Genomic DNA, 144179 nt, shown 5'->3' with positions numbered 1-144179 from the left:
AGATGTCGCCGTTCCTTCAGTGTCATTGGGTCCACATCCTGGAATTCCCTCCCTAATGGCATATTCCACCCCAGGTTCACAACTCTGAGTGAAGAGATTCTTTCTCATCTCAGTCCTGAATGGCTGACCATTTATTCTTAGACTGTGACCCTATGTTCTGGAGTTCCCCCAACAGGGGGATTTCAGTGGTTCAAGAAGGCAGCTCACCACCATCTACTCAAGGGCAACTAGGGACAGCCCCTAAATGCAGGCCCAGCCAGTGACTTGACGAAAAGGAAAGCCTGGTGAGAATTGATGAAAGGGTAACCAGTTGAAAACAGCCCTTGCGAATTTTTGGACATGCACATTAAAAGTTGGATTAGCTCACTTAGTTCCTTGAACCTTAGTTCCGACCATTCACTAAGATCAGTGCTGATCTGATTGTGTAGCACTTGGGGCTAAAGGGATTAAAGGATATTGGGGAAAAGTGGGAACAAGTCATTGAGTTGGATGATCAGCCATGAATGACAGAACAGGCTCAAAGGACTGAATGGCCTAAACACCCTCAAAATGTTTTATATTTATATGTTTTAACATCCTTACTTTGTGTGAGAGAATCACAGCAGAGAGGGAGGCCATTCTGCCCACTGTGCCAGTTCTAATTCTTTGAAAGCGCTATCTACTCAGTTCCACTCCTCTGTCTTGCTGCAGTTATTTAGGACTTTGGTGAGGCCACACCTTGGGTACGGTTTGCAGTTTTGGTCTCCTAGTCTGAGGAAGGACATTCTTGCTACTGAGGGAGTCCAGCAAAGGTTCACCAGACTGATTCCCGGGATGGCAGGACTGGTGTATGAGAAAAGAGTGGATTATCTGGGCTTGCACTCACTGGAAACATATAAAATCCTGATGGGACTGGACAGGCTAGATGTGGGAAGAATGTTCCTGATGTTTGGAGAAGCCCAGACCAAGGGGTCATACTCTAAGAATAAGGGGTAAATCATTCAGGCCTGAGATGAGGAAGAATTTCTTCACTCAGAGGTTCGTGAACCATGGAATTCGCTCCCACAGGAACCGGTTGAGGCCAGTTCATTAGGTATCTTCAAGAGGGAGCTGGATATGGTCCTTGTGGCTAAAGGAATCAAGGGGTATGGCGAGAAAGTGGGAATGGGATACTGAGATTGTAGCCATGATCATTATGCATGGTGCTGCAGGCTCGATGGGCCGAATGGCCTACTCTGGCATCTATTTTCTATGCTTCTCTATCTCCATGTCCCTTCCACACAATATATTCCTTTTCAATAACCTTTGCATTTATTCCCATCACCCTTTCATCACGGTTCAAAATAAATTGCTGTTTGAACAAAGAATAGCAGTCACATTATATGACATTGTGTGTTTGTGATCATGCCATTGTGAAAATTGAGTGATAGTGAGTTGATAACTTGTCTTATCCCTCTCCCACTAAACAAAAAAAGGGAGATTTAAAATATACTGACAGATTGCCAATACCAATAATGTTTTATTTTTGTCTTTATCTTACCGTGGGATGTGGGTATTGCTGGCAAGGGTAGCTTTTGTTGTCCATCTTTAATTGCCATTTCAGAGTCAACCACATTGCATTAGAAGTCAAATGGAGGTCAGACCGAATAAGTTTGGCAGATTTCCTTCCCTAAAGAGCATTAACACTCCTCCAGCCACAGATACTCACTTTTCTAGCAATAGTCTGCATGACTGCTCCAGTTACCTTCTTCACCATCGTCTCCTGCTGTTGGAAGTCCTGTTAGAATTAAATGGGTTTCTATTTTTTTTACTGGAAAATGGAGAGTCTTTCACTCCCACTGATCCAGCTCTCAGAATGAAAAGAACCTCTGACACTCCTGTTTGTTTTATTTGACCCTCCTTTTTATTGCCTCCACACTACCGCCTAACTGCGGTAGGGCTTATTTTTTCCCCAGCACCCATGGTGTGTGTGTGCAGGTGTGGGACACAGTGAAAGACGCAAGGTGCACGAATCCTTATTCAATTTTCACCACCAGGAAGAAAAGAAACACCCAAGTGGCCAGTGACAAGCACTGCCCTTCACATCAAAGGGCAATGCTGTGTGATCAAACAGTGAAGGGGAGGGCAGGGATTAAATCAAAATAGAGTTGGAGGGGGAAATAATGCACTCCACTCCCTGCGGCGCCCACCTCTCCCTGAACAACTCCAGGGCGTTGGTCGACACCGCGTGCTCCTTCTCCAAGGACACCCGGGCTCTAACGTAACCGCGGAAGAGGGGCAGGCAGTCGGCCCTAATGACCCCCTCCACGGCCCGCTGCCTCGACCTGTTTATGGCCTGTTTGGCCAGGCCCAGGAGCAGACCCATGAGGAGGTCCTCAGACCTGCCCTCCCCCCCCCCCCCCCCCCCCTCCGTACCGGGTGCCCGAAGATCAGGAGCGTGGGGCTGAAGTGCAAGAGGAGGAGGTTTTTAAGAAAATCAGAAAGGGGGTGCAAGCGCCCACATCCAATGCATACATGATCCATGGACTCCACAGCACCACAGAACAAACAATTGGGCTGGGAGTCCGTGAACCACCGCAATCTGCGGTTGCAGGGGGCCGCTGCGTGCAACACCCTCTACCCCAGAGAGAAAGAGGGAGGACTCTTGCGTAGAGAGCCCTCCACTGGTGATCCCTACCATCCGGTAGCAAGGCGTGTCCGGGTGGTGGATAAGGGCGAAGAGGTGGATGGTGTGCAGCAGCAGTCTGTACAGGGCTTGAATAGGTTTCTATTGCGTGATGACATCAAATGACATGGAGTTGTCCAAAACAACCACCTCAAACTCAGTCATTGTGATTCTTCAGAGTTTTCCACATGCTTCCACAACAACCAAAAGTGCTTGAATCTGTGGAGATCACTACCCCAGAATGTTGTGAATGCCAGGTAAACATAAGAAGATAGGAGAAAGTGAGGACTGCAGATGCTGGAGATCAGAGGCAAGACTGTGGTGCTGGAAAAGCGCAGCAGTTCAGGCAACATCCAGGGAGCGGGAGTATCGATGTTTCGGGCAGAAGCCCTTAAGCAGGAAGGAGATAGACCAATTTTTAGTTGGTAATATGTTAAAAGGTTATTGGGAGTCAGGATGAAAGTGGAGGCCGAGATGAGATTAGCCATGATCGTATTAAATGTTGGAGCAGACTCAAGGGACTGAATTGTTACTCGTAGAGTCTAACACCACAGAACTGGACCTTTTGGTCCAACCTGCCCATGCAAACCAGGTTTATGAAACTAAACTTGTTCCATTTACCTGCATTAAGCCCATACCCTCTAAGCCCTTCCTATTCATGTACCTCTCCAAATGTCTTTTAACTGTTGTAACTGTACCTGCATCTACCACTTCCTCCAGCAGCCCATTCCACATGTGAACCAACCTCTGTTTTTAAAAGTTGCTGCTCAGATCCCTTTTAAATTGCTCTCTTCTTACTTTAGCTCTGCAAACAAAGTTTAAGACATGAAATTCCCTTCCCCATCATCATCTGCTCGATATTCCAGCTAGTTTCAGACTCTGTGTCAGTCAATTTTGTGTCACATTTTCCAAATCATGGACCAAACACACTGGATGCTGGAGAAACTCAGCAGGTCTGACAGCATCTGTGGGGGGACAAAAACAGTGTTTATGTTTTGAGTCTGATGTAACTCACCTTCAGAGCTGCTTCAGCACTGAAGAACAGCCATATAAGACTTGAAATGTTAACTCTGTTTCTTTCATCACAGAATGTGCCAGACCTGCTGAGTTTCTCCAGCATTCTCTGGGGTTGAGTCATACCAGTAGCTATTGCTTTCACCACAGAATTTCAGGAGACATAGCCTCTAACTATCTATTCATATTACGCAAACGACACTTTTTAGATTTGACACATATTGTAGGAAGAATCAAATCAATATAACTAGCTGGGGGCTGTCTGAGACTCTCACCTCTTAGTGGGATAATATATGTTCATTACTATCTTAAGATCAGCACTACTGCTGATGAAAATACATTCTACCTGCAGAATATAATTATCTTTGCTGGTGTAACCTGGATAAATTCCAGACATGTTACAACTTTGGTAAAGCCCACAGCGAGTCAGTAATTAATTTGCCATGAGTACTGTTTTACTATTACTTGGGTAATGAGTGTCCTGCTGTACATTTATGGCTTGTAACAGTTGACCTGGCAGTGAATATATTAAATTAAAAGCCCTCTCGCCAGCTCTTCCTATACTGAATCGGCCCTGACAAAATGGCATGGGCACTTGCTAATTAGAATCGGGAAATCAAAAGCGACAAGTTATGCAGTCGTCAGTGAACTGTGGGGTTTTAACAATGAGTGAGTGGGTTCACACAGTGCACAAATACCAACATTATAGCCCAGTATACAATAGATTAAGAGGGGAATAATGTCTGAGATCCAGTCATCTAGCAACATCATCGGTGGCATGGGCAGGCTAGGCCGAAGGTCCTGTTTCCATGATATAGACCTCTATGACTCGATGTAGATGAATAAAATGGAAGCTTTGACAATTATCCAGTAAGAATTTTCTCCATGGAATTCAATGTGAGAAGGTGTGAGGTAATGCACCTCGGTCAGAACAATAGAGACATAGATTAGTTTCTAAATGGTGAAAGGCTTCGGAAATGTGGTGCTCAAAGGGACTTGAGACTTGATTCTTTTAAGGTTAACAGGTACGTTCAGGTGACAGTCAGGAGGGCAAATGCAATGTTAGCATTCATTTCAAGAGGGCTAGAATACAAGAGCAGAGAAGTCCTGATGAGGTTGCGTAAGGCTCTGGTCAGACGGTATTTGAAATATTGTGAGCAGTTTTGGGCCCTGTATCTAAGGAAAGATGTGCTGGAGTTGAAGGAGGTCCAGAGGAGGTTGAATAAAAAGCCAAGGGATGAAGAGCTTATCGTATGTGGAGTGGTGAGAAATTTGGGTCTATACTTGATAACGTTTAAAGGGATAAGGATAAGGGAGATCCATTGAAACTTACAGAATACTGAGAGACATGAGTAGATGGCACATGAAGAAGACATGAGGTAACTCTACACCACCTTCACCAAGGCAATTGGGAATGGGTGACAAATAATATTTTAGCTAGCAATGCCTGCATCTTATGAATGAATAAAGACATAGGTCCCTCCGATATGTCAATGAGATGTAACAAGAGACATGCTCAGTGAAGTGGATAAATCTGTACTGAGAAAATTGCCCATTTAAGATTTATGATGGAATCCCTGCAGTGTGGAAGCAGATCATTTGGCCCATCAAGCCCATACTGACCCTCCAAAGAGCGATCCACTCAGACCCACCCCATCCCTGCAATCCCGCATTTCCCATGGCTTACCCACTTAGCCTGCACATCCCTGCATATGATGGGGCAATTTAGTACAGTCAATCCACCAAGCCTGCACATCCCTGTACACTCTGGGGACATTTGGTACCATCAATCTACCTAACCTGCACATCGTTGGACTGTGGAAGAAAAATCAGGACAGGTAGAGGGAACCCACACCATCAGTCACCCAAGGCTAGAATTGAACCCAGGTCTCTGTGAGGCAGCAGTGCTGTCCACTGAGTCATCATATAGCTCTTGGGAGCATCAGCTTTCTTTCGTTATTGAAGATGGTCCTTATCTGAGTGCGTAGAGTTACCTGTTACAGATCATAACATATCATAGAGTCATAGACATGCTCAGCACAGAACCATACCCTTCAGTCCCACTCATCCATGCTGACCAGATATCCTAATCTAATCTAGTCCCATTTGCCAACCCTTGGTCCATATCTGTCCAAACCCTTCCTATTCATATACCCATCTAAATGCCTTTTAAATGTTGCAATTGTAGAGGCTCCACCACTTCCTCTGGCAGCTCATTCCATACACGTACCACCCTCTGCATGAAAACGTTGCCCCTTAGGTTCCTTTTTTCTCTTTCCCATCTCACCCTAAATCCATGCTCGCTAGTTCTGGACACCCCCACCCCAGGGCAAAGTCTTTGTCTATTTATCCCACCCGTGCCCCTCATGATTTTATAAATCTCTATAAAGTCACTCCTCAGACTCCTATGCTCCAGAGAAAACAGCCCCAGCCTGTTCAACCTCTCCCTATAGCTCAAATCTTCCAACCCTGACAACATTTGTATAAATCTCTTCTAAACCCTTTCAGGTTTCACAACATCCTTCCAATAGGAAGGAGACCAGAATTGCACACAATATTCCAAAAGTGGCCTAACCAACATCCTGTACAGACACAACATGACCTCCCAACACCTATACCCAATACTCTGACCAATAAAGGAAAGCATACCAAACGCCTTCTTCACTATCCTATCTACCTGCGACTCCACTTTCAAGGAGCTATAAACCTGCACTCCAAGGTCGCTTTGTTCAGCAATACTCCCTAGGACCTTACCATTAAGTGTATAAGTCCTACTAAGATTTGCTTTCCCAAAATGCAGCATCTCGTATTTATCTAAATTAAACTCCATCTGCCACTTCTTAGTTAATTGGCCCATTTGATCAAGATCCTCTTGTCATCTGAGGTAACCTTCTTCGCTGTCCACTACACTTCCAATTTTGGTGTCATCTGCAATCATACTAACTATACCCCCATGTTCATATCCAAATCATTCATGTAAATGACAAAAAGTAGAGGACCCATCACCATCCTTGTGGTACTCCAATGGTCACAAGCCTCCAGTCTGAAAAACAACCCTCCACCCTCTGTCTTCTACCTTTGAGCCAGTTCTGTATCCAAATGGCTAGTTCTTCCTGTAATACATGATATCTAAGCTTGCTAACCAGTCTCCCAGAAGGAACCTTGTCGAAAGCCTGACTGAATTCCATATAAATCACATCCACCACTCTGCCCTCATCAATCCTCTTTGTTACTTCTTCAAAAAACTCAATCAAGTTTGTGAGACACGATTTCCCACGCACAAAGCCATGTTGACTATCCCTAATCAGTCCATGCCTTTCCAAATACATGTACATTCTGTCTCTCAGGATTCCTTCCAACAACTTGCCCACCACCGAGGTCAGGCTCACTGGTCTACAGTTCACTGGCTTTTCTTTACCACCTTTCTTAAACAGCAGCACCACGTTAGCCAACATCCAGTCTTCCAGTACCTCACCTAGTGATGACACAAGTACCTCAGCAAGGGGCCCAGCAATTACTTCCCTAGCTTCCCACAGAGTTCTAGGGTACACTTGATCAGCTCCTGGGGATTTATCCACTTTTATGTGTTTCAAGACATCTAGCACCACCACCTCTGTAATATGGACATTTTTCAAGGTGTCACAATCTATTTCCCTACAGTCTATATCTTCCATGTCCATCTCCACAGTTATCACTAATGCAAAATACTCATTTCGTATCTCCCCCCATCTCCTGCGGTTCCACACATAGGTTGCCTTGCTGATCTTTGAGGACTCCTCTTCACTCCCTCGTTACCCTTTTGTTTTAATGTATTTCTAAGAACCCTTTGGATTCTCCTTGATCCTATTTGGCAAAGGTATCTCATGTCCCCTTTTTGGCCTCCTGATTTCCCTCTTAAGTATACTTCGACTGCCTTTATACTCTTCTAAGGATTCACTCAATCCCTCCTGTCCATAAGTGACATATGCTTCCTTCTTTTTCTTAACCAAAACCTCAATTTCTATAATCATCCAGCATTCCCTACACCTATTTCTCTTTCCTTTCACCACAACAAGAATTGCGCAGCAGGTCAGGCAGCATCCAGGGAACAGGAGAATCGACGTTTCGGGCATAAGCCCTTCTTCAGGAATGAGGAAAGTTTGTCCAGCAGGCTAAGATAAAAGGTAGGGAGGAGGGACTTGGGGGAGGGGCATCGGAAATGTGATAGGTGGAAAGAGGTCAAGGTGACGGTGATAGGTCAGACTGGGGTGGGGGCGGAGAGGTCGGGAAGAAGATTGCAGGTTAGGAAGGCGGTACTGAATTCGATGGATTTGACTGAGACAAGGTGGGGGGAGGGGAAATGAGGAAACTGGAGAAATCCGAGTTCATCCCTTGTGGTTGGAGGGTTCCTAGGCGGAAGATGAGGCGTTCTTCCTCCAACCGTCGTTTTGTTGTGATCTGATGATGGAGGAGTCCAAAGACCTGCATATCCTTGGTGGAGTGGGAGGGGGAATTGAAATGTTGAGCCACAGGGTGGTTGGGTTGGTTGGTCTGGGTGTCCCACAGGTGTTCTCTGAAATGCTCCGCAAGTAGCCGGCCTGTCTCCCCAATATAGAGGAGGCCACATCGGGTGCAGAGGATGCAATAGATAATGTGTGTGGAGGTGCAGGTGAATCTGTGGCGGATATCGAAGTTTCCTTTGGGGCCTTGGAGGGAGGTGAGGGGGGAGGTGTGGGCGCAAGTCTTGCACCTCCTGCGGTTGCAGGGGAAGGTGCCGGGAGTGGAGGTTGGGTTGGTGGGGGGTGTGGACCTGACAAGGGAGTCACGGAGGGAGTGGTCTTTACGGAATGCTGACAGGGGAGGGGAGGGAAATATATCCTTGGTGGTGGGGTCCGTTTGGAGGTGGCGGAAATGACGGCGGACGATGCGCTGTACATGGAGATTGGTTGGGTGGTAGGTGAGGACCAGTGGGGTTCTGTCCTGGTGGCGGTTGGAGGGGCGGGGTTCAAGGGCGGGGTTCAACTTCCATATCCGCCACAGATTCACCTGCACCTCCACACACATTATCTATTGCATCCTCTGCACCCGATGTGGCCTCCTCTATATTGGGGAGACAGGCCGGCTACTTGCGGAGCATTTCAGAGAACACCTCTGGGACACCCGGACCAACCAACCCAACCACCCTGTGGCTCAACATTTAAATTCCCCCTCCCACTCCATCAAGGATATGCCGGTCTTTGGACTCCTCCATCGTCAGACCACAACAAAACGACGGTTGGAGGAAGAACGCCTCATCTTCCGCCTAGGAACCCTCCAACCACAAGGGATGAACTCGGATTTCACCAGTTTCCTCATTTCCCCTCCCCCCACCCTGTCTCAGTCAAATCCATCAAATTCAGCACCGCCTTCCTAACTTGCAATCTTCTTCCCTACCTCTCCGCCCCCACCCCAGTCTGACCTATCACCGTCACCTTGACCTCTTTCCACCTATCACATTTCCGACGCCCCTCCCCCAAGTCCCTCCTCCCTACCTTTTATCTTAGCCTGCTGGACAAACTTCCCTCATTCCTGAAGAAGGGCTTATGCCCGAAACGTCGATTCTCCTGTTCCCTGGATGCTGCCTGACCTGCTGCGCTTTTCCAGCAACACATTTTCAGCTCTGATCTCCAGCATCTGCAGACCTCACTTTCTCCACAACAAGAATATACTGTCTCTGGAGTCTCCCCATTTTCCAGCCTTCCCTTTACCTTCAAACATCTGCCCCCAATCATCTTTTGTAAGTTCTTGTCTAGTACCGTCAAAATTAGTCTTCCTCCAATTTAGAACTTCAACTTTTAGATCCAGTCTATCCTTTTCCATTGTTTATTTAAAAGTAATAGAATTATGGTCGCTGTCCCCAAAGTGCTCCCCCATTGACACCTCAGTCATCTGCCCTGCCTTATTTTCCAAGAGTAGGTCATGTTGTGCACCTTCTCTAGTAGGTACATCCACATACTGAATTAGAAAATGTTCTTGTACACACTTATCAAATTCCTCTCCATCTAAACCCTTCACATGATGGCAGTCCCAGTCTATGTCTGTGAAGTCTGATTGCAGATCTCTTTGGACTTTCCTCAGTGTGAGCTCATTTACGCTTGTCCTCCATTCTTTGTGGTTCAGAGAAAACAGCGCCTTTATTTCAGATTGGCCCCTCAGTAGTTCTTTGTTTTACATTTCTCTCTTGGCCTCTGTTGGACACAAGACATTTCTGAAGGAATCTGTCACCTTCATCTCGGCCTACCTCACAGGCTGTGCCCAAGCTTAAGCTGTGAATACATGCCTTAACAATTTTATCATCTGTTGTAGTGCGCTAATAGCTACTGTAACAACCAATTTGAGATAACCAGTCAAGCTTGTAACGTGGCTCATTTCGTACTTGCTAGAAGAACATGCATTCTTTGCAAATAAAATGAATATCTTCAGGCCTTTCACCTTTCTAGAATTACCGAGGAATTTTGGGAACATCTAGCTCTTTTTATAGCTTTATTCATGCATGACCCACTTCAAACTAACAAGAGTTCTTTTCTCCTGTGGTGTAAATTATTTTGGTCATTTGAAATTTGCCATTCTATCAGGAGTAGGCCATTTGGCCCATCATATCCGCACTGCCATTCATGGCTGTTCCTTTTCTTTATTCACTTGTGGGACATGGATATTATTGGCTGGGCCAGCATGTATTGCCAGTCCCTAGTTATCCCCTTGAGAAGGTGGTGGTGAGCTGTGTTCTTGAACTGCTGTAGTCCATGTGTTATAGGTAGACTCACAATGCCATTAGGGAGAGAATTCCAGGATTTTGACCCAGCAACCATGAAGGAAAGGCAGTATATTTCCAAGTCAGGATGGTGAGTAGTTTGGAGGGGAACTTGAAGGTGGTGGCGTTCCTAAGTATGTATCCTCCTTGTCCTTCTAGATGGAAGTGGTTGTTTGGATTTGGAAGGTCGATTGGGGCTTTAAACCCACATTCATGCTCGAGACTCATTAACTCCCTTCTTAATTGTAAATTTATCTACCTCTGCCTCAGATATATTCCTGACAATATATCCTTTGCTCTCTGGGGAAGAGAGTTTCTTGGATTTATGGGCCTCAGAAAGAAAAAAAAAAGTTCACCTCAGAACTATCTTTCATGGGAGACTTCTAACATTTAAACTATTTCTCATAGTTGGAGCCTGACCCATAAGAGGAAACATCATTTCAGCACCCACCCTGTCAAGTCACCTGAGAATTTATGTTTCACTAAGATCACCTTTCGCTCTTCTAAATTCAAAACATAGCTTTCCTCATTGGATAACTGTCCCATCCCAGGAATTAATGGAGTGACTCTTCTCTGAGCTACTTTGATGCAATTGTATCCTTTATAAACTTGAACTTTCCTCATTGGAGAAGAGCAATGTGCTACAGTGATCCGGAAAAAAAAAATCAGAAAGTACTAGAAAAACTCTGAAGGTATCGCAGCATTTTGGAAGAGTGAAATAGATGAACATTTCGAGTCTTTTATGACTCTTTAGAATTTTGGGAAAGCAAATCTTAGCAGGACTTATACACTTAATGATAAGGTCCTAGGGAGAGTTGCTGAACAAGAGACCTTGGAGTGCAGGTTCATAGCTCCTTGAAAGTGGAGTCGCAGGTAGATAGGATAGTGAAGAAGGCATTTGGTATGCTTTCCTTTATTGGTCAGAGTATTGAGTACAGGAGTTGGGAGGTCATGTTGCGGCTGTACAGGACATTGGATAGGCCACTTTTGGAATATTACGTGCAATTCTGGTCTCCTTCCTATTGTCAGAGGCTGAGGGGTGAACTTATCGAGGTTTACAAAATTATGAGGGACATGGATAGGATAAGTAGACAAAGTCTTTTCCCTGGGGTGGGGGAGTCCAGAACTGGATGGTGAGAGGAGAAAGGTATAAAAAGGGCTAAGGGGCAACCTTTTCTCGCAGAAGGTGGTACGTATATCGAATAAGCTGCCAGAGGAAATAGTGGAGGCGAGTACAATTGCAACATTTAAAAGGCATCTGGATGGGCATGCGAATAGGAAGGGTTTCGATGGATATGGGCCGGGTGCTGGCAGGTGGGACTAGATTGGGTTGAGATGTCTGGTCGGCATGGATGGGTTGGACCGAAGGGTCTTGATTCCATGCTGTATATCTCTATGACTCTAATTGGAGTTCTGTGATTTGATTTGACTTATTGTATTCACATGTACCTAAGTACAGTGAAAAGTTTTGTTTTGCAAGCAGTGCTGGCAGATCATGGCAATGAAGGATATACACATCATCGGGTGCTTAGACAGAGTGGGGTATACAAGGTTACACTGCACAGAAAGTGCACTATGCAAGATTAACTGTATTTGAAATTAGAGAGGTCCATTTAGCAGTCTAATATCAGCAGGGAAAAGCTGTTGATGAACCTGTTGGAGCAGATGTACAAGCTTGTGTAGCTTCTGCCTGACGGAACAGGTTGAAAGGAAGTATTACCGGGATTGGGAGCGCTCTTTGATGACTTTGGCACCTTTCTGTGTAATGAGAAGTATAGATGGAGTCCATGGATGGTGGGATGGGATAGTTCCTTCATCTCAGGAATTGGTCAAGAGAATCTACCTTTGATGCAATTTCATCCTTTCTTAAACATTATCTCTTTTTAACATTACTCTGTTTTGATTGTAGCAATCATTCTTTATTAGTCATAGAATTGGACATGAAGAGAGGATAAATCCCGAGGGGTGGAAAGCTTTGGAACCATGGGTCCAATGTTATATAGTTCCTGAGTAACACAAAGCAGACCAGTTTCTCATTTGCCATATCTCAACTGCATGGATGCCAGTAACTGGGGAAGTGCCATACAGGATGAATCAGCAACTCCCAAATGTGCAAAAAAAATCATTTGAAAGCAAAGATTTCACTTTGGCTCTTATTAGTGTAGTTTGTAATTAAGTGAAGCAGCATTTAATAGAAGTAAATATAAAAATTATAGATATTAAAGGACAATCAGGCTGCAATTTCATCTCAAGGTTCAAGTGATTTCCTCCACTCAAGCTTCATTTTCTCCTGCCTTATGATATCAGTTGAACCCTGACAGTAAACATCAGATTTAATTTTCACTCTCATCCATCTGCAGTTCTATTCAGCATAAGTGTGCTTCATTCAGACACAGCTGGATCATGGCTGAATACTTTATTTGTGTTTGGTAAGGGACTTAATTGGATTATGAAATGAGGCTCTCGATGTCTGATGGATAGAGTTGGTTAGAGAGAAGATAGTGGGTGGATTGGTGGTACTGGGGCTTGGTTACAGCATTGGAAAAGCATATGAAATAGAAACAGGAGTACCATTTCACCCCTGGAGTCTATCCCATCATTAACACTCAATATTTTAATACAACAAAGGAATTAAGATAAATGTCCAAACTGCACGCTATCCTGACTTGGGACTATAACATTGTTCCTTCAGTGTCGCCGAGCAAGTTCCTTATTGGAACACAAATCTTCAAACGTTGCAGGATTATTTATCCAGATCCAATGGCATCATCCCCTCTGAGTGAGAATGAACAGGGAAAGGGACTAATTGTGTTTAGTCTTGATGGAATAGTTCACCTTTTGCTGTGTCCCGCTGTTGTATATTTCCTTGAGGGATGTATTGCAACATGGCTGAATCAAATGGGGAGGTGATGGCCAAGAGGGATCATTGCTGGACTATTAATCCAGAAACTCAGTTCATATTCTGGGAACCTGGGTTCAAATCCCACCACAGCAGTCAGTAGAATTTTAACTCAATAAAAGAAATCTGGAATTAAGAATCATGAGGGGCATGGGTAGGATAAATAGACAATGTCTTTTTCCTGGGGTGGGGTAGTCCAAAACTAGAGGGCAACTCTAGTTTAGGGTGAGAGGGGAAAGATATAAAAGGGACCTAAAGGGTAACTTTTTCACACACAAGGTCAGGTGTGTATGGAATGAGCTTCAATGTATAATTTCAGTTACATCACACTGCAAAGTTTTGCTATAAATTCTGTCTTACGATCGAGCCCTCAACAATCACCTGATGAAGGAGCGTCGCTCCGAAAGCTAGTGTGCTTCCAATTAAACCTGTTGTACTATAACCTGGTGTTGTGTGATTTTTAACTTTGTACACCCCAGTCCAACACCGGCATCTCCGAATCGGGACTAGATTAGGTTAGGATATCTGGTCAGTATGGACGAGTTGGACTGAAGGGTCTGTTTCTATGCTGTACATTTCTATGACTCTACTGACAACCATGAAACCCTTTGTCTATTGTTGCAAAAACCCCATGTGGCTCACTAATGCCCTTAAGGGAAACAAATACTACATTCTCACCTAGTCTGGCCTAGATATGACTTCAGACTTCAGACTTGGTAGTTGACTCTGAAATGGCCTAACAAGCCATTCAGTTGCATCAATTGCTACAAACTTTCAACAAAGGAATGACACCAGATGGACAATCTGGCATCGACTTAGGCATCAGAAAAGTCAATGGCAGAAACTTGCAAACTCATCCTCACTAACATCTGGGGACAAGTGCCAAAATTGGGAGAGCTGTCTCACAGACTAGTCAAGCACAGTCTGACATTGTCTCTGAGTTATGTTTTAGTGAATATGACTGTGTCCCAGACACCATCATCATCATCCCTGGATATGTCCTGTCCCACTGGGAGGGTAGTCCTAACAGAGAAGTTAACACAGTTGTATAGAGTCAGGAGGGAGTTGAGTTCTCAACATTGATTCATGGCTTCAGGGTCAACATGGAGAGCAAGAAAAACTCCTTCCAATTACCATGTACCATCCTCCCTTGGCTGATGAATTGGTTCCATGTTGAACAGTGCTTAGAGGAAGCACTGAAGATGCTAAGGGTACAAAATGTACTCTGGGTGAGGGATTTCAATGTTTACCACCAAGGGTGGCTCAACATAGCAGCATGACTGATTGAGTTGGTCGGGTCTGAAATGCCATTGTTGCTAGATGGGTCTGCAGCAAATGGTGAGGGAACCAACAAGAGGGAAAAACACATTTGAACTTATCCTTGTCAATTTACTGGTTGTGGGCGTATCTGTTCAAGGGCAACCACCGCACAGACCTTGTGGATGTGAAGACCTGCCTTCACATTGAGTATGCCTTCCGTTGTGTTCATTGGCATTATCCCCATGCCAAGTGGGACAGGCTTCAAATAGATCTAGCAACTCAAGCCTGGGCATCCATGAGGCACTGTGAACCATCAAAAGCAGCAGAACTGTACTCCAATACAATCTGTAACCTCAGCGCCCAGTACCCACCCCACTCAACCATTACTATCAAGCAAGGGCATCAACCCTGGTTCAGTGGAGAGTGCAGGGGGACATGCCAGGGGCAGCACTAGGCATACCTGAAAATGGAAGTCAACACCATGCAGGACAAAGCAGTCCACTTGATTGGCAACGCATCCACAAATATCCACTCCATCCACCACTGACACTCAGTAGCAGCAGTGTGTACTATCTACAAGATGCGCTGCTGAGAAATTCACCAACCTTCCAAATCACAGCCACTCCCATACACCTAACAAACACTCCCTTCTCTGGTCATTAAAATCTCTCAAAAGTAATCTAATAAAAACAATCTGAGCCGCACACCTGTGAGAGCCCCTCAATAGAAAGGTGCCCTCTCCTTCCCCCAGATGCCTGAGATGCAACCATCTCTCTTGCTGGTGCCAACCCGCAGATTGAGCAGATAGTGTTGAGCGACAGACCATTTCTTTTCATTCATTCATTGGATATGGGTGCCACTGGTTAGGGCAGGATTTAATGCTCAGAGGGCAGCTGAGAGTCAACCATGTTGCTACGGATCTGGAGTCACATGTAGGCCAGGTCATTTAAGGATGGTGGTTTCCTTCTCTCGAGGACATTAGTGAACCAAATGAGTTTTCCCAACAATTGACAGTAAGTAAAAGAAGAGTTTTATTCAATTTGAATTACACCACCTGCCATGGTGAAAGTTGAATGCTATCTCCAGAACATTACCTGGGTTAATAATCCAGCGATAATGCCTCTTGGCCATTGCCTCTCCCATTTCCAGTAGTCACACAGCACCAGGTTACAATCCAACAGGTTTATTTGAAATCACAAGCTTTTGGAGCACCGACTTCAAATAAAACTATTGGACAATAACCTGGTGTCATGTGAGTTCTGACATTGTCCCCCCCAGTCCAACACTGGCACCTCCACATCATCTCTCTCATTTCATCAGTTAAATAGCTGCTACTGGTAAAATCACCGCTGCTGCCCAGCTGTTCACTTGCATTGACTCAAGAGTTGTGCTTGGACCGAGCAGCGAGATTTAAGGTACACTGTTAAAATACTGGCCTCAGATTTGTTGCCTTCGGCAGAACGGAACACTGATGGACAGCAGGTGAACAACTCAATACTGCTCCTTGACTGTTGCCATCAAGGCAGATTGCCAACCTTGAATATCTTCCAATCATACCTGCAGATAGATAAAGCCATGAAAAGACCAACACTATATCGGGTTTTATAAATAGAAGACTTTGAAGTTTGTAATAATGAGATATTGACAGCTTTGTGCAAGACCATGGTTACTCCACAGTTTGAACACTCTGTAGTTTAAGTGCTCCATTATAGGAAGTATATTAAGACCATAAAACATGCACAGGCTATATGTTCACTGTGATGCATGAGGGATTAAAAAATAACAATGATATAGTTCTGAGTAGATGCCTGAGGTAATGGAATGATTGCCACTGGGAAAATAGAAAGTTGAAAGCTGATTTAATGGAGACTTTAAAATTAGGAAAAGCTTTGAAAAGGGAAACACTATTTTCTTAGCTAAGGGAGTCAGTGACAAAACATCATGAATTTAAAACTGTTGCGAAGAGAGAGAAAAAAAGAGATGGGGGAACTTTCTTTATGTAGCGGGTTACTGGAGTGTGAAATGAACTGTTAAAAAGAATTGACCACTATCTTCTATGGAAGAAAAATGTGGATCCGTGTTTGAGACAGACAGGATATTGGACACGGTGTAGTTAAGAAGGAACACAGACAGCTTGAGCTCTCACTGATACGATAGCATGGGAGTTATGTTACTGGTCCATTAATCGGCTGAGCTGGACGAATGATCAGAGAGGTGTGGGTTCAAGGCCAACCATGACATCAAGGGAATTTAATTGCATGCAGTTCATTAATTACAGCTCGAAGGAAAAAAAGTTAGTATCAGCAATGGTGGCCAAATTACTGAGACAGTGAAAAGATGCATCTGATTCAATAATGGCCTCCAGGGAGGCAAATCTGCCATCTTTCATCAGTTTGGCAGATATGTGACTCCTGACTCCCCAGAATGATATCTTCCCCAGCGGTCTAACAATCAACAGGTCAGCATAGCAACCCATTGCAATTCAAAGACGGTGATGCAGCCAATTACATGCTCTTTGAGTCAAGAGTGTTATTGAATCGTGGGCTTCATCCGAATAATCTGAGAAAATCCTCCCTCCTAACAGGAAGTTGGTTTTGTGCAGAACTGTCTAACTGGCAACGGCCCTCTGTCTGGTAATAATAGAAACATAGAAAATAGGAGAAGTAACCTATTTAGCTTACTGAGCCAGCTCCACCATTCAATAAAAATATGGTTAATCCTGCATCTCCAGGCCATTCTCCTAGTCTCTCCCCATATCCATGACATCCTCAGCCTCTCAAATTCCGTCTCTTTCCTAAATGTAGTTTGTTACATGGATAAGAAACATTTAGAGGAATGTGGGCCAAATGGAGGCAAGTGGGATTAATTTGGGATTGGGAGATTTGGTCATCATGGACAAGTTGGACTGAAGCCTCCGTTTTCACGACTGGCTGGGAGAGTTGTTCGTTTTAGTTGCTTCAGCTGGAGGAAGGTCTGCTAAGAACAAGCTTCCTTTCTGGGTGAAACCTGTTTATTTTTGTGAAAGAAGATCACAGCACTGCATCCCTTACAGCAGTGATTCTACGTATTGGTCTCCAAAGCCTTCTGTGGAAGAGAATTCTGCAGGGTGAAGGAGTTTCTCCTCATCTCAGTCCTTAATGGTCTACATTGTATCCTGGGAAAGTCAACTTATACAATGCAACCCAGCCAACAGCTCCATTGTCCCTGCATCCAGTCTGTCCAATCCTGTCAGAATTCTACCCATTTCATTCTTCTGAACGCCAGCAAACATACACTCAAATCTTCAATGATCTTCCCTCCTTCAGAAGGTCAGAACAGGGGATATATGGAATTGAGGAGAAAGTGAGGTCTGCAGATGCTGGAGATCAGAGCAGGAAATGTGTTGCTGGAAAAGCACAGCAGGTCAGGCAGCATCCAGGGAACAGGAGAATCGACGTTTCGGGCATAAGCCCTTCTTCAGGAATTCCTGAAGAAGGGCTTATGCCCGAAACGTCGATTCTCCTGTTCCCTGGATATATGGAATTGAAACAGTGATACTGTTAATCAGCAATTGTTGGGGCTAAACCTATCTGGTTTACTCATGTCCTGTTAGGAGGGAAATCTACAGTCCTGAAATTTCTGTGGCTCATATATAACTGCAGATCCTCAACAATGTCACCTCGACTGCCTTTCTGAAATGGCCCAAGCATTTTGTTTGAGGACGTTTAAACTTGTGGATAAACATAACAAGACCCAAGGAGAATAACCAATGTAATCTCCTTTAGAATTCCTTAGATACCTAGCTGGAACTCATCGCTTGAGCCCTTGGTGGCGCAGTGATATTTTCCCTACCCTTGGACCAGAGGCCCTGGTTCAAATCCCACCTGCTCCAGAAGTATGTAACTATATCTCTGAACAGATCAATTAGAAAAATAGATTAACTTTTAAAAAAGCAAACCCAGGGATGGGTCTTGAGACCTGTTGGTGCTGGGCTGAGATTAGCCTATGTACACCATGAGTAATGGCTCTATTTTGGTGTTCTACAATAAGTAATGTTCCTTTCCAGTCGGGTTTCATGAGTTATTAGAAGGAAATGACAAATGCTTGCCTTGCTTGTGATATCTACATCGCATGAAAGAACCTTCTCATTTTTAAAACAAGTAAGCATTTTCAAGACTATAAGGAAAGAGCTGGGAAGTGGGACTCATTGGATAACAGAGGCAGCAATGTTGTGTAAGGCAGAATTTTGTCAATTGATGATCATCTACTGTCCTAACGTCCTCTTGCGTTCAGGCTTTCCAAGATAGTTTTCTGCATTCTGAAGATTTTTTTTATATTTCTCATTACTTGGAGGGGAAGGATTGTGGAAAATGGATTAAGTTCCAGATTTGTGGAACTACCTGAACTAGTTTATTGGAGTTCACAGCCGCCATTGGAGATTTTGTTTGGTCAAAGTCAACTAGAAATCCCCTGACTGGGGATGAAGAGTTGCTTTTAATCAAGCCATGACTGACTAGGAGAGTTGCTAGTTTTAGTTGCTTCAGCTGGAGGAAAGCCCTGCTAAGAACTAGCTTCCTTTCAGGGTGAAACCAGTTTGTTCTTTTGAAAGAAGGATTGAATGAACATCACAGCACTGTATTTCTTGAGCAAGCTGTCTTCAAAAAGATTTCATGAAGAATTGTGCGTGATTTGTGACTTGAAAGCTTATGGTAAATCATCAGAGCAACACGGTAAGCCTTGCTTTCATGAATCACCCAGTGCTGACGTTTTTGTTCAGAATGGCTATCTCCGTAGAAAAGTCAATTTTGTTCTTCCCTTCTTCTCATTCCATCCAGACATATCATGACTTTTAACACTTGTATCAAAATTCCTTTCAATCTTCTCGTTCCCATGAAGCACACTTCCAGTTTTGCAAATCCATTTCTACCAATCTGTCCTGGGACTGAAGTTCTTTAATCCTGGATTGATTCTTGTAAACCTTTTCTGCACCCTCCCCAATGCCTTCACATACTGAGGCGTCTGGCAGTGAGAGCAGGGTCCAGCACATACCCGATAATCGGAGACGCCGAGCGTCTTCTGCCGGGGCATGTTCCAGAGGCAGCAGGAGGAGATGGGAAGCAGCAGCTTCTGCGGCGACGCCATTGCATCTTCATTGGGTCCAGAGCACTGACATTTGGGAAGAGTAAACGGTGAGGGAGGTCCCCCTGTATCTGTTGCAGCGAAGTCAAAAACAGGCAAACTGAGGCCCCTCAGGCAGTGAGTGAAGCAGAGGAGATTGGGGACCCATTATTGCTAAGTACTCAAGAAAGACTTGAGCTTATAAATTATTTCCTTATTTTTCTAGTTTATATGAAGAAGGACTTTAATATTTACTATTAAGTTTATTTTTTATTTTTCCACTTATACTATGATGGTCTGTATTGCTTAACTTTGTTTCTGTCATTTACTGCTTTGTACCTAAGCTTTTATACCTAGGCATGTTTATAATTAAGATGGCACTGTGTGTGGCGACATTATATGCTTTTCACCATACTCCTGTACTTCTGTACTTGAGTACATGTGACAATAAAATCTAAATCTAAACTGAGTTCCTGACATGTGATGTCCCAAACTGTATGCAACACTCCCTGGTGAGGCTGACCCACAGTATTATAAAGATTATAATACTGTTGTTGCACTCTGTGGCTGTCTGTATAAAGTCTCGGATCTCTTATATTTTATTACTTGCTTTCCAAGTCTGCCCAGCCATTTGCAATGATTTGTGATGATGTAACCATAGCTTCCTTTGCTTTAGCACCCTCTTTTTGAATGGTACCATTTAGTTTACTTTGTCGTTTCATGTTCTTCCTCAAAATGAATCACTTCACACTTCTCAGCAGGACATGTAATCTGTCACGTGACCACCAGTTCCAGCAGCCTGCCTGTTGGAATGGATCACATCCACCACACAGTTCTCAAACGTATTGTGTTATTTGCCAACTTTGAACAGATACAAGTGTATGTAAGTAACATATCAAGGAAATGTTAGCTCCCTATGAAATCTGAATCCTGCAGTCCAAATTCTTCAGAGGCCTCACTCCTCCCTCTGTGGACTCTACAACCACAATGAAGATAAACAAGGTAACTTTGCAGACCAGAACAAGCCAAGATACTGCCAAATTTCTGGTAAGATTTCCGGTGCTTTTTTGTATTCATTCATGGAATGTGGGTAACGCTGACTAGGCCAACATTTATTAACCCATCCCTAATGGCACTTGGAAGGTGGTGGTGAGCTGCTTTCTTGTACTATGCAGTACTGTAGGTGCACCTGCAGTGCTGTTAGAGAAAGAGTTCCAGGATTTTAATCCAGTGACAGTGAAGGAACGGGACAATCGTTCCAAGTCAGGATTGTGTGTGGCTTGACGGGAAACTTGCAGGTCGCAGTGGTCCCTCCTTCTTAGATGGTAGAGATGATTTGGAAGATGCTGTTAAAGGAGACTGAGTGTTGATTTCCCCAATATCTTTTACGGGCTATTACCCAGCCAGTTTGATTATGTAACTGGTAACAGCTTCAAGTTCCAATTCTGGAAGAAAACAGATTTTGCATTCTCTGCAAAACCTGCTCTGAACCACAAATCCATGACAGCACTTTAAATGGAACAGGCATGGAATGAGGAATTGCTCTGATCGGATTTTTTTCTACCTTGGAATCAATAGCATGCAGCAAACTTTCATCTCCCTGAGGTACCGATTTGCATTACTTTCCAATTCAAAATGCCAATCAGAGCAGAGGAAACCCGACGTGATCCTACAACTATTTTCAAGGACGTTTTCCTATGTTTAATTTGCCAGACATTGTGACTGAAAGTCTCCCCACATTCACGGGATTACCAGTAGGCTTAGTGTGAAAAATGTAAAGCATGTTAACTTTGGAGCAGAAAAGGGTTGAAATGGAAGTTCGATAGAGTCGACCAAGATTATGACAGGTATGATAAGTTTAATTAATGTCAGCATATTCACTGATTGTCCATGGACTAGAGGACCCACATTTAAGGTTTTAGACCATAGTATATATAGCTGAATCTGGCCATTCAGCCCATTGAGTCAGCTCAACCATTCAATTGCTGATCTGATAATTCTCAGCACCACTTTCCTGTCTTTTCCCCACAACCTTTAATTACCTTCCTGATTAAAAATTCATCTTGGTCAGCCTTGAATATACTTAATGACCCAATCTCAACTACCTCTGTGGTACAGAATTTAATAGATCCATCACCCTCCCAGAGAAGAAATTCTCCTTATCTCCTAACTGGGTGGCCACTAACATATCTACACACACGCCTCGCATTCTTCCAAACTCCACTGAGGTACATGCCTAACCTGCTCAACCTCTGCTCATAAGACAGCCCCTCCATTCCTTGGATCAACCCTGTGAAGTTTCTCTGGACTGCCTTCAGTGCTGGTATATTTTCCTTAGAGAAGGGCATCAAAACAGTATTCCAGAAACGGTCTAACTAGTGCCTTACATAGTTTTAGCATAGTTTCCCTGTTTTTATATTCCGTTCTATTTGAAATAGAAGTGTGCATTCCATTTACTTTGCTGTTATCCACTGAACTCTGATAGACATTTGCAATTAATGGCCTCGTTCCTCCGAAACATCGATTTTCCTGCACCTCAGATTCTGCCTGACCTGCTGTGCCTTTCCAGCACCACTCTTATCTTGACTTTTGCGAATAATGCACAATGAATCTCAAATCCCACTGTCCTGTGGGTTTCTGAATCTTTCACCATTTAAATAACAGTCAGCTCCCCAATTCCACCAGCCAAGTTACATAACCTCAGATTTCCCCATATTATATTCCACCCGCCAAGTTTTTGGCCATTCACTAAATCTGTTTATATCCCTCCATTGACTGTTTAGGACAACCTCAGCACTTGCCTTCCCATCTATTTTGCAAGAGGAATGTGAGAAAAGAGTTTTTACACAACAAACTATTTTTAATGAGGACGTGGAAGCAGAGATGATCAGAAATTTCAGAAGGACATTGGTCGGCCACTTGTTGGCATTAGACTAGTGGGACTATTGGGATTGAGCAGGGGAATGGGACCAATTGAGTTGCTGTATGAAGCACAGGCATAGACTCAATGGGCTGACTGGCCTCCTCTTGTACTGCAATTAATTCATGATAACAGAGGGAGCTAGTGAGAAGTGACTGTATAGATATTTTCCTTGTGTCTGGCAGCATAAGCAAGGGAGGTAGGACTGGCCATTTTGGAGAGGGGTTGCAAGGGTCAAAGTGCAGCTGATGAGGTCAATGCGTGGGTTTTGGTGAGTGTGGAGCTTCACAGAGGAGGGTGAGCATTATTAAGATACACCAAGATGAAGGACTTTCCTTTCCTTTTTATCCAGCTGTTACTAGAGTCATACAGCACAGAAACAATCCCTTCGGTCTAAATCGTCCATGCCAACCAGATATCCCAACCCAATCAAGTCCCACCCGCCAGCACCCGGCCCTTACCCCTCTAAACCCTTCCTATGCATGTACCTATCCAGGTCCCTTTTAAATGTTGCAATTGTACCAGCCTCCACCACTTCCCCTGGCAGCTCATTCCATACAAGTACCACACTCTGCGTGAAAAAGTTGCCCCTTAGGTCTCTTTTACATCTTTCCCCTCTCAGCCTAAACCTATGCCCTCTAGTTCTGGATCCACCACCCCAGGGAAAATAACTTGTCTATTTATCCTACCTATTCTCCTCATGATTTAATAAACCTCTATAAGGTCGCCCCTCAGCCTCTGATGCTCCAGAGAAAACAGCCCCAGCCTATTCAACCTTCCCCTGTTGCTCAAATCCTCCAACACTGGCAACATCCTTGTAAATCTTTTCTGAACCCTTTCAAGTTTCACAACATCCTTCCTCTGACAGGTAGACCAGAATTGCATGCAATATTCCCAACAGTGGCCTAAACTATGTCCTGTACAGTCGCAACATGACCTTCCAACTCCTCAATTCTCTGACCTATAAAGGAAAGCATATCAAACTCCTTCTTCACCATCCTATCTACCTGCGACTTTACTTTCAAGGAGCTATGAACCTGCACTCCAAGGTCTGTTTGTTTAGCAACAATCCCTAGGACCTTCCCAGATTTGCTTTCTCAAAATGCAGCACCTCTCATTTATCTAAATTAAACTCCATCTGCCACTCCTCAGCCCATTGGCCCATCTGATCAAGATCCCTTTGTACTCTGAGATAACCTTCTTTGCTGTCCACTACACCTCCAATTTTGGTGTCATCTGCAAACGTACTAACTTGTACCGCTTATGCTTGCATCCAAATCATTTAGTGGCACTCCGCTGGTCACAGGCCTCCAGTCTGAAAAACAACCCTCCACCACCACCACCTTCTGTCTTCTACCTTTTTAAGCTAGTTCTGTATCCAAATGGCTAGTTCTCCCTGTGTTCCATGAGATCTAACCTTTCTAACCAGTCTCCCATGGGGAACCTTGTCAAACACCTTACTGAAATCCATATAGATCACATCTACCACTCTGCCCTCATCAATTCTCTTTGTTACTTCTTCAAAAAGCTCAATCAAGTTTGAGAGACATCATCAGGGATTCCTGATTAAGGTCTTTTGCCCGAAACATCAATTTTCCTGCTCCTTGGATGCAGCCCGACCTGTTGTGCTTTTCTAGCACCCCTCTAATCTAGTCACCTGTCTATAGTTCCCTGGCTTGCCCTTACCAACTTTCTTAAATAGTGGCACCACATTAGCCAACCTCCAGTCTTCTGGCACCTCACCTGTGACTGTCGATGATACAAATATCTCAGCAAGAGGGGTAACAATGGCACTTAGTTGTGTGGTCTACTCCTCCTATAAGATGGGAGAGATCAGGGAGAAGTTAAATGTCCCTGACAATAATGTCTACAAGAAGTTGTCCTCCTGCTCCTCTCAGACCATGTGGTTCAGTTGATGCAGCAGTTGGACCCATTGAAGACCAATTGAGTTGTTCTACGTAGCACTCATTGAGGAGCCAACAGTGGTGATGGTGGGGGGTGGGGTGGGGGGAGAGAGGTTTAATAGATGGGAGTTTCAGGGATGTGGTCATACCAAAGGTTCAATCAGATAGATGGATGTGCGCCAGGACGGGCAGAGAGGCAGTGTCGCAACCCCCTGTGACTATTCCCTCAGAGCCCTCAACTACCTCTCCTATGACAAGCCCTGTACAATTTCATCTTGAAAATGTTAAGTGTTTTGTTCGCAGCATCTTTTGTGACAGAGAATTTCACAAGCTCACACTTTCTGCGTGAAAACATTTCTCCTCCTCTCAGTCCTCAGTGATCCACCCCATATCCCGAGTCTGTGACCCTTGGTTCTGGATTCCCCTGTTATCGGGAACATCTTTCCTACATTTACACTGTTTAATACTGTTGGAATTTTATCGGTTTCTATGAGATCCCTTCTCTTTTTTCAAAGTTTTCTTTGGAATTCGAAGAAGAGTCAAACTAGTCTTGAAAGGTTAACTCAGTTTCACTCTCCACAGATGCTACCAAGTTTCTCCAATATTCCCTGAGCAGTACTTTGTTTGTATTGGAAAGTCCTGAGGGGACCTGATAAGGCAAGATGATTCCTTTTGAGGGTGTATTTAGAATCAGAGGTACAGTTCAACAATAAGGGTTCTCCCACTTAAGATGGAGTGGAGGGTTTCTTTCTAACAGAGGGTCATGAGTCTTTGGAAGTCTCTTCCTCAGTGAGCAGTGGAGATATTGATAACATTCAACACTGATTAGATTACTTACAGTGTGGAAACAGGCCCTTCGGCCCAACAAGTCCACACCGACCCGCCGAAGCGCAACCCACCCATACCCCTACATTTACCCCTTCACCTAACACTATGGGCAATTTAGCATGGCCAATTTACCTAACCTGTACATCTTTAGACTGTGGGAGGAAACCGGAGCACCCGGAGGAAACCCACGCAGAACACGGGGAGAATGTGCAAACTCCACACAGTCAGTCGCGTGAGGCGGGAATTGAACCCGGGTCTCTGGCGCTGTGAGGCAGCAGTGCTAACCACTGTGCCACCGTGCCACCGATGTTAGATAGATTTTTGATCTATATGGGAGTCAAAGATTATGGGGGGTGAGCGGTTGGGGGGAATGGGTTGTGAAGAACAGGCAACTAAATGAGGTTAATGCCACAATCGATGTGATTGATTGACAGAGCAAATTCAACCGGGCAAAAAAAACCCTTCTTGCTCTTGTTTGATATGACCTTCAGGAAGAGAGACAATTTAGAGAAATTCCAGAGCTTGGGACTGGGAGGATTGGAAAGAGTAGTTGTTAATATTTGAGTATAAAGAACAATGAAGTAAAAGAGGCCAGAAGTGGGTGAGTGAGATATTCGCAGAGCTTAAGGACCAATTGCAGGCCTTTTGCTTCGAAGCTCTTATCTCACTTAGTAGAAGCGAATGGAAAACCACTGGATTGACTGGAATGGTGAACAGGAGAATGGAATGGGAAGGGTTTGGGCCCATTATTTAGAAAGGGCGATGAACCTAGAAATGATTATAAGTGCGCTGTTGAAGGGTTAATTGAGCATTGCTTAAGGCTTATCAGTTATTAAGGCGGCTCATTAGCCCCCATTGCAGCTGCACCAAAACCGTTCAAGGGAGCTCTCTCATGCCACGACATTTGTTAAAGCAGCAGAATCTCAGCAATTAGCATTGAACTGTCATTAGGAGGCGTTGGAACAGCTGGTAGCCGTGCACAGGCTAGCAAGTAGTGAGTGACTGCAGATTGTTACTGAAAGACCAAGTGCTAAGGAAAGATCGGTTGACTAACTGAGCACCGTAAGACTTTACCAGATAGAAGTGACCAGATTGGAATGGCACGGTGGCTCGATTATTATCCCTACTGTCTCATCGTGCCAGGGACCCAGGTTCGATTCCAGTCTCAAGTGACTGTCTGAGTGGAGTTTGCACATTCTCCCCATGTCTGCATGGGTTTGCTGTGGATGCTCCAGATTCCTCTCACATTCCAAAGATGTGTAGGTCAGGTGAATTGGCCATGGGAAATTGCTCCACAGTGTATGGGTTAACTATGGGATATGCTTGGATTTCACATTTCCAGTGCTTTCAGTTTCACAGAGTCCATACAGTGTGGCAACAGGCCATTCGGCCCAACAAATCGCACCAACCCTCTAAGGACCATCCCACCCAGACCTATCTCCCGACCCTTTCCCTGGAACCCTACTTTTCCCATGGCTGATGCACCTAATCTATACACTTGCGGGCCCATTAGCTACCCGATGAAGGAGCAGCGCTCCAAAAGCTTGTACTTTCAAATAAACCTGTTGGACCATAACCTGGTGTTGTGTGGTTTTTTACTTTGGATAATATTTGATGACAATGCTGTCAATTTTCAAGGGTTATATTGTCCTGTTTTAGTTTTGAAAAGAGGTTGGAAGGCAGAGGTACCAAATTGCCAACTGAAGTTGACTTAAATAAACAAATTGTGAGGCTTTGGGTTTTTTTAAGTTGGAACAATGGAAGCAGCCTGGGTGTGCTTAGCTCTCAAAGAACCGGCTTTCTGTGTTTTTTTTTCATCTTGAAGTAGCTGAAATTGTTGGCGTCTCAAAACAGTTGTTGTCTTCAGTGAATGTCTCTTGACTGCTACACTTTCGGAACCTTCTCTGGATCTCTCTTCCTCCTGGATTGGCAAACTGCATGTGGGAATCTGTGACTGAGTTTGCCTTTTTGCCAAAGGGTGTATTTATGGGATATTATCATATTGGAACAATTAATTCATAGTGCAGGGAGTTCTTCTATAATATGATGTTTGCATTATTGTGCAACCCCGCATTATAGAAAAATTGTACTTTGGAAACAGCGCTTGAAGTGTTGGCAATCGTGATGTAATTGTAGAGCCAACACAGGTTTTAAAGGTGCTTTGGAAAAAGTGTCCCATTTCATCAATTGCATCACAGCAATTTTGCATTAACAAGATGTGTGTTGTAATAGAATGCCCTGTTGGTACAGTATCTATTATTCAATTAAAAGTTTTCTAATCATTAAGTTGTTCTAAATTCCTCTTTCTTTTGCTTGCATTTTAGTTATATTGTTTAAATAAACGGTGGTTTGCTTAATGTCGAGTGGTTTGACCAGTCAAATTGCATCTGGAACACGGCACTTCACATCTATCTGTAAAATAAGAGAAAGTCAGGGTCCAGGCTATCCTTGTTAAAGGATTTTGACGGTGTCTGGTTTGATCCATAATAATAAGAATGTCAAAAATAGAAACAGGAGTAGACCATTCAGCCCATCTGATCTGCTTCCTATTCAACACGATCATGGCTGATTCACTGTTTCAACACCATGAACTCACTTTCTTTTCATACCCTTTATTGCATATAAATGTAGCTATTCCTTATTTATCTCTAACTGTACCAAATCTTTTACATATATTCAATAGTTGGTGTCCGCAGTCTTCTGTGAAAGAGAATTTCACAGGACTATCACCTCTCCTCATCCCTGCATTTGGTCAGTCCAGCCCAGGCGGAATTGTATGTTTCGAAGAGATCCCTCTCATTTTTCAAAACTCCAATAAGTACAATCTCAGTCAACATGATCTCTCCTGCATACAACAAACTTGCCATTCCAGTGACTGATCTGGTCACTGTATTCCCTCTGTGATAAGTACATCCTTTCTTCAGTAATGTAATCTTTACTGTTGATAAATGTGAATTCAAATTAAAAAAAACCCTGTACTTAAGCATTTAATGATGACAATTAATCCATTGTCGATTGTTGGAAAAACACATCCGGTTCACTAGTGTCCTTTAGAGAAGGAAACTGCCATCCTTACCTGGTTTGGCCTACATGTGACTCCAGACCCATAGCAATGTGGTTAACTCTTAACTGTCCTCTGGGCAATTAGGGATGGGCAATAAATGCTGGTCTACTCAGCAATGCCCTCATCCCATGAATGAATATTTTTTTCAAACGATTGCACAAGATGTGGGCTCTCCAAAGCCCTGTATCCCCGCAGTAAGACTTCCTTATTCCTGTCCTCAAATCCTAATGCAATAAAGACTCTCATGCCATTTGCCTTTCTAAATGATTACTGCTCCTGAATGCTTGCTTTCAATGTCAGGTGCACAATGACACTCAGGTTTTAAACAGTGATAGCTTGGTGAACAATACTCTGCTGTTCTGTTTCCCCTTCTGAAGTGAAAATCTTCACAAATGCCTGCATTATACTGCATATGCCCACTTGCTCACTCACCCAACTTGTTTAGATTGCTCTGGAGAGTGATATAATCCTCATCATTCACACATTCACCTGTTTTGTGTTGTTTTGTGTTGTCAGCAAACTTGGAAATATTATATTTCTCCACTTATTGTTGACTCCTTAGCAACCCCCCCCCCCCCCCCCCCACCCCCCCATATCTTCTGCATAAAACAAAACTTTCCTAGCCACCAACAGTTCTGAGGAAGTGTCAATGGACCTGAAATGTTAACTCTGATTTCTCTCCACAGATGCTGCCAGACCTGATGAGCTTTTCCAGCAATTTCTGTTTTTGTTTCTGATTTACAGCATCCACAGCTCCTTTGGTTGTTATTCGGAATATTACATTGGATTTCCTCATCTGGATCATTGTGAATAGCTGGGACCCAAAAACTAACCTCTGCAGTACTCTGCTATTTAACACCTTCCGTTCTGGAAATTGAACAAACTCCACAAAGGCTGGTATCCTGTCACTAAGCAACCCTTTATATAGACATGGGGTATCCTTGACACTGACCCAGCTCCCTCAGGACATCTAACTCTCTTGTTCTTTATCTGTCAGCCAGGGCTCCCTGATTGGATCAGCTTAACAGCCATGCGGTCCACTTGGTGAACCTCCTCACAATCACTGCGTTCCCCCCCTCTCTGAATCTAAGGATATAGCCTTTTTTTTTGTAGCTCTTCCTGGGGCATTTTAACACTGGGTCCGTTTCCCCTAACTCTGCTTTCGATAGGGCGGCAAGTAATGTACAATAGTTCACCTCTTTCAACTGGAGAGTCTCGGAAGAAACTCATTTTTTTCTTCAGGATGCAAAGATGTCAAGGCGACAACGTCCATCGTATCCATCTTAGAGTCTGAGTTATCTTCAACTCTTGACAGAGAGGGAGACTGCACGGGTTCTAGAACAGTCTGAAAGACTGTCAAGGAGCTGAGCACATCTTTTTCCTGCACCGTTTGTGAGTTTGCAGCTTTCATATGGTCCATGTGCTTGTTCAGGACTGTGGCATCTACCTGAACTTTATGCATCACTGAACCTGACTTCACACCATCCATGCTCCTTTACCATGCAGGACTATTCCTGTGGTTCCTACACCAAGCCTTATCCTCTGAAGTAAACTGAATCCCTCACTTAGCGGCATTCCTGATGCTGTTTCACCATCCCCTCAGGTCCAGGAAGATCAGATTTAACCTGGTGCAGAATATTCTTCCCATCAGCAACTCTGCTGGACCTATCCCTGCAGTTGCATGAGGAGTGGTTCTGTAATCAAACAGGAACCGGGAGAGTTTGGAATCTGGTGATGTGGTGGACTGTTTCTTTAAGACTGCCTTCACAGTGTGGCTGCTTTTCCTGCCAAACACCTACAATGATTTGCCAGTCCAGATCCTGAAGAAAATTTAACCATTTGGTTAAGTCTTGGTTTTGTTTTGCAGTTTTGCTGTCGGCTGACCTTGAGTCCCTGTCATCACGATATGACCTGAATGAGGCTATACAATTGCCTTCTTTCAAGTAGTGTTTTCCCAAGCTCAGTCGGACTGACAAGGGTGTCCACATCCATCCAAATACTCTGCAATACATATGCTCCACCTACTGCATTTTCCAATGGTAAAGCCAGTTGTAGTGTCTGTTAAAGTCCAATTGTGCTTCAGTTAGTAGGCTCTTTTGCATGGTTACATCATTAATCCCACATACCAAATGGTCTCTCACCATCTTGTTAAGGGTTAAACCAAAGTCACACATGCCTCAGCTGATGATCTTAACCTAGTTAAGAATTCCAATACAGATTTCCCTGGTTCTTGAATTGCCAGGTAAAACCAATAGCATCTCAGAGTTAGATGAGGCTTGGGGCTGTAATGTTCCTTAGCTAAATCCATCAACTCTTGAAATGTTTTAATGTCTGTTGCCTCGGGGGAAGTTAGGCTCCTAATAGTCGAAAAAGCTGCAGGTCCACAAGCTGTCAGGAAAATGACGTTTTGCTTCTCATCTGCCCCAATGTTATTTGTCTAGAAAAAATAACATATTCTTTCCACATACTAGGCCTTGTCATCTACATTGGATCGAGTGAGTCAAGGTTCCTAAATAACGGCATGATATCAGAAATGCTTACCCCAACTCAAAGCCGATTATTGCGAGCGGATTTCGTCAAGAAGATGCTTTTCTCTCATCACCACTGAAATAGCTCCACAGTGGTCAGTATCATGTCACCAAGTCACCATTTATTACCACTGGAGTGTTTTTGACTCACTGATCCAGCTCTCAGAGTGGACAGAACCTCTGACACTCCTGTTTCTATCTGTCAGCCAGGGCTCCCTGATTGAACCAGGTTCACAGCTCCAATCGGGGAACGTATTGGAGAGGTCCACTTCTCTGACCTTGTTACAATCACTGCAAAAAAAACTTATTATTTCCTACCCTCTCTTTTCGATATGGTAACCAAATCTCAGTCCATGCCATGATTGGAAGATGCCGGTGTTAGACTGGGGTATACAAAGTTTAAAAATCACACAACACCAGGTTATAGTCCAACAGATTTAATTAGAAGTACTAGCTTTTAGAGACACAACCACCTGATGAAGGAGCGTCGCTCCGAAAACTAGTGCTTTCTATTAAACCTGTTGGACTATAACCTGGTGTTGTGTGATTTTTAACTCAATCCATGCCAGTATAGTGCCAATATCATAGAGTCATTGAGTCTTAGAGCTTTACAGCACAGAAACAGACCCTTTGGTTCAACCCATCCATGTCAACCAGATATTCTAAATTAATCCAGTCCCATTTTCCAGCATTATTCATATCACTTTAAACCCTTCCTATTCAAATACCCATCCAGATACCTTTGAAATGTAATTGTACCAGCCTCCACCACTTCCTCTGGCAGCTCATTCCATTCACACACCATCCTTTGCATTTAAAAAGTTTCCCCTTAGATCCCTTTTAAATATTTCCCTTTCACATTCAACCTATGCTTTCTAGTTCTGGACTGGGGAAAAGACTTTGGTTAATCACCAATGCCCCTCATGATTTTGTAAATCTAAAGCCTTTGATGCTTTGGGGAAAATAGCTCCAGCTTATTCAGCCTCCAATTGTTGTTCAAATACTCCAACCCTGGCAACATCCTTGTAAATCCTTTTAGAACCTTTTCAAGTTTCACAATATCCTTCCTATAGTCGCGAGACCAGAATCGCATGCAGTATTCCAAAAGTGACCTTACCAACGTCCTGTATAGCTGCAATATGACCTCCCAACCATCCATTCCTGATGAAGGGCTTTTGCCTGAAATGTCGCTTTTCCTGCTCCTCGGATCCTGCCTGACCTGCTGTGCTTTTCCAGCACCACTCTAATCTAAACGCTTGTACTCAATGCGCTAACCAATAAAGAAAAGCATATCAAATGCCTTCTTCACTATCCTATCCACCTGTGCCTGAATTTTCAAGGAATTATGAACTTGCACTCTAACCTTCCCACTGAAGATTTATTTTTCTGAGAATTAAATACACCACATCTATTGGTTCCCCCTTACATATTCCACTGGCTACATCCTAAAAAGAACTCCAGTACATTTCTCAGCAATATTTTCCAGTCATGAATCTTGTCAGCTTTGTCTTATCCAATCGATATGTTCTATGTGTCCTGTTATCATATCCCTTCAGAATTTTAACAACTGTTCATGGATCGAATGAATCAACAAAAGATAAATTGTTACACATGGGAAGCAGCAGCAATAACTCAGTTTGAAATAAGTTATTAAGGAACAAAGACAAGCTGTTGCATAGAAATTGAAAGCAAATAGTCATGTCTGGAAAATGAAGAGAAAATAAACAAAACTGCTTTGACATTTGCATGACAAACTGGATGCCTCGTGGCCCAAGGATAAATGACTGCCTGCAGAACAACTTAAGGAGTAATTAAAAGACAGGATGTGTCTTCAAGTAGACAGTTAAGGCCAAGTGTAACAAGGAACAAAGAAGTTACTTCTGATAAGAAAGCAAGATGCAGTCACGAGGGGTCCAAAAGAGTAATCAACATTTTGGACAAATGGTCTTGAAACTATCATCAAGAATATCACATCATAGACCTGAAGGATGAAAAACTGTCTAAGAGTCAAACATCAGAATTCCCCTTTTAGTAGAACTCTGGAGAACAACTTTGCAACTGGAAAAAGTGGTGCAGGCTGGTACAATTACAACATTTAAAAGATATTGGATGGGTACATGAATAGGAAGGATTTAGATGGATATAAAGCAAATGCTGACAAGTGGGACTAAATCAGTTTAGGATATCTGGTTGGCATGGACAAGTTGATTAGAGAGTTTATTTCCATATGGTACATCTCTATGACTGTATAAGGATTGAAACCCGGAGACAGGCATGGTGGGTGGAATTGTGGCTGGGTTCCACCATTAATTGGATAATAGCCAAGTTGTCTTGTGATACTTAATTTGCTCACTTGAGCATCTTGCTTGGATGCTACATGCAAGAAAGTTTAAATCATTGTTTAGGTATTTGATTGTCTGTGAGCTTTCTTAAGTAGCTGAATTAAAGGTAACTTGTGATGATTTACCCACTACAATTTACTTCAGTATTTTCCCTTTTACCGATGTTAACATCTACACAACAGTTCTTGAGATCTGTCCTTTCACAATTATCTTCAGTTTTATTTAATCAATGAGTTTCCATCCATCATAAAGTCAAAACTGGGTTTTTCACCAGTGATTGCACAATGTTCAGCACAATTCATGACTCCTCAGATACTGAAGCAATTTATGTCCGAATACAGAAAGACCTGGACAATATCTGAACTCGGGCTATCGTCTGGCAACTAACACTTCCACTGCATGAGTGCCAAGTTACAGCCATCTCAAACAGGAAAGATTCTAAATAATACACACCGTGATAATCAATGGATTTTACATTGCTGAATCCCCCACTATCAACATCCTGGGTTTACTGTTGACCAGAAACTAACCTGTAATATAAGTATAATGGCTACAAAGGCAGGTCAGAGGCTCAGAATTTTCCACTGAACAACTCACCTCCTGACACTCCAAAACTTGTTCACCATCTACGAGGCTCAAGTCAGGAGTGTAATGGAATGTTCACCACTTGCCTAGATAAGTGCAGCTCTCACACCATTCAGGATAAAACAGCTTGTTTGATTGGCATCACATCCCAAAATGTCCACTCCCTCTACCACCGAAGTTCGGTAGCAGCAGTGAGTGCCATCTGCAAGATGCCCTGCAGAAATTCACCATGGGCTCTTAACCAGCACCTTCCAACATGACCTATCCAGAAGGACAAGGGCAGCAGATACATGGGAACACCACCACTTGCAATTTCCTCTCCAAGCCACACACCATCCTGACTTGGAAATATATCACTGTCCTTTCAGTATCACTGGATCTAAATGTTGGAACTCACCCCCTAACAACATTGTTGTATATCTCACTGCCACCTCTTAAAGCAATTCAAGATACATGATAAATGCCGGCTCAGTGAATGATACCCACATCTCTGACTGAATAAGAAATATAGGAAGGACTGTTTCTAAGTGGACCTAACCATTGTCATCTGTTGTTATTGCTTGTTCCTGCAACAGATCAAGCAACAAATCCAAATCAGAGAAGTGACAGCAGGTAAACAAAAAGACAACGGCAAACGATGCTTCAGCTCTGAGTAGCTTCAAGATCACAAATGCTTCAGTCTGGGAAAGTAATCTGGATTGTATTGAAGACACAATTTATGAGATACAGAATGGCTACAGGACTGCAGAAGAAACTCAGAGAAAAGCACATCATTTCTTTACTTAGTAGACCTAGGAGCAGATTGTGTTTTGAAATGACAGAATGTAAGAGAGGAGACATGCAACACTGACAGAGTTAGTAGTTGTCTGGTTGTCCAGAATTTAAGTATCTCAGAAAAAAGGTCACATTTTGTTGAAGTATTTTAACCAGCATTCATCAGGAAAATTTGCAAGAATACCCAATTCCTGGGGAATAATATGTACTGTATGAGAAGACAACATTAATCAGTGGGAAAGTGAGCACAGGTTGGTAGTGACATTGTCATGCAAAGTAGACCAATTAGTGATGATTGAATTTTAGGTTTTGTTCAGATGTTAACACAAGCAGGTTGACTCTTATTGGTCATTGGTCTGATTGTGAAAATGTCCATCAAGTACTGTTAGTCATTTTGATGAGTTCAAATGGGGAGGTTGCATGTACATGCTCATTTTAACTACAACATTCATGGCTCTGCCTATCAGTATATGCAGCTTCTAGTACGTTAAGGGGCATTACACTGTCAGCCTAATGGACAATCCTAAATTGTATGTCAACATGATTCCTTGCACACTCAAGATTATCCCGCAAATGTCGTTCAATTTAATGTAATACATTGCATTGTGAGTTTTGCATGCAGTTGCTAGTTGGGTATGATCAGTTTTTAAGCTGTTTAAGAACAGCCAAAGGGATTCTATATGATACAATAGGCTGGTATCCAGGCTTTATGGTCTACTACATGGTATCAAAAAGGCACTGAAATTCATTGCCAACATCAGTCATTTGCAGAATGCCCTTTGGGTTTTACAATGTCAGCCTGTTAGTTGTGAACGCCACTCCTGTTAATACGTAGGACCCTGCACTTTGCAGACAGCAATGACATGTACATGTACTGCACCTGTTCAACACAAAAATGTGACAAGTTGTTTGAGAGCTTCATTTTTCACAGCAATACATTGACCAATCAGAGTCAAACTGCTTCCCCGCGCCTTGTTTAACATTTATACAAGCTCAAGCAGTTAACTGTCAATCATTATTTACTGGTGCAATCTCAATGCAATGCCTCCACCAAGCAAAGTCAACTTGCCAACAAATCACTGTTTTCTGCATATGCGTGATGTTTTGGCTTGTCCCTGTAAGTGGTATTCTTGTGAATTGTCCTGAAAGCCTGAAAGTGAAAACACAGGTCGATTAGATGGTCAAGAAAGTATGCAACACACTTGCCTTAACTGGCCAGGCTATCAAATATTAAAGCTAGCAAGTTATGGTACAGCTGTACAAAACCTTAGTTGGGCCATATTTGGAATATTGCATGCAGTTCTGATCACCATACTAACAGAAGCATATGGATGTTTTGGATAAGGTGCAGAAAAGATTTACCAGGATGCTGCCTGGTCTAGAGGGTTTCAGTTATGAGGAGAGGTTGGATAAACTCAAATTGTTTTCGCTGGAAAGACGGAGGCTGAGGGCTAGCAGAGGTCTACAAGATGATGAGAGGCATAGATAGGATGGACAGTCAGAGGACTTTTCCCAGGGTGGAAAGGTCAACTACAAGAAGGCACAGGTTCAAACTGAGAGGGGTAAAGGTTAGGGGAAACGTGTGGGGAAATCTTTCACATGGAGGGTGATGGGGTGCCTGGAATGCAGTGCCAGTGGAGGTAGTGGAAAAAACGTATCTTGATAGACACATGAATCAGAGGCAAACAGAGATAGAGACTACGTATGAGCAAAAAAGGAGTGGATCTACATCTTGACGAGGAACTGGCACAGGCTTGGTAGGCCGAAGGGCCAGTTTCTATGTTGTACTTTATTGTGTTGAGTACAAGACAAAACACTTGAACAAAGTGTTTACTTTACCATCAATTCTCCAATTTTGACAAAACTCATGAGACCATTGGACAATTTTGTAATTGAGCAAGTGAGATTTAACAGAAGAGTAACATTTCCATCAAAATCTGTTGACAGCTTTTTTACGATAACCTTTGCACATTGTCAGATATTTTTGATTTTGGAGAACTAATTTGAAGCAGAATTGCGATTAGAATTTCTGATGCTTTTCTTTCATACAGTTACCATGAGAAGAGGATCTCAAACTGGAAAGAGCTGTCAGAATAGTTGCAGGAGCTGAAATCCAAAAACAGCAATTATGACTGACAGGAACAGGAAGCCAACCTAGCTCAAGACAATTATCAAACTTTGTCAACTTTCTAAGGTACAAAAACACCAAAGAATAGACAAACAAGAAACCTCAAGTCTTTTGATATTAGAGCTCCCTGTTTTTGAGACTGAGTTAAAAATACACATAAGTAGATGCAACTGTTTCTGAGAAAGTGGAACATTTCCAGGGGATGTGTAAATGTCAGAAATAACTGTGAACCAAAGCACTAATAATGCTTACTTCCACAAAAATGTTAACAGCTATATCAAACATTAGAAGAAATCCCAGACCACCAAGACATTCCTTAATTGGACCACATGGCCTTAAATGATCATGTTTGGGGAAATAAAGTAACTCAACCAATCTTTGAGTTGGAAGTGTCTCATTTGACCAACACAGATCAAACAATGATAATGGTCATCCAACTAATTTTAAGCTTGGCATCAAGTCAGGCATTTGTGGGTGGCACAGTGGCTCAGTGGTTAGCATTGTTGCCTCACAGCACCACAGGCCCGGGTTTAATTCCACCCTTGGGTGATTGTCTATGTGGAGTTTGCACGTTGTCCCCGTTTCTGTGTGGGTTTCCTCCGGGTGCTCCACTTTCCTCCCACAAACCAAAGATGTGCAGGTTAGGTGAATTGGCCATGCTAAATTGTCCATATTATTCAGTGTCAATGGTTGTCATGATTTGGAAATGCCGGTGTTGGACTGGGGTGCACAAAGTTAAAAATCACACAACACCAGGTTATAGTCCAACAGGTTTCATTGGAAGCACTAGCTTTCGGAGCACTGCTCCTTCATCACCTTCACCATCTGATGAAGGAGCAGTGCTCCGAAAGCTAGTGCTTCCAATTAAACCTGGTGTTGTGTGATTTTTTTTTTAACCATATTATTCAGGGATGTGTAGGTTTGGTGCATCAAGTCAGGAGTAGAGTAATAGGGTCGAGGAATGGGTCTGGGTGGGTTACTCTTTGGGAGGGTCGGTGTGGACTTGTTGGGCTGAAGGGCCTATTTCCACACTGTAGGGATTCTAATTCTACTGTATTACCAGAGAAAAAGAATCTGTGCATGAAGTAAATGATCCTAATAAGTGTCTGACAGAGTTCGGTATGGCACAGGCAGCGCATTGTCAACGCTCACAGGAATCTTGAGAATACTTGTAAAATACAGAGAGGTGGAATCGAGAGACATCATCAAAAAACAATACTTCTTATTTTGGATCACAAAAGCATGCTTTGCTCTTTAAATTCTCCTGCATTTAAAGAACATCAATGAGCTCAAAAACCAAACCAATGTAACTCTATTCAATGAGGGGAAGTCTCCGAAGAATATTCACTGTAAGGATGAGTGAGGCATGCTGTCAGTCTGAGAGAGACTTTGCGGCAGAGAGTGGGTGAGTGCATTTGGGAAATTGATTCAAAGTGGGAATTCAAGTGGTAAGACACTTTCAGGTCCAATTTTACCGGAAGAAACGGATTCAGACCTGAACCTAATTCATAGCAGATTCTTAATACAGTTTTTTCTCAGCTGTTTTGAAAAACATTTTTAAATAAAAATCACAGTCAGCTTAAAGAAAAACAGGAATTATTGAAGGAACTCAGCAGATCCGGTAGCATCAGAGGAGAGAGAAAAAGAGTTAATGTTTTGAGTCAGGTGACGCTTCTTCAGAATTGATTTGAAAGGTTAAACCTGTTTCTCTCCCCACAGGTGCTGCCAGACCTGTTAGGTTTCTCCAACAATTTCTGTTTTTATTTCAGCTTTCCAGCATCTGCAATTCTTTATTTAATTTTAGCACAGTTAGTTTTAGTATTTATGACTGAGCTACATGAAATGACAATGTTTCCCAGAAAGACAAGTTGTGAGCAGAGAGGCATGGACCAGATAAACAGAGCAGGTATTTTACACGGTGCCTAATAGCTAGCTATATCACATCTAAGTTACATCAGAGTCCATTGCAAGTCATTAAACTATAATTGAGAATGCATGCATATTACTGTTGCCTTGCAACTCAGAGCAGATATAATTACCTAGCATCTCCCAGAAACAGTCCTTTATACAATGTGAAGTGGAGTTTATCTTGAAATGTGGCTCAGTGGTCAGCACTGCTGCCCCACAATAGTCGGGACTTGCATTCGATTCCATCCTTGGGTGACTGTATGTGTGAAGTTTGCATGTCCTCCCTGTGTCTGTGTGGGTTTCCTCTGGGTCGCTCTGGTTTCCTCCCACAGTCCAAAGATGTGCAGGTCAGATGGACTGGCCATGCTAAATTGTCCAGTCACATGCAAGTGGATTAGCTGTGGGAAATGCAGGGGTAGTGTTAGTTCTGGGTGGGATGCTCTTACAGGATCAGTATGGACTTGATGGGTTGAATGGCCTGCTTCCACACTGGAGGGATTCTGTCAGTGAACATTTTCAGATACTAAGTGCTTTATACTGCACACACTGCCCCCTTTTAAAATTTTCAACCTTTTGTCCTCTATAATTCATGACATTGAATACTCAGTAACACTGAATCTTTTGGTAAGGTTCCAGTTAGAATACGTTTTCTTTAAATTCACTCATGGGACTTGGGATTTGCTGGCTGGGCGAGCATTTATCTCCTGTCCCCAGTTTCCCCTTGAGAAGGTGGTGGTGTACTGTCTTCTTGAATCGCTATCATCCATGTGCTGGAGGTAGACCCATAATGCCAATAGAGATGGAATTCCAGGATTTTGACCCAGTGACAGTGAAGGAATGGTAATATATTCCCAGTCAGGATGATGAGTGGCTTGGAGGGCAATTTGCAGATGACAGTGTTCCCACGTATCTACTGTCCTTGTCCTTCTAGATGAAAGTGGTTGTGGGTTTGGAAGGTGCTGTCTGCACAGCCTTGGTGATTGTAACCAATGTGGGATTTCACACTTTAGAAAAGACACCAAAGTTGGAAAGATTGTTCAGAGGAGATTTAGCGGAGTTACAATAGAGATGAAATACTTTGGTGATGTGGAAAGGTACAAAAATGGATTGTTCTCCTTTGAGATAAGAAGTTTGAAGGGTGATATGCTGGATGTATTTAAAGTCTTGAAGGATTTTGTTCGATTAGAAGATGTTTGTAATGGTAGAGTGGGTCAGTAACTAGGTTACACAGATTTTGGGAAATAAACAGAGAAAACAATATTGAGGAAAAGTAGTGATGGAGCAAATTGGTTTGATGCACGATTTGTTAATCTGCTTCCACCACACTTAAAAAAATATTTAAAACACTGCAATAATTGAATCATATTTAAGAAAGACAGTTTTGCGGAGCATGGGAAGAGTGCAGGGCAATGAGGGTAAGTAATAGTTCACTTAATCTCTGCAGTGGGGAAGGTGCTTGAGTCTATTAGCAAGGAAGAAATACCAAGACGTTTAGATAGAAATTGTTCCGTTGGGCAAACGCAGTATGGGATCATGAAGGGCAGGTCATGCTTAACAAATCTTTTAGAATTCTATGAAGACATTACAAGCAAAGTGGACAACAAGAATCCAGTGGATGTGGTATACCTTGATTTCCAAAAAAGCATTCAACAAGGTGCAGCACAAAAGACTGCTGCATAAGATAAAGATGCATGGGGTTGCGGGTAAAGTATTAGCATGGATATAGGATTGGTTGACTAACAGGAAGCAAAGAGTGGGGATAAATGAATGCTATTATGGTTGGCAATCAGTGACTAGTGGTGTGCCTCAGGGATCAGTGTTGGGATCGTAGTTATTTACAATTTATATAGATGATTTGGAGTTGGGGACCATATGTGATACATCAAAGTTTGCCGATGGACAAGGGTAAGTGGTAGAGGAAAGTATGCAGACAACTTGAAATTTTGCGAGGAACATAAATCCTTTAAGTAAATGGGCAAAGGTCTAGCTGATGGAATACAAAGTTTACAAATGTGAAGTCATCCATTTTGGTAGGGGTAACAGTAAAAAGGATTATTAGTTGAATGGTAAAAAGTTGCAGCATGCTGCTGTGCAGAGGGACCTGGGTGTCCTTATGCATGAATCACAGAAGGTTGGTCTGTAGGTACAACAAATAATGGAATTTTGTCCTTCATTGCTGAAGGGATTGAGTTTAAAAGTAGGGAGGTAATGTTGCAGCTGTACAAGGTGCAGTTTTGGTCTCCTTACTTGAGAGAGGATGTACTGACAATGCAGGGGGTGCAGAGGAGGTTCACTTGGTTGATTCTAGAGTTGAGGAGGTCACTCTGAGTAGACTGGGATTATATTCATTGAAATTCAGAAGAATGAAGGGGGGCCTTGTAAAAAGACATACAATTATGAAGGGAATAGATAAGGTATAATTAAGAAAAGATGTTTCCACTGACAGGTGAAACTACGAGAAGAGGGCATAGCCTCAAGGTTAGAGGGAACAGATTTAGGACTGAATTGAAAAGGAACGTCTTCATCCAGGGGAAATCCTTGCCCAGTAAAGTAGTTGACACTCTTTCAGTAAATGTTTTTAAAGCTCGGATATATATTTTTTGAACAATAATGGAATTAAGGAACATGGTGTGAAGGTGGGTAAGTGCAGCTGAGGCCACGAAAAAATCAGCCATGATCTTATTGAATGGCTGAGCAGGCTCGAAGGGCCGGACGGCTGAGTCCTGCTCCTCGTTCTCTTCTTCTTATGTTCTTACTGAGTATCTTTTTCAAAGAGCTTTTTCAAAGGGCGGCACGGTGGCACAGTGATTAGCACTGCTGCCTCACAGCGCCTGAGACCCGGGTTCAATTCCCGCCTCAGGCGACCGACTGTGTGGAGTTTGCACGTTCTCCCCGTGTCTGCGTGGGTTTCCTCCGGGTGCTCCGGTTTCCTCCCACAGTCCAAAAAAAAGATGTGCAGGGTCAGGTGAATTGGCCATGCTAAATTGCCCGTAGTGTTAGGTAAGGGGTAAATGTAGGGGTATGGGTGGGTTTCGCTTCGGCGGGTCGGTGTGGACTTGTTGGGCCGAAGGGCCTGTTTCTACACTGTAATGTAATCTAATCTAATCTAAACACATGTGGCTGAATGTCCTCCTCTGCTCTTGCATCAGTCAATGGGTCTATGATTCCAAATAGTGACTGGGCCCTAATAATCTTCCTTGTGTGTTACTGATTTGGTAATTAATTACTGATTGTGAATTTCACTTGATTGTTCTAAATTACAACAATTTTGCTTGATTCTCAGAGCTGACACCTTAAATTTTAACATTGTGATTCAGTTTCCTTAAGTATGTGCTCCTGGGATGTGAACCTCCCTGGCAAGGCCAGTCTTTATTGCTCAGTCATGATTGCCCTTGAGAAGGTGTTGGTGAACAGTACTTTTGAATGGATGTAGCCCATGTGGTTATAGGGCAGTCAGGGTGGGAGTTCCAGGAATTTGTGCCATGTCAGTGAACTAAACTTAATACGCTGTCGTTCCAAGTCATGATGCTGTGTGACTTAGAACAAAGAACAAAAAACAATACAGCCCAGGAACAGGCCCTTCAGCCCTCCAAGCCTGTGCTGACACATTTTGCCCTCCCACTGTCATTACTTACAGGATCCATATCCCTCCATTCCCCTCCTATTCATGTATTTGTCCAAGTGCTTCTTGAATGCTGCTATTGTTTCTGCCTCTACCACTTCCTCCGGCAATGTGTTCCAGGCACTCACCACCCTTTGTGTGAAAAACTTGCCTCACCTTTTAAATAACCCACCCCCCTCCCGCTTGAATCTTGTCCCCTAGTAACTGCCCCCTTGACCCTGGGAAAAGCCTCATACTTTCTGCTCTATCCATGCCATGAGTTGAAGGGGAACTGTGGATGGTGGTGCTACCATGGGATGGCTGCCTTTGTCCTTTTGGTGGCAGAGGCTGCAGGATTGGGAGATGTCTTTGAAGGAGGCCTGGTGAGTGAATTTCCAAACTTAAATTGGCCAGGAACCTGGCTGCTGCTTCTATATCAAACATACTCCTGGAGTGTTACCGAGTCAATCAGGTCACTCAATAGTTTATCGTAACTCAAAATTCCAATTGTAGATTATGACAGCACTCAAGGAGGTCACCAGTCTATTGTATGTCTGCTGCTTCATTGAAAAAACTATCCAATAAGTTGCACTCCTCTCTGGTCTTTCCCTGTAGCTCTGCAAATGTTTTTCTCAACAATATATGCAATTATTCTTAACGTCACAGACCGTGCTCTGATTTGCACTTGTTATTTTGTTTAGATTGCTGTTTTTGACTTGTGTTGATATCTATAGACAAATTTGTTTCTGGATAAATAGTCTACACTTCATTGCATATGTAGAAGACATCTGTTGTAATGCTGCACTCAACACGGCACATCCACATCTGTCCCTTATTGGATTAGGTCCACTTTAACATTAAATATTGTTAAGGAGGTGGCCTGTGAAGATCTAGGAATCTTCTGGCTATGGACTCGAGCCTGTAAATTATTACATCTGGCTGCATCAACAGCAAATTACACTTACAAAGCACCTTTAGCACTGTTTAAACTTTCCAAGATGCATCACTGCAGCAATCACCAAAGTACCTGATGCCAAGCCACATAGGGAGTTATTAAAATCAGGTAGCCAAAGGCTTAATCAAATAGGTCTTAATGTCTTAAAAGAGGAGAGAGGTAAAGATCTCCACCAAAGTGGATGGGATTAGAGAGGGAGGTTCAGAATTTAGACAACTCAATGGGTGACCATTGACAGGTCAAAATTAAAAATACTGAGGAAGAAAAAATTAGAAGAGCAAAGAAAGACCTCAAAGGTTATTGGGTTGTAGAGATGAGAGAAGGGCAAGTTCCAACAAATATTTGAGAACGTAGATGAAAATTTACAAATTGAGACTCAGAGACCTGAACATGGAGACAATATTGGTCTGCAAACATAAAGAGACAAGGTGAACATGGTTTGGTGTGAGTGCTCTATGTGCTTGAATACTATTTCTCTCACTCCTACTGTATTTGCTATGTGTGGGTTAAAACAGCTTATGGACATATCGGACAGGGAAGGACACAAGTAATTGGTATCAGGCACTGGGTCACACACAGGGGAGTTTCTTGGATTTGATAGTTCTTTGTACATAGTCCTTGTTGGCCTTGATTCACTTTTAGGCTAGAATTCCACCAAGATACAAGTCAAGAATTAGGCCATTCAGTCCATCGGGTCTGTTCCAGTATTCAGAGAGATCATGGCTGATCCGTTAATCTTCAAATCCAAATTCCTTCCATTTCCCCAGCCCATTGATTTCCTAACTGGATTTGCAAAAGAAGCAAGGGTGATGTGCGAAAAATAGTTTCACTTGGCAAGTAGTTAAGATTCAAAATGCACTGCCTGGAAGTGTGGTGGAGGCAGGTATAACTGAGGCATTCGAGAGGGTGTTGACTGATTACTTGGATAAATATGGTGTGCAAGGATATGGGGACAAAACAAAAGATTGGTGTGAGGCAATTATGCTCATTTGAAGAGACACTGTTGGTATGATGGGCCGAATAGCCTCCTTCTGCACCATAACACTTCCGTGATTTTTCTGTGATTCTGATGGATGGGAAGGGAAAGGGACAGACTGAAACAGAAATGCAGCTGATGGTCCATTTATCACCTCTATATATAATGGTTCAGAAAGCCTTGTCTCAACTCAATCTCTTGTCATGATGTGGAGGAGCCAATGTTGGACTTGGGTGGACAAAGTTAACAATCACATAACACTTGGTTATAGTCCAACAGGTGTATATGGTGTCCCTTCCCCTGGATTGGGAGGCCTAAGTTTAAAGTCGAGAGTGTGGTGCTGGAAAAGCACAGCAGATCAGGCAGCATCTGAGGAGCAGGAAAATCGACGTTTCAGACAAAAGCCCTTCATCAGGAATGAGGCCTAATTCCTATTGAAGGGCTTTTACCCGAAATGTCGATTCTCCTGCTCCTCAGATACTGCCTGACCTGTTGTGCTTTTCCAGCACCACACTCTCGACTCTAATGTCTAGCATCTGCTCTCCTCACTTTCTCCATGTGTTAAGTTCCACCTGCTCCAGGGGTGAGAGATATCATACCCAAACAGTTTGATTAGTAACAACAAGTTTAGTGCAGTTGAAGTTGACTTGCTGGGCATGTTAAGTGGTGGGGGTTGGGGGTAATGTTCGGTGAGTTAAATGATGTTTAATAAACCTTTGACATGGGCTCAAGTTGAACCTTAACCGATTGTGTGAAATATTTTCTTCTTGGCCAAAGCATATCCCCCAATACTCTTTCTTGACGTCTCCAGTGGGAAATAACTTGGAATGAAGCACTGTATTGACATTCCCTTATCGAGGACAACCAGAGATGAACGAAAAGTGCCAACCTTTTCAGCCAGACCCATATCCCAAGAATGGATCAGGTACGGTGCCCCATAACAGGAGCATCAGACCTGAGCATAGTCAGTTGAGGTGGATGGAAAGCGGGTCGAGGGAGAACTGGGGAGTTCTCTTAGGGACAACTTCCTGATGAAGGGCTTTTGCCCTAAGCATCCATTTTCCTGCTCCTTGGATGCTGCCTGACCTGCTGTGCTTTTCCAGCACCACTCTAATTTCCAGCCTCTGCAGTCCTCACTTCTGCTTGGGGAGGACTGGACCTCTTTAAAACTGCTCCATGGAAAGTGACTGTGACTGACAAGGCCAGAATTTATTTGCCACCTGAAATACCCTTGAAAAGCTGGTGAATTTCCTACTTGAAGCACCGTTGATGTGGTGTAAGTAAACCTCGCAGCAAGTTCCAGGATTTTACCTCGGTGATCATGAAGGAACTGTGATATGTTCACAAGTTTTCAATCCCATGTGCTCTGTTCTTTTCCCTTGTTCACCTAGAAATGTTACCGTGCAGACGGACACTATTCCCCTCTGCCCCAGCTCTTCCGGTGAGCATGATTAACTGATGCTAATGTTGAGAGGAGCTTGCTGGAGATGCTGGAGATGCTTTTCTGAGTGTCCGTTACCCTTGTTCTGCTAGTGGTGGAGATCAGGAGCTTAGAACGTGCTGTCAAATGAAACTTGGCAAAGTGTTGCAATGCAGCTTGTAAGGAGTAAGGACAGCTGCCACTGGGCTTCAATGGTGGAATGGTGAAGGGAGTGATTATCGTGTCGATTGAGTGGCTGCTTTCTCCTAAATGACATTGTGTTTCTTCTTGACTTCGTTCAACTTATTTCTCCAGGAGCTTAGAGTCGTAAAGTCATGGAGCTCTACAGCACAGAAACAGACCCTTTAGTCCAACTCGCCCTTGCAAGAGATGGTGAGGACTCCAGATGCTGGAGAGTCAGAGTCGATAAGGTGTGGTGCTGGAAAAAGCACAGCAGGCCAGGCAGCATCCGAGGGGCAAGAGAACCCTGATGAAGGGTCTGGCTGGAAACATCGAATCTCCTGCTCCTCGGATGCTCCCTGACCTGCTGTGTTTTTTCCAACATGTCCATGTCAATGAGAGATCCTCAATGAATCTACTCTCATTTTCCAGCATTTGCATCATATCCCTCTAAACCCTTTCTGATTCATATACCCACCCAGATGCCTTTTGAATGCTGTAATTGTACCAGCCTCCACCACTTCTTCTGGCAGCTCATTGCACATATGCACCATCCTCTGTGTGAAAAACTTGCCCTTTTGGTCCCTTTTATATCTTTCTCCTCTCAACTGAAACCTATACCCTCTAGTTTTGGATTCCCCTACCTCAGGGAAAACACCTTGTCTATTTACCCTATCTGCGCTCCTCATGATTTATTAAATCTCTTTATGGTTTCCCGTTGGCCTCCGATGCTCCAGGGAAAACAGCCGCAGCCTATTCAACCTCTCCCTGTAGCTCGAAGCCTCCAACCCTGCCTCCAGTCCTTGTCAATCATGTCTGAACCCTTTCAAGTTTCACAACATCACGTTGTCAATCAGTGTCCGACAAAGTGAGAATGGATCCAGATCGACAGAGGTTAGACCTCCTTCTGGTCAAGGCTTAGGTGTGGTCACCTAGGAAGGTATCTCAGTGCCTGAGGCAGTAACCCCAGCCCCAGTTAACACCAAGAACTCAAGGGTGAATCAGGGCTGACGTGGTAATGGGGAGACAGACACAGGGAGGCAGCAAGAGGAAGAGATCTCATAACCAAAAGTGTTATGTGTATGCTTTCCTTTATTGGACAGAGCATTGAGTATAGAAGTTGGGAGGTTATGCTATGGTTGTACACTTCATGGTAAGGTCCTAAGGAATTTTGCTGAACAAAAAGACCCTGGAGTGCAGGTTCATAGCTCCTTGAAAGTGGAGTTGCAGGTAGATAGGATAGTGCAGAAGGCGTTTGGTATGCTTTTCTTTATTGGTCAAAGTATTGAGTACAGGAGTTGGGAGGTCATGTTGTGGCTGTACAGGACATTGGTTAGGTCACTGTTGGAATATTGCGTGCAATTCTGGTCTCCTTCCTATCAGAAAGATGTTGTGAAACCTAAAGGGTTCAGAAAAGATTTACAAGGATGTTGCCAAGGTTGGAGCGTTTGAGCTATTGGCAGAGGCTGAACAAGCTGGGGCTGTTTTCCCTGGAGTGTCAGAGGCTGAGTGGTGACCTTATAGAGGTTTACAAAATTATGAGGGGCATGGATAAGGTAAATAGGTAAAGTCTTTTCCCTGGGGTCAGGGAGTACAGAACTAGAGGGCATAGGTTTAGGGTGAGAGGGAAAAGATATAAAAGAGACCTAAGGGGCAACGTTTTCACACAGAGGGTGGTTTGTGTATGGAATGAGCTGCCAGAGAAAGTGGTGGAGGCTGGTACAATTGCAACATTTAAAAGGCATATGAATGGGTATATGAATAGGTTTGGAGGGATATGGGCCGGGTGCTGGCAGGTGGGACTAGATTGGAATGGGATATCTGGTCGGCATGGACGGGTTGGACCGAAGGGTCTGTTTCCATGCTGTACATCTCTGGGACTCTATAACATTGGTTCAGCCACTTTTGGAATACTGCATTCAATTCTGCTCTCCCTGCTATGGGAAGGATGTTGTGAAACTTGGAAGGGTTCAGAAAAGATTTACAAGGATGTTGCCAGGGTTGGAGGGTTTCTGTCATCGAGTCATAGAGATGTACAGCATGGAAACAAACCCTTCAGTCCAACTCATCCATGCTGACCTGATATCCCAACCCAAACTACAGGGAGAGGTTGAATCGGCTCAGGTTGTTTTCGCTGGAGCATTGGAGGTGGAGGGGTGACCTTATAAAGGTTTATAAGATCATGAGGGGCATGGATATGGTGAATAGACAATGTATTCCTTGGGGTGGGTGAGTACAGAACTAGTGAGCATTGGTTTAGGGTGAGCGGGGAAAATTTAAAAGGGACTTAAGGGGAAACATTTTCACACAGAGGGTAGTGTGTGTTTGAAATGAGCTGCCAGAGGAAGTGGTGGAGGCTGGTACAATTATTGCATTAAAAGGCATCTGGATGGGTATATGAATAGAAAGGGTTTAGAGGGATATGGGCAAAGTGCTGGCAGGTGGGACTAGATTAGGTTGGGGTAACTGGTCGGCATGGACGAGTTTGACCGACGAGTCTGTTTCCGTGCTGGACCTCTCTATGACCCTATGTATATGAACAAGACTCAGAAGGCCATCTTATCTTTCCTTTCATGCCACTGTGCTCACTGTGCCTCCTCCAGCTTGGGGGGATTTTTCACCCCGGTGTAAAATTCAGGAGATCTGTTGATTAAGCATCCCTTCCTGGTGTCACTGCAGTCAGTAGAATAAATAAGCAAAACTTGAAACTTGTGTTCTGAGTTTTCAAATGGCATCCCTCCACATCAACATTAAGATCTGACCTTTGGATGCAGTTACTGCTTCTTATCTAGCTGGCAATCACAGCCATGACCTTTCAGCAGAAGGATCTCATTCCATTCATTCCCTGAATGTGCTATAATTTCTTGTCTCATTCCTTGACATTTTACACATTAAGCTCTACGGCTTTATAAAGCTGGTTGACTTATCATGTTTCCTTCACTGGCTGAAGTATATGTGTAGAATCCCTGCCTCTGAGCCAGAAACTCTGGGTTTGGGCCCCACTCCCAAGTCTCATGGAAGGTGAGGCAATTAAACAGGGTGATCCTGCAAGTCTTTCTGATACATGGCAAAGGGCAGTTGGGTGGGATTCCAGGTCAAGAACATTTGAGCTTTCACCATCACTGTCCATGTCCCATAAGTGGATGGTTAGCTCAGTTGGCTGGAGGGTGGTTTGTGATGTCACACAGTGTGGTTCAATTCCTACACCAGTTGAGGTGACCGTGAAGGACTCTCCTTCTCAATCTCATTTCTTGCTTGGGGCGTCGTAACCCTCAGATTAAATTGACTGCTAACTGTCTCTCTCTTCAATGATTATTTGAGACTATGGTGACTTAAAATACTATAGCTCCAGCATACAGATGAAGTGCATATTAGATTACTTACAGTGTGGAAACAGGCCCTTCGGCCCAACAAGTCCACAACGTCCCGCCGAAGCGCACCCACCCAGACCCATTCCCCTACATTTACCCCTGCACCTAACACTACGGCCAATTTAGCATGGCCAATTCACCTAACCTGCACATTTTTGGACTGTGGGAGGAAACCAGAGCACCCAGAGGAACCCACGCAGACACAGGGAGAATGTGCAAACTCCACACAGTCAGTCACCTGAGGCAGGAATTAAACCCGGGTCTCTAGCGCTGTGAGGCAGCAGTGCTAACCATGCCGCCCACAACAGCTCAGATGCCCTGACTGACCTCTGCATTCCAAAATGAATGTTATGATGTTATCCTTCTTTGTTCTTTTAAGTTGATTGGGTAAGTACTTTGAGATTGTTTTTGATGTGAAAATCTCTGAACAAATGCACAATCTGCAGAGTGGCTCAATTGGTGACTGTCACTCCTTAATCAGAATGTCGCGGGTTCAAGTCCCACCAAAGGCTATGAGAGCATAATTCAGGATGACACCTGCAATGAGGGCGTGCGGCACAGTCAGAGGGTCTACCTTTCTGATGATGCATTAAATCAAAGGTATTTAGCAGATGTTGACCACCCCATGATGACATTCAAAAGAGATTCTCCGTGGTGTCCAGGTCAATGTATATCCATAATTCAACATCACTGATGAAACATAATTAACCAGTCATTATCACCTTGTTGTTTGTGAGAGATTACTGTGCAAGCTTTCATCCCAGCATTGTTAAACTTAAAAAATAATTGCCTCTAATGTGCTCCAGGGCAACTTGAGCTCCTGAAAGGTGCTACGTTTTGCAGGCTGGCACGTTGGTCTAGGGTACTTTCACTTAGGGTATGAGAGGTCCTGGGTTTAAATCCTGAACGAGCCCTTGTTTGACTCTGCCATGGAGGTAGCCACAATTGCAACATTTAAAAAGCATCAGAATGGATAAATGAAGAGCAAGGGCTTAGAGGGTAAGGGTTCACTTCCTGGCAAATGGAACCAAGTCAGGTTGGGACATCTGGTCAGCGTGGATAAGTTGGATTGGAGGGCCTGTTTCTGTGCTGTGAGCTCTAAACTGTATATAAATGAATAATATCATTTGATAGTGTTCTAACCTCACAATGACATGGTCTGACTCTCAAGGCTGGATTTGATGCAATCTGTTGTGTGACAAGCATGGTCTTTGAGCCGACATAGGTTGCCAGGCGACGTTGTTAGATTTTCCCTCCTGTGTCTGTGATTTGAGGCTTTATTCTTAGCCTCAAAAATCTTTCCCTTTTGCTTCAGTTCAGGCCCAGTCTTTGGCAGTTTTTGAATCAGTGTTATTTTCATTAACACTGCAGTCTCCACATTAACAGCAAGTTTCGCATCAAAGGCCTTGAGGTCTGCGCTGTAAAATTGGTCAGGTGGAGGAAGTCATGACTGGTAAGGTACACTGGCCTTGGAGGCAGAGCAGAAAAGGTTCACCAGGTTAATCCCCAAATGCAGAGAGCTTTTCTTACGTGATGAAGTTGAGTAGATTGCATTTGTACTTACTGGAGTTTAGAAGGATGAGAGGTGACATTATTGAAATGTACAAGATTTTTTGTGGGTCTTAACAGAATAAATAGGTTGTTTCCCTTTGCAGGAGAGTATAGGTTCAGAAGGCATCATCTCAGAATAAGAGGTCTTCCAGTTAAGGCAGAGATGAGGATGTTTTTTTTTCTCACAAAGGATAGTGATGCTGTGTTTCAGAACTTAAGATCCAGGAGCAGGAGTCGATAATTCAGTCCTTCAAGCTTGCTCTGACATTTAATATTAAAATTCACATGAAACCAGGTTATAACCTAACAGATTTATTTGGAAGTACAAGCTTTCAACAGACAATAGGTGCAGGAGTAGGCCATTCTGCCCCTCAAGCCTGCATCACCATTCAATATGATCATGGCTGATCATCCTTAATCAGTATCCTGTTCCTGCCTTATCTTCAAAACCCTTGATTCCACAATCCTTGAGAGCTCTATCTAACTCTTTCTTAAATGAATCCAGAGACTGGGCCTCCACTGCCCTCTGGGGCAGAGCATTCCACACAGCCACCATTCTCTGGGTGAAGAAGTTTCTCCTCATCTCTGTCCTAAATGGTCTACCCCGTATTTTTAAGCTGTGTCCTCTGGTTCGGCACTCACCCATCAGCGGAAATGTTTCCTGCTGCCAGAGTGTCCAATCCTTCAATAATCTTATATGTCTCAATCAGATCCCCTCTCAGCCTTCTAAACTCAAGGGTATACAAACCCAATCGCTCCAATCTTTCAGTCTTCCTCCTCATCTTTCAGAGTGCTGCTCCTTCATCAGCTAGCTACCTGATGAAAGAGGAATGCTCCAGAAACGTGATTTGGAGATGCCAGTGTTGGACTGGGGAGTACAAAGTTAAAAATCAGACAACACCAGGTTATAGTCCAACAGGTTTAATTGGAAGCACACTAGCTTTCGGAGTGACGCTCCTTCATCAGGTGGTTGTCAGGGCAACCACCTTATAAAGGAGCAGTGCTCTGAAAGCTAGTGTGCTTCCAATTAAAGCGGTTGGACTATAACCTGGTGTTGTCTGATTTTTAACTTTGGCCACCCCAGTCCACCTCCACATCGTGACATTTAATACGATCATGGCTTATCTCGTCTTGGCTTCAACTCTACTTTCCCGCTGTCTCCTCCTCATCTTTAACCCATTATTAGATTAAAAATCTGTCTATCTACTCCTTAAATATATTCAGTCCCCTGCTGTACGCTGCATTCTGGGTTAGTGAATTCCACAGATTCACCAGCCTGTTAGAGAAGTAATTCCTCTTCATCTTTGTTGTATGCTTTTTTATTTCACATATACATTATTCATAAAAAAATCTCTCTATATATGTGTGCATATTATGTGTACATTTATTCTAAAACACAGTTCAGTACAGTAGCAGATCAAGGAAATAAACAAACATTGGAGTTTGACTTTATCCAAACAAACCAAAGACATCTCTTATTGAACCAAACTACATTTATTTGCACCAGTAGGATTCGATAACTAAACAGACTCCCTTTTAACTTCATCAGGAAGACCCCCCGATAGTGGTCTTTCCCCACTGGGTCTTGATCGTACACTCCTTAGCCTAAATCTATGACCTTTTATTCTGGATGGTCAAAATGGGAAAACATCTACATCTACTTAGTCAACCCCCTGTAGCATCTTATTTACCTCAATTCGATCTCCTCACATCCTTCTAAACTCCAAAGGGTACAGGCTTAAACTATCCAATCTATCCACATATAAGCCTTTCATCTTTGGAATCTAATTTCTGTCCTGACTATAGAAAAAGTGCAGTGAAGATTATTCCTGGGATGGCAGGACTGACGTATGAGGAGAGATTGAATCGGTTAGGATTGTGTTCACTGGAGTTTAGAAAATTGAGGGGCATCTCACAGAAAGTTATAAAATTTGAACAGGACTAGCCAGGTTAGATGTTGGAAGGATGTTTCCAATGATGGGGCAGTCCAGAACCAAGGGTCATCGTTTAAGGAAAAGGGCTAAACCTTTTTAGGACTGAGATGGCAAGAACTTTTAGATTAGATTAGATTACTTACAGTGTGGAAACAGGCCCTTCGGCCCAACAAGTCCACACTGCCCTGCCGAAGCGCAACCCATACCCCTACATTTACCCCTTACCTAACACTACGGGCAACTTTCTTCACCCGGAGAATGATAAGCCTGTGGAATTCTTCACCACAGCAACCGGATGAGATCAAAACATTACATGTTTTTAGGAAGGAGGTAGATACAGCTCTTGAGGCTAAAGGGGACAAGGGATGTGGGGAGAAGGCGGGATTAGGATTTGAAGCTCAATGTCCAGCCATGATAATAATGAATGGCAGAACAGCCCTGAGGGATTTGAATGGCCTACTGCTGTTCCTATCTCTATATTTCTCTGTTTCTATGAGTTAGCCTGGTGAACCTTCACTAAACTCCCTACAATGCAACCATGTTCTTTCTCCAGTCAGGAGACCAAAACTGTAAGCAATACAGAGGAACCTTGATTATCCGAATGAGACAGGCAGGCAGTATTTCATTCAGATAATTGATTATTCAGATAATTGATTTGACCTTAAACAAGAGAAGCCATACTGATCTAACGCGGTGCTCTACTGGAGAGTTTGTTTAAATCTTCAATTTTGATGAGTCGGCTATTTAAACAAACTAATCTTTGCATTCTGCAAATTGCAGGTTAAACCGAGAAGGACTAAACCCTTACCATCACATAAATATATTAAAGGGGCAGCACAGTCGCTCAGTGGTTAGCACTGCTGCCTCACAGCACCAGGGTCCCAGGTTCGATGCCAGCCTCGGGCGACTGTCAGTGTGGAGTTTGCACATTCTCCCCGTGTCTGCGTGGGTTTCCTCCGGGTGCTCTGGTTTCCTCCCACAGTCACAAGGATGTGCTGATCAGGTGAATTGGCCATGCTAAATTGCCCATAGTGTTAGTCAGAGGGAAATGGGTTCTGGGTGGCTTACTCTTCAGAGGGTCAATATGTTTCCACACTGTAGGTAATCTAAGCTAAATCTAAATCCCAGCATTAAGCAGGGCCCTGAACAGCTTCTACAATCACAAGAACATTTGTCAGTTTCCAGGAACTCGGTGTTGCAATAGAAAGACAGAAGCACTGTCTTGAGCATGTGTTTACTTTCTCTGCCATTAAGTGATAGGAATAAAACACTTATTTTGCAAAGGGCTGTGCAACTAACCCTTGCGTTAAAAAAAATCCAGTCGCTGTTGCTTGAGGGGCATTTGTTTTTTTGTTGTTAGCAGCGTTTTCATATGTTCTTCAGTACACGTAATCCAAATTCACTTGCATCTTTGATGTAACATTTTTATGGGACCTTGAGCTCCTCTTTGGATAATCCAAAATTCGGATAATTGATATTCGGATAATCGAGGTTCCTCTGTATTCCAAGTATGGGCTCACCAATGCTTTGTACAGTTGTAGCAACACTTCCTTACTTTTAGACTCTATTTGTTTTATAATAAATGCCTAAATTCCATTTGCCCCGTAAAATAACCACATGGAGGCGGGTATCTCATCACCAAGTCACCTTTTATTTACTTGTGCACAGTACACTGGCTGAGGCCAGGCACCTAGGAGCCAGTCCCTGGAGATAGGAGACTCTGAATCTCCTGTTTATTATCTGTCAGCCAGGACTCCCTGATTGGCACAGGTTGACAACCTCAATCAAGGATCTCATAGTCAATGAGACCTACCTGGTTCCAATGACTATAACCTTTTTATTAACTGCTGTACTACAGGTAGAAGATCCTTTATCTGAACATTCAAAAACCGAAAAGCTCCGAAATCCAAGGGCTTTTTCTCATTAAAAAACAGTTAACCCAATTCGACACCCACGCAATACATGTCACTCAGGTGTGACGTGGGGTGGGCGTGGCCAAGCACCGACCGCCCTGTTTCTCTGTAAACGACCCCATGTCGACACTCACGTGATGCGTGACGGTCAGATTAGATTAGATTACTTATAGTGTGGAAACAGGCCCTTCGGTCCCACAAGCCCACACCGACCCTCAGAAGAGCAACCTACCCAAACCCATTCCCCTACATTTACCCCTTCATCTAACACTACGGGAAATTTAGCATGGCCAATTCACCTGACCTGCACATCTTTGGACTATGGGAGGAAACCGGAACACCCGGAGGAAACCCACGCAGACACGGGACGAATGTGCAAACTCCACACAGACAGTTGCCTGAGGCAGGAATTGAACCCGGGTCCCTGGCACTGTGAGGCAGCAGTGCTAACCACTGTGCGACCGTGCCACCCATAACTGGGCATGGCCAAGCATTGACCATCCTGTTCTTTCTTAGAAGTCTGCTCCTCTGGCAAGATTTTAAAAAATTTCACGGTCAGTTATTCTGAAAACTGATAAACTCCAAATTCTGAGAAACAGTTGATCTGAGAATTTCGGATAATGGATTGTCTATCTGTACAATAACAGCTTTCTATGACGAGACAATGACACTTAGACCCCTTGACACCAAAGTATTTTGAAGTTTCTCTCCTTTTATATAATTATTTGCCTTAGTATTCTTCCACCTAAGATGAATAACCTCATATTTAATCGACTTTAAACTGCGAAACTTTGGCCCATTCTTCTAATCCACCCATATCCTCTTGTGAATTTCCTATTTTACCCCAGAGGGCTGTTGAGGCTGGGTTGTTGAGTATGTTCAAGGCTTGAAGTAGACTCATTTCTAATCAGTAAAGGATCAAGGGCAATGGGGAAAAGGCAGACAAGTGGAGTTGAGGATTATCAGATCACAATAATCTCATTGAATAGCAGAACAGACTTAATGGGTTGAATCGCTTACTCCTGCTCTCATGTCTTATAGTCTTCACTGCTAATTCAGGAAACATCTCAACCATTCCAACATCACTTCACTGGCTGTATAGACCTTGGGTGGCATCCTGAAATTTGTGAAACGTTCTATCAAAATTCAAACAGATTTCTAACTTTTCACACAGAAGCTAAATAAAAGCAGTTAATATGCAAAGGCAGCATCCTCGATTACACTGGTGAGGGAAGATGTGAAAGCCCCCTTCGTAGATAGACAGCAAGAAAAACCGTATATGTCAGTGGTGAGGATCATTGAAAGATATGACTATAAGCTTAGAGAATCACACTGGATTAAACAAAAAGAGGCATAATGCACTAAGATTATCTCAGTCACAATGTGAAATGCATTTACTTGACAATAGATTAAGTGAAACAATTTTAAAAGACATATATTCTCTCATGAAATATGAATATTGCTGGTAAGACCAGCATTAGTAACTCATCTCTCATTGCACTTAAAATGCATGACATATTTGGCGATGCTAGAGGGCAGTTAAAACTCAATCACATTGCTATGAATCCAAAGGCACCCTTAGTCAGACCAGGTGAACTGGTCACAGAATTGCTTCCTTAAAGGGGACTAGTGATACAGCTGGAGTTTAGCAACGGTCAGAGTAGTTTTCATGATCTCCACTATGCACCTTTAATTTCAGATTTATTAACTGAACCTCCAAGACTTCTTAGGCAGCACCTTCCAAACCCATGACCATGGGAAAAGTGAGGACTGCAGATGCTGGAGAGTCAGGATTGAAAAATGTGATGCTGGAAAACCACAGCAGGTCAGGCAGCATCCGAGGAGCAGAAGAGTCGATGTTTTGGGCATAAGCCCGTCATCAGGAATGTGGTCAGGGAAGGGAACTGAGAGATATGTAGGGGGTTGGGGGTGGAGATGGAGAGGAAGGTAGGTGGGAAGGTGATAGGTGGATATAAGTGGGAGGTATTTATGATAGGTCAGTGGGGACAATGGAGTGGATAGTTGGGAAGGAAGACGTAGAGATAGGACAGGTCATGAAGGTGGTGCCAAGTTGGAGGGTTGGGTCTGGGATGGGATTGAGGGTGGGGAGATTTGGAAACTGATGAAGTTGATGTTGATACCATGTGGTTGGATGGTTCTGAGGCAGAAGATAAGGCGTTCTTCCTCCAGCTGTCAAGTGGCTTGGATTTGGTGCTGGAGGAGGCCCAGGACTTGCATGTCCTTGGAGGAGGGGGAGATGGACAAGAAGTGGTCGGCAACAGGGCGGTGGAGTTGTTTGGTGCGTGTGTCCCAGCGATGTTCTCTGAAACGTTCTGTGAGTTGGCATCCCATCTCCCCAATGTAGAGGTGACAACAGCGTGAGCAACGTACACAATAGATGAGGTGGGTGGATGTGCAGGAAAATCTCAGCCAGGTGTGAAATGATCCATTAGGGCCTTGGACAGAGGTGAGGCGGGAGGTGTGGGCGCAGGTTTTACATCTTGTGTGGTGGCAGGGGAAGGTGCTAGATATGGAGGATGAGTTGGTGGGGTGCATGGATCGAACGAAGGATGGCCATCTCAAAGTACATGAGTAGCAGCTCAATAGGAACACCATCACCTGCAAAGTTCCTCACCAAAGCACACATCATCCTGACCTGGAAATGTATCGCCATTCCTTCCTGGCTGCTGGGTCAAAATCCTGCAACTCCCTACCGAATGGCAATGTGGGTCTACCGCCAGCCAATGGCCTGCAGCAGTTCAAGAAGGCAGCTCACAAGGACAACTAGGGACTGGCAATAAATGCTGGTCCAGCCAGTGCAAACAGCAAACCATGAGTGAACTAAAAAAAATGTTCAAGAACTGCATGCATGTCACCAGATCATTATTCTGTGCCTCTGGAAATGGCTCCAGTAACAGAACGTTATCCTGTGCCAGCAACTTCCAAAACTGAGAGAAGGCCAAATTTAGAAATAATGCTGAAAAGAAAAATCACTTTTGAGCAACATTTTTCATGATCTCAGGATGTCCTAAAGCATGTTACAAAAACTGAAGTACTCAAAAAAAAAGTGGTCACTGTTGTTATGTAAGAAACATAGCAGTTAGTTTGCACACAGGGAATAGTTCCATAAGGTAATAGTTCTGGTAGTAATCATGTTGGAGACTAAATTAATCTTCTTTTAATCTCATGATAGGTCTTGAGTATAGAGAATAGCTCTGGACCTCGAAGGGGACAGCTATGTCTTCTATGTCTTACAATAGCCTAAGTAACATCCCCAACTGGCTGATGTGACTTGTGTATAATTGCCATCATGCAGTAAGTTGACATCTGTCCTTGTTAAGTATCGCTAATTGTATCTCTACTGTTGTGAATCATAGCCCCTGTCAAAGGGGAGATGATGTTCCTTTTATCCACTTGTACCACAGCAATAATAATGACTTGATCAGGGATTCCCAGAGTGGGGGTCACGTGCTAACATTTTGGAGTCTCACTATCTGAAGCAGTGATGGTTGTCATGGAGCTTGGACCAAGTTACACAATATCGCTTGAATGGTTATCACTATAGACCTGTGACAATTGTCAGGCCAGAAATGAAGTCCAGAATGAGATAGTCTGAACTAGAAAATCCTTCTATGGTGGCCGGTGGAATGAAATTCAAAAACTGATGTTTTTTGAGGAAGTAACAAAGAGGATTGATGAGGGCAGAGTGGTAGATATGGACTTCAGTAAGGTGTTCGTCAAGGTTCCCCATGGGAGACTGATTAGCAAGGTTAGATCTCACGGAATACAGGGAGAACTAGCCATTTAGATACAGAACTGGCTCACAGGTAGAAGACAGAGGGTGGTAGCGGAGGGTTGTTTTTCAGACTGGAGGCCTGTGACCAGTGGTGTGCCACAAGGATCGGTGCTGGATCCTCTACTTTTTGTCATTTACATAAATGATTTGGATGCGAGCATAAGAGGTAGAGTTATAAAGTTTGCAGATGACACCAAAATTGGAGGTGTAGTGGACAGCGAAGAGGGTTACCTCAGATTACAACAGGATCTGGACCAGATGGGCCAATGGGCTGAAAAGTGGCAGATGGAGTTTAATTCAGATAAATGCGAGGTGCTACATTTTGGGAAAGCAAATCTTAGCAGGACTGAGACACTTAATGGTAAGGTCCTAAGGAGTGTTGCTGAACAAAGAGACCTTGGAGTGCAGGATCATAGCTCCTTGAAAGTGGAGTCACAGGTAGATAGGATAGTGAAGAAGGCGTTTGGTATGCTTTCCTTTATGATCAGAGTATTGAGTACAGGAGTTGGGAGGTCATGTTGCAGCTGTACAGGCCATTGGTTAGGCAACTGTTGGAATATTGCATGCAATTCTGGTCTCCTTCCTATTGGAAGGATGTTGTGAAACTAGAAAGGGTTCAGAAAAGATTTACAAGGATGTTGCCAGGGTTGGAGGATTTGAGCTATTTGCAGAGGCTGAACAAGCTGGGGTTGTTTTCCCTGGAGTGTCGGAGGCTGAGGGGTGACCTTATAGAGGTTTAAAAAATTATGAGGGGCATGGATAGGGTAAATATGCAAAGTCTTTTCCCTGGGGTCAGGGAGTCCAGAACTAGAGGGCATAGGTTTAGGGTGAGAGGGAAAAGATATAAAAGAGACCTGAGGGGCAACGTTTTCACACAGAGGGTGGTACATGTATGGAATGAGCTGCCAGGGGAAGTGGTGGAGGCTGGTACAATTGCAATATTTAAAAGGCATTTGGATGGGTATGTGAATAGGAGGGGTTTGGAGGGATATGGGCCGGGTGCTGGCAGGTGGGATTAGATTGAGTTGGGATATCTGGTCAGCATGGACGGGTAGAACTGAAGGGTCTGTTTCCATGCTGTACGTCTCTAAGACTCTATGATTCATCAAATTGTAACTGAAAGCTAGTCTCGGTAATAGTGGGAATGTAACTGTCATTGATTGCTGTAAAAACCCAGCTGATTCACTAATATTCCTTGGAAAAGGAAATCTGCCATCCTTGTTTGATCTGGATTACACATGACTCCAGACCCATAACATGGGGCTTACTCTTAACTGCCTCTGAAATGCCCTGAGCAACCCTCTCAGTTGAAGGGCAATTAGGGATGGGCAACAGATGTTGCCCTCACGAGCAATACTCACATCTCATGAATAAAGAAATGTTTTGTAACGACATGAGTTGAAATATAGAAATGGATGGGCATGGTGACTCAACAGTCAGCACTGTTGTCTCACAGGACCAGGGACCTGAGTTTGATTCCAGCCTTGGCCAACTGGCTGTGTGGAGTTTGTCCATCCCGTGCCTACATGAGTTTTCTCCGGATACTCCAGTTTCCTCCTACAATCCAAAGATGTGCAGGTTAGGTGAGTTGGCCATGCTAAATTGTCTATAGTATCCAGGGATGTATATGTGCATTAGTCAGGGGTAAATGCAAAGTAATAGAGTAGGGGAATGGGTCTAGGTGGGTTAATCTTTGGATGGTCGGTATGGATCTGTTGAGCCCAATGGCCTGTTTCTGCCCTGTAGGGATTCTAAGATTCTGTGAAACATAAAAATTAAAAACAGGAGCAGGCCATTCAGCCCGTAAAGCCTGCTCCATCATTTAATAGGATCATGGCTGATCAGCCAACTCAGTCCCCTGTTCCCACTTTCTCCTCACACTCCTTAATCTCTTTAGAACCAGACCTAAATCCTTTCTGAAAGCATTTGAGCCTTGACCTTTTAACCACTTTCTGTGTCAATGAATTCCATAGGCTCTGGGCAACAAACTTTCTCCTCATCTCAATCCGAAGTGGCCTACACAGTATCTTTCGACTGTGATACCTGGTTCTGGATGAAAGAATATCTTAAATGGATGAATACTGGTCGGGAATCTTTGAAATAGTGTCATGAAGAATCTTTTTTGTATGTCAGTCTGAGGGGTGGATATGGGGCCTGTTCTTAACATCTGGTCCAAAAGCCTTTCACTGCAACACTCCTTCAGCACAGGCAATGCAAATTTTGTGTCAAGTCTTTGGAGTGTGGATCCAACCTGCAGTGTTTTTAGCTTATAATTAATGACAATACCCAATGTTGGCCCCTCAGGAGGCAGGAAAGAGACAGCTGAGGTTGCATCAGTGCTATGATAAGAGGGCTGCAGAATTGCCTGAGGAAGAAAGCATCGCTGGAGCTAAGTATTGTATTTGCAAAGGTTCACTGTTGACTTAGAGAACATACTTTAAAAAGGAGAAAATAGGTTGCAATAAACCCATTGAACTAAGGAGCTATATTTAGGACATTTCTCATTTAGAAAGCAATTCAATACCTTTTCCCAAATCAGTAAACCTAGTTACAAAGAAATGAGGCTTGCAGGTATGATGTTAGTGACTGTGAAAGCAATCAGCGAGCATGGAGAATTCTTCTCAACTGCTCTCTGTTTTCTTCCCCCAACACATTAATTCTAATTTAAATATTGCGACTGTTGGTGCGAGCAGCAAATTAATGGTTCATCGAACCGAAACTAGTGGCTTGAATTACCATATTCATTCAGTGCATTGAAATGCTATCCTATTAGGCCACCACTGCAATGATGTTCTGTGTTAATATCGGAATACTATTTTGCACTAGAAAAGGACTTCTGGTCCCTATCCTCCAAGCTCCCTTCCTTTGTAATCCAACCTTTCAACATCAATCCACCCATTTTCCACTTTGTGGAGTCTTGCTGTGCACACCCAGAGAAGAGTTTTACTGATGTTAGAAATAGTTGTGGGTCTGCATGATAGGTGGAGAGATCAAGTCAAGTGGCCATAGCCTTACAAGACCATAGGGCTGCTCTCTCATCAGAGAGGGAGAGAGAGAGACAAGTGGTGGTGGTTTAACCTGAGGCTTACCATACCTCAGGCGAGGGCAAAGGTTGAGGACGAGAGTCCTTCATGATAACCTCAGCTGGTGTGGGGATTGAACCCACAGGGTTGGTATCACATTGCTTCACTAACCAACTGAGCTAAACTGCTTCCACCCCCAGATGGATAGATACAAATAAAACAAATCATCATTGTTCATGACATAGGGAAGAATCGTATTTTGTTTTGCCTGACAGTTTTATTGAGTTTTTTTCAGCATGGAGGTGCACCAGGTGGTGAAGAAGGTAATGACACACTGGCCTTCATAGTGAGGGGATTCAAGTACGGGAGCCGTGATGTCTTGCTGCAGTTGCAGGGACTTGCAGAGACCACACTTGGAGAATTGTGTACAGTTTTGGTCACCTTATCTGTGGAAGGATGTTTTGGCGATGGAGGAAGTGCAGCAGAGGTTGACCAGCCTGATCACTGGGATGATGGGACCGATGTGCGACGAAGGCTGGATCAGTTAGGAGTCTATTTGCTGGAGTTTAGAAAAACGAAGGGGGAATGTCATAGCAGTACCCACTAACTGACCACAGGGGTAAACACAGGAAGGGTGTTTCCAAGGACAGTGGAGTTCCAAAACCAGGGATCACAGTCTAAGGATACAGGATAGACAAGCAGGAGACTGGAAGAACACAGCAAGCCAGGCAGCATCAGGAGGCGGAGAAGTCAACGTTTTGGGTATAAATGGAAATTATTGAAGATTATTTGAAATGCAAGAACTCAGTGTTAACTCCTCTAGACCACAGGCCTTCCCACCCATAACTCGACTCCCTTTCCATCCCCGCCTCCTCCCTTGCATTCCACTGACCTTTCCTTCCAGCTACCAATCAGATTCATCCCTCCTATCGACCAACCAGGTCGTACCCATTATCTGTGCTCACCTATCACTACCTCACCATACTGCCACTCTCCTCACCGCACCACCACCCTTCTCTCTCTTTATGTGTCGCTCCCCTCACCCGCAGACCCCCAGTCCTGAAGAAGGGTTACACCCGAAACATTGACCTCTTCACCTCCTGATGCTGCCTGGCTTGCTGTGTCCTTCCAGCCTCCTGTTTGTCTACTTTGGATTCCAGCATCTGCAGTTTTTTTTTGTCTCTAAGTATATGGCGTAGGCCATAGAGGACTGAGATAAGGAGAAGTTTCTTCAGCCAGAGACTGGTGAGCTTGTGGAATTCTCTGCCATAGAAAGATGGCAAAACATCAAATGTTTTTAGGAAGGAGTTAGATATATGTCTCAGGACTAAAGGGGTCAAAGGATATCAGAGGAGAAAGCAAGAACAGGGGCCTGAGTTTAATGATCAGCCGTGATCCTGTTCAACAGCAAAGCCAGCCCAATAGACCGAATGGCCTCTGGCTCCTAGGTTTCTACATTTTGAGGAGAGTTTGTCACCATGTGGCCTGGCAGCTTCTCTTGTCATATCTTATCAAACCCACCTCATGACTCACCTAACCCATCCCATGGCCCCTCTCTGATGGAATCATAGAATTATTGAACTTTACAGGACAGAAGGAAGCCATTCAAAAAGGTTACACAGCTAGTCCCAATCTCCAGGTCTATTCCCTTGCCCTTCAATCATCCCTTCTGAAACCTCCTGTGGAATCTGCGCCCACCACTCTGCCAGGCAGCACATTCCAAATCCGAACAGCTCTCTGAGTAAAGGAGTTTCTCTTCATCTCACGTCTCGCTCTCTTGCTGACAATGTTGAAATTGTGACCCCTCGTTACTGACATATCAACCGGTGGAAACCGGTCAAAATTGCTTATAATTTTGAACACCTCAATTTGGTCACCTCTTAATCTTCTCTGCTTCAAGAAGACTAAGCCCAATCTCTCTAATCTTCCCTTGTGATAAAATCCCTCATTCCTGGTATCATTCTAGTAAACCTCCTTTGCACTTTCACCAGGAGTTTTAACATCCTTCATTAAATAAGTTACCCACAACTTAACCATGTTCAACTCAGTCAGGATATCTCCGTCTCTGTACCAATACTAACAACTGTGTCACACATTTCCATCTCCCTTAACACCTGCCAGTCTCTCATTCCAGAAGCAAAATTGCCTATAGTGGGGCAGAAAGAGTCCAAATGGGTGGTGTGCTGCTCAGTTCACGCCTGACGAGGTGAGGATCCTGACTCTGACTGTCCCTAGTGGTTGACTGATCATGTCTAAACTGTTGGGCTGGAATCGAAGCCTGCCCTTTCATTCCTGTACTGGGACCGCTAGCTAACCCCCTTGAACTGATTGAAGCCTGAGACAGGTTTTCCAGTTTTGTGCCTGCACTGAACGACACAGAACGACACCCTGGCATCCCTGGCTGAGAGACAAGGCGCAGATGGACAAGACAAGGCAGGGATGCAGTGGAAATCCAGTTTAATGCCTTAGGGAGCTCTAACAGTGCAAGAAAAGCACTCAAAGGTGCAGCCTGGTCCAGTCCATGAGCTGGGTGCGAGTTCCACAGCACACAGTGTCCTTACTGCAGCATGACAATGAGAGCTACTGGTAAAACCTCAGGTGCAGCATGGAAGGGTGGAAGTGTACTGTGAGTGGATCAGAGATGTCCATGAGGCTCCTTAGAATCTGTAACCAGTTGCCCATGAAGGTGCAGTGCATGTGGCCAGTGACCACGGAGTGTGCCGTGAGATATGCTGGCACAGTGATCAACGTGGAAACTCTTCACAGCTGAGGTACCTGACCTGACTTCCATATTGAGAATCCTCTGAGACTCGTTTGCTCGTGGTCGATGGTAAGATAGAATGCTGCACGTGAATGAGTTGAGATGTGCAGTTAATCAGATTGCTAACAAGCAATGATCTCTCTTAACAGGCATCTTGCTGCTGCCCAGTGGGATTCTCGTCTCAGCGTTTACTTAGAAAAATGCAGTGAGTTGTTCCCGAGATCGAGATAGACTTGGCTGAACTTCTTGACTGATTCTACCACATTTCTCACCAAGCCCACAATGTTAGATCCATACAAGCTCCTGCTGTAGTCACAGGCAAGGATTAAAATAAAAATGAAGTATGAAATAATAAAAGGATTGTACAATTATGAACGTTTTAGATCCTGTCCAGGATCCTGATCCCATTTTTGCTGGTACGTGTGCCCAATTGGCATGATGTGGGCGGCACTGTGGCACAGTGGTTAGCACTGCTGCCTCACAGCTCCAGAGACCCCGGGTCCAATTCTCGCCTCAGGCGACTGACTGTGTGGAGTTTGCACGTTCTCCCCGTGTCTGCGTGGGTTTCCTCCGGGTGCTCCGGTTTCCTCCCACAGTCCAAAGATGTGCAGGTCAGGCGAATTGGCCATGCTAAATTGCCCGTAGTGTTAGGTAAGGGGTAAATGTAGGGGTATGGGTGGTTTGCGCTTCGGCGGGTCGGTGTGGACTTGTTGGGCCGAAGGGCCTGTTTCCACACTGTAAAGTAATCTAATCTAATCTAATCTAAAAAAATGTTTGACAGGTTGATTATAAATGTCTAAACAGCTGAGCCAAGTAATTATCAATACAAGGAACCTTTAAGGGTTGTGTGGCACAGTGGTAGAGTCACAGCCTCTGAATCTGTCAGGCAGAAGATGCAGAAGCTTGAACATGTGCATCAACAGGTTCAAGAACAGCTTCTTCCCTGCCGATATGAGACTGATGATTGGACCTCTCTTACTTGCACATCCTGTGAAGTGCAACCTGTCGGCCTCACACTGCCTATGTACCCTAAGATCTGTTTGTCCTTGCTTGCTATGAGCTGTCTTTTCTGCTTCCAAGCAAAACCTTTCACTGTACTTAGGTACACATGACTACAATAAATCAAATCAAATCAAAAATCAAAGCAGGCCACCCCTACTCCAGTAGTGTGGGCTAATATCTCTGAACAGGTTGACTAGAAAATATCAATCAATGCCAGTTGGTGTAGTCACTCAGAGTTCTTTTGAAACGCACAGCTAGACTTCCACATTACCAGCCCGATGAAAAAGAGGCACTGTGGTCTCTTCTGCAGTCAATGGAATGGAAAGGATTGTATATAACTAGCTGTCAATCTGGTACTGCCAGTTCTAGATTTTAGTTCATCTCAAAATCTTTTAAAATTCACCACAATAATAATTAATGAATATGCTGTTGTCGTCCCTCACTCATGACCATGTCCTACAGATTTGACCTCGTTCCTTCACTTAGCTTATTTCAGTGGAAACAAGCTCTACATCCACGGAAAGATTTAGCAGGAGTCCAGACTCCGAAGGAATGCTCTTTCTGCTTGTCTTCTGACAGATGTTTTTACAACAGCATTAGGTCAATCCACCCTTTAGGGTAACATTATAGACTGTCGTTAATTTTCACAGGCATGTAGCTGCAACTCATTTAATCCTTAACCAAGAGATATTGAAGAGCTTTATGCTATCAAGTCACCACAGGTCAAACTCAACACCAAACCCCACAGCAGATTTCCAGCTCGCAGTGTATGCAAGAAAATTGGCATTGTCGTGAATACTGATGAAACAGTCTAAAATAAATCACATGTTCCATCACAGACCAAGTTATGTTTTTCATCGCAGTTAGGTGAAAATGATAAAAAGAAAAGAGGAAAGGAAAAAAAAGGATGGAATTAAGAACAAAAGAACTGACCAGTTAAAGAAGGAAAGGGTAGATTTTCATTTTAGTATTTCTCATGGCCTAAAGATGGTCCTCTGTACCCCACAAGCATTTTTAAGTGTACTCACTATTGCAACACAGAATAGTAGAACAGCACCTCTAGTAATGCTCCAAAAACAGCAAAACTACAAATGTGACTCTCCACATCTCAATGGGTTAGCGTGCTGGAAATCAAGTCCCACTATCCCTGGAGACATCACAAACATTAAGAATTCTATCAAAGTGCTCAAAGAAATAACCAATGTATCAGTCTCTGTATGTAGGTTTGCTCGCTGAGCTGGAATGTTTGTTTTCAGATGTTTCATCACCACACTAGGTAACATCATCAGTGAGCCTCCGGTGAAACACTGGTGGTATGGCCAGCTTTTTATTTATGTGTTTAGGTTTCCTTGGGTTGGTGATTTCATTTCCTGTGGTGATGTCATTTCCTGTTATTTTTCTCAGGGGGTGGTAAATGGGATCCAAGTCAATGTGTTTATTGGTAGAGTTTTGGTTGGAATGCCATGCTTCTAGGAATTGTCGTGTGTGTCTCTGTTCGGCTTGTCCTAGGCTGGATGTGTTGTCCCAGTCAAAGTGGTGTCCTTCCTCATCTGTATGTAAAGATACTAGTGAGAGAGGGTCATGTCATTTTGTGGCTAGTTGATGTTCATGTATCCTGTGGGCTAGTTTTCTGCCTTTTTGTCCAATGTAGATTTTTTTTAGATTACCTACAGTGTGGAAACAGGCCCTTCAGCCCAACCAGTCCACACCGACCCTCCGAAGAGTAACCCACCCAGAACCATTTCCTTCTGACTAATGTACCTAACACTACAGGCAATTTAGCATGGGCAATTCACCTAACCTGCACATCTTTGGACTGTGGGAGGAAACTGGAGCACCCGAAGGAAACCCACGCAGACACGGGGAGAATGTGCAACTGCCACACAGACAGTCACCCAAGGCTGTAATTGAACCTGGGTCCCTGGTGCTGTGAGGCAGCAGTGCTAACCACCGTGCCATCGTGCTGCCCTAGTCTTTGTTACAGTTCTTGCAAGGTATTTTGTAAATTACATTAATTTTGCTCATTGTCTGTTTAGGGCCTTTCAAGTTCATTAACTGCTGTTTTAGTGTGTTGGTGAGTTTGTTGGCTACCATGATGTCAAAAGATCTGAGTAGTCTAGCAGTCATTTCCAAGATGTCTTTGATGTAAGGGAGAGTGCTTACGGTTTCTTGATGTATTTTGACTGCTTGCTTGGGTTTGTTGCTGATAAATCAGTGGACTATGTTCATTGGGTACCCGTTCATTTTGAATACACTGTACAGATGACTTTCCTCTGCTCTTAGCAATTCCGAAGAGCTTCAATCAGAACTCTATCAGCAAACGTATTGACTTGGATCCCATTTAACACCCCCTGAGAAAAAGAACAGGAAATGACATTACCTTAGGAAATGACATCACCAACCCAATGGAAACCTAAACACATAAATAAAAAGCTGGCCATACCACCAGTGTTTCACCGGAGGCTTGTTGATGATGTTACCTGGTACGGTGACAAAACATCTGAAAACGACCATTCCAGCTCAGTGAGCCAACTTGCATTCAGAACCTCAACCTGAGCTACAAATCATCTCAGAACTTGTTAATTTACCAGTCTTTGTAGAACCAGGCTAACAGAAAACACTCCTGAAGAAGGGCCTGTGCCAGAAACGTCGAATCTCCTGTTCCCTGGATGCTGCCTGACCTGCTGTGCTGTTCCAGCAATAAAGTTTCAACTAACAGAAAACACAGACCAGGCTCTGTACTGAATAAGAATTATTATTTATTTCAAATAAGTGGATTTTAGCTGCAGGTAAACAACTATGAACTGTCAATGTATAGCTCTACTGGTTAAAACTCTAACTCCCTTATAAAACCACACACACCCATACACACACACACAATAAAATTCAATTCATGATGTTTACAATGAAGCAAGTAGCAACCCAGAGCAGTGTGCTGAATATAAAGTTCGCAAGAATTACAGAACAAAATATATATTAGAAGTGATTTAAATGCTAATTAAGGTGAAGTTGTACTAGACTGCAGACTGAGTGTCATTTTGTCCATCACGTTGTTTAGACCTTAGTCCAAAGGCTTTTACCATTGATCCCCAATCACCCCTTCACAAACCAATCAGATCCCTGTCTCCAGCCAAATTTCATTTTCTACATACGTACTGATGCCAGTCTGTCTGCAACTTGCCTCACCCATTAGTTGAGGAAAGCACTACTTACAACTTGTTTGAGTAACTTCCTTTTATACGGTGCATCATTTTTTTTCCACAGTCCTTGAGTTGTAACACATTTCCTATTTGAGTGCACATTCAAAAGCACAGAAAAATAAGCAGATGCAATCTTTAAAAACTACATACTGATTTTTCTTTTAGTGATGTTGGTTGAAAAATATTGGATATTAAACTCCCCTACACCTCTTTGAGTGGTAGCACTGCAACTTTATGTGTACCTGAGAGGATGTATACCTCTCTCTTGACAGATAGCCCTGGAGACAGTGCAGCCTCAGTCTGACGTTTCAGGGTTCCAAAGAGGAGTCATATTGAACCACAAAGATCAACACACTTTATTTCTCAACACATGATGCCAATCCTGGTGCGGATCACCAGCGTTTTCCATTTTCATTTCCAATCTCCAACAACGTCTGTAGTTTGCTTTTATTTTAGCAATTTTTAAAATATTGATCTCTTACCCTGATTAAATAATGAATACATAAACTCTCACAATATCCCAGCGAAAGAAGTAAGGACATATCCATAAATCCTTTCCCTGGAACAAAAGATTTTTTATTCTGGCTCTGGCCATTACAAAGCAGCAAATAAATAAGCAGAAGTTAATCTGGAATGTCCCCCTGAGGTAGGATGAGATATTTTACCAATTATACCTATTTTAATTTTTAACTGCACTTTGTGTCACTTTCAAACAAAAATAAAATAGATTGCCTTTTTAGCTAATCAGTGATATCCATAGGCCTCCAGCCTTTGACATAAGGACAGTAAGTGTCTTTGTCAAATTGGGAGCCAAATAATGGAATCATTGTCATCACCATTAACAGAGCTGTAGAGAAGCTGAACTGAATGGCAAACACACAGCTCTTTCATGCATCTCCTATAGAATCCTGCTCCTGGCTACTCTCCAAAAGGTTTAGGATAGTTTCTGAAGGATTATGGCATTTTAATGGGAGTATTAAAAGCCAGCTGAGTCCATTCTACATGCCTGGTATTTTTCTCCCCTCTAAGTTGGAGAAGAATAAATAATGAAGTGACAACATTAAATCCAATCACTTTTATTTGCCTACATGTTTCTCTGGCCTTGTTATGTTTGTCTGGAAAGGGCTGAGAGATTAATTTGCCTATTCATGATCCGTGTGTGTGTCAGTAAAGAAATAAAATGGAGCTGTGCCGACAGAATGCCATTGATAATGGTTTTCTCTCTCTCTCTCTCTCTTTCTCTCTCACACACACACACACACTCTCTCTCTCGGCCTCTTTGAAAGACATTGAGGCTTGCAGATCCTTAGGTCAACCTGATTTTGAAAAACAAAGATTTACTGCATTTATGTAGTGCCTTTAATGACCATAGGATTTCCCAAAGTGCTTCACAATCAATAAAGAACCTTCAAACATTCATTCACAGTTTAATCAAAGCCATAGCAGTCGATTTGCACTCAACAGGTTATGTGATAATATTCAAGTAACTATCTTCATTGGACATTCAAGGGATGAATAAGTCTTTTGTCCTTTATCCATATATTGTCATGAGATCCACCTCACAGGGTAGACTGGGTCATAGAATCCCCACACCATGGAAGCAGGCCATTCAGTCCATCAAATCCACACCATCCCTCTGAAGAGCATCCTACCCAAGACCCAAACCCCACCCTGTCCCTGCATTTTCCATTGCTAACCCACAATTTCCCTTCCCACGTGGTTAAAGATGCCCTCCAACGCATCTCGTCTACATCCCGCACCTCCGCCCTCAGACCCCACCCCTCCAACCGTAACAAGGACAGAACGCCACTGGTGCTCACCTTCCACCCTACCAACCTTCGCATAAACCAAACCATCCGCCGACATTTCCGCCACCTCCAAACAGACCCCACCACCAGGGATATATTTCCCTCCCCACTCCTTTCCGCCTTCCGCAAAGACCGTTCCCTCCGTGACTACCTGGTCAGGTCCACGTCCCCCTACGACCCACCCTCCCACCCTGGCATTTTCCCCTGCCACCGCAGGAACTGTAAAACGTGCGCCCACACCTCCTCCCTCACCTCTATCCAAGGCCCTAAAGGAGCCTTCCACATCCATCAAAGTTTTACTTGCATATCCACTAATATCATTTATTGTATCCGTTGCTCCCGATGCGGTCTCCTCTACATTGGGGAGACTGGGCGCCTCCTAGCAGAGCGCTTTAGGGAACATCTCCAGGACACCCACACCAATCAACCACACCGTCCCGTGGCCCAAAATTTCAACTCCCTCTCCCACTCTGCCGAGGACATGGAGGTCCTGGGCGTCCTTCACCGCCGCTCCCTCACCACCAGACGCCTGGATGAAGAACGCCTCATCTTCCGCCTCAGAACACTTCAACCCCAGGGCATCAATGTGGACTTCAACAGCTTCCTCATTTCCCTTTCCCCCACCTCATCCTAGTTCCAAACTTCCAGCTCAGCACTGTCCCCATGACTTGTCCTACCTGCCTATCTTCTTTTCCACCCATCCACTCCACCCTCTCCTCCCTGACCTATCACCTTCATCCCCTCCCCCACTCACCTATTGTACTCTATGCTACTTTCTCCCCACCCCCCCTCCTCTAGCTTATCTCTCCACGCTCCAGGGTCACTGCCTTTATTCCTGATGAAGGCCTTTTGCCCGAAATGTCGATTACGAAGCTCCTTGGATGCTGCCTGAACTGCTGTGCTCTTCCAGCACCACTGATCCAGAATCTGGTTTCCAGCATCTGCAGTCATTGTTTTTACCTTTTTCCACCTGACCTGCACATCTTTGAACTGTGGGAGGAAACAGAATCACCCGGAGGTAACCCACGCAGACATGGGGAGAATGTGCAAACTCCACTCAGACAGTTGACCAAGGCTGGAATTGAACCCTGGTCCCTGGTGGTGTGAGGCAGCAGTGCTAACCACTGAGCCACCAACTGATCGTAGCTTAGCGACTTGTGAAATACAACATTTCTAATAGTGCATCACTCAAAGAGCAAAGAACAGTACAGCACAAGAACGGGCCCTTTGGCACTTCGAGCCACACTAAAACTATCTTCACTTACAGGATCCATATTCCCGATTCCCTTCAATTCTGCTACAGAGTGTCATTTTCAATCTTTGCACTATACTTCTGGGGGGGGAGCATTGAGGCTAAAACAGTCCAACTCAAAGGTGAAAATTCGACTTCCTGAATCATAGCCATCGTCACAAAGCTCCCTTTGGATTTGACGTCAAATAAATTTCAATATTTGGAGTGATAACTTTGTTTTCAAGATGACGTCATCTTGAGCAGAGAGGCAGATGATTCAGGGGAGGCTCTGGTGTCCCGGTAATACCACAGGACAAATATCCAAAATCCTACGTTAGGATTCCAACCAGTAGGTTCAATCTCACTGGTCCAAGAGTTCAATTCTGTTCTCCCTGCTATAGGGAAGATGTTGCTAACTTGAGGGAAGGTGCAGAAAAGATTTGCAAAGATATTGCCAGGACTGGAAGATTTGAGCAATAGGGTGAGGCTGAATAGGCTGGGGCTGTTTTCCCTGAAACTTCAGAGGCAGAGGGGTGACCTTACAGAGGTTTATAAAATTGTGAGGGGCATGGATAGGATGAACAGCCAGGGTAGGGGAGTCCAAACGTAGAGAGCATAGGTTTAGGGTGAGAGAGGAAAGATATGAAAGATATCTCAGTGGAAACATTTTCATGTAGAGAGTGATACCTGTATGGAATGAGCTGACAGAAGAAATGGAGGAGTTAGTACAATTTCAACAATTAAAAGGCATTAGGATGGGTATACGAATAGGAAGAGTCAAAAAGTGTGATGCTGGAAAAGCACAGCCGGTCAGGCAGCATCCAAGGAGCAGGAGAATCAACGTTTTGGGCATAAGCTCTTCATCGTGAATTCCTAATGAAGAGCTTATGCTCGAAACGTCAACTCTCCTATTCCTCAGATGCTGCCTGACTGACTGTGCTTTTCCAGCATCACACTTTTTGACTCTGATCTTCAACATCTGCAGTCCTCACTTTCTTCCAGTATGAATAGGAAGGATTTAGAGGCCAAATGCTGGGTTAATTTAGAATATCCGATCAGCATGGATGAGTTGGAACAAAGGGTCTGTGCAAATCTTTTGGCTCTATACCTTGATGTAAGCATTACTATAAAATCTGACCTGGTTCATTCAGACAGACCCTAAAGGGAAAAAACACCTTCATTTTTAACCTGGCTTGGCCAAATGTGACTACGAATTACCCTCTGAAATAGCCTGCAGAACCAACCTGTTCAAGGGCAACCGAGGATTTGCAACAAACACCATCCTTGCTGGAAATATCCATATACCATACATACATAAAAATAATTTAAACTGGTGGAGAGACCTGATTTGATTTATTTATTGCCATGTATATTTTGTTCCAAATTACTGTGAAAAGAGTTATATAGTGTTGCCACTCCCTGGCGCCACATTAAAACACAGAAAGATAAACAGAAACATAGAAATAAAGGCAGAAAAAAGAAGAAATAAAGAAAAAAGTGTTCAACTTTGCAGTTGTGCCCGTTAAGCACACTGCTGGGGATGGGCCTGGGAGCCAGGTATTAGGCCCCTTTCGCCATCATTGGATTCTTCAGCAGCATCTCGCCACAATCGCCTTTATGAGTCCTCACTATTTTCTTGTCAATTCAGGCACCACAGATGCTGCTGGATACTGGACCTGCCCAAACCTGAATCTGCTGCCAATATGAGTCTGCTTCAGGGCAATCCAGCCACTGCTGATGCTGCCACGCCTTGTACTGGGCACAAAATCGCCTCAACCACCACCTCCACGCTGGACATTGACACCGTGAGGAACCCACCTTCACCAGTGCCCTGAGTAGGCACTAGGACTGCCTCATCAATATAGAAGATGCTGAGAACTCAAACTCACCTCCATTGCGATCCAGAGTCCACAGTGGGCCGACTGGAGGCTGTGCTGGGATGACCCAGCTGGGAATGTAACAGTGTGGATCAGCTGGGAATGTTACAGTGTGGATCAGCTGAGAATGTTACAGTGTGGATCAGCTGAGAATGTTACAGTGTGGATCAGCTGAGAGTGTTACAGTGTGGATCAGCTGAAAGTGTTACAGTGTGGATCAGCTGAGGGTGTTACAGTGTGGGTAAGTTAAGATTGTGACTTGTGGATCAGCTGTAACTGTTGCTGTGTGGATCAGCTGAGAGTATGACTGTCTGGATCAGAGGCGAGGTTACCCTGTGGATCAGCTGAGCACGTTACCCGGAGAATCAAATGACAGTGTTACCCAGTGGAACAGGTGAGAGTGTTACAGTGTGGATCAGCTGAGAGTATTTACATGTGGATCAGCTGAGTGTATCTAGATGGATCAGATGAGAGATTTACCCTGTGGATCAGCTGAGAATGTTACCGTGTGGATCATCTGAGAATGTTGGGGGCACGGTGGCACAGTGGTTAGCATTACTGCCTCACAGCGCTAGAGACCCGGGTTCAATTCCCGCCTCAGGCAACTGACTGTGTGGTGTTTGCACATTCTCCCCGTGTCTGCGTGGGTTTCCTTCGGGTGCTCCGGTTTCCTCCCACAGTCCAAAGATGTGCAGGTCAGGTGAATTGGCAATGCTAAATTGCCCGTAGTTGAAACTTTATTGCTGGAACAGCACAGCAGGTTAGGCAGCATCCAGGGAACAGGAGATTCGACGTTTCGGGCACAGGCCCTTCTTCAGGAATGAGCAGAGAGTGTTCAGCAGGAGAAGATAAAAGGTAGGGAGGAGGGACTTGGAGGAGGGGCGTTGGAAATGTGATAGGTGGAAAGAGGTCAAGGTGAGGGTGATAGGTCGGAGTAGGATGGAGGCGGAGAGGTCAAGAAGAAGACTGCAGGTCAGGAAGGCGGTGCCGGGCTGGAGGGATCCGGCTGAGACAAGGTGGGGGGAGGGGGGATGAAGAAACTGGTGAAGTCCAAGTTCATCCCCTGCGGTTGGAGGGTTCCCAGTCGGAAGATAAGACGCTCCTCCTCCGACCGTCGGGTTGTTGTGGTTTGGCGGTGGATGAGTCCAATGACCTGCATATCCTCGGTGGAGTGGGAGGGGGAGTTGAAATGCTGTGCTACAGGTTGGTTGGGTTGGTTCGTCCGGGTGGCCCAGAGGTGCTCTCTGAATCGCTCCGCAAGTAGGCGGCCTGTCTCCCCAATATAGAGGAGGCCACACCGGCTGCAGCGGATGCAGTAGATGATGTGGGTGGAGGTGCAGGTGAATCTGTGGCGGATATTGAAGTTTCCTTTGGGGCCTTGGAGAGAAGTGAGGGGGGAGGTGTGGGCGCAAGTGTTGCACCTCCTGCGGTTGCAAGGGAAGGTGCCGGGAGTGGAGGTTGGGTCGGTGGGGGGTGTGGATCTGACAAGGGAGTCGCGGAGGGAGTGGTCTCTACGGAAAGCTGATAGGGGAGGGGAGGGAAATATATCCTTGGTGCTGGGGTCTGTTTGGAGGTGGCGGAAGTGACGGCGGATGATGCGCTGTACATGGAGATTTGTGGGGTGGTAGGTGAGGACCAGTGGGGTTCTGTCCTGGTGGTGGTTGGAGGGGCGGGGCTCAAGGGCGGAGGAGCGGGAAGTGGAGGAGATGCGGTGGAGGGCACCGTCGACCACGTCGGGGGGGAAATTGCGGTCCTTGAAGAAGGAGGCCATCTGTGTTGTACGTATTTTGAACTGGTCCTCCCTACCTTTTATCTTCTCCTGCTGAACCTCCCTACCTTTTATCTTCTCCTGCTGAACCTCCCTACCTTTTATCTTCTCCTGCTGAACCTCCCTACCTTTTATCTTCTCCTGCTGAACCTCCCTACCTTTTATCTTCTCCTGCTGAGCCTCCCTACCTTTTATCTTCTCCTGCTGAACCTCCCTACCTTTTATCTTCTCCTGCTGAACACTCTCTGCTCATTCCTGAAGAAGGGCCTGTGCCCGAAACGTCGAATCTCCTGTTCCCTGGATGCTGCCTAACCTGCTGTGCTGTTCCAGCAATAAAGTTTCAACTTTGATCTCCAGCATCTGCAGACCTCACTTTCTCCTCGTAAATTGCCCGTAGTGTTAGGTAAGGGGTAAATGTGTGGAGTAGCTGAGAGTGTTTCAGTGTGGATCAGCTGAAAATGTTACTGTGTGGAGCAGCTGAGAGTGTTTCAGTGTGGATCAGCTGAGAATGTTACAATGTGGAGCAGCTGAAAATGTTACAGTGTGGAGCAACTGAGAGTGTTTCAGTGTGGATCAGCTGAGAATGTTACAGTGTGGGTCAGTTGAGACTGTTACAGGTTGGAGCAGAGAGAATGTTACACTGTGGATCTTCTGAGAGTGTTACTCCGTGGATCGGCTGAGAGTGTTAAACTGTGAATCAGCAGAGAGTGTTACCGTGTGGATCAGCTGAGAGTGTTACAATGTGGATCAGTTGAGAATGTTACCCTGTAGATCAGCTTAGAGTGTTTCAGTGTGGATCAGCTGAGAATGTTACCCTGTAGATCAGCTGAGAGTGTTTCAGTGTGGATCAGCTGAGAGTGTTACCCTGTAGATCAGCTGAGAGTGTTTCAGTGTGGATCAGCTGAGAGTGTTTCAGCGTGGATCAGCTGAGAGTGTTACAGTGTGGAGCAGCTGAGAGTGTTTCAGTGTGGATCAGTTGAGAGTGTTTCAGTGTGGATCAGCTGAGAGTGTTTCAGTGTGGAGCAGCTGAGAGTGTTTCAGTGTGGAGCAGCTGAGAGTATTTCAGTGTGGATCCGCTGAGAATAGACAATAGACAATAGAAAATAAGTGCAGGAGTAGGCCATTCTCCCCACCAGCCTGCACCACCATTCATTATGATCATGGCTGATCATCCTCAATCAGTATGCTGTTCCTGCCTTATCTCCATAACACTTGATTCCACTATCCTTGAGAGCTCTATCCAACTCTTTCTTAAACGAATCCAGAGACTGGGCTTCCACTGCCTTCTCGGGCAGAGCATTCCACACAGTCACCACTCTCTGGGTGAAGAAGTTTGTCCTCATCTCTGTCCTAAATGGTCTACCCCGTATTTCTAAGCTGTGTCCTCTGGTTCGGGACTCACCCATCAGCGGAAACATGTTTCCTGCCTCCAGAGGGTCCAATTCTTTAATAATCTTATATGTTTCAATCAGATCCCCTCTCAGTCTTCTCAACTCAAGGGTATACAAGCCCAGTTGCTCCAATCTTTCAACATAAGATAGTCCTGCCATTCCAGGAATTGACCTCGTGAACCTACGCTGCACTCCCTCAATAGCCAGAATGTCATTCCTCAAATTTTACAGAATGATACAGTGTGGATCAGCTGAGAGTGTTTCAGCATGGATCTGCTGAGAGTGTTACAGTGTGGATCAGCTGAGAGTCTAACTTTGTGCATCAGCTGAGAGTGAAACCGTGTGGATCAGCTGAGAGTGTTTCAGTGTGGATCAGCTGAGAGTGTTACCCTGTGGATCAGCTGAGAGTCTAACTTTGTGCAACAGCTGAGAGTGAAACCATGTGGATCAGCTGAGAGTGTTAACCTGTGGATGAGCTGAGAGTGTTTCAGTGTGAATCAGCTGAGAATGTTACTGTGTGGATGAGCTGAGAGTGATACAGTGTGGATCAGCTGAGAGTCTTACTTCGTGGATCAGCTGAAAGTGTTACCATGTGGATCAGCTGAGAGTGTTACCGTGTGGATCAGCTGAGAATGTTACAGTGTGGATCAGCTGAGAGTGTTACCGTGTGGATCAGCTGAGAGTGTTACCGTGTGGATCAGCTGAGAATGTTACAGTGTGGATCAGCTGAAAGCGTTACAGTGTGGATCAGCTGAGAATGTTACAGTGTGGATAAGCTGAGAATGTTACAGTGTGGATCAGCTGAAAGCATTACAGTGTGGATCAGCTGAGAATGTTACAGTGTGGATAAGCTGAAAGCATTACAGTGTGGATCAGCTGAGAATGTTACAGTGTGGATCAGCTGAAAGCGTTACAGTGTGGATCAGCTGAGAATGTTACAGTGTGGATAAGCTGAAAGCGTTACAGTGTGGATCAGCTGAGAATGTTACAGTGCGGATCAGCTGAAAGCGTTACAGTGTGGATCAGCTGAGAATGTTACAGTGTGGATCAGCTGAGAATGTTACAGTGTGCATCAGCTGAGAGTGTTACTGTGTAGATGAGCTGAGTTTGTTACCGTGTGTATCAGCTGAGAGTGTTCGAGTGAGATGAACTCCATGTATTTTGCTGCTTTCTCTGCTTGCTGCATATTTCTTAGCCATGGAAGCAATACGGGTAATTGGCGTGGAGATCTGTAATCAGCCATGTTAGAGCAGTTTCTCCCATGCAATGTCCAGCTGCTATTTCCTATTTCCCCATCAGTGATCATGTTGTCCCCAGTTACTACTGCAGGCCGTCCTTCCCCTCTGTGATTTTTACCTGGAGATATCATGGGATGTTTCATGCCTTCCTGAGAAGGCACATTTGTCTTAGCATCTCATTCAAAATGTATCACATTCCTTTCTCTTTTGAAAGGGGATGTAAAGCATCAGAACATTTCTTGTTAACTTTCAAAGGTAATAGACCGAACTCTATAGAATATTAATTCATCATTGCAAGTTAGGTTATTCAACCCTGACCAGTCACAGTCCACACAATACAGTTTTGTGGTTCCTAATTATACATCTGCCATTCCACGGCCCATTTACTGCTTGCTTCATATCCCTGTGAATCTAATCAATCTGCTGTGTACATGTCAGTTGGCTATTTCCTTTTTTATCATCAGCAAGTTTTCACTTGCTACTGTGAGTCCACTACCCTCTATGTGGGTGGCATGGAGATCCAGAATGGGTCCCTGCAGGAATCTACTCATTTTTGCTACCCACACTACCTCCCTCAATTTGACATCAAAACAACAACTTTCAATCCAAATATCTAATTAACAATTCATTACATCAATCTCTTCAAAAGGCTTCAGATTAAGTAAACAATCGCTTGCCTTCTGAAGAGAGATTCAAATGGAATTGCTCTCTGCCTCTTCCAGAAATTCACCTCATCGTTAAAAGGTACGTGACTCTACTTAAAGAAGGAAACAACCTGCATTTGTATAACACCTTTCATGACTTCAGGACATCCCAAAGTGCTCCATCAAAGTGTTTTTGAATTGGAGTAATTGGCGTGGAGATCTGTAATCAGCCATGTTAGAGCAGTTTCTCCCATGCAATGTCCAGCTGCTATTTCCTATTTCCCCATCAGTGATCATGTTGTCCCCAGTTACTACTGCAGGCCGTCCTTCCCTCTCAGGGGTCATAGCGACCAATTTGAACTCAGTTAAAAATCACACAACACTAGGTTATAGTCCAACAGGTTTAATTGGAAGCACACTAGCTTTCGGAGCGACGCTCCTTCACCTGATGAAGGAGCATCCCTCCGAAAGCTAGTGTGCTTCCAATTAAACCTGTTGGACTATAACTTGGTGTTGTGTGATTTTTAACTTTGTACACCCCAGTCCAACACCGGCATCTCCAAATTTGAACTCAGTAGGCTATCCCAAGTAGCAACGTGACTGACTTGATTTGATTTGCTGTATTATAATAGTCACATGCACCAAGGTCCAGTGAAAAGTATTGTTTTGCATGCTAATTAGGCAAGTCACCCTTACATGAGTACATCAGTGTAATAGAACAGAATACAAAACATAGTGTTACAGCTACAGAGAATGTGCAGAGAAAGATCAACTCTAATATATGACAGGTTTATAAGTCTGATAACAGTGGAGAAGAAGCTGTTCTTAAATCTGTCAGTACATGTTTTCAAACGTTTACATCTTCTACCTGATGGACAAGAGTATAATTGGAGTGGGAGGGGGCTTTGATGATGTTGGCTGCTTTCCTGATGCAGCAGGAAATATAGACTGAATCAATGGATAGAAGGCTGGCTAGCGTGATGGACTGGGCTGTGTTCAGGACTCTCTGTAATTTCTTGCGCTCTTGGGCAGATCAGTTGCTGTACCAAACTGTGATGTAACTGGATAGGATACTTTCTGTGGCACAACTATAAAAATTGGTAAGAATCATTGTGAACATGCCGAATATTTTAGCCTCTTGAGGAGGTAGAGGCATTGATGTGCTTTCTTGACTGCAACAAGAATGCACCAGGACAGGCTGTTGGTGAGGACTGGGAGGACTTGTGGTGCAATGTGTAATTTCCCTGCCATTGAGCCACAATCTCTAGCTCTGAGTTCCAACTCAGGATCTGAGGGTCAAGGCAGGAGCATGCACATTGTGGCTAAACAGGCAGAATATCAAAATGCAAACTCTTCCAACATACAGCAATGACAGGTGGTAACAGCGGTCAATAATTCCTGCCATCTATATGATGGAAGGATGGTTGAATCGTCAACCATCAATGCAGGTAACTCTAGACTTTACCATGTTTGTAATAGCACATGCTTCCTCAGCATTTTGATCTCTCTACATGAACTGAGACAGGTGAAACAGCCATATTATCCACTTTTTGAAAACATTCATTAACGCAATGTAAGTGTCACTGGCAAGACCAGCTTGTATCGCCCCTTGAGAAGTTGGTAGTGAGTTTCCTTCTTGGAACACTGCAGTCCATATGTGGTAGGTAGAGTCACAGTGCTGTTGGGGACTCTGGTGAGAGGAATCCCTGGAGTTTAGATGAATGGTGATATATTTCCACACCTAAATGGTGTGTGGTTCGGGAAGAAATTTGGAGATGTTCCCTTCTGTCAGCTGCCCTTATTGTTCATGTCTTTTAGGGGATGAAACTGCTATATGTACCTGATCTGGCTGACATGTGACTCCAGACCCACAGTAATATGGTTGACTCTTAAATGACCTCATACAGTTAGGGATGGGCAATAAATGTTGACCTAGCCAGAGATGCCCAGAGATCTAGTTTCCTTGTCAGGTTTTATTAAATGCTAACATGTTTTGCAAGTTTGGGAGGATGGAAGTATGAATATTGAAAAGATATTTGACAATCATTAAACCCAGTCAATTGGCAAAGTGCTGTTGCCTCGCGAGAATCTCACAAGCTGCCTGTGAGAAGCATAAAGCATGGAGCGAGACCATCTCTAGTGAAGAGATAGTGGCCAATTCTTTGCCACAGCTTGCAGTGCTCAGAGCCCCTCTGGGATTTCCTTCAATATCCCCGTTCCAATGATTGACAGGCCATTCGGTATCACATCGTCACCTTGTGACAAAACAACCCTTACACTGATGTGGCCAGCATCAACAGCCAGTTTACAATATCTCCCAGAATTCAGCGTGGCTGAAACAGATGCAGTTGTCAGCATGACATTCGTGTTTTCAAAGGCGAGTTGACCAAATATTCGTCCTTTCTTCAATAGATTCATTCATGTTGCAACAGCAGTTCTGAAGATTGCAACAAACTTGCAATAAAACCTGTCAGTACTGTGAAAGCATGCACAAATTCTCACATTGTCCTCAGTATGGGAAAGTCCAAAATGGCCCTTACTTTAACTTCTTGAGATGTTACTTTTCCTTGTTCACAGTACAATGCACTTTTGGCACTTCTACTTTGGCAAATTCACTCTAAGCCAGATTGACAACTAAATCAGTTGTTAGTAGCTGATGAAACAGCTCAGTCGAATAGATTAACTGTTCTTTGAAGGTTTGGCAACAAAAAAACAAATCACTAATGTCAACAACAGTGTTTCAGTGAATTCATTGTTTCATTGTTGCTAGTCTGGTTTTCATTCCAAATAGCATGAATTTGCAATACAAACTCCATCCAGTGTTACAAAAGCTGATACAGCTTTGAGATATATCAATAGAACTTCTAATATCTTTTCAGCAAGTCAATCTTAGTGATGAGTTGGGTGTGTTTGATTCGTTCAATGTGGTCATTTAGTCCTTGAACATGATAGAAGGTGTAAGACATAGGGAATGAGCAAGTTAGACAATGGAGAGCCAGTGGATATGATACTGTTTGGATTTCCAGAAGGCCTTTGACAAAATACCACATAGGAGGCTCCTAAATAAGAGCCCATGGTTTTGGGGCTAGGAACTGGCATGGAGAGAGGATTGCCTGACTGGCCGAAAGCAGAGAGTGGGGATAAATGGGAGTTTTTCAGGATGGTGGCCAAAGCCTAGTGGAGTTCCGAAGGGATCAGTTTTGGGACCAGTACTATTTATGTTATATATGAACAATCTTGACAAGGGAACTGAAGGCATTGCCACTACGTTTGTAGATGACATAAAGATGTGTAGAGGGACAGATGTATATTGAGGAAGCAGAGAGGCTGCAGAAGGACTTGGCCAGGCTAGGAGAATGGGCAAAAAATGGCAGATGGAATACAATGTGGGAAGGTGTGAGGCTATGCATTTTGATAGGAAGAATACAGGCATTGACTGTTTCTGAAATGCAAAAGGCTTTAAATACTGAAGTACAAAGGAACTTGGGAGTGCTCATTCAGGATTCTCTCAAGATTAACATACAGGTTCATTGGCACTTAGGATGGGCATAGACTTGATGGACCAAAAGGCCTAATTCTCCTATATTTTAGGATCTTATAAAACCACTTTCATTACCACTTTAACTTTATACAGTATTTTTGCTTTCAGTCTGGTATTGGCACCATCATGATGGGTGATCTCCAGGTACTATGATCCAACTCAATGAAGTTATTATCTGTCTCTCACTTGAGCTGACCTCTCTAGACTGAGACTGTAAGGATTAAGTTTGATAAATAAAACATCCCCACACTAATATCATGATCAGTAATTTTTCCTGGCCTATTCATACAAGTCAAAGTGACATTGATAGTTTTGTGGAAGATTAAATATCATGTGAAATGACCTTTTAAGTGCCTTTATAATTTACAAAAAAAAAATTGAACTGTGGATGTTGAAAACCAGTAATAAAATCAGAAATTGCTGGAAAAACTCAGCAAGTCTGACAGCATCTGTGGAGAGAAAGCAGAGTTAACATTTCAGGTCAAGTGACACTTCTACAGAATTGTTTTGTTCTGACGAGGGACCCAGAATATTAACTCTGCTTTCTCTTCACAGGTACTGCCAGACATGATGTGTTTTGCCAGCAATTTCTGTTTATGTCTTTATTTTGCAATCTGTTTTCAATTTTAGATTATCTCTCCAATTGTTCTTATATTTCCGTTTCACTCTCTTTTTCTTTCACAATCACAAGTACACTTCTCTTCTGACTACCGTCCTTGTCATATCTCCTTAAAATGCAAACATGACACACGGATTGATTATTCCTCCTGCTGAGAGTGCTCGCTAAATAATTACACCATTGAGTTGCTTTTTGATTTGATAAGGTCCAACAAGCCTCATTTTTAATAGTCATGATTTGGAGATGCCGGTGTTGGACTGGGGTGTGCTAAGTTAAAAATCACGTAACACCAGGTTATAGTCCAACAGGTTTAATTGGAAACACACTATCTTTCGATGGTTGATGATGAACCACCTGATGAAGGAGCGTCGCTCCGAAAGCTAGTGTGCTTCCAATTAAATCTGTTGGACTATAACCTGGTGTAGTGTGATTTTTAACTTCATTTTTAATAGGTCCCCAAGGACAGACAACAATGTTCTCACCTCGTCTTCAGCAACAAAATTTAAAAATTTGGTATTTTTCTCATGATCTAGCTTTCATTGTGTGTTGAACATCCTTCAAATGCTTATCTTTTAGCCAATTTTCATGCTGTAGTCAGTTTCTCTCTGAAATTCGGAAACATAGAGTGGCAGCATAATCTCTAAACTTTGGTTCCTTAATCATTTCTGAATCAATTTAAGTGGCCTGCTTGTCTCACATCCATATACAGCAAACCGTATATTAATCAGCATCAGAGGGGCCAGGATAATTAAATATTCCGGTTGATCAAGAAGTCCACATAATCAATGTAAAAACACACCCTAAGTAATACAGACGTAATACAGGGGGCAGACACATCATTGTCGTATATTATTTACAGCATAAATCTCTGATATAATAATGCAACTTTGCCTCAATTAAACTTATTGGCAGGGAGCCTTCTCACTCACACCCTCAACTGACTAGTCAGACATCACAATAATACAGGAGACTTCTGGTACTTGAGGCAAATAGGAAGAAAGTTGTGAAACTTGAAAGGGTACATACAAGTGTTATGGGGAAAATCACTAGTCTCGGAGTCAGAATTGGGATCCGATGACAGAGTTTATTATACAAAGAAACTGGAGCTCCGGGGAGAGAGAGAGAGAGAGAGAGAGAGAGATTCGTCAGCACGGTTGTCAGCTGCGAGCTTCCTCTCACTCTCGGAGCACGCGTCATGGTATTTTATACATTTTGTGGTACAATAGTTCAAGTGTCGAGTCTTTGTTTGTACAGCATAATTTGTTTTCAGAAAACATTGCAAAATCATCGTCAGTTTCAGTGGTCATGATTGTTCTTCTTGAGAAGGAAGCTCATTTTCCATTGCTGCAGATCTGAAGTATTAACAAGCAGTCTCAGGTAGTTAACATTTCTATTGAAAGTGGTGGCTGGACTCAGACACTTCGGCGGAATTGACGTTACTGATGTGTATTCTTTCCACCACCCTCCTTAAACTAATCATCTATGCTCTGTATCTGTTCTGCTGGTATCCTGTTAGCCTCAGGCAGTAACTTTGCTGTATTTTTCATATAATGGCCCAGCGGCCATCTTGTGTGCTAAGTGACCAATTTATAGCTCAATGGCCATCTTGTGTGTGTGTGCCCTGTGTCAGCATGCCCCGTGCCAAGTCCCACTTTGCAACATTTACGAGGATGTTGCCAGGGTTGGAGGATTTGAGCTATAGGGAGAGGCTGAATAGGCTGGGGTTGTTTTCCCTGGAGCATCAGAGGCTGAGGGGTGACCTTATAGAGGTTTATAAAATCATGAGAGGCATGGATAGGGTAAATAGGCAAAGTCTTTTCCCTGGGATAGGGGAGTCCAGAACTAGAGGGTGTAAGTTTAGGTAGAGAGGAGATAAGTTTAAAAGGGACCTAAGGGATAACTTTTTCATGCTGAGTGTGATGCATTTATGGAGTGAGCTGCCATGAGGAAGTGGTGGCGACTGGTACAATTACAACATTTAAAAGGCATTTGGATGGAATATGAATAGGAAGGGTTTGGAGGGATATGGGCGGGGTGCTGGCGAATGGGACTAGATTGGGTTGGGATATCTGGTCAGCATGGACGAAGAGTCTGTTCCGTGCTCTACATTTCTATGACTCTATATAATTTTTGATGGTTTATTGAGAGTGCTGGTTCATAAGGTGCCAGTTGAAACAAAGTTTGCTGTATTACTTAGAAAATACTAAATCCTATGGACTAATTTGATATATTCCCAATGACACATAGTAGCAAAGGAATTTGTTTCTCCCAAGCATTAGGCCAGTCTTGCCAATAAACTCTATTCATGACCTTCAAAGTCTGCTGCCATATTTCCAATATACTTAGAGAGTGTGAGTGATAAACAAGAAGATATTTTAAAAATTTGTTCTGAAGCTACTTCCCATTTCTTTGAATATTTGAGATATAAAATTTGCACTATGATCTGATTATATTTCTTTAATTAATCCACTTGTAAAAAAAAAAGGTGATTTTTTTTTCATGAATACCTTTGCATTCTTTCTTTCCTCAACGGAGCTTCAGTCAATCTTGTGAAAACACCCATAACCATTATAAGATGCTGATTCCTGTTCCTGGCTAATGACCTGATTTTTCTAAAGCTGGTGTTGCAGAGAAAGGTGAAGGTTGACTTAATAGGTTTGGTTCCCCCTCTTTGAAATGCATGATATGTCTGCCAAATTTTCTTTCTGTAAACCTAGCCAATTACAAAACAAAAAGGTTTTAGCATTTTAGTCAGTGTTTTCTAATATCTAGGTGACCTGCCATTGGAATTTCATTAGCAACTCATATAATTTCATTATGATATTCAGATGGAACAACTGCTTGATTAGCTAATACCTACTCCTCATCAACTGGCATCTCAAGTAGTTTTCTTTTCCTCATTATTCATTTCTTTCCACATCATGTTCTTGGCTTAAACAATAATGTTCAAGTATTGTTTTGATTCAGTTTCTGAGTAACGTTTTGTTACAACTCCTTCAATTCTGTGTCCATTTCTTGCATTTCTATTAAAGAAGATGGAGTTGAAATTGATTAAACATTTACTTTATATTCATTCTATTCAGGTCCTTTTTGTTTGAAAATTGTATCTGTTAACTAATTATTAATTAACACTCCCATTACATTCTGTCCAATTTGACAGGCCTGAAGATTTATTTTTTGGAAATAGAAACAAGAGTAGGCCATTCGGCCCCCTCAAGCCTGCTCCACCATTCAATTAGATCATGGCTAGTCTGACATTCCTCACATCTAATTTTTGCTCTTTCCCTATAAGTGTTGATTTATCCTATTGGTAGTGGATATGTCTATTTCAGCCTTAAATGTATACAAGGACTGTGCCCCCACAACTCTCTGTGGCAAGGAGTTCCAAAGACTCAAAACCATCTGAGAGAAGAAATTCTTCCTCATCTCAGTGCTAAATTGGCTCTCCTTTATTCTGAGATTAAGCCTTCAGGTCCAACACTCTCCCATGAGGGAAAATATCCTCTCAACATTTACCCTATCAAACTCCTTAAGAATTTCAATGATGTCACCTCTCATTCAGTGAGTAGAGTCCCAACCTATTTAACCTTTGCTCATAAGATAATCCCTCCATACCAGTGGTCATTCTAGTAAACCTTCTCTGAACTGCCTCAAATGAGATGATATCTTCCATAAATAAGGGTACCAAAACTGCTCACCAGCAATTTCCTTGAAAACTTCAAATAAATTTGTCTAAGATGTTTTGGGCGGCACGGTGGCACAGTGGTTAGCACTGCTGCCTCACAGCGCCAGAGACCCGGGTTCAATTCCCATCTCAGGCGACTGACTGTGTGGAGTTTGCACATTCTCTCTGTGTCTGCGTGGGTTTCCTCCGGGTGCTCCGGTTTCCTCCCACAGTCCAAAGATGTGCAGGGTCAGGTGAATTGGCCATGCTAAATTGCCCGTAGTGTTAGGTAAGGGGTAAATGTAGGGGTATGGGTGGGTTGCGCTTCGGCAGGGCGGTGTGGACTTGTTGGGCCGAAGGGCCTGTTTCCACACTGTAAGTAATCTAATCTAATCTAATGTTTTCTCTTTCATGAAGCCATGCCGACTCTGTTTGATTAGATTACGATTGTTCAAGTGTTCTGATACTACTTCCTTATTAACTGATTTCAGTGTTTTTCCAACAATAGATGTGAGGCTAATTGGCCAATAATTACCTACTTTTTGCCTCTCTCCCTTTGTAACTAGGAGTGAGACACTAGTAGTTTTCCAGTCCTCTCATACTTCACCAAAGTCCAATGACGTTTGGAAACTCACAACCGGTAGGTACATCAACCATCTCTGTAGCTACTTGTTGTAGGATCCTGAAATGCAGGCTATCAGGGCCAAGGATTTATCTGTCTTTAGCACCATTAGTTTGTCTAATACTATGTCTTTAATGATGGTGACAGTGTTTAATTTCTCCTCTGTAGTTCTTAGCATCAATGGAATGCTTAAAACATTTTACGCTGTAAAGACTGTTGCAAATTATCTGTTTAACTCCTCTGCCATTTCCATGTATTCTGAAAGCATCTCCGTGGATTCATTCTCTAAGGGGCCTATGTTCACAGTGATCTCTCTTTTTTATTATTATTTCAAGAAGCTCTTACTGTCAGATTTTACATTCCTTGCTCATTTGGCCTCAAAGTTTATTTTCTTTGGCTTCGATAGCTCTTCAGCCATCCTCTGTTGGATTCTTTTGAGTTATCGCTGACTTCAGACTCCTTACGTGTTTTTTTCTTTCAACTTAATACTCTCTTCACTTTCCTTGGTTAGCCATGGTTAGTTTATCCCCCTCTGAGAATCTTTCCTCCTGACTGGGATGTGTTTTTGCTGAGAGTCATGAATTACCTCCTTAAATATCTGCCACTGCTTGCTTCCCATACGTTCTGCTAAATTATCTGCCCAGTTTACTTTACCTAACTCTATTGTCATTTCATTGTAATTCATTTCATTTAAGTTAGGCACTATAGTTTCCAACCCAAGTTTCCCATTCTCAACCTTGTAAACCACGTGCCAATTTGCTCCTGGCTCAGATGGTAATCTGGAGATTATTACCTTTTTGATTATTTTTTTAAAATTTGGCCGCTTGCTGCTCAAAATCCCTCAGCAGAACCTTTTTCTTAAGAATTGGCTTTTTAAAAAAAGATCATTAGGCTACAAGACACAGGAGCAGAAGTAACCCATTCAACCCGTCGGGCCTACTCCATCATTAAGTAAGATCATGCATTATCTGGTAATCCTTAACTCCACTTCCTCGTCTGTTCTCCATGACCCCTGATTCACTCACCGATTATAAAATTGTCCATCTCAGTCTTGAATATTATGAATGAGCCCACCTCAACAGCCCTCTTCGGTCAAGAATTGCACGGACTCATCACCTTCTGAGAGAAGTAATCCTTCCTCATCCCTGTTTTAAATATTCAACTCTTGACACTGAGATGATGCCCTCTGATCCTAAGATCTCCTACAAGGGGAGAAAACCTTTCCACATCTACCCTGGCAAGTTCCTTAAGAATCTTGAATGTCTCAATAAGGTCACTTCCTTCCATATTCCAATGAGTACAGGCTCAATCTACTCAGCCTTTCCCCATTAGAGAGCCTATCCAAACTCAGAATCAGCCTTATGTACCTTATTTTAGAATAGAATAGAATTGAATTGAATAGAATATCCTTTATTGTCACGTGTACTCTAGTACAGAAGTACAAGAGTGCAGTGAAAGATTTTACAATGTCACCTGTTATGGTGCCATCTTTGGTACAAGTGCCTAGGTACAAAACAAACGAGGAATGAAAAAAAGAAAAGTAGTTGCATTACTTTATAGTGTTTAAAGAATAAATTAAGACATTACATTGCAACAGCACAGGTCAGGGCCTCAGCAAGCGCTCAGACAGCCCATGCCAGACCCCAGTCTAACAGCTGTCCCCACTCTGCTCCAAGCCTCCAGTCCACTCCGTACCGTCTCTCAGATAAGTTTCCACCGGGACTGCTTTCCCCCGTGCCAGCAGTTGCTCCGGGATTTGCTGCCGGAAGCTCACCGGCTCCTCCAGTCCCTCATGCACAAAGTGGGGGGGGGAAAGAAGAGAGAGGAAAAAAAGAAAAAGAACGGGGGAAGAAGGGGAGCTCCAGCTGGAGAATCCCACTCTGCCACCATTCCAATGGCAGTTCATCTTTCCTTCGATAACGGGCCAGAGTGTTCCATCTGTGGTTTGACTAGTGTCTCATACAGTTTGAGTGAAACTTCCTACTTTTATATTTTATTTCCCTTGGAAATAAAGGACAACATTACATTGGCTTCTCTATGACCAATATATTTTGGATACTAGCTTTTCATGATTCATGGTTGAAGACTCCCAAATCCCTCTGTTCTCTCAAAACAGTCTGTATCATTTGGGTTCAAACCTTTTTGGCCACTTCTTCAATTCTCCAGTTATCTGCTCAAACCAGGTTAAACCCCTTTCAACTCCATCCTGGGTATAGTTAGGGACTAAATGTACACTCTTAATCAATTAAATCCCTCATTGTAATCAGAATCATCCATTGTGTTAATATTTTGTCTTCTTGCCTATTTATTCTAAACTTTTATCTTTGGATCACTCATTTCCTCCAAGTTCCTTATATTTTTTGGAGCTTGTATTTTATTAATACCTTCTCAGTCTTTTCTCTTTTTGTTTCTTTTTTTCTCTCAAAGTCAAGATTTCTCTCATTTCTGACTGTGTGAGAGTTCAGTATTGAACTCCCAGGGCATCAATGTGGACTTCAACAGCTTCCTCATTTCCCCTTCCCCCACCTCATCCTAGTTTCAAACTTCCAGCTCCGCACTGTCCCCATGACTTGTCCGACCTGCCTAGCTCCTTTTCCACCCATCCACTCCACCCTCTCCTCCCTGACCTATCACCTTCATCTCCTCCCCCACTCACCTATTGTACTCTATGCTACTTTCTCCCCACCCACACCCTCCTCTAGCTTATCTCTCCACGCTTCAGGCTCTCGCCTTTATTCCTGATGAAGGGCTTTTGCCCGAAACGTCGATTTTGCTGCTCGTCGGATGCTGCCTGAATTGCTGTGCTCTTCCAGCACCACTGATCCAGAATTGAACTCCCAACATCAGGACTCCTCTCTTTCAATTCAAAATTTTAGATAATCATTTGAAGCATTTCATCCCTGTGAGACCTTGCTTTTGCATCTGCCTTTGAGTTACCTGCTAATTCTCTTTAGTCGACAATTTCAAAAAGTACACTGTTAAATCTTCCACTTGCAGAAAACACTCAGCAGCCTTCAAACAATCATCTTCAAATTCTATACAACGTGCTTCTCCACAATGCAGTCATTTTATGCCCAGTACCACTTTGGAGCCATTACTTCAAAAAGACACAGATCATTCTTAATTCAAATCCCGCAAGCTCTCACTTGTTATGACCTTAGCGGACATCAGACTGAAAGCTTGTTTGATTGATTAAATTGTGTTTTGTTTTGATGTAAAAAGGTGATCTTTCACTGAAACACAAGGATACATCACTGCAGATTTGGTACAGAATCTATTACACAAAATAAATTGATAAAATTAGAACAAACCAAATTATTTACATAGAACACAATTTGAAAAAGTTCAAAAAAACATTCTAAAATATAGTCATAATGATACCCAGCAGCAGGACTGTACCACACTCAAATATTGTAGAGTGCTCCCTTTCTAACACACCTGTAGTTTTGACTTAACGGTTGGTTTCAATACCTAATGTTGAAACATTGATAGCCTTTTTCGTGCATGTTCACACAATTGAGTCTAGACTTTCTCAGCCTTGAAGAACCCCTCCAGAGTTCCAAATAAAACACTTCTGATCTGAAGCTTTCAACTGAAACCCCTTACATTAAAATAACCTGTTGCCTAATGTTTCAAAACTAACTCCATTCTCTGGTAGAAATTATTTCAAATATCCAACTTCAATTAGGTCACATACGAACTCAAACCAAAGAGTTTTCATGCTGTGGATATTTCTCTTAAACAAAACAAAATTAAATCCTAATTCTTCGAACTAGAAACAAGAACATTCTTTTCACGCTCGTGCTATCCTCTTGTGAAACTCTCACCATGGAAACAAATTTCTGTTATCAACCAAACGATTCCCTCTTACATCGCTTTAAGGACGATAATGGGGAGACAATGGCCTAGTGGAATAATTGCTGGGCTGTTAATCTAGAGACTCAGATAATATTCTGGTGACCCAGGTTCAAATCCCACCATAGCAGATGGTGGAGCTTGAATGTGCTAAAAAAAGTCTGAAATTAAAAATCTAACGACAACCATAAATCTATTGTTAGTAGTTGGAAAAATCCACCTGTTTCACAAATGTTCTTTAGGGAAGGTAGCTGCCATCCTTATCTAGTCTGGCCTACATGTGACTCCAGACCCACAGCAAGGTGGCTGATTCTTAACTGCCCTCTGGGCAATTAGGGATGGGCAATAAATGCTGGCCTTACCAGCGACACCCCCATCCAATGAATAAAGAAAATAAAAATCATAACTTGAGCACCACAGACAAAATAGTCAGCATACACACTCATAGACACAGACCAAAACCCATCTACCACAAGTGCAAAACATAAAATAAAATAATCAAAAATAAATAAGCTCTAAATTAAATACTATTAAAATATATATAAATCATACACTTTGTATCACATACCACTTTGTGGAAAGAAGTGATTGTAGGAGAGAGAATATAAGGGAAATTCATCGCGATACTGCCTAGGCTGGACTCTCTGAGATATGAGGAAAACATAGAACATAGAATATTACAGCGCAGCATAGGCCCTTTGGCCCTCAATATTGCGCTGATCTGTGAAACCAATCTGAAGCCCATCTAACCCGCACTATTCCATTTTTATTCAAATGTCTATTCATTGACTATTTAAATGCCCTTAAAGTTGTTGAGTTTACTATTGTTGCAGGCAGACCATTCCATACCCTTACTACTCTCTGAGTAAAGAAACTACCTCTGACACCTGTCCTATATCTGTCACCCCTCAATTTAAAGCTATGTCCCCTCGTGCTAGCCATCCCCATTTGAGGAAAAAGGCTCTCACTGTCCACCCTATCTAACCATTTGATTATCTTATATGTCTCAACTAAGTCACCTCTCAAGCTTTTTCTCTCTCATGGTAACAGCCTCAAGTCCCTCAGCCTTTCTTCATAAGACCTTCCCTCCATACCAGGCAACATCCTAGTAAATCTCCTCTGAACCCTTTCCAAAGCTTCCACATCCTTCCTATAGTGCAGTGACCAGAATTGTATGGAATACTTCAAATGTGGCCACACCAGAGTTTTGTACAACTGCAGCATGACCTCATGGCTCTAAAACTCAATCCCTCCACTAACAAAAGCTAACACACCACTTGTTTTCTTAACAATCCTATCAACCTGGGTGGCAACTTTCGGGGACCAAGATCTCTCTGTTCATCTACACTACCAAGAATCTTACCATTAGCGCAGTACTCTGCATTCCTGTTACTCCTTCCAAAGTGAATCATCTCACATTTTTCCACATTAAACTCCATTTGCCATCTCTCAATCCAGCTCTGCAGCTTATCTATGTCCCTCTGTAACCTACAACAACCGTTGGCACTATCCACAAATCTACCAACCTTAGTATCATCTGCAAATTTCCTAATCCAAAACAGATCCTTGCAGTACACAACTAGTAACTGACCTCCAGGATGAACATTTCCCATCAACCACCACTCTCTCTGTCTTCTTTCAACTAGCTAATGTCTGATCCATACTGCTAAATCACCCTCAATCCCACGCCTCTATATTTTGTGCAATAGTTTACCTTGGGGAACTTTATCAAATGCTTTACTGAAATCCATATACACCACATCAACCGCTTTACCCTCAACCACCTGTTTGGTCACCTTCTCAAAGAACTCTATGAGAGTGAGACACGACCGATCCTTCACAAAACCATGTTGACTATCCCTAATCAAGTTATTCCTTTCTAAATGATTATAAATCCTATCTCTTATCTCCTTTTCCAACACTTTACCCACAACCGAAGTAAGGCTGACTGGTCTTTCGTTACCAGGTTGTCTGTACTCCCCTTCTTAAATAAGGGAACAACATTTGCTATCCTTCAGTCTTCTAGCACTATTCCTGTAAACATTGATGACATAAAGATCAAAATCAAAGGCTCTGCAATCTCCTCACTGACTTCCCAGAGAATCCTAGGATAAATCTCATCCGGCCCAGGGGACTCATCTATTTTCACACTTCCTAGAATTGCTAACACCTCCTCCTTGTGAACCTCAATCCCATCTAGTCTAGTAGCCTGTATCTCAGCATTCTCCTCGACAACATTGTCTTTTTCCACTGTGAATACTGACAAAAAAGTATTCATTTAGTGCTTCCCCATCTCCTCAGACTTCGCGCACAACTCCCCACTACTATCCTTGATTGGCCCTAATCTTACTCTCAACATTCTTTTATTCCTGATATACCTACAGAAAGCCTTCGGGTTTTCCTTGCCCCCTCCTGGCTCTCCTTAGCTCTCTCTTTCGGTCTTTCCTGGCTAATTTGTAACTCTCAAGCACCCTAACTGAGCCATCACGCCTCATCCTAACATAAGCCTTCTTCTTCCTCTTGAGAAGAGCTTCAACTTCTTTAGTAAACCAAGGCTCCCTCGCTCGACAACTTCCTCCTTGCCTGACAGGTACATACTTATCAAGGACATGCAGTAGCTGTTCCTTAAATAAGCTCCACATTTCAATTGTGCCCATCCCCTGCAGTTTCCTTCCCCATCCTATGCATCTTGCCGAATCGCATCATAATTGCCTTTTCCCCATCTAAACCGCTTGCTCTGCGATAAATACCTATCCCTTTCCATCACTAAATTAGACATAATCAAATTGTGGTCACTATCACCAAAGTGCTCACCTACCCCAAATCTAACACCTGGCTGGGTTCATTACCCAGTACCAAATCCAATGTGGCCTCGCTCCGTGTTGGCCTGTCTACATACAGTGTCAAAGATTGGACAGGCTATGGCTGTTTTTCTTGGAGCAGTAAAGGTTGAGAATGCAAACAATAGAGGAGTATAAAATGATAATAGGGTGAACAGAAAGGCACATTTTCTGTTTGTAAAGGAGTCAATAACCAGGGAGTACAGATTTAAGTAAAGAGTAGAAGGTTAAGAGAAGGATTGAGAAATATTTCCAGCCAGAAGGTGTTGCAAACCTAGAACTCACTGTCTGAAAAGGTGGATGAGATAACAACTTTCCAAATATTTAAACTACATTTACAGATGTACTTGTGTTAGTGAAGCCTGCAGGACTATGGGCTAAGAGCTGGAAAATGGGATGAGTGATGTCAGATCTTTGCTGACGAGTGATGCATAGAAGAGCCACATTCTGGTGTGTGAGTCCATGAGGAGTAAGGTGCGATTCCACTCACCTGACAGACTGGGATTGATAATGGGGACTTCTGGAGTTAGATAGATTGCCTGAAGTGACCAGAAAGGAACATCCAAGTGTTCTTCCCAAAACTGTTACGACTGAAGTCTTATTGCTTTGGGGAGTCAATGCACTCAGAGTTGAGTGAACTACTACATTAAGCAAGCATTGATCAATCTGTCAGCTTTCTTCAGCCATTCTCCCTTACCACCACCCAATCTTCTTCTTTTGGTGCTTTGACAGTGATAAAACTGCCCATACCTGTTTTGTAGGTATTGCAGATACTCAAGTCATGCCAACTCAACTGAGGCCTTGAGAGAATTACATAAATCCATGCGCGTATGATTCCCAAGACATTTATTACTTTACTTGGTAAAGTTGTAAGAGCCACCCCACTATATTGTTAAATAAGCATGACAGATTTATCCACTTCTCAATGCAGTTCATTCTGACTGTCTATTCTTGAGCATAAACCACATGTTGCCGTGACAACCATAATGTGTATGCAGTGTTTGCAACATTTTCGAGTAAGACATTCCCAGCAGAAGTACTAACGTTATTTCAACAGCGTCGTTATTTCTCCAGTAATCTGAGAGAAAATGCCAAGTTGAGTTTTGATAGATATTCCCAGCCTGAATATTTTTAAGAATCTTGTCTACCCTTTGCTCACCTTGTCCCAAATTAATTGATTTATCACAACGTTTACCATTGTACAAAGCTCAGAAGAATTTTTGGCATAAAACTGCTTGTATTGCACTTATCTGAAACAGGATCTGATAGCTGCATGAGACTAAAGGGCTAATGACATGACTTTTGTAAGGAATTGTGAGGTGAGACTGGGCTCCTCGAATGAAACCTTTTCTTTCCGGTTGCAGGTACTGAGCATTGATAAATGCGATTCCGAACCTAGCTTTGGTCCAAGTGATGCAGAAGAACACATCACAAATGCTCCATGAACTGACCCCTGAGAAAAGCAATCCCTATAACAGGAGTCAGAAATATTTCATAGAACATAGAGCATAGAACAATACAGCGCAGAACAGGCCCTTCGGCCCTCGATGTTGCGCCGACCTGTGAACTATTCTCAGCTCGTCACGCTACACTACCCCAGAATCATCCATGTGCTTATCTAAGGTTTGTTTAAATCTCCCTAATGTGGCTGAGTTGACTACATTAGCAGGTAGGGTATTCCACGCCCTTAACCACTCTCTGCGTAAAGAACAGCCAGAATGCAAGCATCAAAAGCAGGATTAGGGCATGCAGCAGCTCTCCAACATAATCGTGGATATGCCCCCTCAGCACAACTTTCATGCATAATCTGCAAACCCCCTTTTCTTAAAATTCATTCACAGGATGGAGCCATCTCTGGCGAGGCCAGCATTTATTGCCCAACCCTAACTTCTCAGACGGCAAAGTGAAAAATCACACAACACCCAGACGGCAGTTGAGAGGCAATCACACTACTTTGAAATCGGAGTCACATGTAAGTCAGACTAGGTAAGATGTCAGTTTCCCTCTCTAAAAGGGCATTAAAGTTGGGAGGTCATGTTGCAGTTGTACAGGACATTGGTTCGGTGACTTTTGGAATATTGCGCGCAATTCTGGTCTCCTTCCTACTGGAAGGATGTTGTGAAACTTGAAAGGGTTCAGAAAAGATTTATAAGGATGTTGCCAGGGTTGGAGGGTTTGAGCTATAGGGACAGGCTAAACAGGTTGGGGCTGTTTTCCCTGGAGCGTCGGAGGCTGAGGGGTGACCTTATAGACATTTATGAAATCATAAGGGGCATGGATAGGATAAATAGACAAGGCCTTTTCCTTGGGCTGGGGGAGTCCAGAACGAGAGGGCATAGGTTTAGGGGAAAGATATAAAAGAGACCTAAAGGGCAACTTTTTCATGCAGAGGTGGTACATGTGTGGAATGAGTTGCCAGGGGAAGTGGTGGAGGCTGGTACAATTGCAATATTTAAGACGCATTTCTTAAATCCCCCACTATTTCTGTAGTCTTCTGCAAAGTGTGAAGGTATCGGGTCATCGGCCCAACTGTGAGCATTCCTGAAGAAGGGCCTGTGCCCGAAACGTCGAATCTCCTGTTCCCTGGATGCTGCCTGACCTGCTGCGCTGTTCCAGCAATAAAGTTTCAACTTTGATCTCCAGCATCTGCAGACCTCACTTTCTCCTCGAAGCTTACCAATGGGTCAATGATGGACTTCTGACTGCCCTGCTGCAATTTCTCTGAGAGAAAATTTGACAGACAATGTGGAGTCTGACACTGTTCACTGCTCTGGCTGGTGTTGAACAAGATCAGATACCTCCCCAATGGGGCCTCCCCTCAGACACTTTGGAGAAGAACCGCCATCAAACCCGGACACCCGCCTCGTCTTAGCTTTTCCTCCTGTTCCACCCAATTTATCCTGACTTTGGAGAGGGTGTAAAAGAGGTTTATCAAGATGTTGCCTGGATTGGAGTATATTAGTGAGAAGGAGAGAGTAGACTTTCCCAATTACCCCATTACCCATCGACAAAAATGACCTGCACACCATTTCCCCTTCCATCCTATCCTCTTTGCTTCACCTGCAATTCCAGTGACGATCGGAGGGGAGATTAGGTGCCATTCCAGAAGTGGTCAGTTAGGAATAGAGAGTCGCAGGCTATTCGATTGACTGGCAACTCTTCGAGACAGAAGTGAGAAAAAAGTCAATGTCAAGCCAAATAATAGCTGACTGGCCCAGCGGTCGACTCCAGGTCTCTTGTGGGGCAGGGGTAATGCACCTATCTCGAAGCCAGAGGTCAGGATTCAAGGCCTATCTGCTTCAAAGGCAGGACTGAAGTTTGAATCTGGAACAGTTTAGCTCAGGAACAGGCCCTTCAACCCATGATTCGATGCTGACTATTCTGCCATTCTAAACTAATTGTATCTGCCTGTATATAGTCCATATCCCTATATTTCCTGACCTTTCACATTTCTGTCTAAATGCCTCTTAAATATTCCTATCATGTCTGCTCCTCCCATCAGAACACATTCCAGGCACCTCTCACCCTCGTGCCTTGTATCTGTTGTAAACTTCCCCTCTTTCACCTTATACTCATGCCCTTAGTGTTTGATGGATCCATCCTGGGAAAAAAGACTCTGAATCTCCATGCTATCCATGCCTCTCATAATTTTATGTACTTATATCAGGTCACCGCTCAGCATGCAATGCTCTGGAGAAAACAATCCAAGTTTGTCTACTCTCTCCTTCTCACTAATATACTCCAATCCAGGCAACATCTTGATAAACCTCTTTTACACCCTCTCCAAAGCCTCCACTTCCTGTCTATAGTGTGGTGACCAGAACTGCACCCTATTCAGTTTAAACCCTTCCAACAGCCGAGTGACCAGAATTGTACCTAATACTCCAAATGTGATCTTACCAATGTCTTGTACAGCTGTAACCTTCTGTGCTCAGTGCGTTGACTGATGAAGGCAAGCGTGCAAAACGCTTTCTTTACAACCCTGTCCACCTGTGACACCACTTTCAAGGAACTTTGTATCTGCACCTCACGGTGTGTCTGTTCGACAACACTCCCCAGACCTTCCCATAAACTGTGTAAGTCCTGCCTTGGTTTGCCTCACCAAAATGCAACACTTCACATTTAGCTAATTAAACTCCATCTCCCATTCGTCTTCCCACCGGCTCAGTTGACCAAGGTCTTGTTGTTCTCTTAAATAGCTTTCCTCACTGTCCACTACACTGCAAATTTTTAGTGTCACCTGCAAACTTACTAAACATGCCTCCTATACTCCCATCCAAATCATTTATATAATGACAAACAAGAGTGGACCTAGCACCGATCTTTAAAGCGCACCACTGGTCACAGGTCTCCAGTCCGAACAACACGCCTCTATCATCATCCTCTGTCAAGCCATTTTTGTATCCAACTGGTTAGCTAGCTCTCCCTGGATCCCATGTGATCTAATCTTATTAACTACAATATGGAAACTTGTTGAAGGCCTTGCTAAAGTCCTTGTCGACAACATCTTCCTTTTACCTGCAAACACCCTCCCCCAATCGACTTTTCTAAATTCCTGTCTATAACTATCAAAATTGGCCTTTCCTCAATTTCAAACTTTAACCTGTCTATCAGGCCTACCTTTTTCCATGATTATTGCAAAACTTGTAGAAAGATAGTCATTGGTCCCAAAGTGCTCCCCCACTTTTGCTTCAGTCACTTGTCCTGCCTTAATTCCCTAGGAGCAGGTCAGGTTTTGCCCCTTCTCTAGGCAGGTCATCTACATATTGACTGAGAAAGCTTTCTTGAAAACACTTAACAAAATCTTACCAACAACACTAAAACCTTTAACTCTATAGCAATCCCAGTTTATGTTTGGAAAGTTAAAATCCCTAACTATTACAATCCTATTATTCTTACAGCTCTCTGTGATCTCCCTACAAATTTTTTCCTCAATTTTCTGCTGATTATTGGAGGACCTATAGCACAATCCCATCATTGACCACACCCTTCTTATTTCTCAGTTTCCCCTGTATAGCTTCTCTGGACAATCCCCCAGGAATATTCTCTCTAAGTACTAAGGTGATGTGCTATTCCTAATCAAAAACACCACTCCACTTCCTCTCTTGCCTCCCCTTCTAACCTACTTATAGCATCTGCACCCCAAAATATTGAGCTTCTAGTTCTGTCCCTCCCTCAGCCATGTTTCTATAATAACTATGATATCACAGTCCCATGTTGCCATTCCTGCCCTGAGTGCATCAGCTTTCTCTGTCATGCCTCTTGCATTGAAATAAATATATTTTAATTCATCAGTCTTCCCTTGTTTCCTGCCATGCTTTTGCCTGCTTTGTCTGGTTTACTTCCTCTCTTTGACTTTTGTACCAGACTCAACCTTCTGTACTGGAGTAGACCATTCAGCCCCTCAAGCCTGTTCCACAATTTAATATGTTCATGGCTGATCATCCAGCTCAGTAACCTCTTCCTGCTTTCTACCCATAGCCATTGATCCCATAGCCCTGGAGTACATCTAGAGTATGGCCTGCTGTCTCACTGACTAAAGTGACAGCCTGACAATGTTGTACTCATAAAATCATACCTTGCAGACAATGGCCCAGATAACACTGGTCACCATCAATGACATGCTAAGTCCCACCAGTAGGCCAGATCCAGAACAAGTGATGCCTGGGATGTCCTCAACATTGACTCCAGATCTACAAATATATCATACCAAACATGGAAGGAAACCTGCTGTTGAATATCATGTACAATTCCTGCCACCATCTCAGCTTATAAATCAGTTCTCTTCCATATTGATCATAACCTGGAGGAAGCAGCGAGGGTGGCAAGGACACAGGATGTGCTTTGGGTGGGGTGTCTACAACATTCATTGACAAGGGTGCCTCAGCAGCTTCATTACTCCCCGTCTCTGTGTGGGTTTCCTCCGGGTGCTCTGGTTTCCTCCCACAATCCAAAAATGTGCAGGTTAGGTGAATTGGCCATGCTAAATTGCCCGTAGTGTTAGGTGAAGGGGTAAATGTAGGGGAATGGGTCTGGGTGGGTTGCGCTTCGACGGGTCGGTGTGGACTTGTTGGGCCTGTTTCCATGCTGTAAGTAATCTAATCTAATCTAATCTAATTACTGACTCATCTGGTTGAGTCCTAAATGACATAGACACCACCCTGGAGAGGGAACCAGTAATAGAGAAAATCACATTTGACCTTATCATCACGAATCTATCTCTCTCAGATGCATCTGGGATAAGAGTGACCACCACACAGACCTTCTGGAGATAAAGTCCAAACAACATTGAGAATATTGCAAGGAATTAAAATGTCTGTATTTATGGACAATTTAATGCATATAGATTAGAAAAAAGAAACAAGTTATTAACAATGTGCATGGGATTTCTTTTTTGTAGATCAATACATGAGAACTGACTAGAGAATAAGACTATCCCAGACTGGAAATTTTTCATGGGAAAGAAATATTGGACAATCTAGTTGTGTGAGGTTTTTGAGAAAGAGTGACCATAATGTGATAGTATTCTTCATTAAGGTGAAGAGTAATGTCCTTGATCCTGGAACTAGGGTCCTGAATCAATCAATTGATGGTTATCATTAGACTCTTATTTCCAGATTTTAATTGAATTCAGATTCCACCAGGATTTAGATTAGATTAGATTACATTACAGTATGGAAACAGGCCCTTCGGCCCAACAAGTCCACACCGACCCGCCGAAGCGCAACCCACCCATACCTCTACATTTATTAGAACCTGGGTCCCCAAAATATTATGTGGATTCATAGTTTATGAATAATACTTCCAGGCCATCACCTCCCCTAAAGCCATCTTTGAACTTTAGGGGATGCTAAGGAAGAAGATTAAATGTGCTCCCCTGGTTTTGTGTAATGAGTTTAACAATGGCTACATGTTTTTAATGATGTTGCAGAGTCATAGACTCATAGACATATACAGCATGGAAACAAACCCTTTGGTCCAACTCATCCATGCTGACTGAATATTCTAAATTACTCCAGTCCCATTTATCAGCATTTGTCCCATGTTCCTCTCAACTCTTCCTATTCATCTACACATCTAGATGCCTTTTAAATGTTATAATTATACCAGCCTCCTCCACAGATACATTTTTGCTACTTTCAATGTATTAGAATCCCTCCTAATTTTAAAGATATCTTCTGTCACTTCTGAGCGAAAGAGCTGTAGTCGGTTCACTCTTGCCTGAAAGTTAGAAGCTCATAGTTCTGATAGTGACCTTGGGAAGCTGTTTTGTATCTTTACACATAGCTGAGAGCCCCCCAGTGGGGCATCATTCAGCACTTCACCTGAGATGGCAAATGAGGGTCTCAATTAAGTATCACATCAAGCATCTCTGACTGCCTTCCTATGACACTGGACAGCCAGCCTATATTATACTCCCAAGAAATGTGTCAATGAACCCTCGAACTCCTAATATCCAAGATGAGTATGCGACCTACTGAACTGTGGCTGCCAATAAAATAAAGGGTTAATGAGGTTCTACTTGACTGTGTCAACCATATCATACCTTAACACTGGGCCTTTGTCACATCTTGTGTTGGTGTCTTGCATGCAATTGCAGACTAGATGATAAACCTTCCAGCAGGATCGTGTAAAAGGATCTTGCAGCTACATTTTAATTTATCCTCACGTCTGGATGTGATAAAAATATACATTTAGCCTTGCTGAAGGCTTTAATATGCAGTCAAATATTTATAAAAGATTCAGTCACACAAATGGCTAAATAAAATTTCAGTGCGAACTGAACACATTACATTGTTAGCCTTTCTGCCTTCTTGGAATGATGGGAATGCATTACTGACTGCAATTATTAGATCCCATTTTATTGACTTATTGCCAGTGGAGTTGAAATCGCTCCTCACCACATCAAACCTTCGCAACCCTCCAGGGGTATTGCACTCTGAAGGGATTTATGATTTCTCCCACTGCTATTCTGATTAGAGCTATAAATAATACAGGACTATCTTAATGATAAGTATTCAGTGGCACTGGATGTTGCATATTTCCTACCCCCTGCACCAGTTCCACTAGTTTGTCATACACTTAAAAGTCAGAATCAAAGCCCTCTTTTGAAATAAATAAGGTTTTATTTCACCCTTTAAAGGCAAGCGTTGATTAATCTTTTTCTTTTGTGTGTTTTTCATCAACATTAATTTCCTGATCTTGATTTGTTTGCCTTCACTAATGCTTCACTCAGCAAGATCTCCACCAGCAAGTGGCAATTTGTTCCTCTTATTCCAAACTGAAGACTGGGATATTAAGTAATTGCCATGACTGAGAACTGGATGTCGAATATAGTCACTGTCAGCGCTTCCCTGCCTGTTGGAGCACTGCCAAACAGAAAGGCCTGCTGAAGAAGTGCATGGAATGAAAAGGGAGAGATCAAGAAACTCTTGCCTGAACGAAGCCATGAGTCGCGAAGCACCATCGAGCATCGCAACATCCGAGGTATCACAGAAAGGCCAGCAAGTTCAAGCTTTTCATTCTGGACGGTAGTCTTCTGTAGCTCAATGGGAAATATTTCTGGCTGTGCCTCAGGACTAGGACCAGGGGATATAGCTCAGGATACAGGGCACACACCAGTTCAAAACTCAGAAAAGGAAAGCTGTCTTCACTCAAAGCCAAGTGAACCTGATTGAAATTCTTTACCACAGAAGGCTGTGGAGGTAAAGTCACAGTCTGTTATGCTATAACGTGTATCTTCAGCGCAAATTGACTTTAATGTGAATGAAGAATTTAGACCGTTATTTATAAAACGTGAACTTTACTTACACATATTGGCTACAACACGATTCCAGCCCCAATCTTTAAATAGTATGGCTATTGCGCAATTTCTTATAAAGTGAGGTGGCAAAAGAACAAAACAATTGTGTTAGATCAGAACTGACTGTATATTCAAGAAAGATATGGAAACATTTTTAGATTTATAAGGCATTAAGGCCTGTGAAGTGAAGGCAGGGATATAGCTTTGAGATAAACTTTGAGGGGTGGCATGGTGACTCATTACTTAGCACTGCTACCTCACAGTGCCAGGGACCTGGGCTTGATTCCAGCCTTGGGTGAATGTCTGTGTGGAGTTTGAATATTCTCCCTGCGTCTATTTGGGTTTCCTCCGGGTGCTCTGGTTTCTTCCCACACTTCAAAGATGTGCAGGTCAGATGGATTGGCCACAGGAAGTGCAGGGTTATAGGAATAGGGTAGGGGGTTGGGTCTCGGTAGATGTTCTTCCGAAAGTCGGAGTGGCCTGTCCCCACACTGTCGGGATTCTATTATAAACAATCAGCCATGATCACACTTAATGGAGGAGCAGGCTTGATAGGTTGGATGGCCTGCAGTTCCTCTTAGTTTCCATGTGTCTATAAAGCAATAGAGTCAGGTTCTAATCCAGAAACACCAGTGGACGGTGCAGCACTGAGGGGAAATGCTTTTTCAGGTGAAGCTGTCTTATGCCTGAGCTAAATAAAACGAGATAGCAATCTGGTGGTAATGTTACTGGACCAGTGGTCCAGAAACTTCGGCTAACATTCCAATGATATGGAAAATCCCACAATGGCAGCTGATTTACACTCAATTAATAAATCTGCAATTGGAAGCTCAAAATGATGACCAAAAAGCTATCATTTATTAATGCCCTTCAGGGAAGGGAAACTGCTCTCTTGCCTGACTTGCATTACTCTCACCCACAGGTATTTCCTTTGGTTGTTAATTTCCCTCAAAAATGTCCAAACAAGCCACTCAGCTCCACGTCACTTCAGATGGATAATAAGGTACCCTTGCCCCTGATGACCATTCCATTCAAGGGAAAAAAAAGAAAAGTCTAATCTCTCAGGTGAGTGAAAATGTTGCCATGCCTTTGAAGAAGAACGAGGGAGTTCTGCCTGGTGCACTGATAGATACTTAATTCTCAATCAACAGACTGTCTAGTCATGATGGCATTGCAGCTTATGGACGTTCGCTATGCGCAGATTGATTGATTACAACAGTAACTGAACGTCACTGGCTATGATATGTTTTGGGACATCCTGAACTGATGAAAGATCCTATAAAAATGCAAATTCTTCCTTTCTCTTGTGTCACTGGAAATAAGATACCATTAGCTTAAAGTGGAAATAACTTGGCAACAAATTGTCATTCCTTTGCTGTCGCTGGGTCAAAATCCTGGAATGGCCTTCCAAAGGGTTCTGTGGCTGTCCTTGCTCTACAGATTTTCAAAAAGACAGCTCAGCTCCTGGTCCTTTGGGGTAATTAGGGATGGGCAATAAATGATGGCCTAGTCACTAATGTCCACATCGCACAAACAATGAAAAGGAAAGGTCAATGATGTGGGATGAATAGGCAGCCATGTTGTTTGGGTTATACAGTTGACTGACCCTTATTGAATTCCTACAGCCCAGCGCACTATTTCTTAAATGGTCTCAGTCTACCTGGTTTGATCTGTTTGATACGGGCGTTAGTTGGTCACTTCTCTTGGACATTAGGTCACCTCATTCACTGCTGGGTGACTGCTCCATTGGGCTGTATTGTTGGCTCTTGGTGTGCCATATCCCTATCTTCAATTTTCTCAACGGTGACGATGCTGTGACTCTGGACGTATGTACACACACATACGTAACCCAGCAACCTAGTACAGGCTCTGCCATCCTCTCTTTGTCGAGTCTGAACAGCACGTGACTGTGAACATCAGTATCATATAGTCATACACTCCATCACATAACTAATATGGGCATTCTTTATCTAATACATGACCCCCAAGTTGCCCACACACTGTTGTTAAATAATTGATCAGAAACAGTATCCACCAAAGCTTTGGAAAAGGGAGTGGTTGAGAATTTGAAAATGGACAGGGGATAGGAACAATGGGCCGAAGGATCTCTCCTGTGCTGCACGACTCTATGACTCCTCTTTAACCAAATAGCTGGTTCAGCTCTGTTGGACTGAAGCCACCACAAGTGAAATGCTTTCTTGCAAAATATGGACAGCTGTTGGTTACATTCTTCTTAGTCGAGAGTGTGGTGCTGGAAAAGCACAGCAGGTCAGGCAGCATTCGAGGAGCAGGAGAGTCAGCACTTCGGGCGGAAGCCCAACTTTACCAACACCTTCCACCCCAACCTCAAAATAGCCACGTCCTCTTCCATTCTTCTTGGCTCTGATCAAGGACAAAAGGGCTCCCAGATCCAATGAAGAAAGCTATGGAGACAACTTGGCATAATTTTAACCTTATGCATTGAGCTGGGGCAAGCCATGGCATGTGATGAAAAATCAATTTGTACACCTTGTTCAAACACTAAGGGTAGTATCAACCTAGTTTTCCAGATCATAGTGCTGTTCTTGTATTACAGAGTGATGACTGGTGGTGTTTTAATCTGAAGGTCACCACATCTCAGGCAACAGGAGAGAATGAGAAGGAGAGTCCTTCATAGCAGCCTCAGGCAGTGCAGGGATTGAGCCCATGTGGTTAACACCAACATATTCCAGAAGCCAGCCAGCTCTCAATGCCGGTAAAACCAAGGAAATCATTATTGACTTTTGGCTGGAAGTTACTCATGCCCCCCAAAACGTTAACAGCACGGAGGTGGAACAAGTGGGGAGTGTCAAGCTCCTGGGAGTGGTCATCCACAATAAGCTTTCTTGGACTCTTCACGCGGGCGCACTGGTTACAAAGGCCCAACAATGTCTCTTCTTCCTCAGGCAGCTCAGGAAATTTGGCCTGATGGCGAATACCCTTGCCAACTTTTATAGGTGCACCATCGAGAGCATTCTGTCTGGATGTATCACTACCTGGTGATACAAGATCAGAGACGGTTACAGAGAGTGGAGAACTTGGCCTGGACAATAACAAAGTCCAACCTCCCATCTATAGAATCCATCTACCAGGCCAGCTGTCAAGGAAAGGCTGCCAGCATTCTCAAAGATCCATCCCACCCTGGCAATGTTTTTCTACAACCTCTACCATCAGGGAGAAGGTATAGATGCCTGAACACATGCACGAGTCAATTTTGAAACAGTTTCTACCCGACTGTTGTTAGAATACTGAATGGACTCACAAACTCTTAACATTCGCCTGTACCTGTGTTTTTGTTTTTGCCACTGTTTACCTATTATTTACTTATCTATGCTACTTAACTCTGCGATCTGCCTGTATTGCTCGTAAGCCAAAGCTTTTCACTGTGCCTCGGTACACGTGACAATAAATTCAATTCAATTCAATTCCAACTCAACTAATCCCACCCCAGTAATGCACTTTTGAAGCTCCATACATCACACAGAGTGCAAATCCAACACTGCTGGGCATCCAGCAAGGTAAATGAGATTAAAATTGCTCCCACTAAGTTGGGCCTCCTCGCTCAATACAGTGAACCTGAAATTTCTTCAAGATTTTTCCTGAAAGTGTAAGTCGTTCTTATTTCTTCAGTTGTTCAAGTTTGAGCACTCTAGCTTTAGTGTCTGTACCACTTGTCATAGGAGAAAGTGAGGACTGCAGTTGCTGGAGATCAAAGGATGTGGCGCTGGAAAAGCACAGCAGGTCAGGCAGCATCCGAGGAGCAGGAGGGTCAATGTTTCGGGGATAAGCCCTTCATCAGGAATGAGCACACCTCAGGCAAGGGGAGAGAGTGAGAAGGAGAGTCTTTCACAGCAGCCTCAGGCAGTGCAAGAGTTGTGACCATGCTGTGCACACCCAACCTGGTCCAGAAGCCTCATTCCTGATGGGGGACTTATACTCGAAACATTGATTCTCCTGCTCCTGATGGCTGTGCATTTCCAGCACCATGCTCAGATACTTGTTATAGACTCAAAGAGTCATAGAGATGCATAGTACCAAAACAGACCCTTAGGTCCAACTTGTCCATGCTGATCAAATGCCCAAAACTGATCTAATCCCATTTGCCAGCAGTTGGCCCATATCCCTCCAAACCCTTCCTATTCATATACCCACCCAAATGCCTTTTAAATGTTGTAATTGTACCAGTCTCCACCACTTCCTCTGGCAGCTCATTCCAATACACACCACCCTCTGCATGAAAAAGCTGCCCCTTGGGTTCCTTTTAAATCTTTCCCCTCTCACCCTACACCATTGCCCCTCTAGTTTTGTACTGCATCATCCCAGGGAAAAGACCTTGGCTATTCATCCTATCCATGCCCCTCATGATTTTATAAAACTCAATAAGGTCACCCCTCAGCCTCTGACGCTCCAGGGAAAACAGCCCCAGCTTGTTCAGGCTCTTCCTGTCGCTCAATACCTCCAACCCTGGCAACATCCTTGTCAATCTTTTCTGAACCCTTTCAAGTTTAACACCATTTTCCTTACAGCAGGGAGACCAGAATTGCATGCAGTATTCCAAAAGTGGCCTAACCACTTGCTGTTTTATTAGTAGAGGCAGGGAATGTTTAAAAGTCAAGCAAGTTTTGCCAATCCTTTCAAAGTCATGAGTTTGGTTACAGTTGTTCCCTAAGAAGGATGTCAAAGCATAGGCGAGAAGTGCAGATGACATGTCCAAGAGTGACAGCAGGGGTAAGAACATAAAGCGCTAGGAGCAGGAGTAGGCCATCTGGCCTCTTGAACCTGCTCTGCCATTCAATAAGATCATGGCTGATCTTTTAATGGACTCAGCTCCACTTACCCACCCACTCACCATTACCCTTAATTCCTTTATTGTTCAAACATTAATCTATCTTTGCCTTAAAAACATTCAATGAGGTAGTCTCAACTGCTTCACTGGGTAGGGAATTCCACAGACTCACAAACTTTTTGGGTAAAGAAACGCTTCCTCAACTCAGTCCTAAATTCACTCCTCCTTATTTTAACACTCTACCCCCTAGTTAGAGTAAACATCTTGCTGGGGATTGAACACACGACCTTGGCATCATTAGCATAACTAGGAGAAAGTGAGGACTGCAGATGCTAGAGGTCAGAGTTGAGAGTGCGGCGCTGGAAAAGCACAGCAGGTTAGGCAGCATCTGAGGAGCAGGAAGTTCGATGTTTCAGGTATAAGTCCTTCATCAAGAATGAGCTTAATTAGCATAACTCTCTAACCAGCTAAGCTAACTAGCCACACTCAATACCAAACATATTGTGTGGTTGGGCTAGAGAAATTGGTGATGTATTTGGAGACTTGGCAGCTGTTGGAGGTTTAAATATCTTAATTTCAGATGTATAAAGTCTTCAATTGAGAAAATATGGGAGGAACTATTTCCAGTTTTGGTAATCAAAGGATGAAGATTTAACCAATTGGTTAAAATGCCACAAGGGAGATGAAGTGAAGTATTTTGTCTCATGTTCTGTCCTGACATGGAGTGTAGTATCTGAATGGGAGGGGGTGGAGACAGATGAAAGCATAACGTAGAAAAAGGGAATAGAACATAGAACATAGAACATAGAAGAATACAGTGCAGTACAGGCCCTTTGGCCCTCGATGTTGCGCCGATCCAAGCCCACCTAACCTACACTACCCACTGTCCTCCATATGCCTATCCAATGCCCGCTTAAATGCCCATAAAGAGGGAGAGTCCACCACTGCTACTGGCAGGGCATTCCATGAACTCACGACTTGCTGAGTAAAGAACCTACCCCTAACATCTGTCCTATACCTACCACCCCTTAATTTAAAGCTATGCCCCCCTCGTAATAGCTGACTCCATACGTGGAAAAAGGTTCTCACGGTCAACCCTATCTAAACCCCTAATCATCTTGTACACCTCTATCAAGTCACCCCTAAACCTTCTTTTCTCCAATGAAAACAACCCCAAGTCCCTCAGCCTTTCCTCATACGATCTTCCTACCATACCAGGCAACATCCTGGTAAACCTCCTCTGCACCAGTTCCAGTGCCTCCACATCCTTCCTATAGTATGGCGACCAAAACTGCACACAATACTCCAGATGGGGCCGCACCAGAGTCTTATACAACTGCAACATGATCTCAGGACTCCGGAACTCAATTCCTCTACCAATAAAAGCCAGTATGCCATATGCCTTCTTCACCACACTATTTACCTGGGTGGCAACTTTCAAAGATCTGTGTACATGGACACCAAGATCCCTCTGCTCATCCACACTACCAAGTATCCGACCATTAGCCCAGTACCCTATCTTTTTGTTACTCTTACCAAAGTGAATCACCTCACACTTAGCTACATTGAACTCCATTTGCCACCTTTCTGCCCAGTTCTGCAGCTTATCTATATCCCGCTGTAACCTGTCACATCCTTCCTCACTGTCAACAACTCCTCCAACTTTCGTATCATCTTTCGTAGATAAAATTTCGTAGATAAAATTAATCAATACAGGTTATTGTTCTGGAGCAAGCGTCACCTTATCCGAAACGTTAACTCTGATTTCTCTTCACAGATGCCATCAAACCTGCTGTGCTTTTCCAGCAACTTCCGGTTTTGTTTCTGAATATACAGCATCTGCAGTTCTTTCAGTTATTAACTTGTACTTAAAGCATTTACATTGGGAGGCACATCAAGTCTTTCAAAAGAAGGAGAAAGTGATGTATGTGAGCTATCATAGGTGCTGTTGTCCCATATTAGCTTAACTCAAACTTACCAAGAGTACTAACCGAAATGTCTGCTCTGTTCAGTTGAATATTACCACAGGAGGTGGTTTCACCAAAAAATATTCAACAACGTTTAGAGGAAAATACAGTTACAAATCCCTCACACTTGATGCTGCAAGGTAATCTGTCCAATGGCTCCTGTTCCTATGTTTCACATCCCCCAGGCCATTAGCATAGTCCCTCTTAAAGTGATATCTTGATAATGGGGAGCTCAGAGAGATAATTGATCCATCGAGTTGTTTCTTTTTGTGCATTGTCTTTTAAAAAATAAGAGAAATGGGAGGGAGATGGTGCTGCAGGAAAGAAGTTTCAGCGTGGGGATAGAGAGCTGAAGATCCTGCTGCCAATGCTATAGTGAAGCTCAAACCTAAAGGTTCAAAGGTCATGGGAAGAAGATGTCAATGTATTAGAATACAGAAGGCTAGCAGAGGGGTACAGAAATGGTGGCACAGTGGTTCGCATGGCTGCCTCACAGCGCTAGGAGCCACCCTTGGGTGTCTGCCTGTCTGTATGGGGTTTGCACATTCTCCCCATGTCTGGGTGAGTTTTTTCTGGATGCTCCCACAGTCCAAAAATGTGCAGGTTAGGTCGATTGGCCATGCTAAAGGGATTTGCAGGCTAGATGCTCTTCAGAGAGTTGGTTTGGACTTGGTAGGCCAAATGGCCAGGTTCCTTGCTGTAGGATTTCTATGATCACAGCAATGTAGTGGAGTGCACTTGCAGAGGGATTTATTGATTAACATAACCTCGATAAAATCATTCTTATTGCTACTGACTTATATTTTCTAATTTGTTGGATCATGACCTTTCACCTGGGGAGTTTTGATGATTTAAACAGTGCTTGCAATTTGGCATTTTGTGAATTTAATCAGTGGTAAACAGCTATAGATCTGGTACTGCATTGCCTTGGAAAAAATGTTGGTTTACCTATTGAAACAAGATGCAGAATGGTATATTGTAATGACATGAGTATGGTCACAGTCGTAAAGAAAGACAAGGGCAACAGATTGGCAGAGGTTAAAGCTACAGTTGAGGGTTTTTTTCTGGCATTCTGGCAAAAGTGCATAAAATTATCTTGTAATGTGCATAAAGGTTTACCAACAATATCTTGTTACTGAAGTGCTTGCAACCCATGAAATTCTTTTGAAATATCGTCACCATGGTGCCACAGATACGTTCACAAATGCTCCCACAAACAGCACAGTGATATTGAACGGATATTCTGTTTCTGTGATGTTGATTGAGAGATAGATGTTGGCCAGGGTACGAGGAAGAAACCCTTTGCTCTTTTATGAAATTGTGCCAGTTTCCCAGGAAAAGTGCAGTTCTTAACTAGTTTTCACAGTTTACTTACTGGGGCTGAATGATAGAAATACTGCAGCAGCAGATTTATGAAGAATGATTCCATTACTATGAACTGAAATTAATGCTAAATGTTTAATAATATTCTAGAAACAGCAAAAAGTCTGCGTTCTTGCATATTTGATTCAGGTCAAGTTTAATAGGTTTTATTTCCAAATGGTCAGAGCTAAGCAATAGCCAAGTTTCATGAAACTTGTTTGCACTTTTGGTAAGACCACAGTTGAAGTGTTGTCATGTGTTTAGTCTCCATATAATAAAAAGGATATGAAGATACTCGGAAAAGTGCAAACAAAACTTACCAGAATTATGGAAAAGCTCAGCGGGTCTGGCAGCATCTATGGAGAGAAATCAGAGTTAACCTTTCGGGTCCAGTGACCCTTCCTCAGAACTGAGGAAGGGTCGCTCAACTAGAAAAGTTAACTCTAATTTCTTTCCACAGATACTATCAGACCTGCTGAGCTTTTCCAGCAATGTGTGTTTTTCTTTCTGATTTAGAGCATCTGCAGTTCTTATGGTTTATACCAGAATTAGGCTGGAACTGAATAATGTTACACCTCCCTGGGGTGGCTTACTGGAAATTAGGGTCCACTTTTCCTGGAGTTGACGCAAAAATAATAAGATTTTATATATATATTCTAAATATACTGTCTTTTGACCCAGGATGGCAGAAAGCAGTATTACGTTAACAAGGCAGAATCACATTAACAAGGATGGCTATTTATTGCAATAAGTGGGTCTAGGACAAGGTGATCAAGTATGAAGTTTGGACAGCTAAAATTCTAGCCCCCCCTTGTAAAGCATTCCCTACATTCACATGTAGCCAGAAATAGACAAACAGGGAAGAAAAAGCATTGGTGTTATGGGTGAAATCAAAAACTGGGAAAACAGTTCAATGCTCCCTGTCCATAGAGTTTCACTGAGATTGTTCTTTTGATTTTTTTGGGACTTACAGATCATTGGTTGATCTCTCTCACTCTGTCTCTTCCTTACAGAAGACATACCTATTGAAAAAGTTGGGGTAGTTTGCTTTACCATAAAGAAGACTGAAGGACAATCTGATCGGGATTATGCAAAGGACTCTTGGCAGAAAATGTGAGGAACAAATTTTGGATAGTCAAGGGTAGGTCGAAATGAGAAATTTTCCATTTGTTGCTTTGCTCAAAAAATACCTTGATATGGTACAATTTTTGGTCAGGGATTGATAGGTGCAGGATTGAGTTGTGTCTTCTGACCCCAGAAACAGAACATTGGTCGCCATGATGGAGGGCAAGCTACTAATCGAGAGAGGCAGATGGATAGAGCTCGTGCTTCAGTTAGAAGGTATTAGGCCCTTTATCCCTCAACCCTCTCCTGCTCTACTGCCCCTGTGCCTTCAATGTCAATCATGCTAACTCAATTATAACTCAGGTTGTCCAGTCACTCACAATGGTCCAATATATTGTTCTTATATTCAATGACAGCTTAGGCCATCTTTATGGGCCTGCACTCAGTATACACAATATATATAACCAATGAGCTCTATTATAATTATAGCAAGTGTGATACAACTAAGAGAAATTGTTACACATATTCATACATTTCCTTTTGAATAAAATGTCATGCTGTTCCGAAAGCCGATGGAGTGTCAGTAAGGCAGACCATTAAAGCATCAGTAAGTAAGGTTGCAAAAAAATTAACATTTCTTACTCTTGTTCAATAAACATTGAAATATTGACCAAAGAGTACACATAAAGAACATCTTCTGAAAAAAAGATGAAGATGTCAATCAAATAACACCAACAGTGGTTCAAGATAACTCCAACCAGGAGAAAATCCTCTCAACAAAAGGCTTCTGGGTGGCTATATGAATAGGAAGGTTTAGAGGGATATGGGTCAAATGCTGGCAAATGGGACTCGATTAATTTAGGATATTTGAACAGCATGGACGAGTTGAACTGAAAGGTCTGTTTCCATACTGTACAACTCTGTGACTCTATAACTACACTCATAGAGTCTTAGAGACATAGAGATGTGCAGCATGGAAACAAACCTCTCAGTCCAACCCGTCCATGCTGAGCAGATATCCCAACTCAATCTAGTCCCACCTGCCAGCACCCGGCCCATATCCCTCCAAATCCTTCCTAATCATATACCCATCCAAATGCCTCTTAAATGTTGCAATTGTACCAGCCTCCACCACTTCCTCTGGCAGCTCATTCCATACACGTACTACCCTCTGTGTGAAAAAGTTGCCCTGTAGGTCTCTTTACATCTTTCCCCTCTCACCTTAAATCTATGCCCTCTAGTTCTGGACTCCCCGACCCCAGGGAAAAGACTTTGCCTATTTACCCTATCCATGTTCCTCATAATTTTGTAAACCTCTATAAGGTCACCCCTCAGTCTCTGATACTCCAGGAAAAACAGCCCCAACCTGTTCAGCCTCTCCCTATAGCTCAAATCCTCCAACCCTGGCAACATCCTTGTAAATCTTTTCTGAACCCTTTCAAGTTTCACAACATCTTTCTGATAGGAAGGAGACCAGAATTGCACGCAATATTCCAACAGTGGCCTAACCAATATCCTGTACAGCCACAACATGACCTCCCAACTCCTGTACTCAATACGCTGATCAATAAGAGAAAGCATACCAAACGCCTTCTTCACTATCCTATCTACCTGCAACTCCACTTTCAAGGAGCTATGAACCTGCACTCCAAGATCTCTTTGTTCAACAACACTCCCTTAGGACCTCACTATTAAGTGTATTATCCTGCTAAGATTTGCTTTCCCAAAATGCAGCACCTTGCATTTATCTGAATTAAACTTCATCTGCCACTTCTCAGCCCATTGGCCCATCTGGTCCAGATCCTGTTGTAATCTGAGGTAACCCTCTTCACTGTCCACTACACCTCCAGTCTGAAAAACAACCCTCCACCACCACCCTCTGTCTTCTACCTTTGAGCCAGTTCTGTATCCAAGTGGCTAGTTCTCCCTGAATTCCGTGAGATCTAACCTTGCTAATCAGTCTCCCATGGGGAACCTTGTTGAATGCCTTCCTGAAGTCCATATCGATCACATCTACCGCTCTGCCCTCATCATTCCTCTTTGTTACTTCTCAAACTTTTTGAGAATATGATGTGATCACCCCTCAGTGTTCTTATCTACTTAGACCTGATCAACCATTCCGCATAAGTCAAACCCCTGAACCAGGGATAAACCTTTATGAATCTTCTCTGAACTGACTCCAATGTAAGTTTGTCCCCTCAGAACTTCATTTAAGCTTGATGCCAGGGCTCTGAAAGCCGCAAGAAAAACGTACGTCCTTCTTAACACTCATTGTCATGTACTATTCATTATCGGGACCTCAACAGACCCAATTCAGTTGTGATGCCAGAGAATCCATGGAGGACGACAGTTGTGTCAATTCAGACTGAGAAGCAAAAGGTTGGCACCCATTCCTGCTGTCTTATGTCACTGTATGATTGAACAGTGCTATTGAATTTGTTTTTTATTTACCCATGGGCTGTTCTATGTTCTATGGATATCACTGACACCTGGGAGAACATGCTGACCTCACCGTATCTATATCAGTGACCCTGGGTTGAGAAGACTAACCCGCACTGTGTGTGAATTACAGAACTCGCAGAGAGCGTACTGACACCACAATGTGTGTATCACTAATGGTAAGATTCTTGGTAGTGTGGATGAGCAGGCAGATCTTGGTGTCCATATACATAGACCCCTGAAAGTTGCCACCCAGTTTGATAGGGTTATTAAAAAGGCATAAAGTGTGTTAGCTTTTATTGGTAGAGGGATTGAGTTTCGGAGCCATGAGGTCGTGCTGCAGCTGTACAAAACTCTGGTGTGGCTGCACTTGAAGTATTGTATACAGTTCTGGTTGCCACATTATAGGAAGGACATGGAAGCATTGGAAAGGGTACAGAGGAGATTTACCAGGATATTGCCTGGTATGGAGGGAAGGCCTTATGAGGAAAGGCTAAGGAACTTGAAGCTGTTTTCATTGGAGAGAGGACGGTTAAGAGGTGACTTTAAAATAGAAACATACAAGATTATCAGAGGATTAGATAGGTTGGACAGTGAGAGCCTTTTCCCTCGGATGGTAATGGCTGGCACGAGGGGACATAGCTTTAAATTGAGGGGTGATAGATATAGAACAGATGGCAGAGGTGGGTTCTTTAGTCAGAGAGTAGTAAGGGTGTGGAATGCCCTGCCTTCCACAGTAGTGGACTCGCTAACATTAAGGGCATTTAAATGATCATTGGATAAGCATATGGATGATAATAGAATAGTATAGGTTAGATGGGCTTTAGACTGCTTTCACAGTTCGCTGCAACAGTGAGGGCCGAAGGGCCTGTACTGCGCTATAATGTACTATATTCTCTATTCTATGTTCTAGGTTCATTGACTGGACCAGCATTTATAGCTTCAGCCTAGTTGCTCTTGAGAAGGTGATGGCACGTTGCTTTCATGAACTATTGTCAGATATATGAACAGGCAGAGAATAGAGGGATATGGAACATGTGTCAGCAGTTAGAATTAGTTTAGAATGGCATCATGGTCGACACAGATATGATGGGCTTACTTTTCTATGTTCTATATGCTGTAGATAGACCCACAATTCTGTCAGGGAGGGAGTAACAGGATGTTGACCCAGTGACACTGAAGATTTACCCGCAGTCTGGTTTCCTTAATACACGCCTCTTTGCCTTTGAGTGGGTGATCTATTGAAATGTTAAAATTGGCTATTTTTTGTTTTAACTGCATTGAAGAGTTGACAAAGCATGGACACAATTAAGAGGAACAATTAACAGGCCAGTCATGTAGAATTTATTTTTAGCCTAGAGCAGAACAGTGCAACAATTTAAACAGTGAACAATATTAAAGCAGGCAGCAGGTCTGGGTATACGATGTTTTGCTGCTGAGCATTAATATAAAGGAAGAGATAATAGGACTGACCTATCATTTTGCATCTAATAGCCTTTTCCTGTTACTGGTTATGATCAAACTGGAGCAGCATCTCTATTTACTGCGTTAAAAAATGAGTGGAAAAAAAAAGTCAAAAATGCAGAACAGTCTTTGAAAAGTCTCAAAAGGTTTTGAGAACACAGCAAGATTTATTCCAATACACATTATGTTATACATCATATCACCTGATTGTTTGCCCTGCTGTAGGCACTGACAGCTGCAGAATATTGCCTTTCGCTTCTTCCTGCTTACCATTGATATAGGGAATTATAATGTGCGTAGAAGAGGTAAGCATTGCTGATTTGCTTCATCTTTAATTCAGACTGAGGGATCATTAATGCAGATATACACTACCAGTAATTATGCTCTGGTATTTTCACAGTGAGTTTATCACTGCTGCATGTCAGATATTGTGTGTGCTGGGTGATAGCTTCAACAGGAATTGAATGCAGCTAGTCAGCACAGTTCAGCGTCGGACAATTTCCAATTCCTTTTGACTAGTTTACATGCCTGACAGCTCCTGTGGAACCATTGAAATCCTCTCTGGAGGGAATGACAGGAGAGAGATGTTTGTTGTGTATTTGACTCAATGGTTGCCTCTAGAAATGCTCAAACTATGTTGGCTAAATGACTGGAAAAAATGGTACCAAACAAATCAATAATGCATGAGATTTGAAAGTGTCGTATTCCTGTCGTCTTGGCTCCCCCACCCACACCCTCCAAAAGTCATGACCTACTGAGTTGTACATTGGTTACTTGGACTTGAAGCAACTATGAATATACGAATCTGAACCGAATAGCGGAGCAGCTCAAGTGGTTGGACAGTCAACCGCTGTTGCTTCTTTACCATGACACAGAAAACAGTGTCCTTCTCCAGGTCACTCAATTTCAACATACTTTGGACGTTCCGGATGGTCATTGGGTCAAAACCCTGGAACTCCTTCCCTAATTCTGCCATTGGAACACCTTCATATGAACCGGAGCTGGTCAAGAAACTAAATCATCACTTTCTTTCATCAGCTAGAGATGGACAGTGAATACTGGCCTTGCCAATGACACCCACATCCCAACAGTAAATAAACAGAAAGGCATAAGAAAACGTCAGTTTACATTTCAGGAAGATTCTCTGCCCTGCTGACTCACCCTCATCTGTAATGTGAAGAAAACTCCATTTAATGCATCAGATGAAAGGGAGGCATTTAAAGATTTCAGTTGAACTTGGTGGTGGTGCTCACATGTAAAGTCATCATTATAACTTGTCCTGAGTACTGAACGGGCAGAGTCAGTGCAGAATGGGAACTGTAAGAACCATATTAGCCTGCAAAACCTCCTGCTGAACCCCCAAACCACAAACCTCCCACCTTCAAACATGTACACACACACAGACACACACACACACAGACACACACACACACACACAGACACACACACAAACACACACACACACACACACATAGACACATACACAAACACACACACACATAGACACACACACAAACACACACACACATAGACACAAACACACACACACACATAGACACACACGCACAAACACACACACAGACACACAAACACACACACAAACACAAACACACACACACACGCACACACAAACACACACACACACAAACACAAACACACACACACAAACACACACACACACGCACACTCAGACACACATACATGCACACATGCACATCCTCTTACAAAATGGCCACTGGACTGTTAACCCCAAGACCCAGTTAATGTTCTGGGGATCTGGGTTCAAATCCTGCCAAGGCAGATGGTGGAATTGGAATCCAATTTTTTTCAAAATCTAGGATTAAGAATCTGATGATGACTACGAATTCATTGCCAACAGTTGGAAAAATCCATCTGGGTCACTAATGCCCTTTGGGGAAGGAAACTGCCATCCTTACCTGGTCTGACCTCCAGACCCACAGTAATGTGGTTGATTCTTAACTGCCCTCTGGGTAATTAGGGATGGGCAATATACTCTGTCCAGATCCCCCATGATTTTGAAGACTTCTGCCAGATTTCCTCTTAGCCTTTTCATTTCCAAGGAGAACAGTCCCATTTCTACAATCTATCCTCATAACTGAAGTATCTTGTCCCTGGAAGCATTCTTGTAAACCTCTTCTGCACTTCCTTCGATGTGCTCATAATCATCCGAGGGTGTAGTGCACAGAACTGTACACCGTGTTCCTGCTGAGGTTTAACAAGTGTCTTAAAGAAGTTCAACATAATCCTGTTGCTTTTGTACACTATGCCCCTATTAATTACTGTTTGTTTTATTCACTGCTTTCTCCAGTTCTGCCACCTTCAATAATCTATCCACATATGATTTCAGGTCCCTCCGCCCTTGAATCTCCTTAAGAATGGTACCCCCTATTTTGTATTGGCTGTTCAGTTTTTCAAACCTTTCATGGGACGTGCATATTCCTGGAAGGCTAGTGTTTGTCATTCATGCCTAATTGCCCTTTATCTGAGTAGCTAATTCTGCCATTTCAGTCGGAATTTAAGACTCTACTTCTGTGGAGTCATTTGCTGAGCAGACCAGGTAAGGATAGCAGAATTCCCTGCCTAAAGGGCATGAGATAAATGCAGAGAGTGCTGGAGAAACCCAGCAGTTCTGGCAGACTCTGTGACAAGAGAGAAACAGAATTACCGTTTTGAAAAGGATTCTGAAGAACCGGATCAGAGGTGAAAGGTTAACTCAGCTTTAACTCTCACCACAGATGCTGTCAGACCTGCTGAGTTTCTCCAGCAATCTCTGAGGAATATTTATTTCAGATTTCCAGCATCAATTAACGAGTTGGATCTTTTCATAACAATTCAACAAGATGGCGTTGGAGTAGGACTGCTGAGCAGTAGCTCATCCCCTCTGAAAGCTTTTCGTTTCTTTCTTTCTTTTCGTTTTTCTGTTATTCTATTTTCTCTATACCTCTACTTACCTCTGGTCCTGAGCTCGGATAGCATCTGAGGCAGCAACATTCCAAAAAGGACATTGAGTGACCTCTCTGCAGAGGAGAGTGGGCCCAACACAGCAGAGAGTGGGCCCAATGTGGAGGAGAGTGAGGCCAGCGCGGAGGAGAGTGGGCCCAGGCATGGAGGAGAGTTGGCCAAGCATGGAGGAGAGTGTGTCCCATGCAGAGAAGAGTGGGTCCAGCACAGAGGAGAGTGGGCCCCGTACAGAGGAGAGTGAGCCTTACTTATTTTTCTTGGGCAAGCACAGGACCTTTTGCTGGAATGAGTAGCTGTCAGTGGAGGCGACATCGGGGAGTAGGCCCAGAGAGGAACGATGGAGCCTGAGGATTGGTAACTTTGTTGTTGGTTGGGCCCAGCATTGATTACAGTGAAAGAGAATTGGCTGAGAGGTGAAAGGTGGTGCCAAAGGATTAGTGCCTTCAGTGTTGGTTGGGTCTGCTATAAATGGTGGTGAGGCTGTGGAGGAGGGATGGCGACGCAGTCTGGGTTGATGTCAATGAGCTGGCTCAGAACTGATGGACTCTCCAAAACAACAAATGAGAAGTACAGCACTGGAACAGGCCCTTCTGCCCTCCAAGCCTGTGCTGACCATCATGCCCGAAGGAAACTAAAAAACAAACCTTCTGCCCTTATTCAGTCTGTATCCCCCATTCCCTCCCTGATCATGTGACCATCCATTTGCTTCTTAAATGTCACCAATGTGCCTGCTTCCACCACCTATTTTGACAGTGTGTTCCAGGCTCCTATCACTCTCTGTGAAAAACCTCCCTCGCCCATCTCCCTTAAACCTTTCCCCCTCTCAACTTGAACCTGTGCTCCCTTGTAATTAAACCATATCTTTCACTGCCTCTTCCTTATGCTTAAATTATTCACGGTGGTGCCAAATAGGTGGTGACGAATAAATGCTTTCCACTGCATTTTATCGGATTCTTACTGTAAAGTACACATGGCAATAAAATCATTCATTCACTAGCTTTCGATTGAGTACAAATTCAAATTCCATGAGCTGCTAAAGTGAGGCATAAGCGCAGTGGAGAGTGGGCCCAGCGTGGAGGAAGGTGAGCTCTTACTTACTTTTCGGGGCAAGCACAGGACCTGCTGTTGGAATCAGATCACAGCCCATCAGACTGGGCCTTTGGATTAGGAGTCCAATTGCCTCGAGATGATTATCCCTCAGAATGAAATTAAACAGCTCAAAGGTGTGTATGTATTCAGCTTCGAAGGTAAAACTCAGCAGGCTGCTAAAAACAAAAGCAATGCAAAATTGAACAGTAAGTTGAATGGAATGCTTAAACATTCATTGAACCGTCCTGCAAAGGGATCAAGAAACAACCTCATTGATCCGTGGCAGGAAACTGTTTGCAAAATTAATAGCCTCGAATTTTCAACTTAACTTCCTGCTCCCTCGGGATTAAGTCTCATTCTTGTATGGATCCCCTTCAGCAAGAGTTCCCTGGGTAGCTCAAATCATGAAGCGTATACACAGAGATGCAGCGCCTGTTTGTTTATTTTCATCATGAGTAGAGGAAAATGAATTTTAGGATTGTGGCTAAATTGCCCATGCAGGCCAAATCATCAACAAAAGACAGTTATATTTTTCTACTGTTAACTTCCGATAGCGGGAAGAGTGCAATTATTACTCAGAGACTAACAGAGATCCAGCAATGAATTACAGGGTTCCAATTTAATCAAGGAGCCCTGATGAGACCATAAATTGCAAGAATGAAATTTGAGCAATTTATCAACTTCAACGGAACCTTAAAATGGAATTACAGCATCAAACTCACGACTTGGTGAAACATATCAAACACAGCTATTTAATCCAACTTCAGAAACACTGTTGTCCTGAGGGGCAACTTTTTCACACTGAGGACGGTGCGTATGTGGAACGAGGAACTGGTGGAGGCTGGTACAATTACAACATGAATAGGAAGGGTTTAGAAGGATGTGGGCCAAATGCTGGCAAATGGAACGAGGATATCTGGTCAGCATATATGGGTTGGACCGAAGGGTTCTGTTTCTGTGCTGCATGACTCTGTGGTTTCCCTTTTTGGTTTGCCTGAAGGTTGGGAGAATCTGCAGAGGTGCTGAATATTATCACAGCTAGCATTGGATACAAAATGCTCAAGAGGCACTGAAGAAAATAGAATCAAGAATGATGCAGATGAGATCAGAACTGAGAGGCTATGCTGCCTGTCAGGGAAGATGGAACTGACTTGTGTCAAGAGGACATTGACAAGTGCCCTGATGGAATCCCTACAGTGTGGAAGCAGGCCATTTTGCTCATTGAGTCCACACTGACTCTCTGAAGAGATCCCACTCAGATCCTACCCTATCCCTATCACTGTAGCCTAGCATTTCCTATGGCTTGCTCACTTAGCCTGCATACCCCTGGTCACTACGGACCATTTCCCCACCTAACCTGCACAAGTTTGGACTGTGGGAGGAAACCACAGTCCTGGAGGAAACCCATGCAGACACGGGGAGAATGCGCAAACTCCACACAGGCAGTCACCCAAGGGTGGAATCAAATTGGTGTCCCTAACGCTGTGAGGCAGCAGTGCTAACCGCTGAGCGACTGTGCTGCCCCCTTCTTTAAGGTGTCTTCAGCATGCTGGAAAGGCTCAATGGGATAGATTTAGAGAAAGTATTTTCGGGTGAACCAGAACTAGTAACCAGAAATGTAAGTCACTCACCAATTTAGCCAACAGAGAATTTAGAAGACATTTCTTTACTGGTTAGCTCCTCACCATGTGGAGTAATTGTGAATAATGTAATTACATTCAACAGGATAAACACAAAGAAAGAAATAACAGATAAGCTGAGACGTTTAGATAAAGTAAGATGAGAAAATGCTTGCACAGAGTGCAAAATCTTGGGAGATTCAGGTCAGCTGGCTTGTTTCTGCATATTTTGCACATTTTTGTGTTGCTCCATGAATGAGTTTATACACAAGAAGAATCAGCAAAGAATGTAACTGTGTCACAGTAGGATCACATTCAATCCTGCCTTAAGCTAATATTCAGCTTTATGTGGTATCCAGCATGGGTTCAGCTGGTAGCCATTATGAACGAAACCCCTACCTGATTCAAATGCCTTCTGTCTTAATAAATCAACAACTGTAGCCTGTTGCAACAATTTAAACATGAAACATAAACATAAAACTGGAATTTGAGATGTGTGTAATTCCTGCTGAGATGTTCAGGTTGTATATTGAATCATAGAATCATTGAGTTATACAATATAGAAACAAATCATTTGGTCCATGCTGACCGGATATCACAAACAGAACTAGTCTCATTTGCCAGCACTTGGCCCATATTCCATGTATCTGGCTCCCCACATCAAAATATATTCCATCTGGCCCTGACATCCTCATTTCCCTCCCAACCAGTCTATGGTTCTTTCACCCTTCATGTTTCTGTAAGAGTTACAATGTGATCCTGAGTCCTGAAATAACTGCATAGAGGCCGGTACCCCATCATCAAGTTCCCTGTTATTTACATGTGCTCAGTACTTGGGCTCTGACCAGCCATCTCAGAACCAGTCCCTCTCTGAATCCCCTGTTTATATCTGTCAGCCAGGGCACCCTGATTGGCCCAGATTGGCAACCCCAAACAAGGACCCAATTCTGAGGAAAGGTCACTTGACCTAAAACACTAACTCTGATTTCTCTCCAGAGATGCTGCCAGATCCTCTGAGCTTTTCAAGCAATTTCTGGTGTTGTGTCAATGTGATGAGGTCCACTTGGCCTTTGTTCCAATCACTACAGTTCTCGGTGTCAAACGAGAGTTTGAAGAGTTCAAATCTAACCTAGAGACTTGTTTTAATTTCTTAACTAGAAGACAACATCTTTAGTAGCGAAGGACTTAGTATTGCACTGGAGTGTCAGCCTGGATTTTGTGCTCAGGATTCCAGTTTGAGACTTGAATCCACAGTCTTTGAATTGGTAGATAATACCATCCACTGTCACATTACCCAACAGGAAAATGAACAACACAAGGAGAGTGTCGAGATGGGGAAAATAAATGATCTCCACACATATGCAGGACTGAACTTAATTTTATCCTGCTTCAGTGATACACCAGAGGTTGTTGTGAAATGTATTATAAACATTATAATAATATATAGAATGGTGTTTAAATACTTTTGCTGTATTTGAGTGATAACATTTACTGCTAATATTATAATTAACCACCTGCCAACAGTGAGGATGAAATCATATTCTTAGTAATTCTTAATTTGTTTGAGGGAAGTATTAAATTAACACCTCTTCTTTTTCCATCATTGCAAATGTTTGTTCAGATGAGATGGAATAAAGCTTCTAGTTTGACAGCAGGGTACAGAAAATGGAACAGGTTAAGAAGTAGCTAGGCCTTTCAAATATAGTGAAAAGTTTATACGTCACCAATTACAGCATTGACTTAGATACAAACGTACCTAGGCATAGCTTGTTTAGTAAAAGGATGTTATAGTAGATAAATAAAATTTCAATTTCATGGACCACGTGAGCATTTAGATTCCAGTCTACGTCAGGCCCTGGCTTCACACTGCCCTGGTGACAGACCGCACTGGGAGGCCCCTACTGGGGGCTGGAAGGTGGGCACATTACTCCAGGAGGACCCTGCAGGAGGAGACGACTGTCTCAGCCTGGGAGGTCACCACGCCACACCAGGAGGCCACAGCAACAGGTTGGGAATTATCGTCAGAGACCGGGAGTCTTCGTCGGAGGCCGGGAGTCGTCAGAGGATGTGAGAGAAGGAGGAAATAAAACACTAAGAGGAAGAGAAATAGAAGAAAACGAAGAAAAGATGAAGAAGAAGAACAGTCAGAGCAGATGAGCTCCAGCTGGAGGGTCCTACTTTGCCGCCATCTTGCAACATCACTGAACTCCCAAGAGCCATTGGTCCTCAGCACAATCCATCTCTGATTCGTTTTTGTGGTGTTGGCCAAAGAACTCCTCATCCAGACTAACAATTCAGTGCAGTATTGAGAGAGTGCTGCACTGTCAGAGGTGCAATTTTTCAAATGAAACAAAAGACCTCTGCTTCTTACCCTAAGAGGCATGAGCGAACGATCAAAAATAATCTTTTCACTCACTATGACAGAAGCTGGCATCCAATTCCAGATTCATTCATTCCATTTTTATCATGGCAGCATCGGTACCCATGTTCCCAAAGTAGCTCAGTTACAAAGAACAGGTGGCTTGTGCCCAGGGCCCATGACTGATAGGAAATCATTGCAATGTTTCAGGTTAACTTACCTCAATGAAGAATAAACTAAACTCCCCTTTCATTCAAGTGGGTTAGATCTGAATCCAACTTTAAAAATTTGTTACAATTCACTGAACTGCTGCACTATTTCTCTACCTACTCATTTTTCTGCACTTTGCTGTCAAACAGGAGGTTTTAATCTACCAATATTGAAACAAGAATTGGGAGACTACTAGATAACTGATCACCATTGTGACACTAGGTACCGATCCAATTCTTTCCTGAATAGTAACTACTGAATCATCATCCTGTAATCAGCGGTGCATTCTCAGTTATAACTACTTGTTGTGTAAAACAATTTTCCTGTCGTCACTGTTTGTTCTTGTTGCTAGTCATCTTGATCCTGTCCTTTTATTTGCCAATCCGTCAGCCATTGGCAATGGTGTGGTAAGGAGCAACACGACAAAATGTGAGGGAGATTTTGTCCACTATCCTACTGAATGGAATTCAAAAGCACAGCATTATTTAATCCTGAAAACCAGCAAGTCCCAAGTTTGGCAGCAAAAGGTCCTAAGTCCAATGTGGACTAACAGCAGCGTCATGGCGTCTTCAAATAAGACATCACTGCAGGGGCATCTGCGCCTGCCTCACAGAGCTGCTAGCTCAATTAGAGTGCTTTCAGATTTGCATGGGAGTCCAACTGTCCGAACATCTCATCCTCCCAACCATCGCCTGTCCCTCATCTGTCACAGAGACTGTTGGTAGTGCATCAGATGATTCAGTCACCTGAGAACTTATTCTTAGTATGAAAGGCATTCATACCTGACTGCGCAGGGCAGTGTCAGAAGGGGAAATGGTAGCTCAGCTGCCTCAATGGTGCCTCCAGTGGCCTGCAGGAAGACTGCTTGTTGAGGCACCCATGCGTTCCAACAGATTGAAGAACAAATTCTTCCCTCCTGTTATTAGACTTTTGAATGGACCTCAAATTTTGAATGTTGATCTCACTCTCTGTGCACCTTCCCTGCAGCAGTAATAGTGTATTCCACACTCTGGTCTATTACCCTAAAGCACTTTGTATGGTATGAGCTGCATGTACTGCATGCAAAACAAAACTTTTCACTGTACCTAGGTACATGTGTCAATAATAAATCAAATCAAAAACATGCAGATGTGGTTTCTTTACGTACTGTGCTGGGGCAGACTAAACAGCATGGTGAACCTCCAACTCCAATTGAAGGTGGCAGGAGCTACAGAAGGAACCTACAGGAAGCTTCGAGGGAATGATTTACCTGGACAGCTCTGCACAAGGTGTTATTTTACTGAATAATACAGAGATGATGGATGAAATTTATTTCAGTGCCTGGAGCACTTTAAAAAGAAAGACTGCTAAATACAAGGAAGTAGGTAGGAAACATAGCTAAACTCACCAGAGTTTCACTCTCTCATGAGAAATAGGGGACTGGTGTTGGTTTAGATTAGATTCCACAGTGTGGAAACAGGCTCTTCGGTCCAACAAGTCCACACTGATCCTCCAAAGAGTAACCCACCCAGACCCATTCCCCTATCCAATATTTTCTCTTGATTAATGCACCTAACACTATCAGAAATTTAGCATGGCCATTTCACCAGACCTACATATCTTCAGACAATGGGAGGAAACTGGAGCAATCCCACATAGACATGGGGAGAATGTTCAAACTCCACACAGACAGTCTTCTGAGGCTGGAATCGAACCCGAGTCCCTGACACAGTGAGACGGTAGTGCTAACCACTGAGCCACCCACCCACTAAGGATCACTGTCCCGCAGACAAGATCAGCCAAACCTCACATGGGTAGGAAACATCCTTGTGTAGGTGTAGAGTAGATGACTCCCCCATGGAGCATTTTGAACAAAAGGTCATAGTTTTCAGACAAAAGGTAGTGGATTTAAAACAGTGACGGGGAGGAATTACTTCTCTCAAAAGGTTGAGAGAACAGCGGTGGCCAGGACACAATAAAATTAAGGAGGAGAGAGGCATATTTTCAATGAGCAATGAGTTAAAGGGTTAAGGAGAGCAGGCAGGATAGTGGACAAATGGGATCATACTGAATATGGAACAGACTGAAGGGGATGAATTGCTTAAACCTGCTCCCAGTTCTTCAGTCCTTATGCTGGACTCTGTAAATAAGCCTGTCATCAAGAAAATAATTAGATTTTTGCTTGAGCTTCACACATCAACTTCAGACAATTAACTGCAAGTTGCGGAATTGGTTTAAATTATCCATCAAAATGTTGCCTTGCAGTCAACCTAAATGTCAAATTGCTGAGAACTTTGCATAGGTTGATAATCATTTGATCTGTAGAGAGAGTGTGGTTTAGACAGGAGAAAGTGTGAAAAAGACTAAGTCATCAGGTGAATACATATTGAGGATAAGGGACTTTGAGACCACCTGTGATGATGCTTCTCCTTTAACAAGGTTATGCTGTCCTTGGCTTCTTTCTCAGAGAGGTAGTAAACACAGCTATTCTGAAAACTCTGGGTTTGATGTGTTTTAGGGCCAGTTTGATTATAGCTAACAGATACTGCCTCAGGAAAAAGGCTTTCAAGTTTAAAAAATACTTGTACAGGTACAGAATCCTTTATCCGAAATGCTTGGCACCAGCTTTTTCGGAATTTTTCAAATTTTGGAATAAATGACAGTTCCACCAAAAAAATCTTATCGAACAGCAGACTCACTGTGAGTAATGGGTCCTGAGACAGAATTGAAGCCTGCCAGTCCTACCTGTACAATGAAAGGGGAGTGGCCAGTTCTCCCAGCTCAGCGTTTCTCTGGTTTGGTTTGGCTTTTGGCAGGCTGGCTGTTTACTAAAAGCAGTCAGACAGTTTCTGAGGCTGCTGGTCCTGGAAACAGCTCCATGGAAGAAGGTGTTCCATGCTGCCATCTCTCTCTCTCTCCTATAAGACCCTGTGTTTGATTTTACCTTTTGTGCCAAGGGGTGTTCATGGGGATTGTTGCAGGTATTTTGAACAGCATCATTATGTTGGGATAATCTGTTGGATTTTTGCATAGGTTAAGTTATTTTGTATTCTGTTCACTTTTATTTGTGTTTAAGGAGAAAGTGAGGTCTGCAGATGCTGGAGATCAGAGCTGAAAATGTGTTGCTGGAGAAGCGCAGCAGGTCAGGCAGCATCCAGGGAACAGGAGAATCGACGTTTCGGGCATAAGCCCTTCTTCAGGAATGAGGAAAGTTTGTCCAGCAGGCTAAGATAAAAGGTAGGGAGGAGGGACTTGGGGGAGGGGCGTCGAAAATGTGATAGGTGGAAAGAGGTCAAGGTGAGGGTAATAGGTCAGACTGGGGTGGGGGCGGAGAGGTCAGGAAGAAGATTGCAGATTAGGAAGGCGGTGCTGAATTCGATGGATTTGACTGAGACAGGGTGGGGGGAGGGGAAATGAGGAAACTGGAGAAATCCGAGTTCATCCCTTGTGGTTGGAGGGTTCCTAGGCGGAAGATGAGGCGCTCTTCCTCCAACCGTCGTGTTGTTGTGGTCTGGCGATGGAGGAGTCCAAAGACCTGCATATCCTTGGTGGAGTGGGAGGGGGAGTTGAAGTGTTGAGCCACAGGGTGGTTGGGTTGGTTGGTCCGGGTGTCCCAGAGGTGTTCTCTGAAATGCTCCGCAAGTAGCCGGCCTGTCTCCCCAGTATAGAGGAGGCCACATCGGGTGCAGAGGATGCAATAGATGATGTGTGTGGAGGTGCAGGTGAATCTGTGGCGGATATGGAATTTTCCCTTGGGGCCTTGGAGGGAGGTGAGGGGGGAGGTGTGGGCGAAAATCTTGCACTTCCTGCGGTTGCAGGAGAAGGTGCCGGGAGTGGAGGTTGGGTTGGTGGGGGGTGTGGATCTGACGAGGGAGTCACAGAGGGAGTGGTCTTTACGGAATGCTGATAGGGGAGGGGAGGGAAATATAGCCTTGGTGGTGGGGTCCGTTTGGAGGTGGCGGAAATGACGGCGGATGATGCGCTGTCCATGGAGATTGATGGGGTGGTAGGTGAGGACCAGTGGGGTTCTGTCCTGGTGGCGGTTGGAGGGGCGGGGCTCAAGGGCGGAGGAGCGGGAAGTGGAAGAGATGCAGTGGAGGGCATCGTCGACCACGTCGGGGGGGCAATTGCGGTCCTTGAAGAAGGAGGCCATCTGGGTTGTACGTTTTTGGAACTGGTCCTCCTGGGAGCAGATGCGGCGGAGTCGAAGGAATTGGGAGAATGGGATGGCGTTTTTACAGGGGGCAGGGTGGGAGGAGGTGTAGTCCAGGTAGCTGTGGGAGTCGGTCGGTTTGTAGTAGATGTCCGTGTTGATTCGGTTGCCTGAGCTAGAAATAGAGAGGTCGAGGAAGGGGAGGGAGGAATCTGAGACTGTCCAGGTGAATTTGAGGTTGGGGTGGAAGGTGTTGGTGAAGTGGATGAACTGTTCAACCTCCTCGTGGGAGCACGAGGCGGCGCCGATACAGTCATCGATGTAGCGGAGGAAAAGGTAGGGGGTGGGGCCAGTGTAGTTGCGGAAGATGGATTGTTCCACATATCCTACGAAGAGGCAGGCATAGCTGGGGTCCATGCGGGTGCCCATGGCCACTCCTTTTGTTTGGAGGAAGTGGGAGGATTGGAAAGAGAAGTTGTTCAGGGTGAGGACCAGTTCAGTCAGTCGAAGTCGAAGTCAAAGCCAACCAACCCAACCACCCTGTGGCTCAACACTTCAACTCCCCCTCCCACTCCACCAAGGATATGCAGGTCTTTGGACTCCTCCATCGCCAGACCACAACAACACGACGGTTGGAGGAAGAGCGCCTCATCTTCCGCCTAGGAACCCTCCAACCACAAGGGATGAACTCGGATTTCACCAGTTTCCTCATTTCCCCTCCCCCCAACTTGTCTCAGTCAAATCCATCGAATTCAGCACCGCCTTCCTAACCTGCAATCTTCTTCCTGACCTCTCCGCCCCCACCCCAGTCTGGCCTATCACCCTCACCTTGACCTCTTTCCACCTATCACATTTCCGACGCCCCTCCTCCAAGTCCCTCCTCCCTATCTTTTATCTTAGCCTGCTGGACAAACTTTCCTCATTCCTGAAGAAGGGCTTATGCCCGAAACGTCGATTCTCCTGTTCCCTGGATGCTGCCTGACCTGCTGCGCTTCTCCAGCAACACATTTTCAGCTTTATTTGTGTTTAGTTTGGTAATCTTGTAAATAAATTTTGTTTTGTTTGAAACTAAGAGCTTTGATCAACTGCATCCCTCCTGGAATATTCACTTTACACCTGCATAACACACCTAGCCAAGTTAGGGTCTAGGCTACTTACTTGAAATGTTTTCAGGGTGTCTGGCCTGGTCCAGAACATCCCAATGATGACAAGGATAAAGTTTGTTACCCACTTGAATCTAGAAATGCAAGAACAAACACAGCAGACTTGCTGGAGTGCAGAGACACTTGGAATAATTTCTATTTCTCTTCAGATCATATTTGACTATCATTTTCTTTATCTTTTTAACACAATTGTAATATTCATTAATGATTCAACAATCAGCATGCGGGGTTGAAATTCATAGAATGAAAGAGATCATAGGTTTAGATTTGGTCAACGCTTAATTCACGTACATTGATTTAAGCTGTTAATCTGTTTCTGAAGAAATGCCCGATTGGATTCAGAGGCTTTTAACTTTCTTCACAGGTGCTTCCATAGAGGCATATAGCACAGAAGCAGAACCTGTGGTCCAACCATTCGCAAACCAAACAAGACCCACTTAGCACATATCCCTCCAAACTATTCTTCTTCATGTACTTACCCAAATTTCTTTTAAATGTTGTAGCTGTACCTGCATCCATCGCTTCCTCTGGCAATTCATTCCACACATGAAACACTCTTTATGTAAAAAAAACTCATGTCTTTTTTAAATCTTTCTCCCTCACCTTAAAAATATGCCCCCTAGTCTTTAAATTCTCCACCCTATTTATACCCCTCACAATTTTATGAACCTCCATAAGGTTACCCCTCAACTTCCTACACGCCACGGAAAAAATATCCAAGTGTATTCAGCCTTTCCTTATAACTCAAACCCTCCATTCATGGCAACATCCTGGTAAATCTTTTCTGAATCCTCTCCAGCTTCATAATATCCTTCCTATAACTGGGTGACCAGACCTGGAGACAGTATTTCAGAAGAGGCCTCACCAATGTCCTGTACAACCTTAACATGGTGTCCCAACTCCTACGCTCAAAGGTCTGAGCAATGAAGGCAAGCCTGATAAATGCCCTTAACCACCCTGTCTAAATGTGATGTCAAAGGATATGTGCCTGAACCCTGAGATCTCTCTGTTCCGCAATACTATCCCTGGAGAAAGTGAGGACTGCAGTTGCTGGAATTCAGAGTTGAAAAGTGTGGCGCTGGAAAAACACAGCATCTGAGGAGCAGGAGGATCAACATTACTGTCATAAACCCTTTTCAGGAACGTTGATTCTCCTGCTACTCGATGCTACCTGACCTGCTGTGCTTTTCCAGCGCCACACTTTTAACACTATTCAAGGTCCTATTTTTAACTGTATAAGTCTTGCCCTTATTTGTTTTAACAAAAATGCAATAGCTTGCATTTATCCAAATTAAACTTCATCTGCCACTCCTCAGTCCATTAACCCAATTGCCAGCCCTGCTGAGTTTCTCCAACATTTTCTCTTTTTATCCACACATAACGAAGTGGCCCAGACCGGAAGGGTGTTGGGGTTGGGGAGTGGATAATGTTAGAGGTCTAGAATGTGTTGCAGAAAAAACTGCACCAGCTCAGAGTCCCTTCCTGTAGCAGCTGAGGTTGGTCCTGAGAGCTGCCTCAACGACTTGTCCCAGGAGGAATGGGTGCCCTGCAAGCTATAACCACTTGACACTCTAACAAAGAGGAGCCCACAGTTTCTTGAGAGCCTAACTAGTTACAGACAAACAGTCCAGCTGTGTGTGAGCTTCTGGGGTTACAGATCATGTGGCGACATCAAGACAGAACCATGGTGTCATAGAGTCACCCAGCATGGAAACAAACCCTTTGTCCAACTTGTCATGTCAAACAGGTAACTCAAGCTAAACTCGTCCCATTTGCCTGTGTTTGATCCATATCCCTCTTAACCATTCTTATTCATAGACCTGTCCATAAGTCTTTTAAATCTTGTAACTGTACCTGCATGTATGACTTCCTCTGACAGTTAATTTCTCTGTGTGAAAACATTGCCTGCCAGGTCCTTTTTAAATCTTTCTCCTCTCACCTTAAAATCATGCCCTCTAGTTTTGGCTTCAGATCCTAAATCATCTCTGCTTGAATGTTCCCTGTGTTGTCTTTGGTTTTTATGAAAACATGTACCTTTTTGTTGTTTATTTACCCATCACTGACAAACGTTTCTCCCAGGTCTGCTTTACAAAGGCATCTCACAATTTTGATCAAGTTTTCTCTAAACTTTCCTTTATCTAAGAAAGGCAGTCCCAATCAGAGAAGGGGAAATAGAATTGACATTTTTATTTATTTTAAGAAGTGAATTGACTAAATTATAGTTTGGGCTCAGATTGTGGCAATTACTGCAGGGTCATAAAACCAAGAACTGTTCTGATTTCAAAGTTGGTCCCAGAAAAAAAGAAACAGCCATTTACTTCTCAAACCTATAATGAGGTAAATGGTAAAGTCAGCTAAATAAAGTCCTGATTGACTCGAAATGGTATTAGTGCTTGCAAAGTCGAATACTAACCAACCCTGAAAAACAAACGTCTGGACAAGTTAGGGTTTCAGTTTATATACATCAGCTGGGTGTCTCTGGAGGCCAATAAGAAAATCCTGGATTTGCCTTGAGGCACTGCGGTGAAAGTTACCACTTTATTCACAACATTGTGTAGCCTGCAACAGATGCTCAAAATAACCCGAACTGTCACTTTGTCAAATTTCCCTAATTTTTCTGCTCTGAACTCCTCAAATGACTGTACAATTATTGTAGAATCAATCACTCTTGTTATTAATATGAAAGGCAGGCTCTGGGATTCTTAGACAGTTGAGGACTGGACAGCACACGGGTGCAGACTGGTAACATTTATTAATCATTAAGCTACATACAGAAGCAGGAAAGTGCAGCACTTCGTTAGAACCTGTCTCCGTCAGGTTCCAGGCCCAAGCCCCAGTCTGACATCATTATGCCAGAGCTCCTTACACACATGCTCTGTGGTAGTTGTTCTTAGAGTTTTGTTAGAGTTAACCCCTTATCCAGAACTACAACAATTTCCAGAGTGGTGCTGATTACACCGTACGACATGGTGGAATATTTGAGCTGATGTCAACATAACCTTGGACTGGGAGCAGTGAATTGGCTCAAAGCCCTGTTGCCAATTGCAATTTATTGGAATGTAGGAACAGGAGGAGATCATTTACCTCTCTGTACTTGGCTTGTCATTTAGCTAGATAATGACAGATGTGTATCTTAACTCCATCCATCTACCCTGATTCATAACCATGAACATCAGTGGCTAATGCAGTTGAAAGCAGACAGGTGGGTGTTTGCATGCTTGGCATGCATAGAATTATAGAATTTCACAGTACAGAAGGAGACCATGCAACTCACTATGTCTGCACTGGCTCCTGAAGATCTAATATTCTCCAACTCTACATTCATAGTCTTCTAAGTTAATCACTTTCAAATTTCTATCCAGCTCTCTTTTGAAGCCTCCTATGAAATCTGCCTCCACCACTCTCCCAGGCAACACATTCCAAATCCTAACAACTCTCTAAGTAAAGAAGCTTCTCTTCATCTCACTCCTAGCCCTCTTGCTGACAATCTTGAAGTTGTGACCCCGCGTTACTCACATACCAACTGGTGGAAACAGAAAATCCTTCTTTACTCTGTCAAAATTGCTCAGAATTTTGAACACCACAATTAGGTCACCTCTTCATCTTCTCTGCGTCAAGAAGAATAAGCACAACTTCTCTAATCTTTGCTTATATCTAAAATCCGTCATTCCTGGTAAAATTCCAGTAAATCTCCTTTGCATTCTATCTAGGGACTTTAACATCCTTCCTTAAATAAGGTGCCCAGAACTGACCATATTACGCCATGTATGGATTTATGTATGTATACAGAATCCTCACATTGTCAAGATGAATAGTTAATTATCAGTAATATTGCTGTGTGTGTGGAGTCATAGATAGGCTAGGCCAGGTAAAAGTGGCAGATGTCCTTCCCTGACAGACCACTGATTTCACGGTCAACAAGAGGCTACCTTTATATCCAGGCTTCTGTTTTTAAAATCAAATTTCACTATCAGCCATTTTGGATTTGAGTACAACATTAGCCTGGAACTCCAGATGACTGACCCCATGAACATACCCTTCTGACAATGCCTCTCCTTCAATGTGACAAATGGAAATTGTCATTTATCAAATTCTTGTCATGATGTCAAAGCACCTACCCAGTGAATTCACTTTGTTGAACATTTTTCTTATTTTAGATACATGGTGCGCTATGAGGGGAAGTGGTGGTACATGAGAGTTGTTTCTGGTTTAGCAATCCCAAGACCCAGGTTAATAGCTGAAAGATATGGATTCAAATCTCAAATGTCAGATGATGGAAATTAAACTCAGTTCATGAAATTTAGAACTTAAGAAACAAATGGTGGTCTCAGTAATGATGACCATGAAGCTATCATTGTTGCCATAAAAATTAACCTGGTTCACTTATCTGCTGGCCTGAATGTGACTTGCATAATCACTAATACTAATATCCTGGGTGCTCCCATTGACATGAAACTGGTCTAGCCCAGCATACTGTGGCTGCAAGAGCAGGGCCAGGAATTCTGCAGTCAGAGCCTCACCTCCTGACTCCCCAAAGTTTGTCCACCATCGACAAGGCACAAGTTAGGAGTGTAATGGAACATCCCTCACTTCCCTGGATGGGTGCAGCTGCAACAACACTCAAGAAGCTCAACACTGTTCAGGTCAAAGCAACCTGCTTGACTGGCATCCAATCCATCACATTCAATATCGACTCCCTTCACCCACTACTTGGCGCTCCCTCTAGTTTTTCGATCTTCTGCGTGGGTCCTATCATATCGGTGCCGTGATTCGTATTGGGTCAGCACGGTGACTCAGTGGTGAGCATTGCTGCCTCACAGCGCCAGGGACTTTGGTTCGATTCCAGCCTTGGGCGACTGTCTGTGTGGAGTGTTGCACATTCACCCCTTGTCAGCATGGGTTTCCTCCTACAGCCCAAAGATGGGCAGCTTAGGTGAATTGGCCACGCTGAATTGCCCATAGTGTCAGGTGCATTAGTCAGGGGTAAATGTAGGGGAATGGGTCTGGGTGGGTTACTCTTCCGAGGGTCAGTGTGGACTTGTTGGGCCAAAGGGCCTGTTTCCACACGGTAGACAACCTAATCATATTTAGAAAATCGATGAGGCAACGTGTGCACGCATCTGCAAATAACAGAGGGAGTATTGTCACCAGCACAGTCGCAGCAGTGTGTACCATTTGCACGATGCACTAATCGCTCTAAAGAAGACATCAGTTGGTGGGAGAGAAATGACAGAAATTGGTCAATTAGAAAATAGGAATTGTCTCAATTGTGTCTGTCTTTCAATAATTTGCAAGAAACGGACTGACAAAATGAATCCGTACTGAAAATTATATAAACTAGGCTTGATAAACAAACCCTAACTAATTCAACACCCTGTCAACTAACCCAAGCCGCTTAGACTCATTGATCCTCAGTTTTACTGCATCACAGAAACAAAGCAAATCCTGGCAAATGTATTATTCAACAGATATGTCACACAAAATAAAAAAAAATCTCAGGGCTTTCTGTTATGATTAACAGCTTGGGATTCAGCGTACAATGTTCTCAGAATTGAATTATAGTCTTCAGGGAAATGGTTGCACAACGAATTAATGCAATGTCCTCCTTTTTTCTAAGACTCGTGTTCATTTCCAGCTCAGTATGATGGGGTCAGCTTCTTTTCCTCTAGTGAGGGGCACAGGTTTCATCAGTGAAATACACTTCACAGTCTCAACCTAGTTTATAGAGCATGACCACTCCACAGGAGAATGATGCTTCTTCAGTTGTCATTGAGGAACCACTTTCACATTTGATCAGTAAGAAAGATAGATGGTGTGAGAAATGGAAGGGTCAAGCCGCTGAACGAAAGGGTTTTTCTTCAGTCGTTGGGTTTGTGACAATGCTGCTGATTCACTTTAAAGGATATTGATTTCGTCTTTAGCTTGTCAAAAAACGTTCTCACTTTAACACAGTTCTCTCCACTGAAACCTTTTGAAGCACTCACCACCAGATTTTAAAATCCAGTGTTTCATTTTGTTGCTTAAACGCAACAGTGGCTTCCCGTGGGTGGTGTGGCATCTTTTGACCTGGAAGACACACAGTCAGGAAAATTTGAAATGTCTGTAAGACTTGTAGGCATTCTGTATTTTTTTAAAGGTTATTTGAAGAAGGGTTTCAAGCATTTGCATCGTTTTTAGAGGGCCCAGTTGTTATTTTCTTGGATAGTGAGAAATATTAGTTTAAAACAAAGAAGGATTGGATGGCAACCTTTCACCTGGAAGCAGTAAATAGAAGGCCATTAATACAGAATTCAGATGGACAGCTGCAAAGAAGAGCAGTCGGAATGAAATAGTCACCATGGGGTGGCACGGTGGCTCAGTGGTTAGCACCACTGCCTCACAGTGCCAGGGATGACTGTCTGTGCGGAGTTTGCACATTCTCCTTGTATCTGCGTAGGTTTCCTCGAGGTGCTCTGGTTTCCTTCCACAGTCCAAAGATGTGCAGGTTAGGTGGATTGGCGAAGGTACATTGACCACAGCGTTCAGGGATGTGTAGGTTAAGTGCATTAGTCAGGGATAAATGGGGGTAGGGGTCTGGGTGGGTTACTCTTTGGAGGGTTGGTGTGGACTTGTTGGGCTGAAGGACCTGTTTCCACACTGTAGGGATTCGGTAATTGCACAGAGGCCAGTATCACATCATCAAGTCATCATGTCTGTAGAGAGTGGTGCACATGGTTATGAAAAATGTGATAGGCCATTGATTTGAAATGAAATTTATCTTTTCATCTGAAATATCATTTGCCTGTTACGTCATGTTTACTTTACATTGGTTCTCATCCATTTGAACTATTAGTTACAGAAATTAAAATCTTGTTGATATTCCTTTCCTTTTGAGGTTGTTCACTAAATTTGATTAGTGAAGTTGTTCACTAAATTTGAATTTAAAGTTTGGTTTCTACTCAGGGATTATAACTTTCTGTCAGTTTGATACAACTGAATGTCTTGCTACGTAATATGAGAGGGCAGTTAAAAGTCAACCACATTACTGTGGGTATGGATTCATGTGTAGACCAGGCCAGGAAACCTTGTCTGTTTGTTTTCCCGAAGGACATTAGGATATTCCAACAATGGTTACATGTTCATCATCAGACTCATTTAATTTCTGGTTTTATTTGAACTCAAATTCCTGCATTGGTCCTAGTGGGATTCAAACCTGGGCCTGGGTCACCTGAAACATATCTCTTTTCTTGCACTGTCACTGGGTCAAAATCCTAGAACTTCTTCCCTAATGCATTAAGCGGACTGCAGCGTTTTCAGAAGGCAGAATTCAGGTGGACAGTTGCAAAGGAGAGCTGTAGGAATGAAATAACTGCACAGAGGCCAGTCTCCCAACACTGCAGCTCACCAACACCTTCTCAATGACAATGAGGGACAGAGAATAAATCCTGGCATAGCCAGTGAAGCATATCTCACCTGAGAGAAGGAACGAAAACAACAGTAATACATACCTTGCATTTGGCAACACCTTCTACAATCTCAATGATGTTCACTGTTAGGAAAAGTTAGAGGGGTATGGGCCAAATGTTGGCAAATGGGACTAGATTAATTTAGGATAGCTGGTTGGCATGGACAAGTTGGACTGAAGGGTCAGTTTCTGTACTGTTCATCTCTACAACTCTAGACTATGGTTAGACGTAATTGTTGGTGGTAACCCAATTTGCATTTGGAAAGGTTTCCCAAAATAAAACAATGAAATAAATGGTTCTCCTTTTCCTTTGAAGTGACATTGATTCAGGGATAAGTACCAGCCAACTCCTGAAAATATGGGGCCATGGGATCTGTAACCCAAGAAGGCAAGTTAGAAGCAGGAGCATAAGTGACAACGTTGCTGCTCAAATGGCTAATGTCCACTGTAAACTCCTGAGTGGGGAGACCTTGTCCTATTTTCAGTTGAACAGGTAGATAACTGGATTACGAGAACACACAGAAGAGTCCGTTAAATAGTTTGTGCAGGAACAGTGCCAGTCAGAAGATAGACCCTGATGTTTGTTTACATCAGGGACTGCTGGCTGGCAGGCCATAAAAATCCGAACGACAAAGAATTAATACTAAGCTGAGAATCAAATAGATTGCCTGCGGGGAATTGACTGTCAAGTGAGGGACAAGGACAGTCTTGTTGACATACCAAAACAATCTATAAATTAAGAAGATAAAAAAAACAAAATTGCCTCGCCTCAGTCCATCTTCTTCACAACAATGTAGGTAAAGCATATCAAGAGGCAGATCAAATAAGCTTTTCTTCTGTTTGTTATCAGGACGTGAAGGTATTGAACACATTCAGTGAGGAAACTTCAATCAATCATACCACCCACTGCCACAGTGATGCCTTTACAAGCGTTTGATAATAGCTTTTTTGTTCAAATCCTGTTGGCTCCATTGCATGTGCTGACACAGAGTTTGTTGACTGAATGCATCATAAACTGACTTCAGGGTCAGAATGTACATTGAGTGCTAGTTTTTTTGTTGTCTTATTATTCCAACGTTCCTTCCTTCTCTCGATTGTCCATTCTTTGCAGAAGGTTTTAGCCTCTGGAATTCCCTTCCTAAACATCTCCATGTCTCTATCATCTTTGAAAAAACCCCACATAGACTGATCATTTGGTTTCCTATTGCAATAATAAGTCCTTACGTGATTCGGTCTTAAATCTTAATTGATAGCACTCATAGAGTCACAGAGTGCTACAGGACAGAGGGAAAGCCCTTCAGCCCAAACTGGTCCATGCTGATCAAAATATCCCTCCACGCCAACTCCGATTCCCTGCACTTGACCCATGTGCTTCTAAACCTTTCCTATCCATGTATTTGTCCAAATGCCTTTTAAATGTTGTTAATGTACCCACCTCAGCCACTTATGCTGGCAGCTCATTCCATATGCGTACCACCCTCTGTGTAAAAAAGTTGTCCCTCAGGTTCCCTTTTATTCTTTCCCTTCTCTCCTTAAACTGATGCCCTCTAGTCCTCGATTCCCCAATCCTGGGAAAAAGACTGAATGCATTCACCCTATCCATGCCTCTCATGATCTTATACACTTCTATAAGATCCCCCCTCAGTCTCCTACACTCTTTAAAAAAAAGTCCAAGCTTGTCCAACCTCTCCCTACAACTCAGGCCCTTGAATCCTGACGACATCCTTGTAGATTTCTTCTGCACTCTTTCCAGTTTAATAACATCTTTCCTATAACAAGGTGACCAAAACTGAACACAATACAACAAGTATGGCCTCACCAACGTCCTGTATAACTGCAACATAACACAAAGAACTTTGTCTTGCATAAAGTAGGAATTCTGAAGAGGTTAGTGATCATGTTACATGGACTCCAACCATTCTACTGATATCACACACAGTTTGTGAGTGGACACAGGGAAACCTACTCTAGCTTTTACTATAATGCAATACAAGTCTTGTTATTTAAGCACAGTGACTCTTCTATCGGAGCTTTACGGTGGTGTATCCTCTGCTATAATTGCTGGATAGCCTAAAGAGATAGGAAAGAGAAAGGAGGATTAGTGACAGTGAATTACCTCAAATAACAGTTACTCTGAACCACAAGCTGGTAGAGTGGGGTCTGAGTCCAGTGTGGTTTAACTGAGCTTGAACTGTCAGTGAGGGAGGTCCCCCTGACACTGAGAGTAGGAAACCCGAGGTTTCCCAGTGATTGGGCCACAGTGGAGGAAACTAAGCCCTTGAGCACTTAAGAAAGACTGTTGACCTTTTACCTTTATTCCTTTATTTCTCCACTCAAAACCAGAAAGGACTGTAATGTTAACTTTAGTCTTTATTTATCTACTTGTACTAAGAACAAGAATGATTTAGATTAGATTAGATTCCCCGCAGTGTGGAAACAGGCCCTTTGGCCCAACAAGTCCACACCGACCCTCCAAAGAGCAACTCACCCAGACCCATTCCCCTACATTCACCCCGGCTAATGCACCTAACACTACAGGCAATTTAACATGGCCAATTCACCTAACCTGCACATGTGGGAGGAAACCCACACAGACACGGGGAGAATGTACAAACTCCACACAGTCACTCAAGGTGGGAATTGAACCCGGGTCCCTGGTGCTGTGAGGCAGCAGTGCTAACCACTGAGCCACCGTGCCGCCCACTTTTAACTTTGTTTCTCCGTTACTACTTGAACTGACGTATTGTACCAAGATACCTTCATACCTCAATTACTGCCGTGTGTGGTGATATTATTCACTTTTCACCGTACTCCTGTACTTCTGTATTTGAGCACATGTGACAATAAAGTTTAAATCAAATCAAATCAGATCACCACATTGGCTGGGCGTACTGCGAAATTCCGTCTTCTCAACTCTGCCCCTGGCCTGAGGCGTGGGTGACCCTCAGGTTAAAGCCACCACCAGTCGTCTCTCCCTCCAATGACAGAACAGCCCTCTTGCTCCTCTTGGACAATGGTGACTTTGCCTTCTAGAGGCGGCAAACGGCACAGGGCATCAGGAATGGACATCTGGGAAAACATCAAAATTTGCAATGTTTTGCGATGTTAAACATGCTACATGAATGCAAATCATTGTTGTTGACAACCACAACAGAAGGCAGAAGCACATTTCAATTACAGGGTCAGGGACCACAGCAGTTGCAAGCGGTGAATTTATATGACAGCTTACTGGTCAGGTCTATGTCTCTTTCCTTTCGAAGGGCATGTCAGTTTATTAAGCACATGGAAAATGGCATGCCCTGCACACAGTCAAAATAAAAGGGCATTCAGAAATTTGCATGTATATGAAAGGTCCAGTGATAAGCACACATTATATTATCCTAATGAAACTGCACACCAGGAAGATGAAAAACTTGTCCAGATGGATGTGAGTTGCATATCAGCAAGTAACAGAAACTCAATGGACGGCTTCGATTTGAAATTCAATTGGTTCTCATTTGAATACTGAAGGATGGTTTGGTTAAAAGCCATGCTGCTAATTGAATGAAGTGACCTTGAGAAAATGCTTTGGCAATGTCAGGAAGGCAGCTCAGAAAGCAAGCTGGCTGAGATGAAAGTAAACAAAGGCGGTTGGGAACAGGAGAGGCATTTAAGAGGAAGCTGGATGTTTATAAATTCATTCGCAGGATGTAGTCATTATTGGCAGGGTTATTATTCATCCCCAATACTACACAGGGCAGATTGTTGTGGGTCTGGAGTCACATGTAGGTCAGACCAGGTAAGCGCAGCATATCTTTCACTAAAGAGCATTCATCATCCAGATGGGGTTTTCCCAAAAATCCACGGTCATCATTAGACTCTTAATTCCAGATTGTTAAAAACTAAATTCAAATTCGACCACCTGTTGTGGTGGCTTTTTGAACCCAGATCTCCAGACTCAAGTTCCCAAATACCACCACAAGACTCTGGGACTTTTAAACAAATGAGGGCTGGGCACCATACCAGTACAAATTGAGAAACACTTGCCAACAATTCTCAGCAGATGCAGAAATATGATGGAGCCAGCCTCCACTGGAATATTCCTCCATGATCTGATATCATATGAAATCGTTGATCATGCATTCTAGCTATTAGCATATAGAGACTGATCCCATATATGATGCACGAGGAACAGGGAACAGGGAGTCACAGTGGCCGAGTTCGATAAGGTTAGGTAGGGCGATGTCTTTGAGGGACAATGCCTTTGCTAGCATTAATAGAAAGCTTGTCAAATGCCTCTGTTTGGCACCTATGTCATGAAGGATGTATTCGGCTTCTCTGGACTTTCCCCAGGAGCTTGCAAACTTTAGAAAGTATAAATGATTCCACCCATCCTCAGAAAAAAACAACTATATGCTTTCTTTATCAGGAGGCAATTAAAGATCATCTAACTATCCTCATCAGTTATTGGCAAGTTCAAAGATATTGCTTTTGCCTCCCAGCCTATACTCTGTTCCCTAGATACTGTCTCCATGCCTCTCCCTAGTCTCAGACTGACCCAGTGTGTTTGTAATGTTGTCATATCTGACGCTGAGGGAAGCTTCCAACGAATATGTAAGTCATCTCCAAGATGGTCTAACTTGACCTCAACAACACTGCCTGCTTTGGCCTGTCTCAGGTCTTCAGCTGCTGAAACCCTCATCCATGCCTTTGTTACCTCCAGAGTCGAATATTTCAAAGGACTGCAGGCTGATCATCCACATTCCACCCTCTATAAATTAGTGAGCAGCTGAAAACCCTATCATAGAATCCCTACAGTGTAAAAGTAGGCCATTCAGCCCACACCAAACCTCCGAAGAGCATCCCTCCCAGACCAAACCTGTGTATTCCATCTAGTCTGGACACCATCGGGCAACTTCCCATGGCTAATCTACTTAACCTGCACATCTTTGGACTGTGGGAGGAAACCAGAGCACCTGAAGGAACACACACAGACAGTCACTCAAGGGTGGAATTGAACCTGGGTCCCTGGTGCTGTGAGGCAGCAGTGCTGAGCGCTGGACCACTGTGTCACCCATGTCTTAACTTGGAATCAAGTGTTTGCCTATCCTCCCTGTGCCCAATGACCTACAGGGGTCCCCAGTTAAGATATGTCTTGAATTTAGAATCCCCATCTTTGTTTTCAAATATGAAAATGGCCTCACTCCTGCAACGTTCCCAGCCTTCTGAGCTATCTTTGGTCCTCTAATTCTGGCCCCTTGTGTGATTGCAATTTTCATCTCTTCACCGCTAAGTTGTTATAGTTAGGATTAGAATCCCCTACAGTATGGGAACAGGCCCTTAGGCCCAGCAAGTCAACCCCGACCCTCCAAAGAGTAATCCACCCAGACCCTTTCCCCTAACTTTGTCTAATGCACCTAACCTACACATCCCTGAACACTATGGGCAATTCAGCTTGGCCAGTTCATCTGGGCCAGCACATCTTTGGACTATGGGAGGAGATCAGAGCACCTGGAGGAAACCCACGCAGACACGGGGAGAATGTGCAAACTCCATACAGACAGTTGCCTGAGGCTGGAATTGAATCCAGGTCCCTGGTGCTGTGAGGCAGCAGTGCTAACCAATGAGCCACCGTGCTGCCCTACACCTTCAGTTGTTTTGACCTTAAGCTGTGGACCACCCATCTGCCCCTCTCTACCTTGCTTTGCTCCTTTAAAAGATTCAATAACACTGGCCTAATCTGATTTGGCCATCGAATTTCTTATCTCCTTATATGTCTCTGTGTCACATCTTCTAATATTTGCTGTGGCACTGTGGCTCAGTGGTTAGCACTGTTGCGTCTCAGTACCAGGGATCCTGGTTTAATTCCACCCTCGGGTAACTGTCTGTGTGGAGTTTACACATTCTCCCTGTGCCTGTGTGGATTTCCTCTGGGTGCTCTTGTTTCCTCCCACAGTCCAAAGGTATGGAGGTTGGGTGGATTGGCCATGCTAAATTGCTCCATATTGTGCAAGTCAACTGTACAAGATGTTTACAGGGAGAGAATGGGCTGCTCTTCACACAGTCAGTGCAGGCTAAATGGCTTCTGTCTGCATTTTGGAGATTCTATGATATTGCAAAGTACCTTGGATCTTCCCATTAGATTAGAAAGGCGTCAAAAATATAAGTCTCCACTACGTTGGGAACACTGATGCAGAAAGCTTATGTTCTGACCCAAACAAATGACCCCTAGATTCCAGCTGCACCCCCCCCACCTCCATTTCAACATCACACCATGTTCCCTGGTCAACATGTCTCTCTCGGGCTTGTTGCAGTGCTCCAGTGAGACTCAGTGCAAACTGGAAGAACAGCACCTCATTGTCCTCTTGGGGACCCTGCAGCCTTCAGGACTCAATCTCGAGTTCAACCAGTTTTGAGTTTGTACTGCTTTATTTCACATCCTTTAACTATCCCATACCCCAGGCCGTGTCATCACATGGACTGCTTCCAGCACAAATCTCTCTCTCTCTCTCTCTCTCTCTTTCTCTCTTTCTCCGGGCTCCAAGATGGCGGCAGAGTGAGATGCTCCAGTTGAATACCCCCCGCTCCGCCAATTCATTTTCATTCTCTCTTTTTCATCAAATTTTTAGCTTTAATTTACCAGAGGTTGCGGCGATTCCTGGAGGCAAGTCGCAGACCAGGTCAGTGTGGGAGTGGACAGTCCCAGGCCAGGTCAGTGTGAGAGTGGACAGTCCCAGGCCAGGTCAGTGTGAGAGTGGAGAGTCCCATGACCAGGTCAGTGTAGGTGTGGAGAGTCCCAGACCAGGTCAGTGTGGGAGTGGACAGTCCAGGCGAGTCCCAGACCAGGTCAGTGTGAGGGTGGACAGTCCAGGTGCATTCCAGACCAGGTCGGTGTGGGAGTGGAGAGTCCCAGGCCAGGACAGTATGGGAGTGGACTGTCCCAGACCAGGTCAGTGTGGTAGTGGACAGTCCCAGACTGGATCAGTGTGGGTGTGGAGAGTCCCAGAACAGGTCAGTGTGGGTGTGCAGAGCCCCAGGCCAGGTCAGCGTGGGAGTGGACAGTCCCAGACCAGGTCAGAGTGGGAGTGGACAGTCCCAGACCAGGTCAGTGTGAGAGTGGACAGTTCCATACCATGTAAGTGTGGGTGTGGAATGTCCCAGGCCAGGTCAGTGTGGGTGTGGAAAGTCCCAGACCAGGTCAGTGTGGGTGTGCAGAGTCCCAAGCCAGGTCAGTGTGGGAGTGGACAGTCCCAGACCAGGTCAGTGTGGGTGTGCAGAGTCCCCGGCCAGGTCAGTGTGGGAGTGGAGAGACCCAGACCAGGTCAGTGTGGGAGTGGACAGTCCCAGGCCAGGTCAGTGTGGGAGTGGACAGTCCCAGACCAGATCAGTGTGGGAGTGGACAGTTCCAGACCGGGTCAGTGTGAGTGTGCAGAGTCCCAGGCCAGGTCAGTGTGGGTGTGGACTGTCCCAGGCCAGGTCAGTGTGGGAGTGGTCAGTCCCAGTCCGGGTCAGTTTGGGAGTGGACTGTCCCAGACCAGGTCAGTGTGGGAGTGGAGAATCCCAGACCAGGTCAGTGTGGGTGTGGACTGTCCCAGGCCAGGTCAGTATGGGAGTGGTCAGTCCCAGTCTGGGTCAATTTGGTAGTGGACTATCCCAGACCAGGTCAGTGTGGGAGTGGAGAATCCCAGACCAGGTCAGTGTGGGAGTGGAGAGACCCAGGCCAGGTCAGTGTGGGTGTGGAGAGTCCCAGACCAGGTCAGTGTGGGTGTGGAGAGTCCCAGACCAGGTCAGTGTGGGAGTGGAGAGTCCCAGGCCAGGTCAGTGTGGGAGTGGAGAGTCCCAGACCAGGTCAG

This window comes from Chiloscyllium plagiosum, unplaced genomic scaffold (genome assembly GCF_037043375.1).
Source record: "Chiloscyllium plagiosum isolate Xiang-an unplaced genomic scaffold, Cpla_swu_hap1 HiC_scaffold_6, whole genome shotgun sequence".
Taxonomy (NCBI): domain Eukaryota; kingdom Metazoa; phylum Chordata; class Chondrichthyes; order Orectolobiformes; family Hemiscylliidae; genus Chiloscyllium; species Chiloscyllium plagiosum.
This window is presented reverse-complemented; position numbering follows the sequence as displayed.